The sequence below is a fragment of the Salmo salar genome, chromosome ssa23 (assembly GCF_905237065.1).
Source record: "Salmo salar chromosome ssa23, Ssal_v3.1, whole genome shotgun sequence".
Lineage (NCBI taxonomy): Eukaryota > Metazoa > Chordata > Actinopteri > Salmoniformes > Salmonidae > Salmo > Salmo salar.
The window spans coordinates 9,866,878-10,011,056 of NC_059464.1; the positions used below are offsets into that span (position 1 = coordinate 9,866,878).

General features: G+C 43.5%; 2 protein-coding genes across 5 annotated transcripts in view; both read left to right on the top strand.

Annotated features, from left to right (window-relative positions):
* The first annotated feature begins 1,220 nt into the window (after positions 1-1,220).
* Positions 1,221-64,715, top strand: lepr2 (leptin receptor 2). Of its 4 annotated transcripts, none has more exons than XM_014168840.2 (21): positions 1,221-1,288; positions 1,468-1,539; positions 19,032-19,091; positions 20,358-20,410; positions 23,611-23,856; positions 25,246-25,375; positions 28,212-28,393; positions 39,668-39,825; positions 40,063-40,207; positions 45,768-46,043; positions 46,551-46,647; positions 48,456-48,679; positions 52,807-52,958; positions 54,189-54,342; positions 54,889-54,971; positions 55,245-55,458; positions 56,240-56,446; positions 60,916-60,999; positions 61,559-61,661; positions 62,140-62,215; positions 62,895-64,715. In XM_014168840.2, the coding sequence occupies exons 3-21, from the start codon at positions 19,081-19,083 to the stop codon at positions 63,741-63,743; spliced, it is 3,444 nt and encodes a 1,147-aa protein (XP_014024315.2). In that variant the 5' UTR covers positions 1,221-1,288; positions 1,468-1,539; positions 19,032-19,080; the 3' UTR covers positions 63,744-64,715.
* A 48,605-nt stretch (positions 64,716-113,320) lies between these two features.
* LOC106584037 (cAMP-specific 3',5'-cyclic phosphodiesterase 4B) overlaps positions 113,321-144,179 on the top strand; it is a 309,843-nt gene continuing 278,984 nt past the window's right edge. Inside the window, exon 1 of the mRNA XM_014168843.2 lies at positions 113,321-113,731. The gene's annotated coding sequence lies outside the window, so the exon portion shown is untranslated. The remainder of the gene's footprint in view (positions 113,732-144,179) is intronic.

The window sequence follows — 144,179 nt, forward strand, 5'->3', positions numbered from 1 at the left end:
GCTTCATACTTTAGGCTGTGGGAACTTCTTCCCTCTCCTTTGATCTGTGGTCTACACTGTGCTTTTGGCCAGTTACAATGGTGAGAGAAACTATTTTCAGGACTTCAACACTGATGAGAAATCTATCTGACCGACTGCAGTGGCTCTTTGAGAAATCAGACCGGCTGGGACTGTCCATCCAGGCCAGGCATTGAGACCCTGATATACGCCCTGTCTGTCTATTTACTTTCGGATCGAGCGACACTACTGGATCTGGGATGGACGGATTTTAAATGGGTTGTTCAGGTTGCTCAGGACTGAAATTGTACTTTGGTGAAAGCAAGGAATTGTGTACTGAAATATAATCAGCCACCCACCTCCGTAGGGCGAGGTTAATTGTTCAATTCCAGGCAGGGTTGTCTCTTGATATTTTGCAGAGAACAGTACAACAGAGCCTGGAGGTTTGGTGTCCTTGCTTCTTCTTCCCCGATCTTTGTTTTGGGTGGTGCAACACATCAATGTAATCATTCGATTTATGCTTCATCCGACAATAACAGCTACAATAGCTATCACCCAGGTCGTTTTTGGAAGAAGATTTGAAGGGAACTTTAAGGGAATAGGATGAATATTATAGAATAATGTGATAAATAACCATCACCTCAGGGTAAACATTAGTCCATATGCATGTATCCCTTTAGAATAATATGGTCAAAATATTAATTATTATTCCTGTCTACTATATGCCAGTTAGACTAACACCACTACCATGTATTACACGTGTAGACTATACCTTTCAGCTACCCATTAAGTACATAAAATACGAAATGTTTCCTGAAGCTACAAACTTTCCATGAATCAGCTATGAAATTGTCCTATGACATCACCTTGAGGATGAGATCACTCCACTGATGTAAGGTAAATATAGGCCTATACATAATGAACCTTTTTCCATTTTAATAATGTCACATCGTAGTCAAAAGCAATTTCATGATAATTGTTCCCGTTATTAATGATTATGTTATTGTAAATGCCTATGGGGCAAAATGATATTAATACGTTGTATTTTTATTAGACTAACTACTACTTAATTGTGATTTGTTAATGATGTTATGTTGTATTGAACATGTTTTGTTTTGTTATTATAATAGTGATTTTAATGCGTATTGCAAGTGTTATTATTTGGTGCGGGATAGTTCCGGTGACGGTATTGGCTCGCCCATAACTATGCCACTCCCTTCTCCAAATAGAGTATAGAGTTCGTTGTGGCGCCGTTCAATAACCTTCATGTCGGGTTTAGGGGACAGCTCTGGTGAGACACACCGGACTTCAATGATAACGAACTGTAGCTGCCTTCCAACAATGTTATAACAGTTATTTTTTATACAGTCTATAACAAAGTAACGTATTATCTCTCATTTGTATTTGTGATAGATCTAGGCAAACTTGTGGCTACTTATAAAGACTCAAACATCGGTATTTGTACCCTAGTGATTCGCGGACCGGATAACTATCGGTTACTGTGCGGGACACTGGCGATTCAGAGAGGAACCAAGATATCAAGTAAGGAAAACTATTAATTCTTTCTCACTTCGACATTTTTTTTTGGGTGAAATATAGCCTAGACTACTATCCGCTACTCTCAAGATCACCACAACATGCTATGAATATTTGTGGTCCAGGTGTGAGAACGCAAGCGGATCCTCATCTTGATCTCTCTTGAAGTCTCTCAACTGGGCAGAAAGGCTACTGCAGATTTGTTTCTGCTTATCTATAAAGTGTTTAAACAAATGCCTTTGTTTGAGTCTTCTCATTTATCCAGGCTGTTTGCCTATAGCCTATATATGCATAGGCCTACATTTATTTTTGGTTAAAGATTGTAAGTAAAACAAACTCTTATAGCCATTTGCAATTTCAAGTTTGAAGTTTTATTAGTCGTATGTACGGGATACACATGGTATACACGTCCACGAATTGTTTACTTGCATGTTCATTCTCGACAATGCAACAATAATAAGAAATAAGAAAACATAAGTATAATACAGGAATGCACAATTTATAGTCCTATATTCAAATCAAATGTATTGGTCATATGAGATGGGTGATACAATATATAAACACAATTTAAAAGTGACTAAGATAACATAGAATATTGTGGAGTGCAGTTTATACATATGCATGAGTAATGCTAGATATGGAAACATGATTAAAGTGGCTAGTGATCCATTTCTAAAAGTGGCTAGTGAGTCCTAATCTATGTCTATAGGCATCTCCTATAGCCTCTGATGCGCTAGTGATGACTGTTTAGCAGTCTGATGGCCTTGAGATAGAAGCTGTTTTCCAGTCTCTCGGTCCCAGCTTTGATGCACCTGTACTGACCTCGCCTTCTGGATGATAGCGGGATGAACAGGCAGGTGCTCTGGTGGTTGATGTCCTTGATGATCTTTTTGGCTTTCCTATGGCATCGGGTGCTGTAGGTGTCCATGAGGGCAGGAATTTTGCCCCCGGTAATGCATTGGGCAGACTGCACCACCCTCGGTAGAGCTTTGCGGTTTTGGGAGGTGCAGTTGCCGTACCAGGTGGTGATACAGCCTGACAGGATGCTCTCAATTGTGCATCTGTAAAAGTTTGTAATGGTTTTAGGTGTTAAGCCAAATTTATTTTGCCTCCTGAGGTTGAAGAGGCGCCTTCTTCACCACACTGTCTGTGTGGGTGGACCATTTCAGTTTGGAAGTGATATGTACGCCGAGGAACTTGAAGCTTTCCACCTTCTCCACTGCGGTCCCGTCGATGTGGATAGGGGGCTGCTCCCTCTGCTCTTTCCTGAAGTCCACGATCATCTCCTTAGTTTTGTTGAGTGGGAGGTTATTTCCCTGGCACCACACTCCCAGAGCCCTCACCTCCTCCCTGTAGGATGTCTCATCGTTGTTGGTAATCAAGCCTACTACTGTTGTGTCATCCTCTCATATTTAGAGGAAGGGGTGATTGGGGGGCGTGTGTTTAAATTGTGCAGTATTTACCGATCATAACAAGAGACTGGTAGCAGCAGTTGTGATGTGTGGTGTGATGTGTGTGTGTGTGTGTGTGTCAGTGGCAGTCGGTGCCGATGACTGTCATTTATATTCCATTCACCCAGCTCAATGTAACATCGATAGGTTTAGGCTACTACATGATACTCATCATGAGGTTGCTACAACCTAGCCAATGAATGAAAGTTTACAACGTAGGTGCACATCTAATTGATCTAGGGCGTAATCATTAGTCCAAAAGTTGAAAATGAGACTTTCTATTGGACAAATTCATAGCGGCCACATAAAAACAGCATGATCACGCCCTCTCCTCTCACTTTTTCTCTTCGCTTGTGGACTTCAGTGCACGACACATCAGCTCTCTGTGACCAGACGGTAAAACCTTTCCAAACCATATCATGACCGCTAACTGCTACACATAGCCTACATCGTTGTCACCATATTAATGTCATAGTCAACATAGCTACTTGAACTAACGTGTTAGTTAACCCGCTACAATCAAGCAGTACAGTGTACGGTCAGAAATCAGTTTAGCAGTTACACTGGTGGGCCCCGGTGGCAATAAATTAATACAACCAAAAGCTTACCATGACTTGGAAGAGTTCCAGTATTGGATAGCCATAGCCAGCTAGCTAACATAGCATCCATCTCTGTTTTAGCCAGGTGTCTGAGTAGGCTAAACTAGATAGCTGCATCTGCTAGCTAAGTGAAAGTGAAAACAAATACAACCAAATATAGCGCGCTCTCTCTTGCTTTTCCTTCATTTTGGAAGAAAGTTAGTTTTTATAAAAAATTGTGAAATAGTGAAACGTTAAAGTTAACCTTTTTAGATAAAACTAATAATTGACTAAAACACACTGTTTTGCAATGAAGGTCTACAGTAGCCTCAACAGCACTCTGTAGGGTGGCACCATGTTGTAGCCGGAGGACAGCTAGCTTCCGTCCTTGACTTCAATACAAAACCTAGGAGGCTTGTGGTTCTCACCCCCTTCCATAGACATACACAGTAATTATGACAACTTCCGAAGGACATCCTCCAACCTATCAGACCCCTCCTTCATGAACTGACATGTTGTCACCCAATAAAAGGATCAGATAATGAATGTACTACTGAAAGCATGAGCTACAGCTAGCTAGCACTGCAGTGCATAAAGTGTGGTGAGTAATTGACTCAAAGAGAGAGAAAGACAATAGTTGAACATGTTTGAACAAATTAATTTCTTCAAAAATGAAGGAACGGAAGAGGGAGAGCTATATTTGTTATTTTTTTCACTTTCACTTACTTAAACTAGCTAGCTGCATTCACTAGCTATCTTACTCAAACACCTGGCTCAAACAGAGAGGGATGCTATGTTACCTAGCTGGAGAAGGGTGGGTGTGTCTGTCTGTGTTTGTGTCCCAATTTTGCAGCGGGTTAACAAGTTTGCTGTCACTCAGTTAGAATGCGCATTAGTTTCATATTTTTCTCGGTATCCTTGCACCACTTGTTAGATATTATGCACGTTGGGGATAGCTTGACAGCAACATCCTTACCATGTGATTTATCATACATTTACATTTACATTTAAGTCATTTAGCAGAAGCTCTTATCCAGAGCGACTTACAAATTGGTGCATTCACCTTATGATATCCAGTGGAACAACCTCTTTACAATAGTGCATCTAAATCTTTTAAGGGGGGGGTTAGAAGGATTACTTTATCCTATCCTAGGTATTCCTTAAAGAGGTGGGGTTTCAGGTGTCTCCGGAAGGTGGTGATTGACTCCGCTGTCCTGGCGTCGAGAGGAGGATCTGATGGTTCACAGTATCAAAGGCAGCAGATAGGTCTAGAAGGATGAGAGCAGAGGAGAGAGAGTTAGCTTTAGCAGTGCGGAGAGCCTCCGTGACACAGAGAAGAGCAGTCTCAGTTGAATGCCCAGTCTTGAAACCTGACTGATTAGGATCAAGAAGGTCATTCTGAGAGAGATAGCAGGAGAGCTGGCCAAGGACGGCACGTTCAAGAGTTTTGGAGAGAAAAGAAAGAAGGGATACTGGTGTGTTGTTGTTGACATCGGAGGGATCGAGTGTAGGTTTTTTCAGAAGGGGTGCAACTCTCGCTCTCTTGAAGACGGAAGGGACGTAGCCAGCGGTCAAGGATGAGTTGATGAGCGAGGTGAGGTAGGGGAGAAGGTCTCCGGAAATGGTCTGGAGAAGAGAGGAGGGGATAGGGTCAAGTGGGCAGGTTGTTGGGCGGCCGGCCGTCACAAGACGCGAGATTTCATCTGGAGAGAGAGGGGAGAAAGAGGTCAAAGCACAGGGTAGGGCAGTGTGAGCAGGACCAGCGGTGTCGTTTGACTTAGCAAACGAGGATCGGATATCGTCATATCATAGTAACAGGCAGCTGCAATGTAAATGATAAGACTGAAAACATGCAAGGAAAAGCGATCGGGTGAATTTATGATGCTAGTGGACAGAGAAATACAACTTCACTCTATCCAATCAGAGCAGCAGGATCAACGTACACCCCGCCCTTCTCTTTACAGACAGGCAAACTAGCCAGTTTAGTTATTTAGACCGCGCATGAATGACTCAAAGACAGTACGGTATGGTTTAGAAACTCTGTGAATGACTGACATGAGAAAGATGCTTGCTGGCACCCGAAATAACCTTTTTCCCCCCAATCACGGATAATTACAAAAAATACTTGGATCTTAATCGTATCCAGAAAATGTCCCATATCTGTTGCGATACTCGTTTTGTCCGACTATTCGGCACATCTCGATATGAAAGTGAATTATTCTTGTGTGTGATCAGGGGTGTATTCATTCTGTCGATTCTGTTGAAAAACCTTTCTTAAACGGAAGCAAACAGAACAAAACGGTGGAGAAACATAACTGAATTTGTCCAGTAGAAACTCTTGTTTGCAACTGTTGGACTAATGATTACACCCTAGATCAGCTACAGTAGATGCAGGCAAGAGTGTACAAGGTGGTATTGAATGTGTCACAGTCTGTCACCTTGATTACTCTAATTTCTCTCCACCTGTGCACCTACGTTGTAAAATGTTATTCATAGGCTTAGGTTGTAGCAACCTCATGATGGATGTAGAGAAAATTAGAGTATCATGTATTAGCCTAACCTATTGATATTAGAGGTCGACCGATTAATCGGAATGGCCGATTAATTAGGGCCGATTTCAAGTTTTCATAACAATCGGTAATCGGTATTTTTGGCCACTGATTTGCCTATTTATTTATTATTATTATTATTTTTTTTTACACCTTTATTTAACTAGGCAAGTCAGATTAAGAACACATTCTTATTTATAATGACGGCCTAGAAACGGGGGTTAAATGCCTTGTTCAGGGGGGATTCGTTTTTGCAACCTTCGGTTACCAGTCCAACGCTCTAACCACCTGCCTTACATTGCACTCCACAAGGATTAACAGGCTGACTACCTGTAATGCGAGGGCAGCAAGAAGCAATGGTAAGTTGCTAGCTAGCATTAGACTTATAAAAAACTATCAATCTTAACATAATCACTAGTTAACTACACATGGTTGATGATATTACTAGTTTATCTAACGTGTCCTGCGTTGCATATGATCGATGCGGTGCCTGTTAATTTTCATTGAATCACAGCCTACTTCGACAAACGGGTGTTGATTTAACAAGCGCATTTGCGAAAAAAGTACTGTCGTTGCACCAATGTACCTAACCATAAACATCAATGCCTAACAGGAATATTTAGACTTAGTCGCCCGTTAGATAAAATACGTAACGGTTCCGTATGTCACTGAAAGAAAAAAACTTTTGTTTTCGAGATGATAGTTTCCAGATTCGACCATATTAATGACCCAAGGCTCGTATTTCTGTGTGTTTATTATATTATAATTAAGTCTATGATTTGATAGAGCAGTCTGACTGAGCGGTGATAGGCAGCAGCAGGCTCGTAAGCATTCATTCAAACAGCCCTTCGCTGTGCTTCAAGCATTGCGCTGTTTATGACTTCAACCTGGGTGGGTATAATTTGTGGAACGTTCTAACAGGAATCTATTCCAAAAACTTCGTAAATAACAAGGTTTCCAAAAAACAACGCATACAAAGTTGTATAGCGGCAGAATAAGATACCGGGTAGCGAGTAGTCTATTTCATTATGTTTTTCACTCATCACGTTTATTCCGAAAAATGTCTTTCCTCACATGTCTGTTTGCCTATGGACAAACATTAAGAATAAGCTACGTGGTGATTTGATGCCTATTCGGCAGCTAGTTAGCTAGGTTTGTATGCGTTGCTACTTTGTATGCGTTGTTGGTTGGCAACCTTTTACTTTACGTTTTTTGGAACAGATTCCTGTTGGAACGTTCCACAAATTATACCCACCCCTTCAAGCCTATCAACTCCCAAGATTAGGCTGGTGTAACCGATGTGAAATGGCTAGCTAGTTAGCCGGGTGCACGCTAATAGCGTTTCAAACGTCACTCGCTCTGAGACTTGGTTGTTTTCCTTCCTCTGCATGGGTAACGCTGCTTCGAGGGTGGCTGTTGTCGATGTGTTCCTGGTTTGAGCCCAGGTAGGAGCGAGGAGAGGGACGGAAGCTATACTGTTACACTGGCAGTACTAAAGTGCCTATAAGAACATCCAACAGTCAAAGGTATATGAAATACAAATCGTATAGAGAGAAATAGTCCTATAATTCCTATAATAATATAATAACTACAACCTAAAACTTCTTACCTGGGAATATTGAAGACTCATGTTAAAAGGAACCACTAGCTTTCATATGTTCCCATGTTCTGAGCAAGGCACTTAAACATTAGCTTTCTTACATGGCACATATTGCACTTTTACTTTCTTCTCCAACACTTTGTTTTGCATTATTTAAACCAAATTGAACATGTTTCATTATTAATTTGAGGCTAAATTGATTTTATTGATGTATTATATTAAGTTAAAATAAGTGTTCATTCAGTATTGTTGTAATTGTCATTATTAAAATAATAATAATCGGCCGATTAATCGGCAGCAGCCTTTTTTGACCCCCCAATAATCGGTATCGGTATCAGCGGTGAAAAATCATAATCGGTCGACCTCTAATTGATATTACATTGTGCTGTCTGAATAGCCATATACATTTTTGTTGTTGCCACATTACAACCCGTGTTGTGATAATTGCGTTGTTTGCTCTATAACCTGTTAGTTCATATACCTTGCCACTATGATATATAGGCTTTAGGTTGAGACAAATAAGACACATTGGCAGAATAACCACACCTGTGTGTCATCACAAAACCGGAGAGCAACATCTGTCCGGTGAAGTCCACAAAGCATGTTCCATGTAACAAACCGTTACATGACTTACAGCATGGTCAAGCAAGTTAATCTTTCCGACATTTTCAGACTACTAATTAACTTTGGATTTAGAACCATGGGGAGTTAGGCTACCGGAAGTCGCAAACAGGAGCTGCCTCCAATATTCCAGCACAATTTCAACTTTACCATTTCAACATCATCAACTCACCTATGCTTAGTCTAATACAGTGACAACTAAAAGATACCAAACAGAATTTAGTCCAATCAACATAAGCTACAGTGGGGGAAAAAAGTATTTGATCCCCTGCTGATTTTGTACATTTGCCCACTGACAAAGAAAGGATCAGTCTATACTTTTAATGGTAGGTTTATTTGAACAGTGAGAGACAGAAAAACGCATGTCAAAAATGTTATAAATTGATTTGCATTTTAATGAGGGAAATAAGTATTTGACCCCCTCTCAATCAGAAAGATTTCTGGCTCCCAGGTGTCTTTTATACAGGTAACGAGCTGAGATTAGGAGCACACTCTTAAAGGGAGTGCTCCTAACCGCAGCGTGTTACCTGTAAAAAGACACCTGTCCACAGAAGCAATCAATCAATCAGATTCCAAACTTTCCACCATGGCCAAGACCAAAGAGCTCTCCAAGGATGTCAGGGACAAGATTGTAGAATGGGCTACAAGACCATCGCCAAGCAGCTTGGTGAGAAGGTGACAACATTTGGTGTGATTATTCGCAAATGGAAGAAACACAAAAGAACTGTCAATATCCCTCGGCCTGGGGCTCCATGCAAGACCTCACCTCGTGGAGTTGCAATGATCATGAGAACGGTGAGGAATCAGCCCAGAACTACATGGGAGGATCTTGTTAATGATCTCAAGGCAGCTGGGACCATAGTCACCAAGAAAACAATTGGTAACACACTACGCCGTGAAGGACTGAAATCCTGTAGCGCCCGCAAGGTCCCCCTGCTCAAGAATACATATACATGCACGTCTGAAGTTTGCCAATGAACATCTGAATGACTCAGAGGACAACTGGTGAAAGTGTTGTGGTCAGATGAGACCAAAATGGATCTCTTTGACATCAACTCAACTCGCCGTGTTTGGAGGAGGAGGAATGCTGCCTATGACCCCAAGAACACCATCTCCACCGTCAAACATGGAGGTGGAAACATTATGCTTTGGGGGTGTTTTTCTGCTAAGGGGACAGGACAACTTCACCGCATCAAAGGGACGATGGACGGGGCCATGTACCATCAAATCTTGGGTGAGAACCTCCTTCCCTCAGGCAGGGCATTGAAAATGGGTCGTGGATGGGTATTCCAGCATGACAATGACCCAAAATACACGGCCAAGGCAACAAAGGAGTGGCTCTAGAAGAAGCACATTAAGGTCCTGGAGTGGCCTAGCCAGTCTCCAGACCTTAATCCCATAGAACATCTGTGGAGGGAGCTGTTGCCAAACGTCAGCCTCGAAACCTTAATGACTTGGAGAAGATCTGCAAAGAGGAGTGAGACCTAATCCCTCCTGAGATGTGTGCAAACCTGGTAGCCAACTACAAGAAACGTCTGACCTCTGCGATTGCCAACAAGGGTTTTGCCACCAAGTACTAAGTCATGTTTTGCAGAGGGGTCAAATACTTATTTCCCTCATTAAAATGCAAATCATTTTGTAACATTTTTGACATGCGTTTTTCTGGAGTTTTTTGTTGTTATTCTGTCTCTCACTGTTCAAATAAACCTACCATTAAAATTATAGACTGATCATTTCTTTGTAAGTGGGCAAACGTACAAAATCAGCAGGGGATCAAATACTTTCCCCCCCCACTGTAAATATGATGAGTATGTCCATGGAACTGATTTCTGTCTGTGTGTGTGTGTGTGTGTGTGCGCTTGCAAGTAGAAAAAAACATGTTGACTCAACCTACTTGTAGAGGAGCCAATGCCATCCTCCTCTCTTTCATGTTGCCAAAACGGTCAATGACTGTCATGCAGTACACACTTATAGTTTTTGTTGTCCTAGCCTACCTGGCTAAAATGCTTGCTCGCTAGCCTAACTTCCTTTCATGGGCAACGATGAGCCAGGTAGTTAACATTCATATACTACATCTAGTCACATATTGAACTTCCATCCTCTCAGGCAAGAATCGCCGTCAAAATCTGCAGTATAATCATTGGCCAGCACGGAGAATTAAGTAAAACCAAGTAAAGTTCAAATCCCTATCTCCATCCATTGCTAATTTAGGAAAGGGACCATTTTAGCTAGGCACTGCATCTCAGTGCTGGAGGCATCACTACAGACCCTGGTTCGATCCCGGGCTGTATCACAACCGGCCGTGATCGTGAGTCCCATAGGGTGGCGTACAATTGGCCCAGCGTCGTCCGGGTTAAAGGAGGGTGTGGCAGGGGTAGGCCGTCATTGTAAAATATGACTTAAATAAAGGTTAAATAAACAGCTAGCCTGCCACCGGAGAACAACAACACAACGAGATGCAACAATTGCGTTTTTTTCTGTCAATGACGGTTGGTTTTTAATGTGATGTGATTGGTGTGGAGCCAAATCCAAACTGGCTACCCTTGACACTTTCTTTGGGGCGCGCCAGGACCATTCACAGTTGAGCTCTCTCAGTTTACGCTGATAGGCTATTATTTGATATATTATTTTATCAAGGGAGGCCAAATGCTCGCTGGCTTCCCTTGCATTCAACGCTAAGGGAGGCAACAATGTCATACTCCTTTTGACCAGACAGCATCAGATAGATGGGCTACACATTTAGAGACAAGGGGGCGCTGTTTCGCTCACGTGGATGCTTTATCCAGTAAGATACATTCAGCGTGTTGTGAATTGAAGGAAAATTATGAAACACAGAGAGATGAAAGATACATTATTTAATGTTTAAAAATATATATATTTGTAAAGTTTTGGGGGAAGCCTGGCTTCCCTTGGCATCCATGAATACACGCCACTGAGGTACCGGGAATCAGTGGTCAGTTCCTCCATGCGTAAAGAATGTCTTGGAAGTCCCTTGAGAGGAGGGAACTGTGGAACTGCTTTAGTTGAGAAATCAACCAGGATTTCCTCCCGGTGATGCAAGCCCCAGAACACAGAGTTTGGAACTGGTTCAACCCCTTGACTAATTGGGAAGTGACAACATTCCCGAGAGTTTTACTTGTGAGTAACCAAGATTACACTGTGACTCACACTGGCTTGTTGGAGTAGGTTATTAAGCTATACTCCCAGGGACATGCAATCGAGAGGCTGAGATTTGTGTGACAAAAAACAGGCTTCACACCTTTATAGGTTAATCTACATTGACATTCTGGCTCTGGCTGAAATTCAATCAGCAACCAAAATTAGATTTGAGAGATTTGATTTGGCCAGTGGTCTATGCGTCAATATGCATGAGGTGCCTATTCCAATGTGGGCCACATTTGTTGATCAAATCTAGATTAACATTCATTACTTTTCTGGTAATTTGATTATTTGTGATAGGCCTACTGTCATATCTTGTTATTGTCACTTGCAGAGTACAACTTGTTTTGATATGTGATCTAATGAAAATCAGGCATGAGGCTTGTGTGTACCAGCACTGGCTGTCATTGAAAGGATTCACTTTTGTTTTTAATGTAGAGCCTGATCGTGCCCAGTGCTTCCTTCTCATCATTATGCTGATAGTCGTTTGATATAAAACACACACACACACACACACACACACACACACACACACACGTTGTTATATCTCACTGAATAACACCTAGGCCTGATTGTTATCGCTCAGTAACACAAGTCATTCCTATGGATGGTTTAGGCCACTCAGCTCTCATCTGCAGGTGGCCACTTGGTAGAGCTGGGCCGCTGTCCATCGTACTGTATTGTAACCTGGGATGTTATTGTTTTGATCCAGAGAACCAATGAATGAATGGATGCAGTCATTAATCTGTGTTCATGTTTGGAGTAATTTTCATGAATGAATTTTCATGAACTTGCATGCTAAGGGTAGGAGGCTATTGATGTTTGGTATGGGAATCAGGTTCCTAGACCAGGTGAAAACACCTTCTCAATTACTAAGCGAGTCGAATAGGCCTAGCTCTGTGACCGCCTTAGCTTCAGAAAAGACTAAGTTAACCACACACAACAATTAATTTACATTCACCAATTGGATGTGCTTGTTGAGCAGTCTGATGACGGGCTCATCAAATGCTGCGCCGTGACTGTAAAAAGTGTGCCATTTCCCCTACATACAAATACACACAGACAAAGGTCGGACAAAATGTGTAGCCTATCTCACGCTACATACTGAAAACATGCTGCTGAATGTTTTACAGCATTTGTTGCCACTAATGTCTAATTGATTAGGCTATATGTCGCATTGGTTCCGGAAACACTGCAAACAGTTTGCGAATGCTAGGACAGAGATGCATGTCCAATGTCAAAGCAGACCGCGATTTGGCTACATGTTCTTGTCTCAGCCATATCCCCTGAAGCTCAGCTCATTACAGTAATGTCTATGTTTATATTTTCCCTGGGTTTTCCCAGTTTTAATCTGAGTTATCATTCCAGAATGATTTGAGTCATCCATGGGCGGTCTAATTAACTAAACTGGCTAGTTTGCCTGTCTGTAAAGAGAAGGGCGGGCTGTACGTTGATCCTGCTGCTCTGACTGGATAGAGTGAAGATATATTTCTCTGTCCGCGCCGGGGGTTGTAAGGTGTGCGTGCGCGCAGGGGACCCCTGGTAATAGTTTGGGAATGAGCCTATAAATGATCGCCGCAGCGACAGGGGAGCTTACTTTTGGGAAGAGTTTGAGGTTCCTCATAGGTGGAAGGGGAGGATCATCCTCCTCAGTGAATTTCTGAGAAATAAAAATAGTGAAACATTAAAAAGTTACCCTTTTTAGATAAAACTATACTAAATGTGTTCACGTCACCAAATAATTGATTAAAACACTGTTTTGCAATGAAGGTCTACAGTAGCCTCAACAGCACTCTGTAAGGTAGCACCATTGTGTAGCCGGAGGACAGCTAGTGTCCGGAAACTCTTCCAAGTCAAGGTAAGCTTTTGGTTTTATAAATGTATTGCCACTGGGGCCCGCCTGTGTAACTGCTAGTAGCTACAGTTGAAGTCGGAAGTTTACATACACTCAGTGCCTCTTTGCTTGACATCATGGGAAAATCAAAAGAAATCAGCCAAGACTAGAGAAAAAAAATTGTAGACCTCCACAAGTCTGGTTCATATTTGGGAGCAATTTCCAAACGCCTGAAGGTACCACGTTCATCTGTACAAACAATAGTACGCAAGTATAAAAACCATGGGACCACTTAGCCGTCATACCGCTCAGGAAGGAGACTCGTTCTGTCTCCTAGAGATGAACGTACTTTGGTGTGAAAAGTGCAAATCAATCCCAGAACAACAGCAAAGGACCTTGTGAAGATGCTGGAGGAAACGGATACAAAGTATCTATATCCACAGTTAAACGAGTCCTATATCGACATAACCAGAAAGGCCGCTCACCAAGGAAGAAGCCACTGCTCCAAAACCGCCATTAAAAAGCCAGACTATGGTTTGCAACTGCACATGGGGACAACTATTGTACTTTTTGGAGAAATGTCCTCTGGTCTGATGAGACAAAAATAGAACTGTTTGGCCATAACGACCATCGTTATGTTTGGAGGAAAAAAGGGGGGGCTTGCAAGCCGAAGAACACCATCCCAACCGTGAAGCACGGGGGTGGCAGCGTCATGTTGTGGGGTTGCTTTGCTGCAGGAGGGACTGGTGCACTTCACAAAATAGATGGCATCATGAGGAAAGAAAATGATGTGGATATATTGAAGCAACATCTCAAGACATCAGTCAGGAAGTTAAAGCTTGGTCGCAAATGGGTCTTCCAAATGGACAATGACCCCAAGCATACTTCCAAAGTTGTGTCAAAATGGCTTAAGGACAACAAAGTCAAGGTATTGGAGTGGCCATCACAAAGCCCTGACCGCAATCCTATAGAAAATTTGTGGGCAGAACTGAAAAAGCATGTGCGAGCAAGGAGGCCTACAAACCTGACTCAGTTACACCAGCTCTGTCAGGAGGAATGGGCCAAAATTCACCCAACGTATTGTGGGAAGCTTGTGGAAGGCTACCCAAAAAGTTTGACCCAAGTTAAACAATTTTAAAGGCAATGCTACCAAATACTAATTGAGTGTATGTAAACTTCTGACCCACTGGGAATGTGATGAAAGAAATAAAAGCTGAAATAAATCATTCTCTCTACTATTATTCTAACATTTCACATTCTTAAAATAAAGTGGTGATCCAAACTGACCTAAAACGGAGTTTAAATGTATTTGGCCGAGGTGTATATAAACTTCCGACTTCAACTGTATGTTGACTTGATGTTAGCTAATATGGTGACAATGATGTAGGCTGTGTGTAGCGGTTAAGATATGATGGTTTGGCTTGGAAAGTTTTTTTTTTTGCCGGGCACAGACAGCTGATGTGTTGTGCACACTTAAGTCCACAAGCAAAGGGAAACGGTGAGAGGAGGAGAGTGCGTAGATGCGAGAAGGTATTGTCCAACGATCAAAGGGATCCATGCTGTTTGTATGTGGCTGCTAAAAAAGTGAACTGTGTTTGCGTGTAATCCGGGGTGTAATCATTCCACTGATTCTGTTGCAAAGCATTTCTTAAATGGAAGCAAACAGAACAAAATGGCGATAAACATACCTGAATTTGTCCAATAGAAACTCTTGTTTGCAACTGTTGGACTAATGATTACACCCTAGATCAGCTAGATGCAGGCAAGATTGTGCAAGGCGGTATTGAATGTTCCAGTGTCTGGCACCTTGAGTACTTAAATTTCTCTCCACCTCTGTACCTACAGTACGTTGTAAAATGTTATTCATAGGCTAGGTTGTAGCAACAACATGATGGGTATAGGGAACAATTTAGTATCATGTAGTAGCCTAAATCTGTCGATGTTACATTGAGCTGGGTAAATGGAATATGAATGACAGTCATCCAATATGCTGTAAAAGAAATAAGGCCATGCTCATAAAAAAATAATCATCCTCCCTCATCTTTAACGGCACCGACTTCCACTGTTCTTATAATGGTGTTTATTGAGATGTTTTCCTTTCTTAATACTTGCCTCCTGTGCCTACCTTGGCTTTCAGACACGGTACCCCTCAACACAATCCAGGCATTGATGGAAACACTAAAAACTAAATGGAAGGCGCCTCTCAGACAGTTGTTGTGGCACTCAGCAGGAAGCAAAGCAAATTTGACCCACTCCAATTTGACTACCTCTCCAACAGATCCACGGAAGATGCCATTTCCATCACTTTTCACACGGCCGTAACACATCTGGACAAGATGAACACCTATGTGAGAATGCTGTTCATTGACTTCAATTCAGCATTCAACACTATTGTTCCCTCCAAGCGCGACACCAAGCTCAGAGCCCTCGGTCTTGACTCCACCCTCTGCAGCTGGATCCTGGAATTCCTGACGGGCAGACCATAAACTGTGAGGATTGGACCATAAACTCTGAGGATTGGCAACAACACCTCCTCCACACTGACTCTTACCAGGGGCCCCCAGGGATGTGTCCTCAGCCGTCTGCTGTACTCCCTTGTCACCCACAACTCCGTTGCTTTGCACGACACCAACTCCATCATCAACTTCCGCCGAAGTCGGTCCCTCTCCAAATTTGATGACGACACCACGGTTGTAGGACTGATAACCAACAACGACGAGTCAGTCTATAGGGAGGAGGTAAGTGAACTGACATTGTGATGCCAGGACAACTACCTCGCCCTCAATGTCAGCAAAACAAAGGAGTTGATTGTTGACTTCAGGAAGCAGAGGAGGGAACATGCCCTGATCCACATCAACGGGATTGCTATAGAGAGTAGAGGACGCCCGATTATGATTTTTCAACGCCGATACCGATTATTGGATGACAAAAAAGCCTGTGCCGATTTATTTATTTATTTATTTATTTATATATATTTGTAATAATGACAATTACAACAATACTGAATGTACAATAAACCCTTTTATTTTAACTTAATATAATTCACAAATAAAATCCATTTACCTCAAATAAGTAATGAAACATGTTCAATTTGGTTTAAGTAATTTAAAAACACAGTGTTGGAGAGTAAAAGTGCTTTAGTGCCATGTAAAAAAGCTAACGTTTAAATTCCTTGCCCAGAACATGAGAACATATGAAAGCTGGTGGTTCAATATTCCCAGTTCGTCAATATTCCCAATTAAGAAGTTTTAGGTTGTAGTTATAGGAACTATGACGCATCAACTATTTCTCTCTATAACAATTGTATTTCATATACCTTTGGATGTTCTTATAGGCTCAGTCAGACTGCTCTATCAAATATCAAATCATAGACTTAATTATAATAAACACACAGAAATATGAGCCTTTGGTCATTAATATGGTCAAATCCGGAAACTGTCATTTAGAAAACAAAACGTTTATTCTTCAATGTTATGTCATAATTATGTAAAATTCTGGCAAATTAATTATGGTTTTGTTAGGAAGAAACACAGTTCGCAACGAGCCAGGCGGCCCAAACTGTTGCATATACCCTGACTCTGCCTGCACTGAACGCAAGAGAAGTGTCACAATTTCCCTAGTTAATATTGCCTGCTAACATGCATTTATTTTAACACAATATGCAGGTTTAAAAAAACATTATTTTGTGTATTGATTTTAAGAAAGGCATTGATGTTTATGGTTAGGTACATTTGTGCAACGAATGTGTTTTTTTTCCACGAATGCGCTCTTGTTAAATCATCAACCGTTTTGCGAAGTTGAATTAGACTGTTATTCGATGATAAATTAACAGGCACCACATTGATTATATGCAACGCAGGACAAGCTAGTTAACTACACATGGTTGATGATATTACTAGGTTAACTAGTGATTATGTGAAGAATGATTGTTTTTTATAAGATAAGTTTAATGCTAGCTAGCAACTTACCTTGGCTCATTGCAGCCACAAGGTCCTTTTGACGCTGCACTCGCGTAACAGGTGTTCAGCCTACCACGCAGTTTCCTCATGGATTGCAATGTAATCGGCCACAATCGGCGTCCAAAAGGGCCGGTTACCGATTGTTATGAAAACTTGAAACCGGCCCGAATTAATCGGCCATGCCGATTAATCGGGGCGACCTCTAGTAGAGAGTCAGCAGTTCCTCGGCGTCCACATTACAGAGGACTTGACATGGACCAAGAGGGTGCAACAGCATCTCTACTTCCTAAGGCGTGCCACCCTGGGTGTCACGACTTCCGCCGAAGTCGGTCCCTCTCCTTGTTCGGGCGGCGTTCGGCAGTCGACGTCACCGGCCTTCTAGCCATTGCCGATCCACTTTTCATTTTCCATTTGTTTTGTCTTTGTTTTACACACCTGGTTTCAATTCCCCAATTACATGTTCATTATTTAACCCTCTGTTTTCCCCATGGTTTTTGTGTTTGATTGTTTTATGTATGTTCGGTCCGTTTTTGTGGTCTCGGTATTACGACATGTTATTGGAATATTTGAGTAAAGTTACTTGTGTTACTCATCTCTGCTGTCCTGCACCTGACTCCTCTGCACCAGCTACACCCAGACAACTACACTGGGTCATCTCCAAATACTTTTGCTGCACCATCGCGAGTGTGCTGACCAGTTGCATCACGGCCTGATATGGGAATTTCTATGTTCACGACCTCAAGGCCCTCCATCGTGTGGTGTATACAGCCCAGTACATCACTGGGACCGTGCTCCCACCCATCCAGGACATCTACTCGAAATGGTGCCTGAAGAATACCTGCAGCATCTTCAAGGAACCCACACACCCCAGCCACGAGCTGTTCACTCAGTTACTGTCAGGCATACGGTATCGGAGCATGAGGTCTCATACCAACAGGCTCAGAGACAGTTTCTATCTACTGTACAAGCCATCAGACTGCTGAACACTTGAACTGGACTGACCACCAGCTCTGATTCTCCTTACCTTAGCACACAGGCACTCACTCATGCACATACCCACGCAGACGAACACATATCCACACACACAGACACATACATTCATGCTACACACACATCACAACTTCTGCTACCAGACTCTTATTATGATTGATAAATACTGCACAATTTAAACACTTCCTCCCCAATCTTCCCTTCCCCAAAACATGAGTAAATATTGGACTATTATTTGTGTTTCCTGTATTATACTTATGCTAAAATGTTTATTCTATTCTACTGAGCCATTTACTTTATGTTCATATTCTTATATTTTATTATTTCTTATTGTTGTTGCATTGTCGAAGGAATCTGCAAGTAAGCGTTTCGTTGGACTTTGTATACCATGTGTATCCTGTACATATTACTAATAAAACTTGAAACTGAAATGGCGTATTATTATCTGAGTTGCAGTGACATGTCATTTTTAAATCAACATGATTTATTAAAGTACAGACTAAAAATCCACTCAAAAACGATCCTTTTATGTTTTCATTAGTCCACTGTTAATATAGTCCCAAAATATTTTGCATGTCAGCAAGTTTTGATGCGTTTTGCATCATATGATTTTGTTTAGTGGATTTTTCCTTTAAGATCAATGCACAAACTGTAAGTCACTCTTGATCAGACTGTCTGCCAAATTACTCAAATGTAAAATGTGTTGTGTCTTCCCAAATAGTCCCTAAGGTTCTCTCTACCTTTGCTCTCTCCTCAGTGAGAGTCATCACAACCGCAGTAGAGGCCATGCTCGCCAACTCTAACTCATGAAGACAATGTAAGTATGATTGTGGGCAACACCCAGGCCTTTACAGCAGAATACTGTGGAATACTGTGGTCGTGGTGTGGTCAGTCAATCAATCAATCAATCAATCAAATGTATTTATAAAGCTCTTTTTACATCAGCAGATGTCAGAAAGTACTTATACAGAAACCCAGACTAAAACCCCAAAGAGCAAGCAATGCAGATGTAGACACAATGTGGCTAGGAAAAACTCCCTTGAAAGCCAGGAACCTAGGAAGAAACTTAGAGAGAGGAACGAGGCTCTGAGGGGTGGGCAGTCAAATGTTCATAGATGACCAGCAGGGTGAAATAATAATCACAGTAGTTGTAGATGGTGTAACAGGTCAGCACATCAGGAGACAGCAGGTGCAGCAGAGAGAGAGGGGGGGGGAGGGAGAGAGGAAGAAGGTCGAAACAGCAGGTCCGGGACAAGGTTACGGTTCTATAGCCACAGGCAGAACAACAGAAATGGGATCAGCAGCAGGACCAGGTGGATTGGAGACAGGAACAGCCAGAAGTCGTCAGGCCAGGTAGTCCTGAGGCTCATGTCCTCCGGGAAGGGAGAGAGAGCGAGAGAGAGATGGGAGAATTAGAGGAAGCATACCGAAGATCACACAGGACACCAGATAAGACAGGAGAATTACACCAGATAGGACAGTCTTACCCAAGCCCCCTGGCACATAGACTACTGCAGCATAGGTACTCAGGGAAACTGTGGGCCCCATCCAAAGATACCCCCAGACAGGGCCAACCAGGCAGAATATAACCCCACCCACTTTGCCAAAGGGATATCAACAGACCCTGAGACAAGGCCGAGTATAGCCCACAAAGATCTCCCCCACCTCACTAGCCCGAGGGGATGCAAAACCAGACAGGAAGAACACGTCAGTGACTCAACGTTGTGACTAAAGGCCCTGATGAAGCTCAGTGACACTGCTGACTTTAGTACCTACTGTAAAACACTCTCCTGTTCTCCCGTGAAACTAGTTTTGGGTTGAGTCAGCATTGGGTTGACAAGACTCTCTGCTTTCCTCTCTTCATCTATCTCTCTGTCTCTCTCTTTTATCTCATGTTCTCTATCTTGTCTTTCTTTATTCATCTGTTTCTCCTTTTATTCACCTGTACATCTCTCCTGATTCCCCTTCCCTCTCTAAATTCCTCCCTATACCATCTCCCATAACTGATAGAAAATGTAAACATTTTATCTCTCCCTCGCTCACTCTCGTTCCCTCTTCCTCCTCTCTCTCTCTATCTCTGCAGGATCCTGTCTGCAATGCTAACATTCCTGGTGCATATCCTCATCATCTCCCGTGGTGAGTTGAGTTCCTTCCCCATGAGAAGAATCGTAACTATCTCACTGCGTCCATCCACATTACTTCCCCTACAACCTCCCGCGGGCAGATTCCTTCGCGTAGACCGAGAGAATCTGCCAGGACTGAATGGGATGCGTGAGATCAGAGCAGCATTAGTTCCGGATTGGACGAAGGCAGTGCTTAATCTGCTTTGCCTCGAGTGCTTTGTGCATGTGCCCACACGGATCGTAAAGGGGGTTATGCCTGTAATTGCACAATTTCACTCACCTCTACCCTGGAATAATGAATAGCAAACATTTCAGATAAAACGCCACATGCAGTTACATGTTACATGTAGTTAGTTCCCTGGCAGCTTTTCGCCGGAACTAGGCCTACCCATGTCAGCAAATACAGTACAGTGCACTTGTATTCGTATACACAAAAACACAGGGCCTCTTCCTATACTATCACATCCACTACACCAGGGTTTCCTAAACTCGGTCCTCGGGACCCCATGGTGTGCACGTTTAGTTTTTTTCCCTGGCACTACACAGCTGATTCAAATAATCAACTAATCATCAAGCTTTGATCGTTTGAATCAGCTGTGTAGTGTTAGGGCAAAACAACAAAACGTGCAGCCCTTGGGATCCCGAGGACATAGTTTGGGAAACGTTGCATTACACACTATCACACCCCTTAGCTACTTACAATACAGTCCATTATTGGCAAAATCAAAAGGGCCAATAAGTGTTGCATTTCAATGGTGTGACACTGTGTGATCAAAATAGAGGTATGCTGTTCTCTGCGATTACCCATCCTTTTAATGTTGGACGTCATCCAATGTGTAATGCAACAATCCTTCTAATGGGTGGAATGAATCATGGTCTTGGAGGAGGCTGCAGAGGTTTGGTTTTGTTGGGCAGAGGGGGTCTGGTGGGATGGAGGATGGTGAGGATGGTTGTTGTCATTCTCTTCCCTCGTCAGAGGCGTCAGGTAGCCTAGTGGTCAGAGTGTTGGACTAGTAACTGAAAGGTTGCAAGATTGAATCCCCGAGCTGACAAGGTGAAAATCTGTCGTTCTGCCCCTGAACAAGGCAGTTAACCCACTGTTCCTAGGCCGTCATTGAAAATAAGAATTTGTTCTTTACTGACTTTCCTAGATAAATAAAGGTGATAAAAAATACTCTGTCTCCCTGAGGCACTGTATCCCTATGACGTGTCAGTCACATTGTTTCACCTGTTGAAATAGAACCATGTTCAGTATTTACAGTTGAAGTCGGAAGTTTACATACACCTTAGCCAAATGCATTTAAACTCAGTTTTTCACAATTCCTGACATTTAATCCTAGTAAAAATTCCCTGTCTTAGGTCAATTAGGATCACCACTATTTTAGCAATGTGACATGTCAGAATAATAGTAGAGAGAATGATTTATTTCAGCTTTTATTTCTTTCATCACATTCCCAGTGGGTCAGAAGTTTACATACACTCAATTCGTATTTGGTAGTATTGCCTTTAAATTGTTTAACTTGGGTCAAACGTTTTGGGTAGCCTTCCACAAGATTCCCACAATAAGTTGGGTGAATTTTGGCCCATTCCTCCTGACAGAGCTGGTGTAACTGAGTCAGGTTTGTAGGCCTTGCTCGCACACGCTTTTTCAGGTCTGCCACAAATTTTCTATAGGATTGAGGTCTTGGCTTTGATGGCCACTCCAATACCTTGACTTTGTTGTCCTTAAGCCATTTTGCCACAACTTTGGAAGTATGCTTGGGGTCATTGTCCATTTGGAAGACCCATTTGCGACCAAGCTTTAACTTCCTGACTGATGTCTTGAGATGTTGCTTCAATATATGCAAATAATTTTCCATACTCATGGTGCCATCTATTTTGTGAAGTGCACCAGGCCCTCCTGCAGCAAAGCACCCCCACAACATGATGCTGCCACCCCCGTGCTTCATGGTTGGGATGGTGTTCTTTGGCTTGCAAGCCTCTCCCTTTTTCCTCCAAACATGACAATGGTCATTATGGCCAAACAGTTCTATTTTTGTATCATCGGACCAGAGGACATTTCTCCAAAAAGTACGATATTTGTCCCCATGTGCAGTTGCAAACCGTAGTCTGGCTTTTTTATGGTGGTTTTGGAGCAGTGGCTTCTTCCTTGCTGAGCGGCCTTTCTGGTTATGCCGATATAGGACTTGTTTTACTTTGGATATAGATACTTTTGTACCTGTTTCCTCCAGCATCTTCACAAGGTCCTTTGCTGTTGTGCTGGGATTGATTTGCACTTTTCGCACCAAAGTAAGTTCATCTCTAGGAGACAGAATAATACTTGCGTACTATTGTTTGTACAGATGAACATGGTACCATCAAGTGTTTGAAAATTGCTCCCAAGGATGAACCAGACTTGTGGAGGTCTACAATTTTTTTTTCTGAGGTCTTGGCTGATTTCTTTTGATTTTCCCATGATATCAAGCAAAGAGGCACTGAGTTTGAAGATAGGCCTTGAAATACATCCACAGGTACACCTCCAATTGACTCAAATGATGTCAATTAGCCTATCAGAAGCTTCTAAAGCCATGACATCATTTTCTGGAATGTTGTTTAAAGGCAAGTCAGCTTAGTGTATGTAAACCTCTGACCCACTGAAATTGTGATACAGTGAATTATAAGTGAAATAATCTGTCTGTAAACAATTGTTGGAAAAATTACTTGTGTCATACACAAAGTACATGTCCTAACCGACTTGCCAAAACTATAGTTTGTTAGCAAGAAATTTGTGGAGTGGTTGCAAAACAAGTTTTAATGACTCCAACCTAAGTGTATGGAAACTTCCGACTTCAACTGTATCCTTAAGCTATAGAATCCCTCTGGTAAAGACTGAGGTTACCAGAGTTTATTCTACTGATGTTCTCTGAACAATAGTATTGCCTTTTTATAATACTTTTTCCAACTTCATGAACATGTCTTGAATGATTGATCTTTTTAATTGATGAATGTATCATTATTATCAATTTACATCAATGACCTCCATTTAAATATTTTTGATTCTGCCTAGGAACAAATGCTATTGTAACGGTTGGAAATAAATATTGTGGGGATGGAATACCATGTGAAGAAATAAACCCACAGCTCTGGTGTTACCAGCTTCATCATGCCACAGCTTCTGCCCTGGGTCTGATGTCATTTCATGTCAACCATGTAAACTTCCCATTTCTGCCTAAGGTGTTGTGTCTCTGGAGCCTATGCAAGAATTCCCCCATGGAGACGTTCTAGACCTCCCTTGGCAGACAGAGCTCTGCTGTGCCTCACCCCCAGCCCAGCTTCATCATGGGAGAGAGGGAGATGACGAGGGGTCTGCGGGGTCCAGGAGGGCACCATCTGATCTGGGACACCCACGCACACCCCAGTGCCTCTTTAGGAACTCCACAAGCACACTAATACCTCCCCAGGAGACAGATCCCAGTGGAGGTTAGAGTTCTGCTCTGTTTTAATGACATTACAGTTACTGGGTGATAGTTCTCTCTACTAGACCTGGGCCCGTATTCACAAAGAGTAGCAGTGCTGAGCCAGGATCAGTTCTGCCTTTTAAATCATAATGAATGGAAGTTGGGGACCTGCTCCTTAATCAGCACTCCTCCTCAGAGATGCTTTGTATATACTACCGTTCAAAAGTTTGGGACACTTAGAAATGTACTTGTTTTTGAAAAAAGGCAATTTTTTTTGTCCATTTAAATAACAACAAATTTATCAGAAATACAGTGTAGACATTGTTAATGTTGTAAATGACTTGTAGCTGGAAACGGCAGATTTGTTATGGAATTTCTACATAGGCGTATAGAGGCTAATTATCAGCAACCATCACTCCTGTGTTCCAATGGCACATTGAGTTAGCTAATCCAAGTTTATCAGGCTAATTGATCATGAGAAAACCCTTTGCAATTATGTCAGCACAGCTGAAAACTGTTGTCTTGATTAAAGAAGCAATAAAACTGGCCTTCTTTAGACTAGTTGCGTATCTGGAGCATCAGCATTTGTGTGTTCGATTACAGGCTCAAAATGGCCAGAAACAAATACATTTCTTCTGAAACTCGTCAGTCTATTCTTGTTCTGAGAAATGAAGGCTATTTCATGTGAGAAATTGCCAAGAAACTGAAGATCTCGTACAGCGCTGTGTACTACTCCATTCACAGAACAGCGCAAACTGGCTCTAACCAGAATAGAAAGAGGAGTGGGAGGCCCCTGGTGCGCAGCACACACACACACACACACACACACACACACACACACCTAGTTAAATAAATAATAAACCCACACCCAATTAGGACAGTCATAGCAAAAAAGCCATGGAACATATTCGGAAAAATAGACCTTGAATCTGGCCAACGTTATCTCAGGATCCTCTTTGATGAATTAAACACACAGTGAATGGGAAGATGTTATTCATTCATTCACCCCCTCTTATCAAAATAACTCTGTCTAACGCAGGTATTGTGTACCTCCGGTATACACTACCGTTCAAAAGCTTGAGGTTTGGAGCCTGCACAGAGCCCTGACCTCAACCCCATCGACCACCTTTGGGATAAATTGGAACCACAATTGCGAGCCAGGCCTAATCGCCCAACGTCAGGGCCCGACCTCGCATGTCACCGCAGCACTATTCCCAGTATAGTGTAGGTTGTTATAGCAGATAAGGGGGGACCAACTCCATATTAATGCCCATGATTTTGGAATGAGATGTTTGACGAGCAGGTGTGCACATACTTTTGGTCATGGAGTGTAGATTGGGTTTTACAGCGACCAGACAGACAGTCAGACAGACAAACTTGATGCAAACATGCTAATTGAATCTCTCTCCAGCCACCTGTTGGGACATCCTGTGTCGTGTCGATGAGACCTGGGAAAATGTAATATGTGATCTAAAGCACCGCGCCACTTCTTCAGACAACTCCACTCCTGGGTCGGTGACAATTTGCTTGCAGCGCTTGGTGTGAGTATCAAGTTAAATTTAAAGTAACAGTCCAGTGTTATCAGATTTCTATTAAATAGGACCTATAATTAATTACATTATGAAATAGGATGACATCATCCTCTATGAGGAAAGAGCAAGCATTTTTTAAACGGTCCATTTGAGATACAAGATGGAGGTGGGTTTTTTAAAGTGTTTTTTTTTAATGCAATTTATGCTTTGGCCACAAATACAAGTGTAGGATGAGTCAACAATATTGCTTGGGTATGAGTTAATATCACTTTTAAAAGTTAATATTCTGTTTTCACTGACCCGCTACTTTAACTTGCTGCTACTCTCTAGAGTCTCTCTCCTCTCCCATTACTTTTTGTTATTCCTGTCTAGTGTTGGCCAAAAACCTACCTGTGTGTGTGTGTGTGTGTGTGTGTGTGTGTGTGTGTGTGTGTGTGTGTGTGTGTGTGTGTGTGTGTGTGTGTGTGCTATGAGCCTATTCATCTCCCACAGCAGGGTTAAGCATGTGGTTGTAGGTGAATCTACTGCTGTGCAGGTAGCAGATCAATTATTGGCTGGTTGATAACACACCAGCACAACTGGGATTGCTGGCACTGCTAAACAGACAACAAGAACAAACTACTGTTGTCACTCAATAAGCCTTTGATACAGTCATTCAAACAGGATCATCTTGTTCCATACTCAGACAGTATCTGAGTTGTGTTTGATGTTTGAACAGTTAAAGGTCAACTTGTCAATCAATCAAATGTATCAGCAGTTGTCACAAAGACTGTGTTAACACAGGTAGCCCAATTGTAATATTTTGCCAATAATTGGTCTTTTGGCTAATCAGATCAAATCTTTTGCTTATAATTGGGGGAAAAATTTGAATCGGGCTGCCTGTGTAAATGCAGCCAAAGTGCTTTTACTTGCTCATTGCTTTCATGTGGATTGCATCTAGCCTGGTCCCAGATGTTTGTGCAATCATTTCAAACATGGCATGACAAGGAATTTGACATGATAGCACAAACAGATCTGGGACCAGGCTAGGTTGCACCCTGACCTGTGCTTTGTCTATGATTTCCACACTACACTAGCCTATTATCTGTACTGTATGAGCGTATATTTATTTAGGCTGGCATTTGTTTACGTCCCAAATGGCTCCCTATTCCCTATGTAGTGCACTACTACAGTCGGAAGTTTACATACACTTAGGTTGGAGTCATTAAAACTAGTTTTTCAAACACTCCACAAATTTCTTGTTAACACGTTTTGGCAAGTCGGTTAGGACATCTACTTTGTGCATGACACAAGTCATTTTTCCAACAATTGTTATAATTCACTGTATCACAACTTCAGTGGGTCAGAAGTTTACATACACTAAGTTGACTGTGCCTTTAAACAGCTTGGAAAATTCCAGAAAATGATGTCATGATATTAGAAACTTCTGATAGGCTAATTGACATAATTTGAGTCAATTGGAGGTGTACCTGTAGATGTATTTCAAGGTATACCTTCAAACTCAGTGCCTCTTTGCTTGACATCATGGGAAAATCAAAAGAAATCAGCCAAGACCTCAGAAAAAAAATTGTGGACCTCCACAAGTCTGGTTCATCCTTGGGAGCAATTTCCAAATGCCTGAAGGTACCACGTTCATCTGTACAAACAATGGTACGCAAGTATAAACACCATGGGACCACGCAGCTGTCTTACCGCTCAGGAAGGAGACGCATTCTGTCTCCTAGAGATGAACGTACTTTGATGCGAAAAGTGCAAATCAATCCCAGAACGACAGCAAGGACCTTGTGAAGATGCTGGAGGAAACAGGTACAAAAGTATCTATATCCACAGTAAAACGAGTCCTATATCGACATAACCGGATAGGCCGCTCAGCAAGGAAGAAGCCACTGCTCCAAATCCGCCATAAAAAGCCAGACTACGGTTTGCAACTGCACATGGGGACAAAGATCGTACTTTTTGGAGAAATGTCCTCTGGTCTGATGAAACAAAAATAGAACTGTTTGGCCATAACGACCATCGTTATGTTTGGAGGAAAAAGGGGGAGGCTTACAAGCCAAAGAACACCATCCCAACCATGAAGCATGGGGGTGGTAGCATCATGTTGTGGGGGTGCTTTGCTGCAGGAGGGACTGGGGCACTTCACAAAATAGATGGCATGATGAGGATGGAAAATTATTTGGATATATTGAAGCAACATCTCAGACATCAGTCAGGAACGCTTGGTCGCAAATGGGTCTTCCAAATGGACAATGACCCCAAGCATACTTCCAAAGTTGTGGCAAAATGGCTTAAGGACAACAAAGTCAAGGTATTGGTGTGGCCATCACAAAGCCCTGACCTCAATCCTATAGAAAATTTGTGGGCAGAACTGAAAAAGTGTGTGCGAGCAAGGAGGCCTATAAACCTGACTCGGTTACACCAGCTCTGTCAGGAGGAATCGGCAAAAATTCACCCAACTTATTGTGGGAAGCTTGTGGAAGGCTACCTGAAACGTTTGACCCAAGTTAAACAATTTAAAGGCAATGCTACTAAATACTAATTGAGTGTATGTAAACTTCTGACCCACTGGGAATGTGATGAAAGAAATAAAAGCGGAAATAAATCATTCTCTCTACTATTATTCTGACATTTCACATTCTTAAAATAAAGTGGTGATCCTAACTGACATAAAACAGGGAATTTTTACTAGGATTAAATGTCAGGAATTGTGAAAAACTGAGTTTAAATGCATTTGGCTAAGGTGTATGTAAACTTCCGACTTCAACTTTAGGGAATACCATGCCATTTTGGACACAGACCATGTGCTGATCTGGTTAAGTAAATAAATATCTCCTGTCTTTTTCAGATCACAGTCTGACAGAGAGGTAAACACCACACATGGGACTGACAGCATGGACTGTGTGGGAAAGGATTCAATCACCTGTTCTATCGTCATCTTCGCGGTCAGCAGTATCGTCGTTGTAACAGCCAACGTGTCCAACACCACAGCAGGTCCCCTGATGATTCTCATTGTCCCTCCGCGTCTCGGTAAGGAGTGGTAAATACATCTCATCCCTCCTTCACCCTCTTGTCTGAAGATGATAGAGGATGTTAATTGCTTTAATGGCCAGGTGGCTTATCTATCTGGACCTCAAATTCAGAGGCTAATGGATATTACTTAAACTTTTTTTCATTAGTCCACTGTTGATGCAATCCCCAAAATGTTTTGCATGTTAGCAATCAAGTTTTCAGTATATAGAACTTACAAAAAGCAAATTGTCATGCATCATCATGATGATGTGGCAAGTGACAATTTGCTTTAGTTTTTGATTGTTTTTGAATTGATTATTCCTTTAACCTTTTCATATATGAGTTCCAAATATCTCCAACGGTCGCCCCAGCGTGAGTTTTTTTGTGGGACAGTGGGAAAGCCAACCCTAGATGCACACTGCCTACAGCCCAGTTAGATGATCTGGAACTTAGAAAACCTTGTTTCTGCTTGCTATTAACCCCTTTCTAAGTTACTGTAGATGTTTTGTTAACCTTTTCACATGTGAGTTCCAAATATCTCTAACGGTCGCCCCCAGCATGAGTTGTTTTAGGCACGTGATGTCAGAATGCACTCACTGTTCCAAAATGTGATTGTTACTCAACAGGACAGTTAACCTGAGCTGCGCTCAAACTAAGACACACACTGCCTGCCAATTATCTATAGACTATATTTCAACTTGTCAATTTGAAATGATTTTCTTAGAAGTTTTAATTGAGTTGTGTTCCACCTTCTCATAAATTCACATAGAAGTAGCCCATTTCACTGTTGCAGACAATTTATGTTTGAGGCTTTACTGACAACTTCTCTCTTCGATGAGGGCCCAAGAAACCTCCCCAGTGTTTCCCCAGATCATGTATGCAGACATTTGCGCAGTGTAGCACAAACTTTTTCCCGCTGGCACATTTTCTGGCTGGCGTTCGCATTGCCTTCATTGTTGTTTACAAATAATAACTTAGGACATGTGTGCGTTCCAATCAAAGTAAGTTCCTTATTTTCTGTATATCGTGTTGTTGTTTCTACTTTAGCATACTGTATGTATGTATGGAGCATAATGTATTTACTGTTTTGTTCACATTTATTCAGATTTTTTTATTGTAATGGACACGTATGATGTGTGTAAAATACTTTTTTGAAGGTTGTACTGATTATGATGAGCTAATGCTAAGCTATTTGCCAGCTGTGTGTGTTGACATTATACAATGCATTCTGGGTGTCACGTAAATGTCTGTCAGACCAAAGATATTATAACAAATGAGGTGAGGGATGGTTCACTCATCTTTCGGAGTAAACTTCCGGAAGTGAATTTAGAGAAGTGAATGATGGTAGATGACACACCCCCTTCAACATGCATACTGAAAAAAGACCATAATCCTGATTTCTGCAAAAATTAAAGTAGGAAGCACAAGTGACTCGGTCAATAAAAAAGTGGTCAGATGAAGAAGATGCTAAGCTACAGGACTGTTTTGCTAGCACAGACTGGAATATGTTTCGGGATTCTTCCGATAGCATTGAGGAGTACACCACATCAGTCACTGGCTTCATCAATAAGTGCAATGATGTCATCGTTCCCACAGTGACTGTACTTACATACCTCAACCAGAAGCCATGGATTACAGGCAACATTCGCACTGAGCTAAAGGGTAGAGCTGCCACTTTCAAGGAGCAGGACTCTAACCCGGAAGCTTAAAAGAAATCCCGCTATGCCCTACGACTAACCATCAAACAGGCAAAGCATCAATACAAGACTAAGATCAAATCGTACTACACCGGTTCCGACGCTCGTCGGATGTGGCAGGGCTTGCAAACTATTACAGACTACAAAGGGAAGCACAGCCGAGAGCTGCCCAGTGACACAAGCCTACCAAGCAAGCTAAATTACTTTTATGCTTGCTTCAAGGCAAATAACACTGAAACATGCATGAGAGCATCAGCTGTTCCGGACGACTGTGTGATCACGCTTTCCGCAACCGATGTGAGTAAGACCTTTAAACAGGTCAACATTCACAAGGCCGCAAGGCCAGACGGATTACCAGGACGTGTACTCCGAGCACGCGCCGACCAACTGGCAGGTGTCTTCACTGACATGTTCAACCTCTCCCTGTCTGAGTCTGTAATACCAACATGTTTCAAGTAGAGGTCGACCGATTATGATTTCTCAACGCCGATACCGATACTGATTTATTGGAGGACCAAAAAAAGCCGATACGATTAATCGGCCAATCTTTTTATATATTTGTAATAATGGCAATTGCAACAATACTGAATGAACAATGAAACCTTTTATTTTAACTTAATATAATACATAAATAAAATCTATTTAGTCTAAAATAAATTATGAAACATGTTCAATTTGGTTTAAATAATTCAAAAACACAAAGTAAAAGTGGAATATGTGCCGTGTAAAAAAGCGAAGTTTAAGTTCTTTGCTCAGAACATGAGAACATATGAAAGCTGGTGGTTCAATATTCCCAGTTCTCCAGTATTCCCAGTTAAGAAGTTTTAGGTTTAAGTTATTATTGGAATTATGACGCTTTGACTATTTCTCTCTAACATTTGTATTTCATATACCTTTGACTATTGGATGTTCTCATAGGCATTTTAGTATTGCCAGCCTAATCTCGGGAGTTGATAGGCTTGAAGTCATAAACAGCGCTGTTTTTCAAGCGTTGCTAAGAGCTGCTCGCAAATGCAGTAAAGTGCTGTTTGAATGAATGCTTACGAGCCTGCTGCTGCTGCCTACCACCGCACAGTCAGACTGCTCTATGAAATATCAAATCATAGACTTAATTATAATAAACACACAGAAATACTAGCCTTTGGTCATTAATATGGTTAAATCTGGAAACTATAATTTCGAAAAACAAAACGTTTATTCTTTCAGTGAAATACGGAACCATTCCGTATTTTGTCGAACGGGTGGCAACCCTAAGTCTAAATATTTCTGTTACATTGCACAACCTTCAATGTTATGTCATAATTATGTAAAATTATTTCAAATTAATTACGGTCTTTGTTAGGAAGAAACACAGTTCGCAACGAGCCAGGCGGCCCAAACTGTTGCATATACCCTGACTCTGCTTGCACTGAACGCAAGAGAAGTGACACAATTTCCCTAGTTAATATTGCCTGCTAACATGCATTTATTTTAACAAAATATGCAGGTTTAAAAAAATATACTTCTGTGTATTGATTTTAAGAAAGGCATTGATGTTTATGGTTAGGTACATTTGTGCAATGAATGTGCTTTTTTTGCAAATGCGCTACTGTTAAATCATCACCTGTTTGGCGAAGTTGAAGTAGGCTGTGATTAGATGATAAATTAACAGGCACCGCATTGATTATATGCAACGCAGTACAAGCTAGTTAACCTAGTAATATCATCAACCATGTGTAGTTAACTAGTGATTATGTGAAGATTGTTTTTTTTTTATAAGATAAGTTTAATGTTAGCTAGGAACTTACCTTGGCTCATTAAAGCCACAAGGTCCTTTTGACGCTGCACTCGCATAACAGGTGGTTAGCCTGTCACGCAGTTTCCTCATGGATTGCAATGTAATCGGCCATAATCGGCATCCAAAAAGACTGATTACCGTTTGTTATGATAACTTGAAACCGGCCCTAATTAATCGGCCATGCCGATTAATCGGTCAACCTCTAGTTTCAAGCAGACCACCATAGTCCCTGTACCCAAGAACACTAAGGTACCCTGCCTAAATGACTTCTGACCCGTAGCACATGAAGTGCTTTGAAAGGCTGGTCATGGCTCACATCAACACCATCATCCCAGAAACACTAGACCCACTCCAATTTGCATACAGCCCCAACAGATCCACAGACGATGCAATCTCTATTGCACTCCACACTGCCCTTTCACACCTGGAGAAAAGGAACACCTACGTGAGAATGTTTTTCATTTACTACAGCTCAGAGTTCAACACCATAGTGCCCTCAAAGCTCATCACTAAGCTTAGGACCCTGAGACTAAACATCTCCCTCTGCAACTGGATCCTGGACATCCTGACGGGCCGCCCCCAGGTGGTAAGGGTAGGTAACAACACATCCGTCACACTGATCCTCAACACGGGGGCCCCTCAGGGGTATGTGCTCAGTCCCCTCTTGGACTCCCTTTTCACTCATGACTGCACGGCCAGGCACGACTCCAACACCATCATTAAGTTTGCCGATGACACAACAGTGGTAGGCCTGATCACCAACAACGACGAGACATCCTATAGGGAGGAGGTCAGAGACCTCACCGTGTGGTGCAAGGACAACAACTTATCCCTCAACGTGGTCAAGACAAAGGAGATGATTGTGAACTACAGGAAAAGGAGGACCGAGCACGCCCCCATTCTCATCTACGGGGCTGTAGTGGAGCATGTTGAGAGCTTCAAGTTCCTTGGCGTCCACATCACCAACAAACTAATGTGGTCCAAACACACCAAGACAGTCGTGAAGAGGGCACGACAAAACCTATTTCCCCCTCAGGAGACTGAAAAGATTTGGCATGGGTCCTCAGATCCTCTAAAGGTTCTACAGCTGCACCATCAAGAGCATCCTGACGGGTTGCATCACCGCCTGGTATGGCATCTGCTCGGCCTCCGACCGCAAGGCACTACAGAAGGTAGTGTGTACAGCCCAGTACATCACTGGGGGCCAAGCTTCCTGCCATCCAGGGCCTCTATACCAGGTGGTGTCAGAGGAAGGCCCTAAAAATTGTCAAAGACTCCAGCCACCCTAGTCATATACTGTTCTCTCTGCTACCACAAGGCAAGCGGAACCAGAGTGCCAAGTCCAGGTCCAAGAAGCTTTTAAACAGTTTCTACCCCAAGCCATAAGACACCTGAACATCTAATCAAATGGCTACCCAGACTATTTGCATTGCCCCGCCCCCTCTTTTACAATGCTGCAACTCCCTTACATATTACCTCGACTAACCGGTGCCCCCGTACATTGACTCTGTACCAGTACCCCCAGTATTTAGCCTCACGATTGTTATTTGATTATTGCTCTTTAATTATTTGTTACTTTTATTCCTTTTTTTGTATTTGTCTTAAAACTGAATTGTTAGTTAAGGGCAGTTAGGGCTAGGGTCCTTTTTTCTCAATTTCCGCCTGACTGACGTGCCCAAAAGAAAACTGCCTGTTGCTCAGGCCCTAGGGCCAGGATATGCATATAATAGGTACCATTGGGAAGAAGACACTTTGAAGTTTGTAGAAATGTTAAAATAATGTAGGAGACTATAACACAGTAGATATGGTTGGAGAAAATCCAAAGAAAAAACAACCAGAATTTTTTTTTTTTAGGCCGTGCTCTTCTAATGGAACTTATAGGGAAATAATTAAATCTAGCTCCCAGTATACAATTCCTATGGCTTCCACTGGGTGTCAGTTGTCTTTCTTCGAGGTTTCAGGCTTGTTTCTTCCAAAATGAGTAAGAATAATGAGTTTTACTACAGGAACACAGACTTGGAAATCCATGTACGCTCACGCGATGAAGAGGAAACGCACCTGCTAATATCATTTTCCTATTGAACATACTTCCTTCTGTATGAAATATTATAGTTTATTTACATTTTAGGGTATCTGAGGATTAAATAGAAACGTATTTTGACTTGTTGACTTGATGCACCTGTACTGACCTCGCCTTCTGGATGATAGTGGGGTGAACAGGCAGTGGTTCGGGTGGTTGTTGTCCTTGATCGTTTTGGCCTTCCTGTGACATCGGGTGGTGTAGGTGTCCTGTAGGGCAGGTAGTTTGCCTCCGGTGATGCGTTGTGCAGACCTCACTACCCTCTGGAGAGCCTTACAGTTGTGGGCGGAGCAGTTGCCGTACCAGGCGGTGATACAGCCTGACAGGATGCTCTCAATTGTGCATCTGTAAAACTTTGAGTGTTTTTGGTGACAAGCCAAATTCCTTCAGCCTCCTGAGGTTGAAGAGGCGCTGTTGCGCCTTCTTCACCACGCTGTCTGTGTGGGTGGACCATTTCAGTTTGTCCGTGATGTGTACGCCGAGGAACTTAACTTTCCACCTTTTCCTCTACTGTCCCGTCGATGTGGATAGGGGGCTGCTCCCTCTGCTGTTTCCTGAAGTCCACGATCATCTCCTTTGTTTTATTGACGTTGAGTGTGAGGTTATTTTCCTGACACCACACTCCGAGGGCCCTCACCACCTCCCTGTAGGCCGTCTCGTTGTTGTTGGTAATCAAGCCTACCACTGTAGTGTCGTCTGCAAACTTGATGATTGAGTTGGAGGCGTGCATGGCCACGCAGTCATGGGTGAACAGGGAGTACAGGAGAGGGCTGAGAACGCACCTTTGTGGGGCCCCAGTGTTGAGGATCAGCGGGGTGGAGATGTTGTTTCCCACCCTCACCACCTGGCTGCGGCCCGTCAAAGTTCAGGACCCAGTTGCACAGGGCGGGGTCGAGACCCAGGGTCTCGAGCTTAATGACGAGTTTGGAGGGTACTATGGTGTTAAATGCTGAGCTGTAATTGATAAACAGCATTCTTACATCAGTATTCCTCTTGTCCAGATGGGTTAGGACAGTGTGCAGTGTGGTTGCGATTGCGTCATCTGTGGACCTATTGGAGTGGGTCTAGGGTGTCAGGTAGGGTGGAGGTGATATGATCCTTGCCTAGTCTCTCAAAGCACTTCATGATGATGGAAGTGAGTGCTACGGGGCGATAGTCGTTTAGCTCAGTTATCTTACCTTCTTGGGAACAGGAACAATGGTGGCCCTTTTGAAGCATGTGGGAACAGCAGACTGGGATAGGGATTGATTGAATATGTCCGTAAACACACCAGCCAGCTGGTGGGATATGAAGGATTTTATCTAACAAAACAACACTACATGTTATAGCTGGGACCCTTTGGATGACAAATAAAAGGAAGATTTTCAAAAAGTAAGTGAATATTTAATCGCTTTTTGTGAATATATGATTTTTTGATGTGGGGTGCTGTCCTCAAATAATCACATGGATGCTGTCCTCAAATAATCACATGGAAAGCAGGCTGTAAATCGGACAGTGCAGTTTGATTAACAAGAATTTAAGCTTTTAACCGATATAAGACACTTGTATGTACCTAAATGTTTACTAGCCATAATTTGTATGATTATTTATTTGAATTGCGCGCCCTCCAGTTTCACCAGAAAAAAGTCAAGGGGTCTGAATACTTTCCGAACGCTCTGTATCTCAATTCTGAATAGTCCCCTTAGTGTCCAACCAACTTGAAGGTAATTGACATTCATTCCGTAATCTACAGTAAAAAGTTATTTCACATTCACAGCCTATTTTTGAGACATGAATGTCTGAGAGTGCAAATTTATTTTTAAATGAAACACATAAAAAAAACAGAAAATAGAAAAAGATAATGCTAATTAAACCATTCTCTCTTTCTGTCGGCTAGGCGGTGACATTGTCATTATATTACTCAATTATCCCCCCTGCCAATCATTATCAACGCGTCTCACAACGATGACATGTCTCATTTCCATTTCGTTCGATGGGCTACAAACAACGCCTGTGTCAAGTCAAACACTGGGAGTAAACACAAGCAACTCAAATTAACAAAGCCGTTTAAATACCAGGCAGAGAAATATGTTTAATTGTCAATTTAAATGCTGTTTAAATACCAGGAAGACAGTGTTGTGTTAGAGACCACCTAAAGCGAGACTGATTCAAGACCAAGACCGGAACGAATCAGGTCCGAGTCAAGACCAAGACCGGAGGGTGGGTGAGACTGAGTCAAGACTGAGACCGGGAGGAGGACGAGAGGTACGAGACTGAGTCAAGACCGAATCCAATTCAAAACAGTTACTGTAATTTTGTCAAATTGTCACCATAATAAGAGTTCAAAATGTCCAGTATTTCTGTGTTCATATTTCAGAAGAACGTATGGATTCTTTAGGCATTCAAAATGGGGGGAAAAATGCTTTCTGAGGGCAAATAGTCACTCTACAAATGTTTACTAAGCCAAACACAGTGGGGAACAGTGAGGGCCTTCTACGCTTTCAGAGAAAGGCTAAGGATTTATAAAATAATACAAATAATAATAATCATTTTATTTTTATCTTCAATTATGTTTTGATTTAATCTGATTTAATCCAATTAGGATATTTTCTTTGGTCTTCTCTGGGGAGATAAATCTAGCTAGCTAAGTCAGCCATTGGCTAGGCCTTCAGAAGCTTGATAGAAGGCATGTGTCATTCAACTGTATTAGTGCAACATTTTGGAGTAACAGTGGAATCAACCAATCACATTGGCTTGTAATGGGTGGGACCGTTTTTACAAAAACGTATGGAAACTTCTGCCTTCTCGAAGGCTGACAGGTCACTGTGCAATAGCGAGCAGTAGTTTTCCCACGGTCTAGCTAGCTAGATTTTGTTTTAGGCCAGTTTGCAGTGGGTGCATCAGGTGTTATCGAAGAGGATGTTGTTGCTGATTTGTTAGCGTCTCCCTTTTCAGCAAGTTTCAAATAATCATCATCTGGTGAGTGGAACTGTGCTTTTTATTGCAGCTCGCATCCTGTTATTAGCCATGTCTTTCAAAATAACTTATTCTATATGACCAAAAGTATGTGGACACCTGCTCGTCGAACATCTCATTCCAAAATCATGTGCATTAATATGGAGTTGGTCCCCCCTTTGCTGCTATAACGCCTCCACTCTTCTGGGAAGACTTTCCACTAGATGTTGGAACATTGCTGCGGGGACTTGCTTCCATTCAGCCATTAGTTAGGTTGGGCACTGATGTTGGGCGATTAGTCCTGGCTCACAGTCGTAGTCGGCATTCCAATTCATCCCAAAGGTGTTTGATGGTGTTGAGGTCAGGGCTCTGTGCAGGACAAACCATTTTTGTATGGACCTCGCTTTATGCACAGGGGCATTGTCATGCTGAAACAGGAAAGGGCCTTCCCCAAACTGTTGTCACAAAGTTTGAAGCACAGAATCATCTAGAATGTCATTGTATAGTGTAACGTTAAGATTTCCCTTCACTGGAACAAAGGGGCTAGCCCGAACCATGAAAAACAGCCCCAGACCATTATTCCTCCTCCACCAAACATTACAGTTGGCACTACGCATTCGGGCAGGTAGCGTTCTCCTGGCATCTGCCAAACCCAGATTCGTCCATTGGACTGCCAGATGGTGAAGCGTGATTGTTCACTCCAGAGAATGCCTTTCCACTGCTCCAGTGTCTAATGGCGTCAAGCTTTACACCACTCCAGCCAACTCTTGGCATTGCGCATGGTTATATTAGGCTCATGTGCGGCTGCTTGGCCATGAAAACCCATTTCATGAAGCTCCCGACAACCAGTTCTTGTGCTGACGTCGCTCCCAGAGGCAATTTTGAATTTGTTAGTGAGTGTTGCAACCGAGAACAGACGATTTTTACGCACTTTGCTGTGTGCTTAGGGTTGTTGTCCTGTTGGAAGGTGAACCTTCGCCCCAGTCTGAGGTCCTGAGCCCTCTGGAGCAGGTTTTCATCAAGGATATATCTGTACTTTACTCTGTTCATCTTTGCCTCAATCGTGATTAGCCTCCCAGTCCCTGCCACTGAAAAACATCCCCCACCATGAGGCTGCCACCACCATGCTTCACCGTAGGGCTGGTTTCCTCTAGACGTGACGCTTGGCTGTCTTGTGCGTTTTGGCTTCCTCTGGCCTTCAATGCTGCAGATTTTTTTGGTTACCCTTCCCCAGATCTGTGCCTCGACACAATCCTGTATCGGAGCTCTACGGACAATTCCTTCAACCTCATGACTTTATTTAAAAAAAAAATTATTTAACCTTTATTTAAATCATGTCCAATCAATTGAATTTACCACAGGTGGACTCCAATCAAGTTGTAGAAACATCTCAAGGATGATCAATAGAAACAGGATGCACCTGAGCTCCATTTCGAGTCTCATAGCAAAGGGTCTGAATGCTTATGTATTTTCACTTCATCATTATAGGGTATTGTGTGTAGATTTTTTTTTCATCCATTTTAGAATAAGGCTGTAATGTAACAAAATGTGGAAAAAGTCAAGGGGTCTGAATACTGGCACTGTATGTTTCTGCTGATTTTGTTATCTGGCTGCCCAGTATGAAGCCTCTGTGAGTCTATAACCAGTACAGTTATCAGGGACAATCAATTTGTCTCCAATGGCTGTTACATTACTGTATGTGCCTGAGGCCATTGTTGACTCTGCATTATAGAGATATTTGATCATTGTAGGAGCAATGTTCCCTCTTAGCTGCACGTGTGTGCGGGCGTGCAGCTCCCTGGGATTGCCACGCAGAAGAAATATCAGAGTGCTCAGAGGCACGAGATTGAACTTCACTAAACTTTCTGGAGTTTTCCCCATTTGTTAACACTATCAACATTTCCCTTTGCTGTGGGAATTGTGATCGAATCAATGCAATATTAGCCACTTCCAACACAACATACTGAGAAAAAAAATTAACTATGCAAGACTTATTATGCAAAACTAACTATACAAGAGATTTTGTTGCTGGCAGAATGCATCGGAGTAGGATTCTATTGCATTGACATGCAGGACTCTACACAGACCTATGCGCCATAACCAATAAGAACTACAGTAGGCCTATATGCAAATAGACCATTGGCATATATGGATCTGTGCCATTCACTTTGAACTGGACTATGTTTACATTATCAGCGGTCGTGAGTAGTAGCGCTTGTTTTGAGATCAAAATGAAAGCTACATGTAGCAACGTGTGCACATTTGTACATTTGTTCATGTCCTTTTCTAGTTAGTTGGTTATTAGCCCAGTTATAGATCATTTGTAGTCTGCAATGGGGGAGTGATTGCTTCCTACAAAAGCACAAAACGTGTGCCTTTCTAGACATCTTTGAAAAGCTGAGTGCTGAGTAAGGTAAAGAGATTTTTTTTGTCTTAAAGGGGCAGTGTTGTATTTTGAGAGAGGCTTGAACAAGCTAAGTAGCCAATAGGCAGAGGGTAGCACTACCTGACCACTGTTAAAACTAACTAAAAGCTGGTACAGACTAACTAAAAGCTGGTACAGTATTCACAGTAAACACGCACCGGAAGTTGCACAGACTTTTCACAATGTTCAAGTTTGCGCTCAGCAGACCAGAAATTTGCTCAGTGATGAAAACAGTTAGAGAGAACATTGTGTAGGCATATTGGATGGCATATATGATGATGATGTTACATAGTTTGGAGGATGGTGATGATGCTCTGGCTAACAATCACAAATGATTATTTATCTAGTTTGTATTGCTTGTGGTGTGTGTGTTATACAGATAAACCAAGCCCGCCAGTGAACCTAGCACACACCCAGACCGCAGAGGGAGAGTTGGTTCTGAGCTGGAGCAACCCACAGCCCCATGCCAGCCCTGTCCCACTGAGCTATGAGGTCCGATACATTACCTCCCACAACACCTCTAACCCCAACTGGAAGGTAAGAACACACTGGCCTCAGAGCAAACACAATATTTAAGTACAGGTCTTAGAACAAATGCAGACAAACATCATTTATTAGAGAACAAGAGCAAACACGTTAAGTGAGAGTCTTAAGACCACTCATATTTTATTAGTCATATTCTTAGTCATCACAATGGCATTGTGTATTTGTGTCAAATTTTGCATTTGCAGGTAGAGTAACATCTTGTTTCTCTCCACTGTTCCTCTTGCTCAGCATGTGGAGGTGACTGGAGACCAGTGGGTGTCTCTGACTGGATTGAGGGCAGGTCTGACCTACATTGTACAGATCCACTCTCACCACCCTGCTCTGCCCCACCTGTGGAGTGACTGGAGCCAGCCACACCACATCTACCTGGAAGGTGAGACCTCTGCCTGCACAGAAACACCCTAAACATAGAGTTAACTTATAATTGTACATTTGAGTCATTTATCAGACGCTCTTATCCATAGCTACTTACAGGAGAAATTAGGGTTAAGTGCCTAGTTCAAGGGCACATCGACAGATGTTTCACTTAGTCGGCCCGGGAATCAAACCAGCAACCTTTCAGTTATTGGCCTAACGCTCTTAACCGCTAGGCTACCTGCTGCCATACTCCACTCATACTCCACTCACATCTACCTGCAGAGTAACACCTCTGACATGCTCTACTTACATACAATAAACATACAGATATTCAGATATATTCCCTTCACATACAGTATACTACACAGTAAGACATCTGGCTGTACAGCAATGTACACATATGCTTAGCTTTACTGTTTGCCTTAACCTTTTCACATGTATCAACAAAGGGGGTGATTATTCTACAGTGGTCCTTGCAGCATACGCTCAAACCGGTGTGATTAGAAAGGTTATTTAGAACGTGCAGTTTCGATTGACGCAACAGTCAGCTTTTAGGCTGGCCACTCTGTTTTTTCACAGAAACGTTTTGCACAAACACAGTCCTTACAAAGTTATGTCCTGAATGTGACCAGTTTATTTTGGGGATGCAATGTTCAGACATTCACAGAAGTAGCGACAGCATTCACAATCATCCAAACCGGAAAATGTATGCTAAATTAGTCCTAGTGCTAACTGAGGAAAGATTGACATAACACAAGCTGTCATATTTAGATAACTCTCAGCTGTCAGAAACCACAATATGAATAAGCTAATCGCAATTACTATTTACAATTCATCACATCACAGGTGAGCTCACCATTGATCGAAATAATTGAGTAAAACACTTTCTTGAAATCGAAAGTTATCCGACAATGGGTAGTTTGTGCGTGCCGCCATGTTTGTTTTTTTGCGTCACCCAAAGATAATAAGAGGAGACAAGATGAGTTTGGTCTGTTTGCAGTATGCATGTTGAAGGGGGTGTGTCGTCTACGATCATTCACTTCCCTTCATTCACCTCCGGAAGTTTCCCTTTCACCTCATTATAACATCTTTGGTCTGACAGATGTTTACGTGACATCCAGAATGCATTGTATAATATCAACAAACATGGCGCCACACGTAGCTGGCAAATAGCTTAGCATTAGCTCATTGTAATCAGTAAAATCTTCCAAAAAATATTTTACACATGTCATAGGTGTCCATTACAATCTATGCAATAATTGGAATGCATTACTTGTCACCAGTACTTGAAAACATGTGAATAGAACTGTAAATACATTATGCTCAACACATACAAAATATACATACACACAGTATGGTACAGTAGAAACGACAACACAATACAGAAAATAAGGCACTTACTTTGATAGGAACGCACACATGTCCAAAGTTTATTATTTGTAAGGAAAACAAGAAGGAAAGCAATGCGAGCGCCAGACAGAGAATGTTCCAATTCGTGCAAGCCTGCGCAAAAGTCTGCATACTTGATCTGCGGAAACATTGGTGAAGTGCAGTGGGCTCTACTTGAAGAGAGTTTGTCCGGTTCAGTAAAGCCTCAAACATAAATTGTGCGCAACACTGAAATGGGCGACTTCTATGTGAATTAATGAGGAGGTGGAATACACCTCAATTCACACTGTTAGAAAATAAAACATGTAAAAAAATATTTTAAATTGACGAGTTGGAACATAGCTTCTAGATAATTATCAATCAGAGCGTGTTAACTGTCCTGTTGCGTAAACAATCACATTTTGGAACAGTGAGTGCATTCTGACATCACGTGCATAAAACAACTCACGCTGGGGGTGACCGTTAGAGATATTTGGAACTCACATGTGAAAAGGTTAACAAAACATCTACAGTAACTTAGAAAGGGGTTAATAGCAAGCAGAAACAAGTTTTTCTAAGTTCCAGATCATCTAACTGGGCTGTAGGCGGTGTACATCTAGGGTTGGCTTTCCCACTGTCTTTCGTCACGGGTTTAGTATTGAGCATGACATGTAGGCGTATGAAAGAGGTTGTTTTCAATGGACAGCTACTACCTGCACTCAAGTCTATTTTCCTCCCTCTATTGCTCCCGTTCACCTATAGAAGCCTGATTGAATGTTTCTGAAATTGACGCAGTAGGAGTGGGAGAGTCTGCAGGCGAGTTACTCTGGCACAAAGGCATCAGCACTTGTGTCACAGCTCTAGATGGTAGCTAGTTGCTAGTTATTCCAGTAAACTAACAATGTGCTTCTCAAAAGGGGACCTATTCCGTACATAGTGCATTACTTTTGATCAAAAGTAATGCACTTTATATGGAATAGGGTGCTATTTGTTCCAGTAAACCCACTGGGCACACACCGATTGAATCAACGTTGTTTCCACGCCATGTCAATAAAATTACGTTGAACCGATGTGGAATAGACGTTCAATTGATGTCCTGTGGGAACTAAAACAACAGAATTAGCTTCTTTGTCCGTCAAAGTTTTGTTATTCTAGTGATACAGTGGCATTTGTTTTAGAGAGAGTCGTGGAGGACAAATGTCTCATCAATTGTCCTGTGTGTGTGTGGTGTGGTGTAGTGCGGTGTGTGTGATTCAACTACTGACCTCTATTATCTCTAAGGGGAGATAGGGTGCAAAAACCTGAACACCAAAACAAACCAATTAAACTTGCTCGTCTGCTTATGTTATGTAGGAAGCAGAGTTGAAAGGTTAGAGGTCAGAGGTTATCTCAAGGGTCAGTGGCTGTTCACCCATGATTGAAACAAAATAATACGCTTTTTCCCTAGCACACTTTAAGAGGAGACTTTTAATGAGGTAATAAATCATCTGTGGTTGACAGATTGTGTGGGCACAAACACACCTAGCTATTATAGTATTGAGACTGGGATAGGTCTGTACCTGCTGCGTACTGTACTGTTAGTGACGATGGATGATTCATAGATATGCATTGCATTTCCATGTACTCAATATAGGGGGACTGGTCTAAGGCGCAGCTGTCTAAGGCACTGTATCGCAGTGCTAGAGGCTTCACTACAGACCTGGTTTCGATCCCGGCCGTGATCGGGAGTCCCATAGGGCGGTGCACAATTGGCCCAGCGTCATCCGGGTTAGGGGAGGGTTTGGCCGGGGTAGGCCGTCATTGTAAATAAGAATTTGTTCTTAAATGACTTGCCTAGTTAAATAAAGGTTATATTTAAATATACACTGGGTTACTAAGCAAACAGATTTGGTTTGGACACGCTGGATGTTTGAACTGTGATGTTACCACATGCAATGTCAAATATGAGGACAGGATCAGAATAGAGCAGGGTGGAGATGAGGGAGCCAGATGGATTATATTAAGATAATATTAGTTAATGAATATGAAGGGGACATTATTTAGTTATTCGTCAAAGGGCTGATTTGCATTTTAGTGTAGTTAATCTCTCTTTCTCTCCTCTCTCTCTCCTCTCTCTCTCTCTGTCTCTCTCGCTCTACCCCCAAGCCAGAAGACTGCTAAACAAGACTAAATAGCTATCAAATGGCTACCCGCTGCTGCTACTGTCTATTACCTATCCTGTTGCTTAGTCACTTTAGCCCTACCTACGTATATGTACATAGCTACCTCAATTACCTTGTACCCCTGCACATCAACGTGGTAATGGTGCTCCCTGTACACTGAGTTTACAAAACATTAAGAGCTCTTTCCATGACATAGACTGACCAGGTGAATCCAGGTGAAAGCTATGATCCCATTGATTTCACTTCTTAAATCCACTTCAATCAGTGTAGATGAAGGTGGGGTAGACAGGTTAAAGAAGGATTTTTAAGCCTTGAGACAATTGAGACATGTACAGTGCATTCGGAAAGTATTCAGACCCCTTGACTTTTTCCACATTTTGTACGTTACAGCCTTAATCTAAAATGTATAAAATTGTTTTTTCCCCTCATCAATTTCCACACAATACCCCATAATGACAAAGCAAAAAACAGGTTTTTAGACATTTATGCAAATTTAAAAATAATAAACAACAAATATCACATTTACATATGTACTCTTTACTCAGTACTTTGTTTAAGCACCTTTGGCAGCAATTACAGCCTCGAGTCTTCTTGGATATGATGTTACAAGCTTGGCACACCTCTATTTGGGGAGTTTCTCCCATTCTTCTCTGCAGATCCTCTCAAGCTCTGTCAGGTTGGATGGGGAGCATCGCTGAACAGGTATTTTCAGGTCTTTCTAGAGATGTTTGTTTGGGTTCAAGTCTGGGCTCTGGCTGGGCTACTCAAGGACATTCAGAGACTTGTCCCGAAGCCATTCCTACGTCGTCTTGGCTGTGTGCTTAGGGTTTTTGTCCTGTTGGAAAGTGAACCTTCGCCCCAGTCTGAGGTCCTGAACACTCTGGAGCAGGTTTTCATCAAGGATCTCTCTGTACTTTGCTCTGTTCATCTTTCCCTCGATCCTGACTAGTTCATGCCTCTGAAAAACATCCCCACAGCAGGTTTGGTGCCAGGTTTCCTCCAGACGTGATGCTTGGCATTCAGGCCAAAGAGTTCAATCTTGGTTTCATCAGACCAGATAAACTTGTTTCCCATGGTCAGAGTCCTTTAGGTGCCTTTTGGCAAACTCCAAGTGGGCTGTCATGTGCTTTTAATGAGGAGTTGCTTCCATCTGGCCACTCTACCATAAGGGCCTGATTGGTGGAGTGCTGCAGAGATGGTTGTCCTTCTGGAAGGTTCTCCCATCTCCACAGAGGAACTCTGGAGCTCTGTCAGGGTGACCATCGGGTTCTTGGTCACCTCCCTGACCGAGGCCCTTCTCCCCTGATTTCTCAGTTTGGCCAGGCAGCCAGCTCTAGGAAGAGTCTTGGTGGTTCCAAACTTCTTCCATTTAAGAATGATGGAGGCCACTACGTTCTTGGGGACCTTCAATGCTGCAGAAATGTTTTGGTACCCTTCCCCAGATCTGTGCTCGACACAATCCTGTCTCGGAGCTCTACGGACAACTCCTTTTACGTCATGGCTTAGTTTTTGCTCTGACATGCACTGTCAACTGTGTGACCTTATATAGACAGGTGTGTGCCTTTCCAAATCATGTCCAATCAATTGAATTTACCACAGGTGGACTCCAATCAAGTTGCATAAACATCTCAAGGATGATCAATGGAAACAGGATGCACCTGAGCGTAATTTCGAGTCTCATAGCAAAGAGTCTGAATACTTATGTAAAGAAGGTGTGTGTGTATATATATATATATATATATATATATATACACTGGCACAGGGCGCCAGTGGCGAATTTGCCAAACTTGGTGTTCTCTGGCAAATGCCAAATGTCCTGCACGGTGTTGGGCTGTAAGCACAACCCCCACCTGTGGACGTCGGGCCCTCATACCAAGAGAGAGAGAGAGAGGGGGGTGGGTGGGTGGGTGGGGGGGTGTAACAACTCCAAATTTAGACAACTCAGTCAGGGTATCAAATCAATCACGATGCTCTCGCAGAAAAATACTTCAACTGTCAGTCAGGTGATCTTGCGTCTCTGACTGAATTCCCTTTGCTTGGCTTCAGATGTGACATATCTCCCTGAGAGAGTGGTGGCCAGCCTTGGAGACAGTGTGAATGTGTACTGCGTGTTCAACGACCGCAGGGTGAACGCCAGCACGGCAGTCTGGTTTCTGAACCTTGACCGCCTTCCACAGAGCCAGTACACTGCTGTCAACGACCGTGTCAGTAAGATAACGGTTCAACCGTCTGAGCAGAGACTGTACGACATCCTGCGTTGCTGCCAGCCTTCAGGGGAGAAGTATAGCTGTAACTACCGCTATGCAACGATATACATTAAAGGTGAGCTGGTATGGATGGATGGATGGATGGATGGATGGATGGATGGATGGGTAGATTAAGTCCTGTAGGGTTTGGATTGGAGAATGGTTAGGCTTAGACTTCAGGAAAAGGATGGGTCATGGGATTAAGGGATCAACAGTAATATACAGTATATATATATATAGATATACTTCCTGCCACCCTTTGCCGTGATGACAGCTTTATACACTCTTGGCATTCTCTCAACCAGCTTCATGAGGTAGACACCTGGAATGCAGGTGTTCCTTGTTAAAGTTAATTTGTGGATTGTCTTTCCTTCTTAATGCATTTGAGCCAATCAGTTGTGTTGTGACAAGGTAGGGGTGGTATACAGAAGATAGCCCTATTTGGTAAAAGACCCAGTCCATATTCATGTGTTTGTTATGACCCCTTTCTGTCTGTCAATGGGCTGTGGTCAGGTTTCAAGCTCAAGGTTCATATTAATGTCAGGGTAAGGTTTTCACTCTTCTATTTGTGTCTGTGTTTCAGATCCGGTCATAGATATCAGCTGTGTAACCAATGGGGATCTGGACAGCATGACCTGTAGGTGGAACAACATCCAAACTAAAATCAACTTCCTGTCCAGGTCAATACTACTTTTACTTACAGCATTAGACCACCTACACAAACACCTGTATACGTGTACATACACCAGTAAAACCTACAAATATAGCTGTATAATTGTACATACACCAGTAAAACCTACACATACATGTGTATACTTGTACATACACTAGTAAAACCTACACATACACTTGTATACTTGTACATACACCAGTAAAACCTACACAAACACCTGTATACGTGTATATACACCAGAAAAACCTACACATACACTTGTATACATGTACATACACCAGTAAAACCTACACATACACTTGTATACTTGTACATACTCTTGTATACTTGTGCATACACCAGTAAAACCTACACATATACTTGTACATACACTAGTAAAACCTACACGTATACTTGTACATACACCAGTTAAACCTACACGTATACTTGTACATACACTAGTAAAACCTACACATACACTTGTACTGTATAGTTATAGTGACCATTGGTTATCTTATGAGTCCAATCAATCAGAGTCTTTGAAATACAAGCCCAGCATGGAATACAGCAGGACATTACTTTTGACTGCTGTGCAATATTGACACCTTTTCAGTGTCTCTGCTTGGTGTCTCTGTGTTGTATTCCTAAGAAATACGGGACGGAACTGGTTCAAGATCGTAGAACAATACAGAATGGATTTAGACTCCTCAAGCAAAACTCAAATGACTGTGTGTAATTATTAGTAAATTGCCACGATTTCAAAACTAAGGCAGTGAACGGAAGTTTAGACTTGTTGCATAACAGAGAGCTATGGCATCATAAGGCAAACATACCCATAAGGAGATACGGCGTTTTCACCCTGAAATTCTTTGTGTGTGTGTGTGTGTGTGTTACTATCCTCGTGGGGACCAGAAGTCCTCACAAGGATAGTAAAACAATGAACATTCGGAGTGTTGGGGACATTTTGCTGGTCCCCACAAGGAAAAAGGCTATTTTAGAATTAGAGTTAGAATTAGGTTTAGGATTAGGGAGTTAGGGTTACAGCGCCAGCGCTCAACATCCTTTCCCCCACTCTGCTAAGAATCACTCACAGGAAAAAGGAAAACGCTCACAGGAAAAAAATGCCACTCCAAAAATAGCTCCATTTTTTTTTTTCCTTTTTCAAAAGATAATTTAACCAACACCCCGTCTTTTATTGTGACTATGTACCATTTGATTTTGAAGTAGGCTATTTAACAAAGACCTACACGATGATATGCGGCCGCTGTGTTACAAAACAAATGGCTTTTTCTCTAATCTATTGATGATCAGATACTTCAGTTGTAAGTGGCTCTGTTGCGCTCACAGTTGATAGTCAACTTAAGCACTGTTACAAACTTAGACTCCTTTTTTTTTTTACGATAGCCTATATAGAATCAACACGTCTCCGGTGCTGCTGCATGGGCTAATTGGTGCCATCAATTACACAGGCTGTGTGACCTATTTCTTGATCGACTCATATCAACATCTCTGCACATTAGTGGTGGGGTAGGCTAACTAAATAAAACAGCCTAATTAAAAGAACAATGATGAAAGGAATGAAAAATGCAGGCCAGAGCTGAGTGGTACCAGAGCGAAATTGGAGGGGGAGAGAAGGCCGACACTCCCCCAAAAAAATGTTATCCGGTCCTCGCTCTACTCTGCTCAAATCCTCTGTTTGGGGTTAAGGTTAGCTTAAGGTTAGGTAAGGGTTATGGTTAGGGGTTAGGAAAATAGGATTTTGAATGGGAATCAATTGTTTGGTCCCCAAAAGGATTGTAAAATGAACGTGTGTGTGTGTGTGTTTATATTCTCCAGGGTGGCCGACCTATCCTGCGACGTCATGGAGGAGGCGGAGGAGGAGGTGGGCGGGGCAGTGGGTGTGGTCAGGCAGGCGGTGTGTGTATCCAGCAGATCTAGAGAAGTGAAGAGCTGCACTCTGCAGCCAATCAGAGTGACTTCATGCTACAAGCTATGGATGGAGGCCAAGACAGACAATGGCACGAGGTCACATCCTGTCTACATCACACCTATGGACCACGGTGAGTTAGGACATGTGCAGTATAGGAATTCCAAGTTTCAAGTTTATTCGCCACGTGCACAGGATGCAACAGGTGTAAAACAGTACAGTGACATTTTTACCTTGAGAGCTCTTTCCCAACAATGCAGTGATGGTAATAATATAGATAATAATAGAAAATATAATGAAATAACACACAAGAAGTATGATAAAGGTTGAAGAAATCTGCTCTCGATGGTACAGCTGTAAAAGTTCCTGAGGATCTGAGGGGCCATGCCAAATCGTTTCAGCATCCTTCATGATTGTGCTGCTGTGAGAGTACCATGTTAAGTAGGGACCAAAATGGAAATAAGTCTGACTTTTTTGTGATATCCATGTGTTGTTTTTAAAAAGTATGTACTGTGAGTATGTTTTTTTAGCTGGCAAATAAAATCAATCAAGTCAGCAGTGATGTGGACACAGAGGAACTTGACCCTCTCCACTGCGGCCCCATTGATGTGGATGAGAGTGTGCACCCCCCTGTTTCCTGTGGTCCACGGTCAGATCCTTGGTCTTGCTGACGTTGAGGAAGAGGTTGTTGTCCTGGCACCACACTGCCAGGTCTGTGACCTTCCCCCTGTAGGCTGTTTCATCGCCGTTGGTGATCAAGCCTACCACCGTCGTGTTGTCAGCAAACTTGATGATGGAGTTTGAGTCGTGCGTGGCCATACAGTTGTGGGTAAACAAGGAGTACAGGACGGAGCAAAGCACACACCACTGGGGGGCTCCCCGTGTTGAGGGTCAGTGTGGCGGACGTGTTGTTGCCTACTCTCACCACCTTGGGTCGGCCCGTCAGGATCCAGTTGCAGAAGGAGATGTTCAATCCCATTGTGCCAAGCTTGAATACCGTCCGGCCTGAGGCCTGCGAGCGTTGACCAGATTAAAAGCCTTACTCACGTCAGAGAGCAAGATCATCTAGTCCTCTGGGGCCTGTGGGGAAGCAGAAATATAGAGTCATGATCTGATTTGCTGAAGGGGGGACGAGGGAGGACCTTGTATGCATGCTTGTGGATTGAGTAACAGTGGTCTAGGACTTTATCGCCCCTAGTGGCGAAGAAGACGTGTTGATAGAAGTTGGACATCACGTGTCTTAGTGCATGGTTTCCTACTTGTTTATAGCCTACATAAGGGATGCGAGTGGCATTTCCCATATGAGGATTTCCATATTGCAAATGTACGGTCCCTTACTAGACGTCCGTGGGGTTTAATAAAATAGGCCTACGGCCTCAGGTCGAGCCCCAGGGCCTGGTCTTCCGGGAAGTCATCAAATAAAGTCTCTCGGACATTCGGTTTCCGTTTTATAAAATGTAAACATTTTGGACATTTTTCCGCTGTACCGGAAAATTCCACCAGATGGTGACTGGCTGCTTATTGCAAATGGACAAAACATCACCAAAACGGACATGGCCGTTTCTCCTAAACGGAAAATACTTAGAGGACGAAACTCAGTGAGCACAGGTTTGGCCAAATAGACTTTTAGCCCAGAAACAAGATGGCCTTCGAGGCCTCAGCGCTTTTTGAGTTAAGGCCCATTTTCTGGGATTAAAGGTCAAAAACGGTAATACACCGCAAATTTGTCCGCTTCACGTCAAAGTACACAAACCTGCGGTGTAAGGAAAAAAAGAACCAGCCATTATAAATCGTAATTTACGAGAAATCGTTCAATGTCCGTTTGGTGATGGTTAAAGAAATTTCAAAAACGTTATAGATCCAGTTGCGGCGTGTTCAGACGAATCCGTTAAGGCAGGTTTCGGAGCTCTATGTGATTTCTGTGATTTTCGGGAACTCACACACAGTCAATGGGGAGTGACACAGTGTGAGGCTTACAGACACACAGAGCCTGCAATAGTTACCTGCATTGGAACTATCAAACCTAGAGCTCTGAAACATTATATGTTCTAGAGCTTAAGTCGATAGTGCACTGTGAGTTAGGTGGCTCTAGAAGATTCTCAGGCCGAGGAACAGCCTCGTCCATTTGCAATGACTTCCATTCATTTTGAACATTGTGAAAATGATGACATTTAGAAAAGTCCCAGAATCACAAGACTATGTGCATTGAAACCGCCTCAGCCCATAGAGACAGACCCAAAAGCTTCTGTCCGATAGCTCTTTCAGGGACCCCGTAGCAATGTTTGGAAAAAGTACATTTTCAGCACTAAGGATGCTGCTCGGGCTCCGAATGCCCATTGTAAGACATTGCAAATGGACAGCCGTGCACCTGGTAATCTGAACGGGTTGCAATTTTAAAAAAGAAGGTTTTTAATGCCTTTAGGGGGGTGCAAGGGGTCCATGCCGGGTAGGGAGCACCCCGCACCCGGGCCCATCCAATAGAGGTCATTTTGGACGTTTTCCAAAAATCTTTAAAAAAAACGAGAGTCCCACTTCTCTCTCACTGCACCAATGAACAATGGAGAGGAACCATTATCACTGCTCGTCTATCCCGAGTTCAACGAGCCATTAAATTGGGCATTTCTGCAGTATATTAGACCATGTCCAATTTGTGATGGTAAATGCCCATTATAAGACATTGCAAATGGATAGTTTACATTTGTCCATTTCCAATGTATTTAATGGGGGATTTTCCATCACCAAATGGACAGACTGAAACCTACATCAACGAGAAATTCTTACTTCCTATGACTTCCTATGATCAAACATGACAAATAGACCTTATAGGTTGATTCAGGGCTTAACATAGTGATATATATCATTTGGTCAGTATAAATGCCATTTGGACATCTCTTATGCCATTTGGACATGGTTCACTGACTTTTGGGTTTGGAAGCCGACTTCCTATGATCATATATTGCAAATGGACAAAATATAGGCCTTATGGACAAACTCAATAAAATAAGACAAATGTATGTCCATACGGTTATTACATATGTATAATTGACAATTATTATTTTTTTAAATCGAAAACGTTCCAAAATCACATTTTTAGGTTTTAAAATGTAGATTTATTTTTTAGATTTTCAAAATTTCACCCTTGGGACCTGACTTAGTGACAATTTGCCATATGGAAATCTACGGTGGAACACGCTCGCCATCTTTGGGATTTTTGGGGTTTGACACTTGGCATTTGCCATGTTCCACTTGCAATTTGGTTTTGATGAACTGCTGTCCATTTGAGTGGTATTTGCGATTGTGTATATAGTTCGCCCAATGCCAATAAGTTGCCATTCATTTTTGTCCATTTCATGGAGGTCTTCCCTTACCTTGTACAGTTCGTCAAGTGCCAGCTTGTTGTTGTCCTGAGGTGGGATATATACAGCAGTCATGATATCAGATTAAAACTCTCTCGGGAGGTAGAAGGGTTGGTATTTGACCATCAGGTATTCCATGATCGGTGAACAATAGGTCGAGACTTCAACTGCGGTAGAGTCTGCACACCATTTGTTGTTGATGAAGAGACATACCTCTCCCCGTCTGGATTTCCCTGAATCCAATGTCCTGTCCACTCAGTGAATGGAGAATCCATCGAGTTGGATAGCCATGGCGGGTATCTTGTCCGAAAGCCATGTTTCAGAACAACTGAGAATTTTGCAGTTATGTGAGTCCCGTTGGTAGCAAATCTGCGATCGAAGGTCATCCATCTTATTATCAAGTGACTGTTTGCCAATAGAATGGAGGGAAGTGGTGGCCGCTTTTCCCTAATCCTTAGTCTCACCAGGACACCCTCTCTCCGGCCTCTTATTTGCCAGGGTTTCATCTTGGGTAGCCTGAAATTTGGTCGGAGCACAAAATGCCCAGGGTAGATGAGTCAAAGTCTGAATCAGGAATTGAGGTTAGTTCTTGTCGATCATCAGAAATTGTAGCGGATACATTTAGTGCAAAAAAAGTTACGATTAAACGCCAAAAGAATCACAAAATAGAAAAGTTGGGTCGGAGTTCACAAGACGCAACCATACAGTAGGGCGCCATCCTTAGATGTTCTGGTCTTCTTACATTTATGTTCTTACCTGTTGTGGCTTTTAGGAACCTACAGCATCAGTGTGTCAATAATAATAATAATAATAATAAGTACTTAAAAAAAAAACATGTATAGTGGTCAGTCTGCTTGACCATGCAAGATAATGACTGTCCTTTCCATCTCATCTCCCCCTCCAGTGAAGCCCCACCCTCCCTCGGGCCTTGAGGCAGTGAGCATGCCAAGTGGGGTCCTGAGGCTGGCGTGGGTGCCCCCAGAACTGCCCCTCTACGATATGCAGTACCAGGTTCGCTATGCCCTCTCAACTGGCAGGACCCATCCATTCTGGCAGGTACGTAAGACTCTGGCCATAGGGCCCGGGTCAAAAGTAGTGCGCTATGTAGGGAATAGGGAGGGTGCCATTTCAGATGCAGCCTTGAGCTTATCCAGAGTGGCAGGGAGGGAGCAATGGGTGCAATCGCCTGGCATCATGAGCATCAGTTGGTCGGACTAAATTAGTCTATTTGTTATCTACTGTATCTCCTATCTCTGATCTGACAGTGGCATTATTGCCCTAAAGGACATGGCATTTACTGGTAGTGGTACACTCTGACATGTGGTGGCAGACTGGCAGGTAAATAGGGGGCAACCACACAGAGACTGAAGCTGTGTCTGAAATGGCACCCTATTCCCTTCGCACACTTTTTTACCAGAGCCCTACAATGCAAAAAGTGAAATCTAAGCTAAGTGTAAATATATGCCAATAACAGCTAGTTTTCAGTTGTCCCCCCCACCCAGACCACTCCCAGACCTAGCTAAGTGTTTTAATTGAAAACAAATCACAGTAAGGTACTTCATTGTTACCCAGAAATGATTTGATATTGAAATAAAAACACATTTATTTGATATTGAGCTAAATTGCATTGGACCTTTTAAGGTAAAATATCTTGACAAATATACATTTTTGCATTATGCATTTTTTAGGTTAAAATAATAAATGATCTGCCAATGACATTAGATAATTTAGCTTGGTAAGATAATTTTTTTAAAGTAAAATATCACTCAATATAAGATATTTAGGCTTGCTTACATTTCAAGTTTTGCAGTGTATGGACCCTCCATGCCCTCATGTAGGGAATAGGGTACCATTCTGGATGCAGCTTGAGCCTCAGCTGGTTGGCATAAATTAGTCTGTCTCTAATCTGGGGGTGGCATCATTGCCCAAAAGGATATGAAAAGGAATAGGCCTACCTGATTAAAACTTTTTTCTTTAGAAAATGTGCCCACTTTTGCTGAGCACAAGAGTATTTTGGAAATCTTCCTGCCATTTAAAATGCTCCTTCGCTTGCTCGGGTCACATAACATTCATATCTATTAAGACCTCTATTTCCCTAAAAAAAAAATTGGGGGGAGTTGATGGATAAATATGTAGCTGTTTATGCCGGATATCTAAGTTCAATCACTGGAAAATATATTTTCGGATAGGATAGAATAGACTTTAATGTCCCTGAGGGGAAAATGTTTCCATTATCATGGGATATGTGATTTAACATGTGATTTTTAATTGGGATGTGTACTGCAGGTCCTGGCTACTCAGGCAGAGTCGTGGGCTGAGGTCCCTGAACCAGACGTATGTAGCGTGTACAACGTGCAGGTCCGCTGTATGCATATCAACAGCTCTGGGACCTGGAGTGACTGGAGCCGCTCTCTATACACCACCCCTCACAACAGCAGAGGTATGTACAGTATGTCTTCGTCTCATCTATGTCATTGAAACTGCATTTATACAATTTAGTCTCATTGAAAAAACATCTATTCAGCAAGATACACATGTATTGTACATAACAGTTTTGACAACGTTGCTTTGACAAAACGCATCAGCAATACACTTTTGAAGGGAATTAAGCTGCTGTCCTGAAAGTTCTCTTATAGTTGCGCCAGCACACCGCAACTATCAAGTCTGACCTACTGTGTATGTAGAGCACATTAACTCTCACAACCACAATGGATGGGTCATTTGAAACCCGTCATTATCCATGGTTTGTTGTGTGGTATAAGCTCTTTCTGACCCTGATCTAACAGTGACCTTGCGTGGTGTCTCTCTATCAGAATCGCTGTTATTGAGTGCTACAGCCAGTACTTTAATATGACCTTCTCTGATGTTAGATCTGATAGAAAATGAAAGCCTCAGACATAAGTACATAAACACACACACAAGCATGCATGCTAGCATGCACACGCACACACACAGAGCTGTAATAATATATGTTCTGTTCTCTCAGCTCCTGACCAGGGTCCTGATTTCTGGCGAGTGTTTCAGGAGGATCCAGCAAGGAACCAGACTAACGTCACTCTTCTCTTCAAGGTACAGTCCATAGCCTACAGAGAACACATTAAAGATTGCACAATATTTGGTTTAAACGTCAACATCAAATAGTTACATGAATTGAACAGGTGTGTGAAGTCGCCTCCTCTCCTTTTTACTACACTATTGTCCTTAGTTTAGTCTGAAAAATCTATTCAGTTGGCTTCCCCAACACTTGTCTTGTTTTGTCTGATCAAATAGTATAAGGAAGTAGCACATTGGATAATGATTCCTCATTAGAGTCTTTGATAGTCTCTAAACTCTTCCCCATAGCATTTCCCCATAGTGGTGCCAACCTACTGTGTGGAGGGCCTTGTAGTACAGCACCAGGCCTCTGGGGGCATTGTGACTGAGGAGCGGATAGGCCTGGTGTCCTCCTACCGCTTTGAGTGGCGAGAGGAGGTCCACTCTGTGACGGTCAAGGCTCAGAACAGCCAGGGATACTCCACTAGGAACATCAACATGACCCTGGAGAGACACCCCAAACGTAAGGGAATGTATTTGTATAGGGCTGAAGAATTGTTATACCCAATACACAGATTACTAGTGAGTCAATTAAGAGTTAGTAGTTGGAAACATATATTTGAAAATACAATTTTCTTAGAAAATTTTTAAGAACTGGTTGTTTGTTTTCACATTTATGTTTATTTTTATTAGTTGGTGTTTTTGGTTCATGTCATAGAAGTCAGTAGAAATGCTAGGTGTGCTGCCATTACAGTCATCAGGGAGACATAGCAGGCATGTTAATGTCAGTTAAAAGCCTGAGAGTGGACTAAAAGCCATTATCTCTGGCTTGGGATGTTGTCTTCCGAGGCCTAATAGCTATTATGGAATTGATTGTAAAATGGAGCTCTTCTCAGCACAGGTCTCTGTGACACACCGGGATGTTTGTGTTATTTGTGTGTGTGTTCTCCTGTTATTCATATTTTCATTAATAGCTAATTAGTTGAGAGGAAACCATTAACTGTGATACAAGTAGTGCTGGTACTATTAGTTTTCCTCTTGAAAAAAAAACTGACTATGGATGGGCCCAAAATAAAAAGCTGCTGTTCAGATTATTTTATAGTGAAGGACAGAGGGGGAACACTCATTGTTGTGCTAATTCCCACGCATGTCAGAAGTAGCAGAAAACACACGGTAGTAGAAGAAGAGTAACGGAAAATGTTAGTCACTGACAGAAAATATAAACATGTTATTTACTTTCTTTTTCCCTCTTATCACTCTCCCCCCTTTGCCTCTCTCCCTTCCCTCTTCCTCCCTCTCTCCAGGCCAGTGTGTGCGTTCGTTCTGTGTGTCCCGTGTGAACAGTAGTTGTGTGGTCCTGTCGTGGTCTCTGCAGCCCAACAGCAGTATACCGTGTTCCCTGGTCGTAGAGTGGTCGGGTCAGAACCACCAGAACAGACAGGGTCAGACCACAGTGGGCAGGGAGAGGTGGACCAGGGTCCCCCCTACTGACCAAGTCCTCTACCTACATGGTACGTTCTCATGTCTCTCTTTCTCAGTCTGTCTCTCTGTCTAAACCTCTCTTTCTGTTGTCAATCTTTCTGATTACTTCAAATTTTATTTGTCACATGCGCCAAATACAACAGGTGTAGACCTTACCGTGCAATGCTTACTTACAAGCCCTTAACCAACAGTACAGTTCAATAAATAGAGTTGAGAAAATATTTACTAAAGAAACTAAAGTGAAAATATATCAAATCAAATCAAAAAGTAACCAAATAAAATTACATAACAATAATGAGGCTATATACAGGGGGTACCAGTGCCGAGTCAATGTGTGGGGGTACAGGTTAGTCGAGATAATTTGTAAAGTAAATATGCATAGATAATAAACAGAGTAGCAGCAGTATAAAAACGTAAAAACAAAAAGGGGGGGGGGCAGGTAACTGTAAATAGTCCAGGTGGCCATTTCATTCATTGTTCAGCAATCTTATGACTTAGGAGTAGAAACTGTATAGAAGCCTTTTGGACCTAGACTTGGCTCCGGTACCACTTGCAATGTGGTAGCAGAGAGTATAGTCTCTCACCCAACTTGGGTGATTGGAGTTTTTGACAATTTTTAGGGCCTTCCTCTGACACCGCCTAGTATATAGGTCCTGGATGTCAGGAAGCTTGGACCCAGTGATGTACTGGGCAGTACGCACTACCCTCTGTAGCGCCTTACGTTCAGATGCAGTTGCCATACCAGGACGTGATGGTGCAGCTGTAGAACTTTTTGAGGATCTCTTCACAGCTGTCTTGGTGTGTTTGGACCATGATAGTTCGTTGGTGATGTAGACACCAAGGAACTTGAAACTCTCGACCTTTCTCCACTTCAGCCCGTTGATGTTAATGGGGGCCTGTTCGGCCCTCCTTTTCCTATAGTCCACGATCAGCTCCTTTGTCTTGCTCACATTGAGGGAGAGGTTGTTGTCTTGGCACCACACTGCCAGGTCTCGAACCGCCTCCCTATAGGCTGTCTCATCGTTGTCGGTGATTAGGCCTACCACTGTTCTGACGTCAGAAAACTTAATGATGGTGTTGGAGTCGTGCTTTGCCACGCAGTCATGGGTGAACAGGGAGTACAGGAGGGAACTAAGCACGCACCCCTGAGGGATCCCAGTGTTGAGGATCAGCGTGGCAGATGTGTTGTTGCATGATTCAGTGTTGCTTGCCTCGAAGCGAGCATAAAAGGCATTTATTTTGTCTGGTAGGCTCGAGTCACTGGGCATCTCGCGGCTTAGCTTCCCTTTGTAGTCTGTAATATTTTTCAAGCCATGCTACATCTGACAAGCATCAGAGCCGGTGTAGAGCTGAGGCTCCTGAGTGGCGCAGCAGTGTAAGCCACTGCATCTCAGTGTTAGAGGCATCACTACAGACCCTGGTTTGATCCCGGGTCCCATAGGGCGGTGCATAATTGGCCCAGTGTCGTCCAGATTAGGGGAGGGATTGGCTGGGGTAGGCCATCATTGTAAAATAAGAATTTGTTCTTAACTGACTTGCCTGGTTAAATAAAAAAGTAGGTATTCTATCTTAGTCCTGTATTGAAGCTTTGCCTGTTTGATGGTTCGTCTGAGGGCATAGCGGGATTTCTTATAAGCGTCCGGATTAGTGTCCCGCTCCTTGAAAACGGCAACTCTGGCCTTTAGCTTGGTGCGGATGTTGCCTGTAATCCATGGCTTCTGGTTGGGAAATGTACGTACGGTCATTGTGGGGATGACGTCGTTGATGCACTTATACACTCCTCAACGCCATTGGACGAATCCCAGAACATATTCCAGTCTGTGCTATCAAAACAGTCCTGTAGCGTAGCATTCGCGTCATCTGACCACTTCCGTATTGAGCGAGTCACTGGTACTTCCTGCTTTAGTTTTTGCTTGTAAGCAGGAATCAGGAGGATATATTTATGGTCAGATTGGTCAAATGGAGGGTGAGGGAGAGCTTTGTATGCGTCTCTGTGTGTGGAGTAAAGGTGGTCTAGAGTTTTTTTTCCCCTTTGGTTGCACATGTGACATGCTGGTGGAAATGAGGTAAAACGGATTTAAGTTTGCCTGCATTAAAGTCCCCGGCCACAAGGAGCGCCGCTTCTGGATGAGCATTTTCTGGTTTGCTTATGGCCTTATACAGCTTGTTGAGTGCGGTCTTAGTGCCTGCATCGGTTTGTGGTGGTAAATAGATGGCTACGAATAATATAGATAGTGTGGTCTACAGCTTATCATGAGGTATTCTACCTCCGGCAAGCAATACCTTGAGACTTCTTTAATATTAGACATTGCGAATCAGCAGTTAATCTGTCTGGGCTAGGGGGCAGTATTTTCACGGCCGGATAAAAAACGTACCCGATTTAAACTGTTTACTACTCTTGCCCAGAAACGAGAATATGCATTTCTAAAACTGTTTGAATGGTGTCTGTGAGTATAACAGAACTCATATGGCAGGGAAAAACCTGAGAAGATTCCAAGTAGGAAGTGGCCTGTCTGTGATTTTGTAGTTCTCCTTTTGCTTGTCTATCGAAACTACAGTATCCGTGGGGTTATGTTGCACTTTCTAAGGCTTCCATTGGCTCTTTAAAGCCGCCAGAAAGCGGTTTGGGGCGTCTCCTGTCTCTGGGCAAAGTATAGTAACTCAGTTTGTCAGTGGTCTGCCTGAGGACAAAGGGAATGGAAATGCGCGTTCACGAGACCTCGCCATTTTTTATTTTCCTCTTTGAATGAATACAGTATTGTCCGGTTGGAATATTATCGCTATTTTACGAGAAAAATACCATAAAAATTGATTTTAAACAGCGTTTTAACATGCTTCTAAGTACGCTAATGGAACATTTTGACTTTTTTGTCTCGAAATGCGCTTGCGCGTTACCCTTTGGATAGTGGACTGAACGCACGAACAAAATGGGGGTATTTGCACATAACTACGGATTATTTGGAACAAAAACAACATTTGTTGTGGAAGTAGCAGTCCTGGGAGTGCATTCTGACGAAGAACAGCAAAGGTAATCCAATTTTTCTAATAGTAATTCTGAGTTTAGGTTGCCCCGAACTTGGCGGGTGTCAAATTAGCTAGCCGTGATGGCTGAGCTATGTACTCAGAATATTGCAAAATGTGCTTTCGCCGAAAAGCTATTTTAAAATCTGACATAGCGATTGCATAAAGGAGTTCTGTATCTATAATTCTTAAAATAATTTATGTATTTTGTCAACGTTTATCATGAGTAATTTAGTAAATTCACCGGAAGTTTTTGGTGGGAATAATATTTCTAAACGTCACACGCCAATGTAAAAAGCTGTTTTTTTATATAAATATGAACTTGATTGAACAAAACATGCATGTATTGTATAACATAATGTCCTAGGAGTGTCATCTGATGAAGATCATCAAAGGTTAGTGCTGCATTTAGCTGTGTTTTGGGTTTTTGTGACATATATGCTTGCTTGAAAAATGGCTGTGTGGTTATTTGTGTCTATGTACTCTCCTAACATAATCTAATGTTTTGCTTTCCCTGTAAAGCCTTTTTGAAATCGGACAATGTGGTTAGATTAACGAGAGTCTTATCTTTCAAATGGTGTAAAATAGTCGTATGTTTGAAATATTGAAATGATTGCATTTTTGAGGTATTTGTATTTTGCGCCACGCGATTCGTCCCACCTAGCCCATAGAGGTTAATGACAAATAGACTCACACCCACGCCCCTCGTCTTACGAGATGTAGCTGCTCTGTCCTGCCGATGCTGGTGTCGTCGTTCAGCCACGTCTCGGTAAAACATAAGATATTACAGTTTTTAATGTACCGTTGGTAGGATAGTCTTAATCGTAGATCGTCCAGTTTGTTTTCCAATGTTTGCATGTTGGCCAATAATACGGAGGGAAGTGGTGGTTTACCTACTTGTTAGCGAATTCTTACAAGGTACCCAATCCTCCTCCCCCTTTTTTCCACGATGGTGACGGGGATTTTGGCCTTGTCTTGACAAAGCAGTATATCCTTCGCGTTGGACTCATTAAAGAAAAAATCATTGTCCAGTTTGAGGTGAGTAATCTCTGTTCTGATGTCCAGAAGCTCTTTTCGGTCATAATAGATGGTAGAAGCAACATTATGTACAAAATGAGTTATAAACAATGCAAAAAAATTAACAAAATAGCACAGTTGGTTAGGAGCCCGTAAAACGGCAGCCATCCCCTCCAGCGCCATTATATTCTCTCTCTGGGTCTCCTTTTCTTTCGCAACACTCAGTTCCATTTAACATTTTTCATTCTAAATGGATCTAGAAGGGCCTAAATTAATCCACACAACCACTGCAGGACAATTGATATTTGTCAAATTGAGGTGAATATTTCAGTCCACTTTGAGTTCCAGTTTGAGAGATTGTTGGCTGTGAATATCTGGCGCCCTCTAGTGACAGTACATATTCATGCTTCAGTCTGATTGACTAATCTGAGCATCTCTGTTCTCTGCCTTTATTTTCCAGGTGATTTCTATGGCTCCGAGGAGTATGTGTTCATCTTGTATCCAGTGTTTGCAGATGGAGAAGGAGAGCCAGTGTATACTAAAGGTAAGCTCTACTTTACCTCCAGGGATGAATACAACCAATACAATCCACCCGTACACCAATATCTCTGTAGGCTACAAATTGTATTTTATTTGTCACGTACACGTGTTTAGCAGATGTTATTGTAGGCGTAGCAAAATGCTTGTGCTTCTAGCTCCAACAGTGCAGTAATATCTAACAAGTAATATTTGCCTAGTGGTTAGCGCGTTGGGCCAGTAAACGAAAGGTTGCTGGATCAAATCCTTGAACCGACAAGGTAAAAATCTGTTGTTCTGCCCCTGAACTAGGTAGTTAACCCACTGATCCCTGGTAGGCTATCATTGTAAATAAGAATTTGTTCTTAACTGACTTGCCTAGTTAAAAAATGTTTTAAAGTGACTAGTGTTCCATTATTAAAGTGGCCAGTGATTTCAAGTCTATATATATTGGGCAGTAGGACATAAGTATGTTATATGTACATTGCAGCGTATCCCTTAGGGATATATATTTATTGATGGTCCTCTGAATGTGATCCAATATGGATTGATTGATAGCCTTACCATGGTGTTGTACTGTCCTCCAGGCTTTAGGGGGGCCGACGCTGGGCCTGCTGCCTACATGCTGCTGATGGTCATCGCCTTCCTTTCCATTGTCCTCTTCGTCACCCTGATCATATCCCAAAATCAGTAAGATTATATCTCATATAATTGATAAAACACCTTTTATACTGCTCAATATTAGTGGTGTATTCTGTTACATAAGGACATTACTCGATAATTATATAACAGGTACTATGTGTAGTGTGTCTGTCACTAAGAAAGAGAAGACCTATGGTTTTGGCCTCTGGGTAGGTGGTGAAGACTAAAGTGGTCATTCTAGGTGTTAATTATTGATCTGAGGAACAGTCAGACACACTGATTAGGAATGTAATTAGAGTCTACATGACATTTCAACAATAGAAAGAATGTCCTGAGGGTTCAATTACTGTCGTGATTGGCTGAATGTGTTCTGACAAAGAGGGAGACATGGAGAAAGGGGGTGAGAGGGGTGCAGAGAGAGAGGGGAAAGGGAGAGATAGGTAGATGAAAGAGAGAGAGAGGTTTTGGATTGGAGACTGAGAGGCTCCCTGCCTTGTTGTTAACTCCTATTCTGTCTGAATCCCAGCATGAAGAAGGTAATGTGGAAGGATGTTCCCAACCCAAGCAACTGTTCCTGGGCCCAGGGGGTGGACTTCAGGAAGGTGAGATGGACAACAAACCCATTTACTCTTGAATATAATCATATTATCTCTAAATAGCAGAGACCATGAAAAACACACCATATTTACCAGAACACACTCTATATACAGATGTAGGATCTTAATTTGAGCTTGTTGGATACAACAGGAAAATAATACTGCAGCAACAGGAAATGTGAATTATAATTAATGGAGATTTTTGTAGGGGTTGATACATTTTTTCGTAAGGGAAAATCAAGTCTGAAATGTCAAAGTGGAAATTACGAACTTCAGAAGCCTTTTTAAAGTTCTCTTGCAACAGGGTGATCCAATTAAGATCACCTGTAGGGAAAGAGGGATACCTAGTCAGCTGTACAACTGAAATGTGTCTTCCGCATTTAACCCAACCCCTCTGAATCAGAGTTGCTGTGGGCTGCCATAATCAACATCCACTTCTTCGTGGCCCGGGGAACAGTGGGTTAACTGCCTTTCTCAGAAGAGATCTTTGCCTTGTCAGCTCGGGGATTCGATCCAGCAACCTTTCGGTTACTGGCCTACGCTCTAACCACGAGGCTGCCTTTAGGGCTGCTATTTAGATCAACTATTCTATAAACTACATGAACTCTATAGCTTACTTAGGGCAGTTGGCAGGCCAGTTTACCTTGCTGTGTTCCTAACTCTACTGTTCTGTGGTCCTGTCCAGGCTGAGACTATGGAGCAGTTGTTCCGCCACCCAGATGGCCTGCCAGCCTGGTCACCACTCCTCATCTCAGAGACTATCTCCCAGGCCACCATCGTAGAGAAGACTTGTCCCCCAGCCCCAGACAAGGACAGCATCCTGATCCCAGCCTCCACCCCATCACTCTTGGACTTAGAGGTGCCTGAGGTCCCAGAAGAGGATGAGACCCCCCAGCCCCCAGATCTCCCCAGGAGTGTGGAGAGCTCATCCCAGTCGACAGTGACCTATGCTATGGTCCTGCTCACAGACGACCCCTGCCGGCGCTACAAGCAGGACGGCAGCCTCAGCCGCTCCAGCGACGAGGGCAACTTCTCCGCCAACAACTCTGACATCTCCGGCTCCTTCCCCGGAGGCCTGTGGGAGCTGGAGAATTCCCATTACCGAGCTGGAGAGTCGGACCTGGACCCACAGCGTTCATGCTCTTACAATTATGTGGATGAGTGTTCTGAGACGTCGGAACAGAAGGATGAGGCCCTGGGAGGAGAGAGGGATGGGGGGATGGAGGAGAAGGACCTGGATTACCTGGGAATGGGCTACCAGGAGGAGAGTGAGGAAGAGGAGGAGGAGGAGGAGGAGAAGAGGGAGGAAAACACAGGGGCTATGCTGCTCAAAGAGGTGGTGGTTCTGCGGAGAGAGGGCTCATCCATTGAGTCCAACCCTCTACTTGGGTGTCGGGACTCTATGTTTAGTGAGTCCAGTGACGAGGCGGCAGTGGTAGGGATAGGGATGAGTTCTGTCCCCCTCTACCTTCCCCAGTTCAGAACTGCTCCCTCCAGGCCACTCAAAGCACAGGGCAGCGCCCCCAAGCTGTAAGAACTGGTAGTGTCTAATGTATTGTTTTACTCGAATGCTGCTGTTTAGTCCCTCAGGAGGGACAGCACTCAGGAGAGACAATAGCCTGTGGCCGGTGTTCAGTCACTGAACCTCGGCTGTGTCTTAGATGACACCCTATTCCCTATATAGTATAGTGCACTTAGATCCCTATGGGCCCTGGGCAACAGTAGTGCACTTCTATCAGAAATGTAGAAAACAGGGACAAGGTGTCCGAGGGGGCTAGGCATAGTAGGTGCTAAGCCTCTGCCCACTTCACAAGGAATAGGGTGCCATTTCATAAGCATGCTCCCTCCCTGTCTACAGTGGAACACTGCTACTCTGCACCTTCAGTCCACAGGAAGCCAGCATTATCATATATTCGAGCTGAGGAGAGGAGAAGAGACTCCTTTATCCAGTGCTGCACACTTTCTGGAACTATTATGCTGGGATGAAGGGAATGTCATAAAAAAAGAGAAAGGGAAAAAAAGAGAAAGGGGAAAAAAAAGCCTATCTTCTGAAAAGGTCTATTTCCTTTCCGATGGCTGCTCTGGATGGCTGCTCTGGATGGCTGCTCTGAGCACAACACAAGCACATGATAGGATCTTGTCTCCAAGCAGGTGGTACTGAATAGTTTGACTGGTGGCGCACAAATGATGATCATGATGATGCTGGTGAATTTGGATGCTTTTGGAACATTTACAGTAACTGTTGTGGAGAATTGCCGTTCAGATCTGCATTTGCATTGACTGAGCCCTCAAAAAAATGTATATGTCGCTTTTCTTCGTTGTTTGCACTGTATTTGAAACTGTGTTATGAAATGTAAAAAATGTGCCATCTATTTTCATTGCGTGCCATTTGCTTTTAAAAAAGCTATTGCTAGGTATACATTTGATGGAAGAATGTACATTTTGAAACCAATGAATAAAATGAAGACTATCCCCTGCTGTAGAAGGCAGAATGATATTTAATGTTTATCGAGGTCCCTCGTCTATTTTTCGTGTTCAAAAGTAAATATGTATGGCCACGACTGTCGACTTATTGAGAAAAGGTTAACAAGTTGAAGGTTTTCCGTGCTGAGAAATATAAAATACAAAAGCGTTTGCTCTTCCACCATGACCAAGGCTATCAGTCACTCAGAGAGCAGAGAAAAAAATCAGGTTAGGGTTGCAGACAGACAGTACTAGGAGATCCAGGAGCTGCCATCCTAAACCATTATTTTGTTGTATATTGACTTAGTCACCTGTAGAATGATATAATGACACCATGTGATTGTTGCAGCCTGTAGGTTACTCACAGACCCAGGCTGTGCCTCGAACCTGTGGGAATGACATTACAGTGAGCAGCAGACGTGGGTGAGGTGGGTGGGCTGCCACTCTGTGTTTAGAAAGCCAGAGTTCAAGCGGAAGTGAAGGCCCTAGCTCCTGATAATAGAATAACCCGGGCAGCATTCCTGAATGAGTTTTGCTAAGATGAAACCAATTGGATTGACTCGGGGGGGGGGGGGCTTCATCCCTAAATGTCACATTATTTCCTACACAGCGCACTAGTTTTGTGGTGCAATATGTAGGGAATAGGGTGCCATTTGGGATGCATAATATGCTCCCTTTTCCGGAGTCTGCCAGGCCCAGAGGGTTGTGAGGACACTAATGCTCTGTTGACACCTTCACACCTTATTATTTCTATCATTCCCTCACCACTTTTTATAAACGGGGAAGCGGCCATATTGTCGCCATATTGTTATTGGGTTCTACTAGCTAGGGCTCTGTTTGAGGGAAGATGGAAACATTTCAGATTGTTATCTCAATAACACTTGCCTTAGATCAGGTATTCCCAAGGTACGCGCAATGCCGTCGGGGGTACACCAAAGAGAACTGTGATTCACATGCGCAGACATTTAGAAACGAAACATGACAATTTGAAAAATAACCCACAGGAGTTTTTTGAGCAAGAATAAAGACGACTTTCGAGTAGTAAGACGTGTAGAAAAGCAACAGATGCCATTAATAAGAAGGGGCAAGAAGCGTCTTATATGGTGAGCTACCAAGTGGCTAGGACAGGCAAGCCCCATACTATTGTGGTGGACTTAATTCTTCCTGCTGCCGTAGATTTGGCTGGGGGAAAAGCCCCAAAAAACTATAGACACAATGCCTTCATCAAACAACACTGTTTTACGACGCATCAGTGACATGGCAGGAGACGTTTTTAAATAATTACTGCTTCGCATACAAGCCAGTGAATTCTATGCGTTACAGCTGGATGAGTCCACAGACGTGGTGAGCCTGGCACAGCTCCTGGTATATGTCCATTACGTTTATGGGGGGTCAATTAAGGACGACATCCTCTTCTGCAAACCACTGGAAACCAGGACAACAGGAGAGGATCGTTTTAAAATACTGGACAGCTTTGTGACATCAAATGGACTTTGGTGGTCAAGATATGTTGGTATCTGTACTGATGGCGCAAAAGCCATGACAGGGAGACATAGTGGAGTGGTAATGTGTGCGCAAGCAGTTGCTCCCGACGCCACTTGGGTACACTGCAGCATCCACCGAGAGGCTCTTGCTGCCAAGGGAATGCCTGACAGCTTGAAAGATGTTTTGGACACTTACCGTAATTTCCGGACTATTAAGCACACCTGAATATAAGCCGCACCCACTGAATTTAAAAAAATATTATTTTGAACATAAATAAGCCACACATGTCTATAAGCCGCAGGTGACTACCGGTACATTGAAACAAATGAACTTTACACAGGCTTTAACGAAACACGGCTTGTAACAAAAATAAATAGGCTTTTTCCCGAAACACGGCTTGTAACAAAAATAAATAGGCTTTAACGAAACACGGCTTGTAACAAAAATAAATATGCTTTAACGATACACGGCTTGTAACAAAAATAAATAGGCTTTATCGAAACATGGCTTGTAACAAAAAATAAAAAATTAGCAGTAAACAGTAGCCTACCAAGAAAGTCATTGGTCACTATTTTCCTCCTCCTGTGCACTGAAACCACTGAACCTCTCGGAGTTGAATAGCCTCAGAATTACTTCATCCGATATTGGATCGTTTTCATTGTCGCTCTCGTCACTTTCATCCAGAGGCAAATCCCCCGCTGAGCCCTCTTCAACACGCAGCAGTCCAGCCTTTCAAAACCCGTTGATGATAGTGGATTTTTTGACAATGCTCCACGCTGTCAGGACCCACTGGCAGACTTGACCATAAGTTGCTCTTCGCATGCGGCCCGTTTTAGTGAAGGATTTCTCCCCGCTTGTCATCCAAGCCTCCCACTAAACACGGAGCGCCACCTTAAATGCACGATTTACACTGATGTCGAGTGGTTGCAAATACTTTGTTGTGCCCCCAGGAATCAGGGTGACAAAATGACTACCGTAATCAGAATGATGGGAAGTTTAAGCGCGCTCGATTTAATCTAAACAGTAAACAAAAAGGTTGTTTGACCTTAACCCGTTCGGCAATTTCATTGGTCTAATGAAAGCTTCATGCCGCCAAAAAACTGAGCACGTCACAGAATGTGTTTTTTTGGAGAAAAAAAATGAAAGCGGGAAAAATCCATATATTAGCCGCGCATTGTTTAAGCCGCGAGGTTCAAAGCGTGGGAAAAAAGTTGCGGCTTATAGTCCGGAAATTACGGTAAGTGAAAATGGTTAACTTTGTTAAAGCAAGGCCCCTGAACTCTCGTGTATATTCAGCATTATGCAATGATATGGGCAGCGACCATGTAACGCTTTTACAACATACAGAAGTGCGCTGGTTATCAAGGGGCAAAGTATTGACACGTTTTTTTAAATTGAGAGATGAGCTTAAAGTGTTCTTTATGGACCATAATATTCACTTGTCTAACCGCTTGCATGATGACGAGTTTCTCACACGACTGGCCTATCAGGGTGATGTGACACTGATGCCTTTTGCAACCACATACCTATGTGGGAGTGGATTCTTGGCCCTCACTAGCATGAAAATGAAATACAGGCACCGACTGTGTGTGGAGAATGATCTAAGTCTGAGACTCTCCAATACAACCCAACATTGCAGAGTGATGTGCATCCTTTCAAGCACACCCTTCTCATTAACCTGTGGTGTTATTTACAATTTTTTATGAACAAATAAGGTTTTATATGTAAGATGGCTAAATAAAGAGCAAAATTATTGATTATTATTATATTATAATTTGTGCCCTGGTCCTAAAAGAGCTCTTTGTCACTTCCCACGAGTCGGGTTGTGACAAAAACTCACACTCATAGTAATGTTTAATAAATGTATCGTATAGTGTGTGTGGCAGCCTTACAATGATGGCAAAAAACAACATTTAGAGTGCATTAACCCTGGTGCGAGAGGGGGTACGCAGCTGGAGGTTGAAGGTTTGAAGGGGTACAGGACTATAAAAAGTTTGGGAACCACTGCCTTGGATAAAGGATAAATAGAACTTTGGTTTTAGAAGTGGGGGAGACATAATGTTTTTTAGTTTTTTATCCATTTGCCTTGTTTTGTATCACATTCCAATGATAAAACTGGAGAGGGGGACAAAAAGCAATTTCTGAATGTGGGGGTACATGTCCACAGAGAAAGTTGCGGCCCTGGGATAAGGGATAGGTTGAACATGTCAGTGAAAACACTTGCCAGTTGGTCAGTGCATGCTCTGAGTACACGTCCTGGTAATCCGTCTGGCCCCTCGGCCTTGTGAATATTGATCTGTTTAAAGGTCTTACTCACATCGGTTACAGAGAGCATGATCAGTTTTGCTTGCCTCGAAGCACGCATAGAAGTAATATAGCTCATCTGGTAGGCTCGTGTCACTGGGCAGCTCACGGCTGGGCTTCCCTTTGTATGTAATAGTTTGCAAGCCCTACCATATCCGACGAGCGTTAGAGCCAGTGTAGTAGGATTCAATCTTAATCCTGTATTGCCTGTTTGATGGTTCGTCTGAGGGCATAGCGGGATTTCTTATAAGCGTCCGTGTTAGTCCCGCTCCTTGAAAGTGGCAGCTCTACCCTTTAGCTCAGTGCGGATGTTGTCTGTAATCCATGGCTTCTGGTTGGGGTATGTATGTACGGTCACTGTGGGGACAAAATTATTGATAAGCCGGTGACTGATGTGGTACACCTCAATGACATCGGATGAATCCCTGAACATATTCTAGTCTGTGCTAGCAAAACAGTCCTGTAGCTTAGCATCTGCGTCATCTGACCACTTCCGTATTGAACGAGTCATTGGTGCTTCCTGCTTTAGTTTTTGCTTGTAAGCAGGAGTCAGGAAGATAGAATTATGGTCAGATTTGCCAAATGGAGGGTGAGGGAGAGCTTTGTACGCATCTCTGTGTGAAATAAAGTTGGTCTAGAGTTTTTTTCCTCTGGTGGAACGTTACATTCTGGTAAAAATTAGGTAAAATGGATTTAAGTTTTATTGCATTAAATTCACCGGCCACTAGGAGCGCCGCCTCTGGATGAGCATTTTCTTGTTCGCTTATGGCCTTATTCATCTCATTGAGTATGGTCTTAGTGCCAGAATTGGTTTGTGGTGGTAAATAGTCAGCTACGAAAAATATAGATGAAAACTCTCTTGGTAAATAGTGTGGTCTACAGCTTATCATGAGGTACTCTACCTTCTTTAATATTAGATTTCGCGCACCAGCTGTTACTGACAAATAGACACAGAACACCATCCCTCGTCTTACCATGCATGCGGAGGAGAATAAGATCCCTGACGCTCTGTCTGAATGTTAACAGGTCTACACAGAGGTGGCATCACATGTTCAAAATTGGTGTGGCAAAATTGGTGTGTATTTTCTGGGGCCTGGAGTTTTTCCTGATCTCATGACCTGGTCAGGTAAAAATATATACTGGCCTGGACATAGTGTAGTTTGTAAATGCATTGGGGTCATGCATGGCCCAATGGCACAGTCAATGACGTGGCACGCAACCATTGGTTGAGGCATGCAACGTTTGAGCAGGGGAACACAACCCTACAATATATCTAGTGGAGCTGCAAGCAAATGGTTTGCCGCAAAAAACTAAGGAATCAAGCGACCACACAACTCTCATGTTATTTTCTATTCATGCAGTGATCAACAATCAACATAGATGAGAACATCTCTCAATAAATCGTTTTAATCAATAACATGTTTTATTTTTCAAGGCGATGGATAGTAGTTTGTGATAGGACTCTATCTCTTCCTCTCTTTCTCTCTTAGTAACACAGTGACCATGGATGGATGAGATGCTCACATGAAATCTCTTTCACACAGAACAAGAACAGATAATCGCTGAGAGGGAAGAGAAACGGTGAAGTCAGGTTGGCCTCTGTAGCCGACAGAAACTCTGTACAGTGTCCCGCAACCCCCTAAAATCCAATAGAGCCGCTTCGCAGGTTAAATGTTGTAAAGTGCTTTAGGATCTTCCTGATGATGAGGAGAGTGGAGTAGTAGGGAAGACGTGGGTAGTCTCTCTGGGTAAAGTAAGGCAGGCTGAGCTGGGGTAGTAGTTTAGAAATTCTAGCGCTACTAAAAGGTTTAATGGAATGGGGTGCAGTCGTATTCCAAAAAAGAAATAGCATCTCCCTTCTCTGTGTAGCTCAGTCGGTAGAGCATGGCGCTTGCAACACCACAGGCTGTGAGTTCGATTCCCATTGGGACCACCCATACGTAAAAATGTATGCACACATGACTGAGTTGCTTTGGATAAAAGTGTCTGCTAAATGGCATAGAGTGCATTCGGAAAGTATTCAGACCCCTTCACCTTTTCCACCTGTCATGACGTTGCCCTCTTTGGGTACAGCGAGCACAGTTGACCCCCTCCCCCTGCACCTCCCCCTGCACTTCTTCACCATCTCCCTCTGTCTCCTACACCCAGGCTGCTGTGGTCAGAAGGGGTCGTAAATTCCTAAGAAAATGTCCCACCTCATGGCCACAGTATAAAGAGACAGAGTGTTTTCATGGAGAGACAAAGGAATTCTTCCACATCACAGGACGGGAGAATCGAACAACATTTATGTTCTGGAGAAGGTATAAAAGATCGGTGAAGAATCCAGCTACGAACTGGTCCGTTTCGTACAATTTTGTGAAACTCATGAGAGACAATACGGCCATATTACCATAATAATGTTTATATACTAGCCTCAGCTATGAGACTTACATCTAAATGGTTGTATAAAATTAATGAATACGGATAAAGCTATTTGTAATATGTTGGGATGCTTGTAAGATGTTAATGTGAGAGAATTGTATTTTCTGTTTAAAGTTTTACCAAGTCATCGACACGCCCCCTGGGACACAGACAGGATCTGGCGTCATGAGACAGCCTTTTTCTGTATTCCGAATACAAACCCCACCCAGGGTTTCTTTCCTTAGACCAGGCCTCCACTCCATTACGAGTTGGCTAATAGGTTTGACCATACATCCCTCTACTGAACTTTAACCATATCACGTTGTCGTGACGTTGTATTAGTTAATGTGACGACTGTTGCTCATCGAATGATTAACGGTTTATAATTGCGTGATTAAATGAATTAAGCAATGAATCAAGCAATTATTAACTCATCAACCTGGGGCACCATGGGAACAGTATTTTGATTGAGTTTCTATTTCCCAAATTAACTCAAAGGATATCAGAATATCGATTTTACAACAGTCGCTAAATTAATCAACCTCTTGTCTCATGTCTGAACGTCGCATAATCCGGGAATCTGCACGGACCCGGGTCCCACCAATGAGTTTACCACACCAATCTTAGTTGATTATTTATTTACTAGCAAGCTAAAATGATGATAAAAATACACATACACAAAACACAGTATAGCTATTGATTAGGACTTAGTATAACGGGCCAACACACTATGGCACGTGTTACCCAAGATGGGGATTTAGAAGAGAGAGAAACCAAGAAAGTACACGAGAGAAATATACATTTGGGTTCATTTGTCAGCCATGCTTATTTAAACCTAGCCTTGCCCCGAACTGCCGCTCTTATGGGTCAGAATATAATGATGTAATTACGTGTTGCAGGTCTCAGGTGGGAAGCTCCGCGTGGGTCATTTAGGCTTCTCAATGACGCACTTCTCCGGCGCAACTCTCTGGTTGTCCTCACGATGTCAGTGTCCTTCTTGGCTTAGTGGTCTGATCTCTCGCGGTCTTCTGAGGACAGACAGCTCTGTAGCTCAGAGCTCACAGCTTCGGACTCGAACGGTGTAGGTACCACGATTCAATGGAGAGTGGAGGCTGGGTGGTTTGGCTTGAATTCACCCGCTTAGACCCGCTTACTCGTCCGTAGCTCGTGTAGAAAAAGATTTCTTTGTCTTCAACCTTGTTTCGTTTTGGGGTTCGTTGACTTCGTTAGACCTTCGCTGCAGCTTGGGGTCAATTAGTCTCGTATGTTAATTCTTCACTCTCCTGTCTTATACCCTCAGGTCAGAAGTGGGCGTAACCGCCTTTAGGGCAATTCTCTGGGCGGACCAAGTAAAGGGGCAAGGCCTAGATTTTGACTAAAATCCTATTTTAGACACTACCTTCACATCTCATCTTTACCAAAACATTCTCTTTGATTTGGATATTTTCCACACAACGTACAATGTATAAACATCAGGCATATACTGGGAAAACTCTTAAAGGTACAATGTTTTCATAATAAAGTCATCTCTTAACCTTTAATAACAATTCAAAAGTTACATACATTTTCATATTCCACCTCTCGTCATGACCACCATTGTGGCTGACGGAAACCATTGTTCCAAAGTCCCTTTATTGCATGTTTAATGTTCTGAGGCCAGTTCTCCATAGTGAGAGGACAAAGGAATTTCTCAGTGGCCTAAGGTTTATTATGGGCGTGAGGTGTCATAAAACCCCCCCACATCTTCAGACCCCTAGATCTCTCCTCCTCTGTTGGGGGTTTGGGAGATAATCTGTAGGGTGGTGGTCTCCTGTACCCTGACCTGATCAGGACAGTCATGACAACGTGGTTAAACTATTAGACTATCGATACAGAATAAGAACAAGTCTTTGATATTAATTACTAGTCTGCAGCTAGGAATTCGGTATCATTGAACGCGACAACCGCCGGGAAACATCTGTCCTATAACGACATGAACGAATGACGCTGAGAGAGAGAGAGAGAGAGCTCTCCAACAGAACGACCTTTCCAACAAAGATCCCGACGACACACTGAGCGTAAATATATATATTGATTGCAATTCGTCCCAAATGAGTGAGCGTTCATGTGCAAAGGAATTAGGATTATCCAACAATTTACGCCGTTTGGACTGAGACTGACTGACCAAGGTAAAGAATACGTCATTAAATCAGAAGACAGATATTATGATATCTGAAAGTTATATTAGGAAAATTATAACTTTGTAATCTGAATATTTTCCTTGGTGCCCCTACCTCCTAGTTAATTACAGATACACGATTCATCAGTTTAATCGCCTAATAATAATTACAGAGAGTTATTTGATAAACATGTCTTCAGTTTAATGATGCCAAAGACACGACACACGTTTATTCCTTATTCTAAAATGGATTAATTATATAAAAATCCTCATCAATCTACACACAATACCCCATAATGACAAAGTGAAAACAGGTTTTTAGATATTTTTGCAAATGTATTACAAACAATAAACAGATACATTATTTAAATAAGTATTCAAACCCTTTGCTATGAGACTCGAAATTGAGCTCAGGTGCATCCTGTTTCCATTGATCATCCTTGAGATGTTTCTACAACTTGATTGGAGTCCACCTGTGGTAAATTCAATTGATTGGACATGATTTGGAAAGGCCTACATCCTGTCTATATAAGGTCCCACAGTTGACAGTGCATGTCAGAGCAAAAACCAAGGCATGAGGTCGAAGGAATTGTCCGTAGAGCTCGGAGACAGGGTTGTGTTGAGGCACAGATCTGGGGAAGGTTACCAAAACATTTCTGCAGCATTGAAGGTCCCCAAGAACATAGTGGCCTCCATCATTCTTAAATGGAAGAAGTTTGGAACCACCAAGACTCTTCATAGTGCTGGGCACCCAGCCAAACTGAGCAATAGGGAAGGGCCTTGGTCAGGAAGTTGACCAAGAACCCGATTGTCACTCTGACAGAGCTCCAGAGTTTCTCTGTGGAGATGGGAGAACCTTCCAGAAGGACAACCATCTCTGCAGCACTCCACCAATCAGGCCTTTATGGTAGAGGGGCCAGATGGAAGCCACTCCTCAGTAGGCACCTAAAGGCACCTAAAATACTTTTAGACCATGAGAAACAAGATTCTCTGGTCTGATGAAACCAAGATTGAACTCTTTGGCCTGAATGCCAAGCGTCACATCTGGAGGAAACCTGGTACCATCCCTACAGTGAAGCATAGTGGTGGCAGCATCATGCTGTGGGGATGTTTTTCAGCGACAGGAACTGGGAGACTGGTCAGGATCGAGGGGAAAGATGAACTGAGCAAAGTACAGAGAGATCCTTGATGAAAACCTGCTCATGTCCTCAGACTGGAGTGAAGATTCACCTTCCAACAGGACAACGACCCTGAGCACACAGCCAACACAGGAGTGGATTTGGAACAAGTCTCTGAATGCCCTTGAGTGGCCAAGCCAGAACCCGGACTTGAACCCTATCGAACATCTCTAAAGAGACCTGAAAAGAGCTGTGCATTGACGCTCCCCATCCAACCTGACAGAGCTTGAGAGGATCTGCAGAGAAACTCCCAAAATATAGGTGTGCCAAGCTTGTAGCGTCATACCCAAGACTCAAGGCTGTAATCTCTGCCAAAGGTGCTTCAACAAAGTACTGAGTAAAGGGTCTGAATACTTATGTAAATGTGATATTTCAGTTTTTTGTTTTTAATATATTTGCTAAAATGTATAAAAACCTGTTCTTGCTTTGTCATTATGGGGTTTTGTGTAAGAAAGTAACTATAAGTGACTGAGCATTGCTAACAGCATAAAACCCACAACAGTAAATCCACAACTCACTTTTTGGATACACGCACAATCTTCCTAGTAAACACACTGATAACTTGGTTGGCAGCCAAACATGTGTCTTCATCTGCCAACAATGATAGCCACTCTGACCTAGAGTGGGAGGGGTCAAAGGCCAAATGTGTATGCAGGCACTCTGATTGGTGGAAACCAGGAGGCTGTGATAGACACCTGAGAAGGGGAGAAATCCCCCTAACGGGATTGTGGGAAAGGTTTTGTGAACGGATTATGGTAAAGACATCACACTGGGCACAGACATCAGTTCAACGTTTCTTTTTTATTTACATTTGGTTGAGTTGTCAACTAACGTGAATTCAACGTGAAAGCACCAAAACATTTCACCGTGTCATTGGATTTAGGTTAAAAGTTGGATACAAAAAAAGACGACATTTCCTTACGTTGATGACTTTTTGCAAATCGAATAATTTTTCCACGTTTATTCAATGTCATCACAATTCATTATTTTGTTGAAATTATTTGGAAACAACGTTGACTCAACCAGTTTTTGCCCAGTTGGATGAGGTTTGGACCATTGGTTTTTGTAGAGGGTTATCTACACAATTAACATATTATTCTTACCTATTGGTCAAAATATGTATTTTTGATTGGACACCCTACGTCTTAGTTTATCAACCTGCCATACTTTGTGTGTGCATGTTTGTGTGTATGCGGCATTTGTGTGTATGCAGCGTGTGTGTGTTGTGCTTCCTTCGTCATACTGCTTGTGCTAACTTCACCTCTCTGGAACAGATGGCGACTTAATCTTCTTCATCGTCCTCTCCTCTCCATCCAACTCCTATCAAAGTATTAAACATCTTTGCTGTTTGGACCAGAGTTTTAAAACAGATTTAGTGACGCATCTGATTCTGGGAACTTGCAGAAACAGTGAATAAACTAGTTTTTGGGCCACATTGATTTTTTACTCAAATACTTCTAGCAAGTTGAACTCAGTCAATGAAAAGTCATTTTTACTTAATATGTTTAGGTGGTACTGACTCAACTAATTGAGAAGACACCAACTAAATCTTTTACATTTACAATAACAAATAAACATTTTAGCCAGCATGCTCTACCGCAGGTCCATTTTTTGGAATTGTTTTTAATATCTGTTGGTTTTTTATGTGCATTGCGTGATTGGTTGATTAATCTTATGCTACACAAAGATAAATAACATACATTTTTCTAAACGAATCCAATCATTAATTTCAATTTTTTGCATCCGTTACTGAAATGGTTGTTCCAGTTTAAATGGCTTATCTAATCTCCTCACACTGTTCCTAACCCTGGCAGTCATTATGAATGCAGGTTTTGGGTGAATAACAATTCCAACTGTTGGATATCCTAACGCTGGCTGAATTCCAATAGGAATTACACATCACTTTGCAAGCCCGCATAATGTGACTTGAAGGTAGGGTTACAAAATTCGGGTAAATTTAAATCCCGGTTGGAAGATTCCTGAATAACCTCCAACCAGGATATTGTTTTTAATCTGGGAATTTTGGGACAGTTGCTGGAATTTTGCAGCCCTACTTGCAGGCCTGATGTGGCCTGTACACCATGAGTTTCAGGCCACGTATTAGGATCAAGCTAGGCCTCGAAATAAGGCCTTATGATGTAATGTATTGTCATAAAGAGTTTAATTATAATGATAATATTCACCTAGGAACTCACTTGGGGAAGGCCAAAGGACAAAACATTTACGAATTCAACATGTCCCTGTCATTTAACAAATACAATCATAGGTGGTATAACTCTACAATTCACTCAATAAGACCAAATTACATTGGAGGCATGGCTTAGTGGGGGCGTTACTCAAAATATTCAAGCTGACACTCAAATCTGGACCCCGTACAGGGTCACAGTGACTCTTATCAGTTTGAGTAATGACTACAAAATCACTTTAAGTAACTGTACTCAGATATATTAAGAGCCACAGGTTTCCTCAAAAGTATTGAGTAATGATAGCCATTGTGGTTTACAATGTACAGTAGATTGCTCTTGAACCTCCATATGTGAGGTTCCGTGTGTGTGTGCACGGGTTGGTTTTTGCGAATACATGCTTATGTGTATGTCTGGGTGTATGTACTTCACATACATGAGGGATGATCGAATGCAAGACAGGTCGTGCTTGGCTAACAGTTAGCTTTATTAAAGCGGATCACCTATTCATTCATTAAAACTGTCACTGTCGAGCTGGATACAGTTAATATATATTCAACAGCAGGGGGTGAGTGAATGAACAGGCAGGGACAGCTAAACGACTCAGTAATGACACCCACAGAGATGGCGATTACCTGACTGGTGTTGGAGTGACAGCAGGGCAAAGGGGAGAGAGAGAGAGGGGAATGAGAGGGAGAGGGGTAAGAGATGGAAAGGGAGATGGGGAGTGGAGGGAGAGGAGCGATGGAGATAGGACAAGTCTAGTGGTCAGAGGAGAAAGAGGAGGGAGAGAGAGAAGGATGGAGAAAGAGCATGGTTCTTCTTTAGGTTTCTTTCTAGGTTCCTGCCTTTTCTAAGGAGTTTTCCTAGCCACCGTGCTTCTACATCTGCATTGCTTCCTCTGGGGTTTTAGGCTTAGTTTCTGTATAAAGCACTTTGTGACAACCGCTGATGTACAAAGGGCTTTATAAATGCATTTGATTGATTGATTGATTGATTGATTGATTGATTGATTGATTGATTGATTGATTGATTGATTGATTGATTGATTGATTGATTGATTGATTGATTGATTGATTGAGTGAGTGACAGGAGAAGGTGAGTGAGAAAAGGAAGGAATGGGAAAAGAGGAAATGGACATAGAGAGAAAAATATAGGAGGTGATGCTGTGTGTGTTTGGGTGGGCTGTTGGGAGGGGGGTGTGGGTGATGAGAAAGAGGGGGAAAGAGAGAGAGGGAGGGAGAGAGTAAGGGAGTGAGAGGGAGAGCAAGTGATAGAATGAAGTAGAAAAACAGGAAGTGATGACTGTGTGTACATAAATGAGTAGGGCTGTGTTCCTGCTCTAGCGGGTCAAAGTGACCATGACTAACTACCTCATCACACAGAGGGAATGCCCCCATCACCATGGAAGTGTGTCAAGATCGCCAGGTGATGGGTGAAGACCCCCCGCCCCCTCCACTCCACTCACATACACACACCCCTCATACACACCCCTCATACACTCCAATCTGGGTGATATGTTTATGCGTGTGTGTTGATGCTCAGATATGTGATGGGCGAGGTAAAGTGTCAGAATTCCAATGTGAGACCTCTATCCTATCCTCTTCCTAGTCCTTGACTCTCTCTGGCAGAATGTTAAAGTAGTGGATTGATATGCACCCCGTGTCTCCAGCATTCTCTCTGTCACTCAGACAGATCCAGGGACCCAGGCATCAAAGCAGCCTCTCAGCCGCTCTGTATAGATAGACCCGGGATCAGTTGACTCTTAGTTCTAGATTCAATCAGATCAAGCATTAACCTGAGATAGTGTCACCCCTGCTCCCGCTCCCCCTCTCTGGCGCTCATATCGCACACCTGTCACCATCGTTACATGTATCAGAGCTTCATGGGATTCACCTGGACTCCATCACATCTTTGATTGCCTCCACTATATCTGTCACTTCCTCATTTTCTTCCCCGTGTCTGCATTAATGTTGTTTTGTTCCCCCTGTTCAGACGCTATCCTTGTTTTGTTTCATGTCTTGTTATTTATTAAATATTCACTCTCTGTACTTGCTTCTCGTCTCCCAGTGTCTGTCCTCACAGACTGCAGACACCAATATTGGAAGCATCAGGGAGGTTATTTTTGTTGGGGGGAGGGGGGTTGGTGATGTCGGGTCCGGGTGCCGCTGCCAAAGGAACTGGGGGTACCTCAGCCGGCTCGTCGGGCTCCCACGCCTCGGCCGGCTCGTCGGGCTCCCACGCCTCGGCCGACCCGTCTGGCTCCCACGCCTCGGCCGGCCCGTCTGGCTCCCACGCCTCGGCCGGCCCGTCTGGCTCCCACGCCTCGGCCGGCCCGTCTGGCTCCCACGCCTCGGCCGGCCCGTCTGGCTCCCACGCCTCGGCCGGCCCGTCTGGCTCCCACGCCTCGGCCGGCCCGTCTGGCTCGCCTAGGCGGGATGCCAGGTAGCGCCCCCTAGAGGGGGTAGCGCCCCCCATCGTTACGCAAATCAGCGCTTCATGGGACTCACCTGGACTCCATTACGTCTTTGATTGCCTCCCCTATATCTGTCACTTCCTTAGTTTCTTCCCCGTGTCTGCATTAATGTTGTTTTGTCCCCCCTGTTCAGACGCTGTCCTTGTTTTGTTTCATGTCCATTATTTATTAAATATTCACTCCTTGTACTTGCTTCTAGACTCCCAGCGTTTATCCTCACAGATAGCAGACAGCAGCATAGCGGCTGTTCTGGCGGTGTTGGAGGTGGAACTGCATTGGAGCCGTCACCTCGGTGAGCAGCTGCTCTTGCGATCATTGTAACAAATCAACACCTGCCCCACTCGAGTTAGAAGTTCAGAACAAGAAAGTGTAGGCTATATAGAAGTAATTACACTCAAATGGAAAAATCATTAAACGAAATGAGGATTTCTACCAGCCTGATTGAGGTGTAAATTACATCTCACATTCCAGTGTTCGAACTTGTAAAAAAGGCTGTATGGGATTTCTCTTAATGCGACTCAGTGCAGCCAATGTCAATTTCTGCTTTAGATATGATGCCAGGAGGTGCTTGTGAATTTGATAGCTCTAACGCAAACACTGCCCAAACAACCTCTATGCGAATGTCGGCTAAAGCGCATCTGATTGAATAGAGCCTGTCGGGTTAGTGCATGTAAGGTTTTGGTTGTCTCACAGACTAAACTCTGACCTAGGGTCAGTCCCTACTGCTCAGAGGGATAGTCATACAGATTGAAATGGGATGGTAAATCCAGTAACAGCAGGTGTGTTTGTTTTATACATCTTCATGTAAGCTACATATTTTGCATTTCATTTGTTCGGATTTATTCGTGCCTGCAAGGTATGTACCTTTGTAGAATACAGGAGTTTTTTTGTGAATAAGACTAGGGATTCAGTGGAGACTCGAAGGAAAGCTCATCTGAGTCCTTATCATATAAATGTGTTTTTGTATGGGTTTGAATAAATGCATTCCTCTGTTTGTGATGGTGGATCTGCTATGGTGCTTTGGCAGCCAAGCAGGGATACTTATGACGCTTGATTTCCATCCCTATATTTAGACATGGAGATGAGATGGAGATGAGATGCAGAGGAATCCTTCCAAATGCTCAGCGAGAGTAAGATTGGTAGAATGGGAATGAGGCACACCGGTTTTTCTTTTATTTATTTTTTATTTCACCTTTATTTAACCAGGTAGGCAAGTTGAGAACAGGTTGTGTTAGTGCACTACACTGCGCTGCATGCTATTGGAATATTGATGCGATGTGGACCAGAGTGGTAGTCCAAACATCCAGATTCCTGAAAAGCTCCCATAGAGTGCTGAAGTGTCAACAACATCATGTTGTTATTGTGTAATACCTGTATTATTTAAGTGATGATGCCCTCGAAGCCGGTGTTTGGAGGATATATTGGCACGGGTGTTGTTAGGCCTGAGATGAAGTTGAGGGCCGGCGAACAGTGCCAATATATCCTCCAAACACCAGCTTCGAGGGCATTGTCATTTTATACAACAGGTTACCAACATATTCAAATAATGATTTACATATTTTCATTAAACAGTGCAGCCAGAATAACAGCAAAGTAGCCGCATTTGCATTTGTTTATGCTGTTTTCTACTGACATTTATTTGGATACATCAATAACAATGAGCTAAGGATGCGTGATTTCGCCTGGAATAGAACATGTGCTCCCTCGCCAGGACACTGTTGTTCAGAGGAGCTAGCCAACAACACAGTTAACGCAATCACTTCAAACTAAAGCTGGAAAGACTGCATACTAGCTGCATTTTGTTTCGTTTTTTGTCACACCCTGATCTGTTTCACCTGTCTTGTGCTTGTCTCCACCGCCCTCCGGGTGTCTCCCATCTTCCCCATAATCCCCTGTGCATTTATACCTACGTTTTCTGTTTGTCTGTTGCCAGTTCGCCTTGTCCCGTCAAGTCCTTCCAGTGTGTTCCAGTGTTTCCTGTGCTCTAGTTTTGGTTTTTCTTAGTCTTCCCAGTTCGGACCTTTCTGCCATCCTGTACCTGCCTGACTCTGATTTGGATTACGACCCTTTGCCTGCCTCAACTTACTTTTTTCCTGCCCTTTGTACTATAATAAACTCTGAGACTCATGTGTCTGAATCTGGGTTTTAGCCTGAGTCCTGATAGTTTTACCTGTTTTCTATTGATATTTCTTTGTATATATCCATAGAATGATGCCAACTGATTAATGATTTTGACTGGCTGAGAAAAGCTGTCTGCCTGTCTATCTCGTCCCGACACGTTCAATACTATGGGATAGCTGGAGATAGAATTTCAATGTTGAAATTGACGGAGAGACAGACAGCAAGGTTTATACAAATCTCCGTTGTTGAAAACCAAATGTCTAGATGCTTTTTATAGTGGAGATCTGGCTGGGCTGATGAGACAGTGGATTGCGCAGTGAGATGGAACAGAGTAAATAGGCATTTCAACTCCATAGCTTTAGCCGGTGGTAACTTGTTGAATTGACACCAGCTAGTATGCGGTTTTAACCCATCAGCATCCAGGATTAGACCCACCCATTGTATAAATATGTAAGACAAACAGAGAGAAAGAGAGAGCTCTCGTGGCAACAATGTGAGCTTGATGAGTCATGTCTGGAGGTCATGCTGCTAGGGCTGGTTGTTACGACGATAGCGGGGTTGGTTGTTATGGCGAATGATCAACAAGCTCTCACAGTCTCACTGCAGAATTAGATGTTCATCCACAATCTCCAAACGTCAAATTTCTGAGTGTAGGGTTAAGTTTAGGTACTCATTCCAAATGGTTAAGGTAAGGGTTAAGGTTTGGGATAGGATCCAAATTAACAAAAGAAACCAATGTCCATGACTGGGGTCAAACACACAACCTTGTCATGGGATTACGCCCATCCACAATGCCCTAGTAAACCCCCGCCTACTTGATGATAATAGCGCTCAACGTTGCCATGGTTTTTGAACGCATTTCCCCTCAGGACATGGATAGACGTCCAATTTCGACATCTATCTTGAACGATCTCCCTGGAATGATAGCGGCTGGATCGTGTAGCCTCTCAGCACGCCTCGCTAACACAAAGACGAGTTATATCAGATCTGACTGTGTGTGTGTGTGTGTGTGTGTGTGTGTGTGTGTGTGTGTGTGTGTGTGTGTGTGTGTTTGTGCCCGTGAAAGTATGCATTTATGTGGTTTGTGTGCTAAGAACCATATGCAGGCTGACTGTGTGTGTATTTTATTCCCTGTGCCTACAAGTGTGTGAGTATGTATTGAGACGTATTAGCTTAAGGAATGCAGAGCGTCTCAGAGTCAGACTGCCATACTGAGACAGCCAGCCACAGGCAGAGACAATCCCAATGGCTGCAGCCTGCTGATTAGAGTTCTATTGCTGCATGACATTTAATTATGACCTAAGGGATGCCGTGCACTTAACCTGACAGTTAGCCAGTGTGATATAACACCGTCGCTTTCACGCTCTCTCTGTCACGTCCTGACCAGTAAAGGGGTTATTTGTTCTTATAGTTTGGTCAGGACGTGGCAGGGGGTATTTGTTTTATGTGGTTCAGGGTGTGTTTGTGTATGTGTTCATGTAGAGGGGGTATTTGGTTTATATGGTTCGGGGTGGTTGTGTATGTAGAGGGGTATTTGATTTATGTATTCCGGGGTTTTTGGATTATCGTTCTATGTTAGTTAATTTCTATGTTCTGTCTAGGCGTTTGTATTTCTATGTTTTGGTAATGGGGATTGGGGCCTTCAATTGGAGGCAGCTGTATATCGTTGCCTCTGATTGAAGGTCCTACATTTAGGAGTGTGTTTGTTTTGGGAATTGTGGGAGATTGTTTCTTGTTTATCTGTGTGCCTGACGAGACTGTCTAGTTCGTTTGTTTTTTGTATACGTTGTTTGTGTTTTCCTTCTTCACAAAATAAAAAGAAGATGAGTATACATTTTCCCGCTGCGTTTTGGTCTCAACCCTACGACACCCGTGACACTCTCTCTCCCACTGCTGACCAGGTCCTCTACCTACAGTACATGGTTTTTGCTCTCTCGCCCCTATTTCAATTTCTCCCCTCTCAATTCAATTCAATGGGCTTTATTGGCATAGGAAACATGTTTACATTGCCAAAGCAAGTGAAATAGATAATAAACAAAAGTGAAATAAACAATCAAAAGGAAACAGTAAACATTACAAACATTACACAGTGCCCAGTGCAGGGCCCTACCCTTCCGCAATCCCTTACCCCAGTAAACACACATTAGATAATATTCGAGCTCTGTGTTTTATTTCTGTAAATGAAAAGCGCTCTACAAATGCAAATGAATACTGGAGAATAAACACACGCTGGCATCCATATTTTGGTTTAATGATCCGATCTTAAACCAAACAAAAGCTCTGCTTTGATCTTAAACACAATTTCCATTTATTTTTCCAGCCTTCCTGTATATAGTTAGGCTACTGGTTTGACATCGACTCTAGGGTGTTAAAATAGAACAAAAGCAAAGTAAAAGCACAAAAACAAAGATCCACATTCCTACTATATATACATTTAACAAGTTACACACCCCCCCCCCCACCACCCACATACCCCATGTGAATTGAAATACAAAATAACATATTACAGTAAATTCTTAGTCATTCAATACATTCTATGAATTCATTTCTCAAAATAACTATTTGGGAAGTTTGTTTTGTAACTTTCTGTAAAGAAGTTCCAGGACACTGCCCTGAAGCTGTTTTTCACAGCTCTAATTTGGGTTTTGGTGATCTATACAGTACGTGGCCTTGGTTCTGCTCCGTATGTTATGAGAGTCTTTGTCTTTGATCATATCCAATGTATCATACAGTATATAGCAGTTGGTCTTTCAGAGTAGTGAATTTTATGAAAAAGGATGATTATTTTCTACATTTCCTTCTACATTTGAGTGCATTATGTAATTCCTTGGACCACTCGTAGCCATATTGTAGAACCATTCTGGCTGCCTTATTTTTTGCTATCTGTAATCTCTTTAGGTCACCAACACTTGCATTACTCCAGACAACAGAGCAGTAGTTAACTATGAATGAGAGCTTGTGAGATTTGTTTTAGAATTTACTCAGGCATACAGTGCATTCGGAAAGTTTTCAGACTCCTTCTCTTTTTCCACATTTTGTTACGTTACAGCCTTATTCTAAAATGGATTAAATAAAAAAAATGTCCTCAATCTACACACAATACGCCATAGTGACAAAGCGAAAACAGGTTTGTAGAAATGTTTGCAAATGTATTTTTTTTAAATCTTACAGAAATACAAAATACTTATTTACATAATTATTCAGACCCTTTGCTATGAGACTCGAAATTGAGCTCAGATGCATCCTGTTTCCATTAATCATCCTTCAGATGTTTCTACAACTTCCTTGGATTCCACCGGTGGTAAAATCAATTGATTGGACATGATTTGGAAAGGCACACACCTGTCTATATAAGGTACGACAGTTGACAGTGCATGTCAGAGCAAAAACCAAGCCATGAGGTTGAAGGAATTGTCCATAGAGCTCCGAAACAGGATTGTGTTGAGGCAAAGATCTGGGGAAGGGTACCAAACATTTCTGCAGCATTGAAGGTCCCCAAGAACACAGTGGCCTCCATCATTCTTAAATGGAAGGAGTATGGAAACACCAAGACTCTTCCTAGAGCTGGCCTCCCAGCCAAACTGAGAAATCGGAGGAGAAGGACCTTGGTCAGGGAGGTGACCAACTGCTTTATGTTGACAAGATAGGACTGTAACCATCTTAATGAGGTGTTATCAAATCCATAGTGACACAATTTCATCAACAGTATATCATGATCAACAATGGCAAAAGCAGCACTAAAATCAAGAAGCAGCACACTCACAAGTTAACCTTAGTCAAGTGACCTGAGGCATTGATCTGTTAAATCGACCAGAGCTGTTGCAGTCGAGTGATCCTTACTGTATGCATTCTGGGAGGCTGTGATAATTGTATTTTCCTCTATATACTCCCATATATGGTTAATTGCTTCAAAATTGTTCTCAATGATGACAGTAAGCTAATTGGTCGACTGTGATACCATAAAAGGTCATGTTTTGTCTTTTGGAATTGGACACAATTTTACATGCTTCCAATCATTAGGAAACTTTCCTTGGAGAAATGACAGGTAAAAAAAGAATTGGAACTACAATATAGGGTGCTGCTAGCTCTCGAAAACCCTTCTCTGTATGTAGGGTTTTTAGCCATTACATTTGCCCACATTTGGCTAAGTGTAAACTACAATTCCGACACTGTTTTAATGCTTAGAAATGTCAATAATCATCACTTTCTAAATGGTTTTCATAACATATGTGATATGCCCCTTTTCATGTCAGCAAGAAATAATCTTTAAATTAAAAAATATACACTTACTGAAGCAGTTTTGCAACATACATCTTCTTTAGATGACACAGGATCACAAGACGATTATCTTTAAACTATAACAACAATCACAGATTTGTCCCCGTCTTAATGGATCTTCTTGGATAGCTCCCCTCCCTTAGTAGCCATTCTCCAGAGATAGTATATCTTCCTCCCTTCCTGCTGGTTCCGTCCTCTCTTATAGGGGAAAGAGAATATCTCATTAGTACCGTCAGCTGTGCTTAACTTCTATGGGCTAGGTGGCAAGTGTCCCACCCCTGGTACACCCTATCAACAGCAGGTGAAATATCAAGAGCGCCAAATTTGAAAACAATTAAATGTCATAATTCAAATTTCTCAAACATACAACTATCTTACACCCTTTGAAAGATAAACATCTAACCACGTTGTCTGATTTCAAAAAGGCTTTACGGCGAATGCATAAAGTTAGATTATGTTAGGACAGTACATTGAAAATAGCTGTGTGTAATGTTTTGTCAATGCAAAGACAGGCGTCACCAAAAGCAGAAAACCAGCTAAAATTATGCACTAACCTTTGACAATCTTCATCAGATGACACTCCTAGGACATTATGTTAGAAAATAGATGCATTTTTTGTTCTATCAAGTTCATATCTATATCCAAAAACAGCATTTTACAATGGCGTTGATGTTGAGAAAATATTTTCCCTCCAATACCGCCAGTCAATCAGCACAACAAATTAAATAATTACTATTCGAAACCATTGGTAAAATATTATATTGTCATTCAAAGAATTATAAATTAACATCTCGTGAACGCAACCGCATTGCCAGATTTAAAAATAACTTTACTGGGAAATCACACTTTGCAATAAACGAGGTCCTGTGCTCAGCATAATAGGCTTGGCGATACAGACTAGGCGCCATGTTGGAGAGATCTAAAATCAAAAATACTATGTAAATATTCCCTTACCTTTGATTATCTTCAACAGAAGGCACTTCCAAGAATCCCAGGTCCATAACAAATGTAGTTTTGTTCGAAAAAGCTCATAATTTATGTCCAAAAAGCTCCGTGTTGTTAGCGCATCCTGTAGGCTACTCAAAAACATGAACGTCGCCCGCCGGACTTGTCTTCACCAAAGAGGGAAAAAAATATATTTACGTTCGTTCAAACATGTCAAACGTTGTATAGCATAAATCATTAGGGCCTTTTTCAATCAGAACTTCAATAATATTCAAGGCGGACGATTGCATTCTCTTTTAAAACGTATTGGAACGAGAGTACCCAAACATGCACTCGCGCGCCAGAGTCGTATAGGCCATCCGCTTATGACCAACTTTCCAAGTCTCTTGTTCGGTCAGTTTTCACAGTAGAAGACTCAAACCACTTTGTAAAGACTGGTGACATCAGGTGGATGGCGTTGGAAGTGCTCAATGATTAATAAGTCCCTGTGTGTTTCAATGGCATAGGCTTAAAAGTAATTCAACACATCAGATACCCACTTCCTGTTAGAAATTGTCTCAGGGTTTTGACTGCCATATGAGTTCTGTTATACTTAGACACCATTCAAACAGTTTTAGAAAATTCAGAGTGTTTTCTATCCACATCTGTTAATAATATGCATATCCTAGCTTCTGAGTTGGTGTAGGAGGCAGTTAAAAATGGGCACATATTTATTTCCAAATTCTCAATACTGCCCCCTAGCCCCAACAGGTTAATTGCCTCTGGTTACCTTGTCTCACATGCCTTGTTGGGCTACTATCCGTGAGCCCAGCCTGCCCTCTGGTGATCCTTCCACATACCTCCCCCCTCAGGACCGGACGGTCGGGCACCAGACGCACCGTCTTGGTCGCGTCGGGACAGCGAGTCTGCATTTCCGTTCCTCGATCCGGCCCTGTGGATGACATGGAAAGAGAGCGGTTGTAAAGCAAGAAACCATCTGGCTATTCTGTTATTGTTTCTCTTACCAGACATCCACGTGAGGGGCACATGGTCAGTAACTAATGCAAACCGCCGACCCAGTAAGTAGTACCGGAGATAATCGAGGGCCCACTTAATGGCTAGGGCCTCTTTCTCTACGGTAGCATATCTCTGTTCCTGATCGCTGAGCTTCCTAGTTATGAAGAGAATCGGCCTCTCTGCGTCGCCTTCACCCTGAGCTAGTACGGCCCCGAGCCCCGTGTCTGAGGCGGCTACCTGCACAATGAACTGTGAGAAGTTCGGAGCCTGTAGGACGGGATCAGAACACAGGCCATCTTTTAGCAATTGAAAGGCATCTTTCGTCTCGTCTTTCCACTCTACCCGGTTTGGCAAGTTTTTCTTAATGAGGTTTGTGAGGGGGTTGGCAATGGTTGCATATCCAGGGATAAAACGGCGATAATATCCCATTATCCCTAAGAAGGCCCGAACGTCCCGCTTGGTCCGGGGTCGAGGCCAGTCCCGAATTGCCCTGGTCTTCTCTGCCTGTGGGCATATTTTCCCATTCCCCATGGTGTACCCCAGGTATTCCGCTTCTGACACACCCAGGCAGCATTTTTTTGTATTGGCCGTCAACCCTGTCGCTTCCAGACTCATGAGCACCGCCCGTAGTCGCAGGAGGTGACTATCCCAGTCCTCGCTGTGGATGACCACATCGTCTATGTACGCCGCTGCGTACTCCTGATGGGGCCGTAGAATGGCATCCATGAGGCGTTGGAAAGTTGCAGTGGCACCATGCAGTCTGAAGGGCATCCTCACATACTGAAAAAGCCCCTCCTGTGTGGCGAAGGCAGTCTTTGGGTGGTCCTCCAGAGCCGCCCACTTGCCAATATCCCTTCGTCAAATCCAGGGTGGTGATGAACTTGGCCTTTCCTAAGCGCTCCAAGAGTTCATCCACGTGGGGCATGGGATACGCATCGAATGTAGAAATGGCATTCACGCTCCTAAAGTCGTTGCAGTCTCATACTACCATCGGGTTTGGGGACCAGGACTATGGGACTGGACCACTCACTCGTCGATCGCTTGATCACACCCATTAGCATCTCCCTTACCTCATTCTTAGCGATGACTCGGCGAGCCTCAGGAATCCTGTAAGGACGGATATGCACCTTCTTGCCGGGTTCAGTGTGGATATGGTGGAACAAGACATTGTTTGTCCTGGGAATGGAGAGAATACCCGGCCGAAGTTCATAATCAGCTTGTCTAGCTGGCGCGACTGCTCCGGCAGGAGAGTTTGGCCACGGCACACTTGTGGAAGAGCCTCTTTTTCTTTGCCCTCCAGGGCCATCAAAGCCACCTCCTCCTTTCTTCCATGGTACTTATTCAACAGGTTTATGTGATAGAGTTGGACCTTCTTCCTCCTGTCAGGTTGCTTGATGAGGTAATTGACCAGTGAGACCCTTTTCATTACCTCATAGGGCCCCCCTCCACTGCGCCAGCAAGTGGTGTTCAGCCGTGGGCACGAGCACCATCACTTTCTCTTCCACGGTGAACTCATGGGATGTCACGGACTTATCGTAGGCCCTGGCCTTGGGTCCTTTGCGCCTTCTCCATGTGCTCCTTTACTATGGGCCACACTGCCGACAGGCGGTCTCTCATCAGGGTAACATGTTCTATTGTGGATCGAAAGGGGCATGGCTGGCCTCCCAGGTCTCCTTGGCTAAGTTGAGGATCCCTCGACAGGGTCTGCCATAGAGCAATTCAAATGGGGAGAATCCAGTGGACGCCTGGGGTACTTCTCACAGGGCAAACATTAAGTGTGGGAGAAGCATGTCCCAGTTTTTCCCCGTCTCTGGACACCACTCTTCTCAACATGCTTTTAGTCGTTTTGTTCAAGCATTCGCACAACCCGTCTGTTTGAGGGTGGAATATGCTTGTACGTATCTGTTGAACCTGATATAACCGGCACAAGTCCTTCATCAACCGGGACATGAACGGGGTTCCCTGATCGGTTAAGATCGTCTTGGGAAGGCCTACCCGAGAGAACATGAACAATTCCTTGGCAATTCCCTTTGACAACATGTTACGCAGGGGTATGGCCTCTGGGAACTTGGTAGCGTAATCTACGACCACTAGGATGTACTCGTGTCCTCTGGCGGATTTTGGGAGGGGTACCACGAGGTCCATAGCTATGCGTTCAAAGGGGGTCTCTCTGATGGGGAGAGGAATCAAAGGGTTATGTAGGTGTGGCCGTGGAGCTGTATGCTGACATTGATCACACATCCTACAATACCTGGCCACATCCCAGGTGACACGGGGCCAGTAGAATCTCTGCATGATTCTGTCGATAGTCTTGTCCCGTGCCAGGTGTCCTCCTAGGACGTGGGAATGGGCTAACTGTAGGGCTGTGTCCCTGTATGGTCTAGGCACCATTAGTAATTCCTGGTTCCCCCCCCCCCTCATTGCATGACCCAATATAAGAGACCCCGCCTGATTGCATAGTAAGGAAGAGGGGGCTCACCTGATCCGTCGACGTTCCTCCCGTCGATCACCTTCACCTTCCTCATGGCCTCCCTTAGGTCTGGGTCTCTATGCTGCGAGGTGCCGAACTGTCCCTTTAATTCCTGGGACAGGTCGACCTCGGTAGAGGGGTGTGGAGGTTGTTCCCCATCCCCGCCAGGGTTGACCGAGGAGAATCCCTTCCAGGTTTCCTCCTCGGATGGGGTTTCAAATAAATATATCCCTTAGCGCCTGGTTGCTCCTTCCTTCCTGCGTCGTGTATAACCCGTCGCAGGTGTCTTCATCGGTGGTTTCCTGGAATATCTGTCGTAAACATTGGGTCGCTATTTCTTCGTCTGCTCCAGAGGCTACGTCTCCTTGTAGGACTACTACCTCGGGCTTGGATTTCTTCTTCTTCCAGTGCATGACGTCATCTGCCGAAGCTCTTTATATAGGGGACAGTCTCTCCCGATCAATAATGGCACCTTCAGCTGGAGTACTTTCCCTGCCCTGACTGTACACCTTTCTTTCGGAGTGAGAATAGACAGATTCACGGTGGGGTAATAGTGGGTGTCTCTATGGATACAGGACACGGCTACTTTGTCTGGTAGCAGTGTTGCGGAGGTCACCATCCGCTCCTCTACTAACGTAACCATACTTCCCGAGTCGAGAATGGCTACCACATCTTGTCCTTCTACTCGAACCGGAATCTCTGGGGCTGGGGCTATTTCTGCTAACCAACAGTGTTGATTCTGCCCTCTCGAACCGGGATGCGTGGGGATGGGCAGCGATGACTCCGTGACCATGGACTCGTCCTTGCTAGGACATTGTGGTGCATAATGGTCTGGAGACTGACATTTATAACATCGACCCTGCTGTGTGGGGGATGACTTCTCCCACCTCCGGAGGGGGTTTGGACCTGTCGGTGGCGGATGCGCCGGGGTGAGTCGTGGTACGGGATTTGCAGAATCCTTCCGTTCCTCCTTGTCCCCTTTTAACAACTCCCCTGTAGATCGGTATGTTTCCACCGCCTGGGCTATGTCGTCGGCTGACAACGGGTTGGCTTGCCCCACGACCCTTTTTAAGTCACTGGGTAATTCCCTCAATATCTTGTCCACTACGAAGGTCTCTATTACATGTCCTACTCCCTTTCCGGGTTCCAGCCACTGCTTCGTCAGTCGTATTAGTGCGAAGATCTGGGCACGGACGGGTTGGTCAGCCGTATAGGTCCATTGTCAGCAGTCAGCTGGTACCGGGACAGGATCTCGGTTTTTAGTCACCCATAGTCCGCAGCTTTGCAGGAATCCAGGTCAAAATAGACTTCCTGGGCCACCCCGGTCAAAGGAGGGGCTAATGCGCTCGCCCATTCTGTGGGCGGCCACTTTCGAAGGTCATGAGGAAGGCCTCTATCATCCTCCTTGGAGAGACAAGGTTTGGTGACTTTAACATTCACATGGAAAAGTCCACAGACCCACTCCAAAAGGCTTTCGGAGCCATCATCGACTCAGTGGGTTTTGTCCAACATGTCTCTGGACCTACTCACTGCCACAGTCATACTCTGGACCTAGTTTTGTCCCATGGAATAAATGTTGTGGATCTAAATGTTTTTCCTCATAATCCTGGACTATCGGACCACCATTTTATTACGTTTGCAATTGCAACAAATAATCTGCTCAGACCCCAACCAAGGAGCATTAAAAGTCATGCTATAAATTCTCAGACATCCCAAAGATTCCTTGATGCCCTTCCAGACTGCCTCTGCCTACCCAAGGACGTCAGAGGACAAAAATCAGTTAACCACCTAACCGAGGAACTCAATTTAACCTTGCGCAATACCCTAGATGCAGTTGCACCCCTAAAAACTAAAAACATCTGTCATAAGAAACTAGCTCCCTGGTATACAGAAAATACACGAGCTCTGAAGCAAGCTTCCAGAAAATTGGAACGGAAATGGCGCCACACCAAACTGGAAGTCTTCCGACTAGCTTGGAAAGACAGTACCGTGCAGTATCGAAGAGCCCTTACTGCTGCTCGATCATCCTATTTTTCCAACTTAATTGAGGAAAATAAGAACAATCCGAAATTTCTTTTTGATACTGTCGCAAAGCTAACTAAAAAGCAGCCTTCGCAAATGGAGGATGGCTTTCACTTCAGCAGTAATAAATTTATGAACTTCTTTGAGGAAAAGATCATGATCATTAGAAAGCAAATTACAGACTCCTCTTTAAATCTGGGTATTCCTCCAAAGCTCCATTGTCCTGAGTCTGCACAACTCTGCCAGGACCTAGGATCAAGGGAGATACTAAAGTGTTTTAGTACTATATCTCTTGACGCAATGATGAAAATAATCATGGCCTCCAAACCCTCAAGCTGCATACTGGACCCTATTCCAACTAAACTACTGAAAGAGCTGCTTCCTGTGCTTGGCCCTCCTATGTTGAACATAATAAATGGCTCTCTATCCACCGGATGTGTACCAAGCTCACTAAAAGTGGCAGTAATAAAGCCTCTCTTGAAAAAGCCGAATCTTGATCCAGAAATTATAAAAAACTATCGGCCTATATCGAATCTTCCATTCCTCTCAAAAATTTTAGAAAAAGCTGTTGCACAGCAACTCACTGCCTTCCTGAAGACAAACAATGTATACGAAACGCTTCAGTCTGGTTTTAGACCCCATCATAGCACTGAGACTGTACTTGTGAAGGTGGTAAATGACCTTTTAATGACGTCAGACCGAGGCTCTGCATCTGTCCTCGTGCTCCTAGATCTTAGTGCTGCTTTTGATACCATCGATCACCACATTCTTTTGGAGAGATTGGAAACCCAAATTGGTCTACATGGACAAGTTCTGGCCTGGTTTAGATCTTATCTGTCGGAAAGATATCAGTTTGTCTCTGTGAATGGTTTGTCCTCTGACAAATCAATTGTACATTTCAGTGTTCCTCAAGGTTCCGTTTTAGGACCACTATTGTTTTCACTATATATTTTACCTCTTGGGGATGTCATTCGAAAACATAATGTTAAATTTCACTGCAATGCGGACGACACACAGCTGTACATTTCAATGAAACATGGTGAAGCCCCAAAATTGCCCTCGCTAGAAGCCTGTGTTTCAGACATAAAGAAGTGGATGGCTGCAAACTTTCTACTTTTAAACTCGGACAAAACAGAGATGCTTGTTCTAGGTCCCAAGAAACAAAGAGATCTTCTGTTGAATCTGACAATTAATCTGGATGGTTGTACAGTCGTCTCAAATAAAACTGTGAAGGACCTCGGCGTTACTCTGGACCCTGATCTCTCTTTTGAAGAACATATCAAGACTGTTTCAAGGACAGCTTTTTTCCATCTACGTAACATTGCAAAAATCAGAAATTTTCTTTCCAAAAATGACGCAGAAAAATGTATCCATGCTTTTGTTACTTCTAGGCTGGACTACTGCAATGCTCTACTTTCCGGCTACCCGGATAAAGCACTAAATAAACTTCAGTTAGTGCTAAATACGGCTGCTAGAATCCTGACTAGAACCAAAAAATGTGATCATATTACTCCAGTGCTAGCCTCCCTACACTGGCTTCCTGTTAAGGCAAGGGCTGATTTCAAGGTTTTACTGCTAACCTACAAAGCATTACATGGGCTTGCTCCTACCTATCTTTCCGATTTGGTCCTGCCGTACATACCTACACGTACGCTACGGTCACAAGACGCAGGCCTCCTAATTGTCCCTAGAATTTCTAAGCAAACGGTTGGAGGAAGGGCTTTCTCCTATAGAGCTCCATTTTTATGGAATGGTCTGCCTACCAATGTGAGAGACGCAGACTCAGTCTCAACCTTTAAGTCTTTACTGAAGACTTATCTCTTCAGTAGGTCCTATGATTAAGTATAGTCTGGCCCAGGAGTGTGAAGGTGAACGGAAAGGCTGGAGCAACGAACCGCCCTTGCTGTCTCTGCCTTGCCGGTTCCCCTCTTTCCACTGGGATTCTCTGCCTCTAACCCTTTTACAGGGGCTGAGTCACTGGCCTACTGGTGTTCTTCCATGCCGTCCATGGGAGGGGTGCGTCACTTGAGTGGGTTGAGTCACTGACGTGGTCTTCCTGTCTGGGTTGGCGCCCCCCTTGGGTTGTGCCATGGCGGAGATCGTTGTGGGCTATACTCGGCCTTGTCTTAGGACGGTAAGTTGGTGGTTGGAGACATCCCTCTAGTGGTGTGGGGGCTGTGCTTTGGCAAAGTGGGTGGGGTTATATCCTGCCTGTTTGGCCCTGTCCGGGGGTATCATCGGATGGGGCCACAGTGTCTTCTGATCCCTCCTGTCTCAGCCTCCAGTATTTATGCTGCAGTAGTTTATGTGTCGGGGGGCTAGGGTCAGTCTGTTACATCTGGAGTATTTCTCTTGTCTTATCCGGTGTCCTGTGTGTATTTAAATATGCTCTCTCTAATTCTCTCTTTCTCTCTTTCTGTCTTTCTCTCGGAGGACCTGAGCCCTAGGACCATGCCTCAGGACTACCTGGTATGATGACTCCTTGCTGTCCCCAGTCCACCTGGCCGTGCTGCTGCTCCAGTTTCAACTGTTCTGCCTGCGGCTATGGAACCCTGACCTGTTCACCGGACGTGCTTGTTGCACCCTCGACAACTACTATGATTATTATTATTTGACCATGCTGGTCATTTATGAACATTTTAACATTTTAACATTTTGACCATGTTCTGTTATAATATCCACCCTGCACAGCCAGAAGAGGACTGGCCACCCCTCATAGCCTGGTTCCTCTCTAGGTTTCTTCCTAGGTTTTTGGCCTTTCTAGGGAGTTTTTCCTAGGGAGTTTTTCCTAGCCACCGTGCATCTTTCACATGCTTTGCTTGCTGTTTGGGGTTTTAGGCTGGGTTTCTGTACAGCACTTTGAGAATATCAGCTGATGTACGAAGGGCTATATAAAAATAAATTTGATTTGATTTGATGACGTGAGCAGCCACTCTTGGCTTAACTCTAGGTTCTTCTCGCCGGCTCAGCTGTTGTTGCAGGAGTTCTATGGTTGTCTGCTGTGCCGTGATCAACTGTTGTAGTAGGGCGTTGTCCATCGTTCTTGAATGGTTCCTCTGTGTCTACTGGAAGAATCTTGATTTACTCACTTATCCTTGTGTCACTCGTCCACCTAATGCCCACATTCTCCACCAATGTGAGCAGACCAAGTAATTTGGTGTCACTCTAAAGCGGAAAGGTGGAATAAACGAGTCAGGAGTAGGTTTTCTTGATTGAACACAGTTCTCTATTGAGGGATTTCTGACAATACAAACACTCCAACACAGTCAATGAGAATCTTCCAAGGAACAAAATACATCTTCTTCTTCAGATGACACAGGATCACAAGACGATTATCTTTAAACTATAACAACAATCACAGATTTGTCACCGTCTTAATGGATCTTCTTGGATAGCTCCCCTCCCTTGGTAGCCATTCTCCAGAGATAGTTTATCTTCCTCCCTTCCTGCTGGTTCCGTCCTCTCTTATAGGGGAAAGAGAATATCTCATTAGTAGCCCTCTGGCGGTCCTTCTACATTTAGTTTTTATTTACCCATTTATTTTCACACTAGATGGATAAGATGTGCTGGATGTGCCCAGGAGGCCTTTTACAGTATTCCAGACTGATTTGGGATTGCTTTTAGAGTATTGCCTCAGTAGATAGAGAGGCCAAACGGAAACAGCCTATTCATCATATGCTGTTAATTATTTCCTTCCACTTCCCTCAATAGACTGACTGCCTAACTCCCTATATGTGACCGACCGCCTTGATTCTGTCTCATGCAGCAACATTTGAAAGGGTGTTTTTTTTACATTGGATAAAAGAGACACAGAGCTACAAAATGGTATATCATACACTGCATTTGAGGAACAATGGGATAGTAATTCTGCTTTGAAAGTTGATAATCTTGTAACCTCACTTTTTGTGAAAATTGCCTTTTAATGTTTTGGTACCTACTGGAGAGCTCTTCTTTGTCTACACCCATTCAGAAAGCTCTTAAGCTTTAGCCCCCACCCAAACTCTGATCATTTTACTCACCCTAGCAGAGCTGGTTAGGCTGTTTTCATATTATCCAGAGCATTGGTGACTGTAACTGTGCTGCTGGCAAAAATGTAATTACGCTTTTTTGTCAACGTTTACTGAAACCGTTTACTGACACCGTTTACTGACACCTTTCAAAGATTTGTTCTTGTTCTGTTTGTCTATTTCCTTTTGGCTGAACTCCAAGCTGGCTGTCTGCGATACTCTGTTGGATTGTCTCTAGCATCTCCAGTTTCGCCCGCTTTTTGTCGATAGACTCCAGCACGTCCCTAGCACCGCCCACAGCCTCCATGCTGAAAGACTGTCCTTCGCCGGTGGTGTCCGATGAAAAAGACTGTCACTTCTTGCAGGGCGGGCGTATGACAGAGCTTGCACGGATGCTGCCTTTGGCAGTTTTCATGTCCAACAGGGTCTGCAAATCCCTATATGACTTGCCTAATTAAATAAAGGTTAAGTAAAAAAAAATACATAAAAAATATAGCTTTCTAGATCCTGGATTGACTGGCAGTTCCAGTTTTTGCTTAAAATGCTCACTACTACACATTATATCCTTGTGGATGGAAATATAAACTATATTACTTGGATTGAGCAAACAAGTGTATTTTGTGCAGCGAGAGAGAGACCATACCGCTGCTCACCAGCCTGGTGAAACAATTTAGGAATGGCTACCTCCCAAATGGCACCTACTTTTGACCAGAGAAAGTGCACTATACAGGGAATAGGGTGCCGTTTGGGACACAACCAATGCATGCTGGGATGTTAATTGCTTAAATACCTCAGGAACCATACACTGCAAACAATTTCCTGTAATTTTTACAGTAAATTACTGGCAGCACAGTAGCCAGTAAAGTACTTTAGATTTCCAGGACCTTTACTGAAACACAAGTTTACAGCAACACCTGACTACAGCAATATGCTTTATTTCTACAATTTACAGTGCATTATTGGAAGCACAGTGGTTAGTAAACTGTTGCAGATTTACAGTGCAGTCATCTAGTGTCAACCATTGGCAGATGCCTTCAGAAAGTATTCACACCCCTTGACTTTTTCCATTTTGTTGTATTACAGACTGAATTTAAAATGGATTAAGTTTAGATGTTTTGTCACTGGCCTACACACAATACCCCATAATGTCAGAGTGGAATTAGGTTTTTTCCAAAATTTACCAAATTAATTAAAAATGTAAAGCTGAAATTACTTGAGTCAGTAAGTATTCAACCCCTTTCTTATGGCAAGCCTAGATAAGTCCAGGAGTAAAAATGTGCTTAACAAATCACATAATTAGTTGCATGGACTCACTCCATATGTAATAATAGTGTTTAACATGATTTTTGAATTACTACCTCATCTCTTTACATACACTGTATGACCAAAAGTATGTGGACACCTGCTCGTCGAACATCTCATTCCAAAATCATGGGCATTATGGAGTTGGTCCCCCCTGCTATAACAGTCTCCATCCACTCTTCTGGGAAGGCTTTCCACTAGATGTTGGAACATTGCTGTGGGGACTTTATTCCCTTTATCCACAAGAGCATTAGTGAGGTTGGGCACTGATGTTGGGCGATTAGGCCTTGCTCGCAATCGACGTTACAATTCATCCCAAAAGTGTTTGATAGGGTTGAGGTCAGGGCTCTGTGCTGGCCAGTCAATTCCTTCCACACTGATCTCAACAAACCATTTCTGTATGGATCTCGCTTTGTGCACGGGGACATTGTCATGCTGAAACATCAAAGGGCCTTCCTTATACTGTTGCCACAAAGTTGGAAGCACAGAATTGGCAGAATTTCATTGTATGCTGTAGCGTTAAGATTTCCCTTCACTGGAACCAAGGAACCTAGCCCGAATCATGAAAAACAGACTCAGACCATGAGTCCTCCTCCACCAAACATTACAGTTGGCACTATGCATTGGGGCAGGTAGTGTTCTCATGGCATCCGCTAAACTCAGATTCGTCCATCAGACTGCCAGATGGCGAAGCGTGATTCATCACTCTAGAAAATGCATTTCCACTGCTCCAGAGTCCAATGCTGGCGAGCATTCACCACTCCATCCGATGATTGGCATTGCGCCTGGTGATCTTAGGCTTGTGTGCAGCTGGACAGCTAATCAGACTTCTATAGATAGGCCCAACCTCTCCCTCACCCTTGATCCATCTTCCTCTACTTTCTTCACTGCCTCAGCATATGACATCTTCTGCACTACTCTGACCCTGGCCATCTCAACCTGCCTCTCTCGCACCGGACACCTCCAATCCCCAGCAACATGGGTTGCCCTACAATTGACACAGAACTTTTCCCACCAAAAGTACACATTCCTCTGTCCCATGTCATCCTGCACACTTCCCACATCTTGGAGTCTCCCTCCTACACACTGCTGCGACACGCCTGTAAAACGTGACACCTACAACACCGCAGTGGATTTGGCACAAAACCTCTAACAGCATAACTCACATATCCTAACATTACTTTGTTAGGTAAAGACTCTGAATCAACGCTCAAAAGAACAGACTGTGTCACCTCTGCTTCACCACGCTTCCCACCAGATCTACTTCGCACCAAATGGCGGGTGTCACAAATACTTAAATTGCTCCATCTCCACACTTAGCGCTACCCCAGAAATCACTCCCTTCAAATGGTGCCCTGTACCTAAGCAGAAAACAACATACAGTTCTTTCCCCAAGTTGCGTCACACGGAGCGCCTGCTCCCTCTGATCTGAAAGGAGAAAAAAAAACACAAACATCACAAACAAACAGTCCACTTCGGGTTACATTCACCGACTCAACAGCACCCACCATCTTTCCACCCAACCTGAAACCACCCATTGATCAGCCAAAAGGCCTGGTTCCACCCTCTTCAAACATTTCCTTCCCACTGGACCAAATGTATCTTCATCATAACCATGTCCATCAATGCAAGACTCAGGCTCCGAGCTCTTGACAACACCTTCTACCCATTCCATTTCACCTCCAGAACTCGAACCGCCTTCCGGCTCACTCTGTTTGAACATTGCACATTTATCTCATCAAATAAACATTTGATCTCCATTACTAGAATCTGTAACAGAGTCAACTGTGTTTTGTAGACTTTGCCCTTTCCCAAAGTTTCCCAAAAATTGCGTTGTTTAGGAGTGCAAGGGTGAATTGAGATATTGCACACGCGCACTTCACAGAGTAGGCGTTCCCTAACGGAAATATGCAAATAAATGCTAGAACGCACCAATAGGATCTCACTAGCTTGTGCTTATCTCTGCCCACCTCCTTGCTTCTTCTGCTCACTATGATTCATTTGCTACCATTGGTAACGACAGGCTCTAGTCTATCTTGTTAGTTATAAAAATCTTTGATACTATACTGCTCTATAAATGGGAAGGTCATAATGGAAGGTAGGAATGGAAACATTACAGGAGGCAACAGTTAATGTTAGAGTTCTCACCTTCTCTCCCAGTGTGTGCCAGTTTAACAAGGAAAGCAGAGAGATTGGTAATGATAATATGATTTATGACCTATGTATAGACACACAGGCTGTACATTTACGTACGTACACACACACACACACACACACACACACACACACACACACACACACACACACAGCCCTGCTGTAATTGCCTGAGGTGAGTCCTTTTTACCATCTTAACAGACAGAGGGGATTTGAAAGGGTCTCCCAGCCGTTCTGTTAACATCTTGCCATCACATTCAGAAAACGTTAAGCCGTTAATGCTTTAAGTGCATGATCCTGCAACAATGCTAGCGGATGCTAGAGGGAATTCACATGTGCACAATGCCAGGACATAGCATCAAGGGCTAATCAGCTGGCCTAGTGAGGGATAAGTTGTGTTGCTGTGTTGTGTGTTGTGTTAGTATAACAAATTAAGATGCATGTCCGTCCTGTCCAGTGGTGGGAAAAGTACAGAATTGTCATACTTGAGTAAAAGTAAAGTTACCTAAATAGAAAATGACTCAAGTAAAAGTGAAAGTCACCCATTAAAATACTTTTTGAGTAAAAGTTTAAAAGTATTTGGTCTTAAATATACTTATGTATCAAAAGTAAAAGTAAGAGTCCTTATATTAAAGCAAACAAGACAGCACAATTTTCTTGTTTATCTTATTTTTACAGATAGCCAGGGGTACACTCCAACACTCAGACATCATTTACAAACGAAGCATTTGTGTTTAGTGATGTCAGAACTCTCTACGAGAGGTGGGTGTAGAAGTCAGGCGCAGGAGAGGAGTAAATACGGAGAAGGCGTATTTATTTACAGTTCATCAAACACTACAGGCACAGACTAAATGGCAGTCCACAGAAATCATCTAGAAGATAGTCTAGGAAAAACACCTGTTAGAAAAAAATGAACAAAATATACGCCACCCAAAACCACAGACAGGAAAACGCAAACAAACCCGCACGAAACAATGTGGGTAGGGCGAGAATAAATACACCAACTAAACAACCTAAACAAGACACAGGTGAACAATCAAAACAGACATGACTAAACGAAAAATAAAAAAGATCGGTGGCAGCTAGTAGACAGGCGACGACGACAGGCGACGACGACCGCCGTCCGAACAGGGAGAGGAGCCACCTTCGGTGGAAGTCGTGACAAGTGAGTCCGCCAGATCAGAGGCAGTAGGGATGACCAGGGATGTTATCTTGATAAGAGCTTGAATTTGACCATTTTCCTGTCCTGCTAAGAATTCGAAATGCAACGGGTACTTTTGAGTGTCAGGGAAAATGTATGGAGTAAAAGTACATTATTTTCTTTGGGAGTGTAGTGGAGTATAATATAAATTCACTTCTTCACTTAACTCATCTACTTATATTAATCAATAAAGCCGGTGATACAGACTACAGAGTATTTCCAGTGATAGAAACTGAGATTAATATCTGCATTCAGGCCAGGCTACCACACATTGCTACAGTGTACTAGTGCTATTTCTCCCATTCTCTCTCTGTGTGTGTGTGTGTGTGTGTGTGTGTGTGTGTGTATATATAAAACAATAGTAAACAAACAAAAATTTGACCAACTAGGGACATTTTGTTAGTCCCCACAAGGTTAAATGCTATTTCTAGGGAGTTTAGGGTTAAGGTTAGAATTAGCGTTAGAATTACGTTAAGGGTTAGTAGCTAGGGTTAGTTTTAAGGTTAGGGTTAGGAGCTAGGGTTAGGAGCTATGGTTAAGGGTAGGTTTTGGGTTAAGGTTAGGGTAAGATTACGGTTTAGGGTTAGGGAAAATAGGATTTTGAATGGGACTGAATTGTGTGTCCCCATAAGGTTAGCTGTACAAGACTGTGTGTGTGTGCGCGCGCAGGCGGGCTAGTACAACCTTCCCTGTTCCAATCCAGTGAAAGTCAATCAGCTCACAGTACACAAGTCTTAAATGGGTTAGAGATCATGGGAACAGAGTCATGAGGAGCAACATGCCCTTGTGACACTCAGTCACACACACGCACACATGCATGCACACTGAACACTGACACATCTCTTTCCTATTCAGCTTAGGAGATGTTACAAACTTGATACCCATCCCCCTTCCTCCCTCTACCAAATCTTCCTCTCTTTCTGTCCATCTTCCAACTCTCCTTCCTTCTCTCTGCTTCTCTCATTCCATTGCTGTCATCCGCTGTTCCAAGCAGACGTGTGTAGTGTCTTAACTGGGCCTGAGGACAATCACACACAGAGTGTGTGTGTCCGGCTGCGTCACAGTGGACCGGCTGTCTCTATCTTCTCACAAGGCTGTCAGCGGTCATGTGTGTGTGTGTGTGTGTGTGTGTGTGTGTGTGTGTGTGTGTGTGTGTGTGTGTGTGTGTGCACGTGTGAAATGTGACAGCACCTTGCTCGGACCAAACAATATGTCTAACCATAAAACAATTTTGTAAACAAAAATAATAATATTGTAAGCAAAACATAAACGTATTGAAAGCTAAACCCAAAAGTAATACCCAAAAGTATTGCGAGCTAAACAAAATATTGTAAAGAAATTACTCAGAAATGCGAGAAAAAAAATAAAAAATCAGTGATGTTTTTTTTAATGACAATGCAATTTCCCTCATCTTTGGTTATGTTACCATGGCCTATGCTGTCGCTGCTTTTTTACAGTTGCAAGTTTAGGCACATTCAATCCAGCAACATAGCACGCTGCATCCCACTGCTGATTTGTCTCTGAAGCTAAGCAGGCTCGTCCCTGGATGGGAGACCAGATTGAGCTGGAAGTGGTGAAAAATAACCTGTTAGGAAAAAAATGTTGTGTGTAATAAAAAAAAAAAAGTAATAATCATAAGAAGGAAAAACAGTGAAAAATTAACATGTTGCCACAGTTGTTGTACGATGAAGGAGCGCAGCGTGTGTATCATTCCACATTTTCTTTATTGTACTGTGAAACTATGCAATACAAATAAACTGAATAACAAAAACTACAAACCTTGACGCAGAGGTGAAACATACACTAACTCAAAGACAATCTCCCACAAACCCAGGTGGGGAAAACACCTACTTAAGTATGATCTCCAATTAGAGACAACGATGACCAGCTGCCTCTAATTGGAGATCATCCGAAACAAAACCCAACATAGAAATACAAAACTAGAACATTATAACATAGAAAAACTAAACTAGAAACCTCCCCTGTCACGCCCTGACCTACTCTACCATAGAAAATAACAGCTTTCTATGGTCAGGACGTGACAGTACCCCTCCCCCCCCCAAAGGTGCGGACTCCGAACGCACCTAAAAAAAAAAGGGTTAGGGTGGGTGACAAATGTCTATGGCGGCTCTGGTGCACTACACAGAACCTTCTCATCCCACGGATCCTCCAGCAGAGGAGGCAGCTCCGGTTCGAGGCGTACCCCCGCTCCGCCCACTGATCCCTCTGCTTTTGTGCCACCGGACCGTGGATCGTCGATGGAGGAACCGGACCGTAGATCATCGCCGGAGGCTCTGTACTGCAGACCGCCGCTGGAGGTTCTAGACTGCGGACCCCGCTGGAGACTCTGGACTGCGGACCCCGCTGGAGACTCTGGACTGCGGACCGCCGCTGAAGACTCTGGACTGCGGACCGCCGCTGAAGACTCTGGACTGCGGACCGCCTCAGAAGACTCTGGACTGCGGGCCGTCTCAGAAGACTCTGGACTGCGGGCCGTCTCAGGAGGTTCCGGACTGCGGGCCGTCTCAGGAGGTTCCGGACTGCGGGCCGTCGCTGCAGGCTCCATGCCATGGATCACCACTGGAGGCTTTGTGCCATGGATTATCCCTACAGGCTCCGGGCCATGGATCATCCCTACAGGCTTCTTGCCATGGATTATCACTGGAGGCTCCGGGCCATGGATTATCACTGGAGGCTTCATGCCATGGATCATCACTACAGGCTCCGGGCCATGGATCATCACTGGAGGCTTCGTGCCATGGATCATCAATGGAGGCTTCGTGCCATGGATCATCACTGGAGGCTTCGGACCATGGATCATATCTGGAGGCTTCTTACGTGGAGCCGGAACAGGTCTCACCAGACTGGGGAACGTCGCTGGGGGCTCGGACTGGGGGACGTCGCCGGAAGCTCTGGACTGGGAAAGCACACTGGAGGCCTGAAGCGTCTGGCTGGCACAGGTGGCGCCAGACTGGTAACACGCACCTCAGGGCGAGTTCAAGGAGCAGGAACAAGACACACCGGACTGGGCAGGCACCCCCCCCCCAATTGTTTGGGGGGGGTCTGCCTCTCGTGCTTCCCTCGTTTGCCGTGCTCTCGCTGCCTCCACCTGTTCCCATGGGAGGCGCTTTTCTCCTGCCCCTAATTCCTCCAAAGCTCTGGATATACTCCTCCTTATCTCAAAAGTCCACTGGTCCATACCACGCTGCTTGGTCATATTATGGTGGGAGATTCTGTCACGGTTGTCGTACGATGAAGGAGCGGACCAAAGCGCAGCGTGTGTATCATTCCACATTTTCTTTATTGTACTGTGAAACTATGCAATACATACAAATAAACTGAATAACAAAAACAACAAACCGTGATGCAGAGGTGAAACATACACCAACTCAAAGACAATCTCCCACAAACCCAGGTGGGGAAAAACACCTACTTAAGTATGATCTCCAATTAGAGACAACGATGACCAGCTGCCTCTAATTGGAGATCATCCCAAACAAAACCGAACACAGAAATACAAAACTAGAACATAACAACATAGAAAAACTAAACTAGAAAAAAAACCTGTCACGCCCTGACCTACTCTACCATAGAAAATAACAGCTTTCTATGGTCAGGATGTGACACATGTAAAATGTGTCTGAAAACCAAGTTTTCTTCACACGATTCTTTCATGTAGTTTTTTTGTAAGATTTGACACAGAATTACAAATGCAACTTTGTGTCTTATATAGATCCTAGATCCTATACAATCCCTTGCTTTGTATGGCGTGACAAAAATAGAAGACTTGCCTACAGCACATACTGTAGAACCTGGCTAGGTCATAAGGCTGTAACATGTAACATGTAATGTTACAGTTGAAGTCGGAAGTTTACATACACTTAGGTTGGAGTCATTAAAACTCGTTTTTCAACCACTCCACAAATTTCTTGTTAACAAACTATAAGTTTTGCAAGTCGGTTAGGACATCTACTTTGTGCATGACACAAGTCATTTTTCCAACAATTGTTTACAGAGAGATTATTTCACAATTCCAGTGGGTCAGAAGTTTACATACACTAAGTTGACAGTGTCTTTAAACAGCTTGGAATTCCAGAAAATTATGTCATGGCTTTAGAAGATTCTGATAGGCTAATTGACATCATTTGAGTCAATTGGAGGTGTACCTGTGGATGTACTTCAAGGCCTACCTTCAAACTCAGTGCCTCTTTGCTTGACATCATGGGAAAATTAAAAAAAATCAGCTAAGACCTCAGACAAAAAAATGGTGGACCTCCACAAGTCTGGTTCATCCTTGGGAGCAATTTCCAAACGCCTGAAGGTACCACGTTCATCTGTACAAACAATAGTACGCAAGTATAAACACCATGGGACCACGCAACCGTCATACCGCTCAGGAAGGAGACGCGTTCTGTCACCTAGAGATGAGCGTACTTTTGTGCAAAAAGTGCGAATCAATCCCAGAACAACAGCAAAGGACCTTGTGAAGATGCTGGAGGAAACAGTCACAAAAGTATCTATATTCACAGTAAAACGAGTCCTATATTGACATAACCTGAAAGGCCGTTCAGAAAGGAAGAGGCCACTGCTCAAAAACCACCGTAAAAAAAAACAGAATACGGTTTGCAACTGCATATGGGGATAAAGATCGTACTTTTTGGAGAAATGTCCTCTGGTCTGATAAAACAAAATAGAACTGTTTGGCCATAATGACCATCGTTATGTTTGGAGGAAAAAGGGGAGGCTTGCAAGTCGAAGAACATCATCCCAACCGTGAAGCACGGGGGTGGCAGCATCATGCTGTGGGGGTGCTTTACTGCAGGAGGGACTGATGCACTTCACAAAATAGATGGCATCATGAGGTTGGAAAATTATGTGGATATATTGAAGCAACATCTCAAGACATCAGTCAGGAAGTTAAAGCTTGGTCGCAAATGGGTCTTCCAAATGGACAATGACCCCAAGCATACTTCCAAAGTTGTGGCAAAATGGCTTAAGGACAACAAAGTCAAGGTATTGGAGTGGCCATCACAAAGCCATGACCTCAATCCTATAGAAAATTTGTGGGCAGAACTGAAAAAGCGTGTGCGAGCAAGGAGGCCTACAAACCTGACTCAATGGGCCAAAATTCACCCAACTTATTGTGGGAAGCTTGTAGAAGGCTACCCAAAACGTTTGACCCAAGTAAAACAATTTAAAGGCAATGCTACCAAATACTAATTGAGTGTGTGTAAACTTCTGACCCACTGGGAATGTGATGAAAGAAATAAAAACTGAAATAAATCATTCTCTCTACTATTATTCTGACATTTCATATTCTTAAAATAAAGTGGTGATCCTAACTAACCTAAGACAGGGAATTTTTACTAGGATAAATGTCAGGAATTGTGAAAAACTGAGTTTAAATGTATTTGACTAAGGTATATGTAAACTTCCGACTTCAACTGTAAATAATTGGCAACGGGGTCCACCACCCTGCAGCCCCAAACCCAACACATCCCACTCAGCTTTGGGATCTTAGTGAAACATTGATTATTGGTTTCAGGTGTGTTAGGCCAAGGCCAGAGTGACAACCCACAGGATGGCAGACCCCCAGGGCCAGGACCGAGCAGCTCAGCAGCTAGGAATTGCCTAAATTGGTATCGTGGGCGTGTGCATGTTTTCAATACAGACTCATTTAGTCGTACTGTGTTCCATATATGGGATCCAGACCTTATTAAAGTTACCCAGTATACCCTTAATCTTGTAATAAATCAAATCTAGTGATACATAAGTTGACATTGTGGAAGGATAACCAAACTTCCAATTTATGGCAATGCATTTCTTGGCCGCTATAAATGCTTGGTTATTTTCTTCAGATAACAGTCTCCAGTATCATCATTTCCAAGCAAACACAAACAGGAAGAAGGGAGAATCTGTAGACATGCTGAGATTAAAGAACATACTCTTTGGCAGAATTCAGCCAGCCTTCATAAGACCATAACATATGCAAATATGTCCCCCTTTTGTGTTTTACACCTCCAGCAGAGGAATGACATTTCTGAGTGCATGTAATTCAGTTTCACTGGCATATAGTACATTCTATGGATGGCCTTAAACTGCAGTAATTTATGTCTGAGATGAAATGAACATGACTGGGCATTCAAACATATCTGTATCCATTCAGCATCATCGATAGCTTCTACCAGGTCTTTCTCACATTTTTGTTTTACATGTTTTGTGTCATCGGGAAAAGCCTCTATCAACCCTTGATACAGTTTGGAAATCAACTTTGGAGGTTTGTCAGACTGCCTTAAAATAGCATCTGGCTTGTCCAGTGTTTGCTGCACAAAGAGAATAAAGTCTTGAATCTGCAAAAATTCACCTCACCTCACCCCCATCACAAACGGGTCTTCCCTGGCTGCCTGACCCTGCTGAGACTCCTAAAATGAGGCATGACAAAGAATTACCTTGGTGTACATTTATACATTATATTATCTAAGAATAGAATCAATGGTTAAAAAATTTAAATGATCATTATTTCCAGATCCCAGACTGATGCCCTGTAGCTATTGTAGGGCCACCCATCAATTCAAGATGGAACTTTGTATCATTCACTGATATGTTAACATACTGAAAAATTAACCTGAGCTCCGTAGACTGGTCTTCCCTGGCTGTCTGACCCTGCTGGGACTTGTGTCACCATCTGCTCCTGCTAAGACATGATGAGCATAGTGTTGTGTATTGACTGCACTAGATGGCTGCATAAACACCTCCCTGGGAAGAGGAAGGGCGGGGGTGTATGGTTCCTTATTAACGACTCATGGTGTAATCATAACAACATACAGGAACTCCTTCTGCTCACCCGGCCTAGAATTCCTTACAATCAAATGCCAGCCATTTTACCTACCAAGACAATTCCCGTCAGTTATAGTCACAGCTGTGTACATTCCCCCTCAAGCAGACACCAAGACGGCCATAAAGGAACTTCACTGGACTACATGCAAACTGGAAACCATGTATCCTGAGGCTGCATTTATTGTAGCTGGGGATTTTAACAAAGCAAATTTGAGAACAAAGTTACCTAAATTCACCAGCATATTGATTGCGCTACGCGCATGGGCAGTACGCTTGACCACTGCTACTCTAACTTCCGCGATGCTTACAAAGCCCTCCTCCACCCTCCCTTTGGCAAATCCGACCACGACGCCATCTCGCTCCTACCTTCTTACAGACAGAAACTCAAACAGGATGTAATAGTGATGAGAACCATTCAACGTTCAACGGAAGCCACGCTTCAAGATTGTTTTGATCATGCGGACTGGAATATGTTCCGGTCAGCCTCAGAGAACAAAATCAACCTATATGCTGACTTGGTGAGTGCATTTATAAAGAAGTGCATTGGAGATGTTGTACCCACTGAGACTGTTAAAACCTACCCTACTCAGAAACCTTTGCGGGTATTCCTTGCAAAACTGAAAGCACGATCCACTGCATTTAACCATGGAAAGAGGTCTGGGAATATGACTGAATATAAACAGTGTAGTTACTCCCTCCGCAAGGCAATCAAACAAGCGAAATGCCAGTACAGGGACAAGGTGGAGTCGCAATTCAACGGCTCAGACACGAGACGTACTGTATGTGGCAGGGTCTACAGGAAATCACGGACTACAGAAAGAAAACCTGCCACGTCACGGACACCAACGTCACGCTTACAGACAAACTAAACACCTTCTTTAACCGCTTTGAGGATAATACAGTGCCACCGTCATGGCCCTCTAACAAGGACTGCACCCCCCCGTCTCTCTCCTTCTCCGTGGCTGACGCAAGTAAAACATTTAAACGTGTTAAACCTCGCAAGGCTGCTGGCCCAGACGGCATCCCTAGCCACATCCTCAGAGCATGCGCAGACCAGCTGGCTGGTGTGTTTACGGACATATTCAATCCCTCCCTATCCCAGTCTGTTGTCCCCACATGCTTCAAGATGGCTACCATTGTTCCTGTACCCAAGAAGGCAACAATAACTGAACTAAATGACTACGGCCCCGTAGCACTCACTTCTGTCATCAAGTGCTTTGAGAAACTAGTCAAGGATCATATCACCTCCACCTTACTGGCCACCCTAGACCCACTTCCGTTTGCATAGCGCCCCAACAGGTTCACAAAAAACACAATCGCCATCACACTGCACACTGCCCTATCCCATCTGGACAAAAAGAATACCCATGTAAGAATAATGTTCATTGACTACAGCTCAGCATTCAACACCATAGTTCCCTCCAAGCGCATCATCAAGCTGGAGGCCTTGGGTCTCAACCGCGCCCTGTGCATTTATGTCCTGGACTTTCTGACGGGCCGCCCCCACGTGGTGAAGATAGGCGAGCTGCGGTCGTGCTCAGCCCCCTCCTGTACTCCCTGTTCACCCACAACTGTGTGGCCATTCACGCCTCTAACTCAATCATCAAGTTTGCAGACGACACAACAGTAGTGGGCTTGTTTACGAACAACGACGAAAGAGCCTACAGGGAGGAGGTGAGGGCACTCAGAGTGTGGTGTCAGGAAAACGACCTCTCACTCAACGTCAACAAAACAAAGGAGATGATCGTGGACTTCAGGAAACAGCAGAGGGAGCACCCCACTACCCACATCGAAGGGACAGCAGTGGAGAATTTGAAAGTTTTAAGTTCCTTGGCGTACACATCACAGACAAACTGAAATGGTCCACCCACACAGACAGTGTGGTGAAAAAGATGCACAATAGAGAGCATCCTGTCGGGCTGTATCACAGCCTGGTACAGCAACTGCACCGCCCTCAACCGCAAGGCTCTCCAGAGGGTGGTGCTGTCTGCACAATGCATCACCGGGGGCAAACTACCTGCCCTCCATGACACCTACAGCACCCGATGTCACAGGAAGGCCAAAAAGCCCGAGCCACTGCCTGTTCACACCGCTACCATCCAGAACACGAGGTCAGTACAGGTGCATCAAAGCTGGGACCGAGAGACTGAAAAACAGCTTCTATCTCAAGGTCATCAGACTGCTAACCAGCAATCACTAACTCAGAGAGGCTGCTGCCTACATTGAGACCCAATCACTGGCCACTTTAATAAATTAATCACTAGTCACTTTATACAATGCCACTCTAAATAACGCCACTTTAATAATGTTTACATATCTTACATTATTCATATCACATGTATATACTGAATTTTATACCATCTATTTCACCTTGCCTATGCCGCTCGGCCATCGCTCATCCATATACTTACATGTACATATTCTCACTCACCCCTTTAGATGTGTATATTAGGTAGTTGTTGGGGAATTGTTGGATTACTTGTTAGATATTACTGCAGTGTCGGAACTAGAAGCACAAGCATTTTGCTACACTCGTATTAACATCTGCTAACCATGTGTATGTGACATTTTATTTCATTTTATTTTATTTCCTGCAGGATGTCTGCAGGAATTTTTTATGCCGCAGGCAGTAGCGGGCGATCAGACAGACGACTTTGGGATGAAAATATTTTTGTTGTCCCACATATTATTTGTAAATGGTCCTCTTTCTGCTTTGTATGCGTTAGCCTATCTATTGTATTAAAATTACATATTTTCGCATTATTCACACATTTAGAATTCGCTGCTTCAGCTTCAGTTGCCTACCTCTCCTAGATGGGCGTGAGAGTTCAAGTGAGCCTGGAGTGTGTGGTCTCACTGAAATAGAGTAGGCTGCCGACATGGGCGGAGAATCACATGGTAGTTAACTTGAATATGAAATTAACAGTGTCTGTAAATAAATATTGATAATGGAAAGAAGTGAAGGGCGCTCAACCAACATGAGTCGAAGTGCAATCAAAAGATGTAATCATCATGGAAAAGGAAAAGTCACAATGTACACATAGGTTAGGCTACTATGGTGAGCAAGTGTTGCGACTTTTAATTTACAATAATTATTGATTACCCATTTATTTGTTTCTGCCTGCAAATCATCCTCCTAAAAGGTAGGCAATACCCTATAGGACTATGCAAAACATACTGTAGCAAGTGTCACTGTCATAATTCTTGCTGTTTCCAGTTCAGTAGCCATATCTGCGAGAGCAGGTGCGCATGTGGTCAGATGACGCAGATGCTACGCTACAGGACTGTTTTGCTAGCACAGACTGGAATATGTTCCAAGATTCATTCAATGGCATTAAGGAGTATACCACCTCAGTCACCGGCTTCATCAATAAGTGCATTGACGACATCGTCCCCACAGTGACCGTACATATATATCACAACCAGAAGCTATGAATTACAGGCAACATCCGCACCGATCTAGAGCTGCCACTTTCAAGGAGCGGGACACTAATCCGGATGCTTATAAGAAATCCCGCTATGCCCACAGACGAACCATCAAACAGGCAAAGCTTCAATACAGGACTAAGATTGAGTCTGATGCTCGTCGGATGTGGCAGGGCTTGCAACTCTTTTGGACTACAAAGGGAAACCCAGCCACGAGCTGCCAATGACGCGAGCCTACGAGATGAGCTAAATGCCTTTGATGCTCGCTTTGAGGCAAGCAACACTGAAGCATGCATGAGAGCACCAGTTGTTCCAGACGGCTGTGTGATCACACTCTCCATAGCCGATGTGAGCAAGACCTTTAAACATGTCAACATTCACAAGGCCGCAGGGCCAAACAGATTACCAGGACGTGTACTCAAAGCATGGCAAGTGTCTTCACTGATATTTTCAACCGCTCCCTGACCGAGTCTGTAATACATACGTTTCAAGCAGACCACCATAGTCCCTGTGCCCAAGAAAGCGAAGGTAACCTGCCTAAATTATTACTGCACCATAGTACTCACGTCGGTAGCCATGAAGTGCTTTGAAAGGCTGGTCATGACTCACATCAACGCCATCATGCCGGAAACCCTAGACCCACTCCAATTCACACCTATGCTGTTCATTGACTACAGCACAGCGTTCAACATCATAGTACCCACAAAACCCATCACTAAACTAAGGACCCTGTGACTAAACACCTCCCTCTGCAACTGGATCCTGGACTTCCTGGCTGGCCACTCCCAGTTGGTAAGGGTTGGCAACAACACAGCCTATAAGGAGGAGGTCAGAGACCTGGCAGTGTGGTGCCAGGACAACAACCTCTCCCTAAATGTGAGCAAGACAAAGGAGCTGATCGTGGACTACAGGAAAAGGAGGGTCGAACAGGACCCCATTAACATCGACGGGGAAGTAGTGGAGCGGGTCGAGAGTTCCTTGGTGTCCACATCACCAAGAAACTATCATGGTCCAAACACACCAAGACAGTTGTGAAGAGGGCACGACAACACCTTTTTATTTATTTTTTACTTCATTTTATTTATTAAATATTTTCTAACACTATTTCTTGAACTGCATTGTTGGTTAAGGGCTTGAAAGTAAGCATTTCACGGTAAGTTCTTCACCTGTTGTATTCGGCGCATGTGACTGTGAAGCCTATAACGTTAGAGCTGTTTATTAGCGTGTCTGTGTGAAAAGTAGGAAATTAGCTTGGCAAACCGATAGTTTCATCGTTTCATCATTTGATTCAGGTCTAGTGTGATTGAGGAAAAAATAATAGCTAACATTAGCCAACTTTTGGCCAGCTCTCTCTCTAACTGTCAAGGTTGTGCCCTACTGGAGCAGAAGTCAGGTGCTGGAGAGCAGAGAGTTGTGATCAGGCGCACACTTTATTAGGCAGAAGCAAACAACCATAGGACGCAACTGCGTAAAATAAACCTCCAGCCAAAAGCGAAAGTGTAAAGCGCGACAAAGTCACAATGAAGCAAAAATGTTTAACAATCTAAACATACAACGGGTGAACATGGTATCTGGAAAAACCAGCCTGGCGCGTCACACAAAAACACGTAACAAAGAACAATTCCACACAAAGACATGGGGGAAACAGAGGGAATATATATGTAGTGTGATTAGGGAATGTAAACCAGGTGTGCGTGGAAACAAGACAAAACAAATGGAACAATGAACAGTGGAGCGCTGATGGCTAGAAAGCCGGTGATGTCGACCGCTGAACGCCGCCCGAACAAGGAGAGGAGCCGACTTCGGCGGAAGTCGTGACACTAACAGTACATCAACTGGCGGAAGCTAGCCAAGTTAATTTACTTCTGAAACGGGACAAAACAAAGGCTACAAAACATTTCCATACAAACAACAGCTGTTAGATAGTAATACTAACTGCCTCATATCGCTATCTGACAGATAACTAGAGCTGACCTGGCTGTGGTAGCTACTACTAGCTAGCATAGCTTATTCATCCACCTCAGTCGAGAGGGGATGAAACATTAGCTAACGTTACTGTACATGTCAGTTACAATACTAGCTCAGCACAGCGAATAAACACTATTTAATTTTTTTCTGTTAAATTAAACAGAAGTTACTTTGCCAGCTACATCAGTCAACTAAAGAGTAGCCAGTGTCTGCTCTACTTACTATTTAAACTCTGTGAAAGAGCGTAACATACACACTGAACTATGCTCAACTCTCCTTTGCTGGTTCAGCCAGCCTTCCAGAAGCTTTGCCTTCACACAGCCTGTCAGGCCTCTCTGTGGTGTCTTCCTGGTCCTAAATCCAGCTGTTGTATCATATTGCAATGATATTTATATATTTTTTTACATTTCAGAATGTGGTGGGGACATGGCTCCCATCCCCAGTTAAAGTTGCGCCCCTGGCAGCATACATAAAGTACCCATCTATACATCCCGTGCAATTGTCATGTGACAATGACTGGGCTTTTCAAATACATTCCTGCTCAAATTCAAGGAAAGACTGATAGAGACCAAGTCTTTAACATGTCACGCTGGAGAGCGACATAGATGAGGAAGACACAGATGAGATGATGAACACGCTCGGTAGAGTAGCCTATTCATTCGTTTATTCTGCGCGCTCGATTGGTCCAGAATACTCTACTGTGCGGTGAGGGAGTGAATGCCGACTTGAGAGATATTTTTTGAGAAGCTCTTCGGAAACTATCTTCCTCCATTTTTTTTTTAATAAGAACGTCGTAAATTGTACAATTCTTGAAATAGTTAGATCCTCAGAATTACGCCCGCGTGATTGTCTGGTGACAGACAAGTCACTCCATCAAGGAGGTGCTGTAATTTTTTGGGTGGAGGGACGAACGATACCGGATGTCTCTGGAAGAGATTCCCTAAAACGGGTTTTTAGCTGGACCATTATAGCCGAACGAGGTTGGCTCGAGGAGGAGGACACACAATAGCGCACCGCGAAATAAACCGCGTGGCTAACAAAAGGAACCAGCCTTGGTTTTTGACACGTTCGCGGTTTACAGAAATTCAAGAATTCAGGAAGACCCCTTTGTCAACCCATGAGAATATAAAGTGGATTCGCTTTTTTAGGTAAGGTGCACCTGAGCGCAGGCTGTAGTTTGTCTAATTCTGTTGTTTTGTTACGCTATTGGTGGATAAGACTAATAATAATGTTAAACAACACCAACATGCATTAGGTTCTGATATTTCTGGGAGTTCTGAGATTTCCCAGTAGCGAAATTCCAATTGATGTGTTTTTTATAATGGCTAGGCTATAGCCTATTGATAGGCAATTGGATTGAGTAACATGTGGTCGGCGACGTTTATCATTTTTCAAGTATGTGACGATTCGATTGATAAAAAACAACAACAAAAAAGACATCATTGTTTATTTCGTAGTAAACAATCATCATTCGTAACGGGTGACCCAGACCCAGACTAAATTATAGGCTACATTGTGCAGGCAACATTTCAAGACGTTACATTGTTTCTGTCTTAGTTAATGTTAACCAACCTGACTTAGGTTACCCTGCCATGTAACCTGCCTATTTGACTTCAAATGGGTTAATAACTGAATAAAGTAATGCCTTCAAAGCAGGAAACTGACAGATAACTGACACCACTGACGTGATAATGAAATCACAGTAGTTGTACAGGTGCTCTCTCTCGATCAGTGACTGGGTATTTTAATTTTAGAGGTCCCTCTGACACACTTTGATATTCTCCTAGGTCTGTCTGGATAAGGACAAGAATGAGAGTGACACTGATATGAAATAGTCTGCAGTAGCCTGCATATTCAGCCTAGACTCTAGAAGAGTCTCTCTGTTTCTTTCTGAAGCCAGATTAGTTTTAAATCCAGGGCCAACCTCCTAAACAGAAAAAAAGAAACATGGTCACACTTTACATGAAGTTGCACAGATACCATGTAGCCAAATATAATGTCAATTTCTTTATGAAATGTATTGTTACATGGTAATATACTACTAAACAATTGAATTTCCTTCAATTAAACTGATATTTAATGAATGATTATTGTCTATATTTACAGATCAACTACATGTCATACAGGGAACTGAAGCTTCCTATGTTCATTGGAGGTTGCAAGACATGTTTTGCATCTCCCTTACCCTTGTGTTGAGCTTTAGTGAGAGAGTGGGTCTGGTCTTAATGATTAGGGGACACAGGCTTGCGAATGAACCCTCCCTGGGCAAACAAGCCTTTCTGTCCTGATGCCATTTGACGGTTATATTCTCTGGTGCCTCCTCTTCTTCACTTTCATCTCACTCTTTATCTCTCCCTGATTCCCTCCAGCCCTCTCCGTCTCCCTCACTTCTCTCTCGCTCTCTCTCTTGAAAGCACCCTCTTTCCATCACAGTACATCAATTCTATCACCTCTCGCCTTTTCATCATTGTCTCTCCCTTCTTTCTTCCATCCCTCTCTGAGAACACATCACTTTCTCTTCATTTCATCCCAAAATCAAACCCTTTTAGAGTGTGTCCATCGATCAGACAACTCAGTCGCTCTCTCTCTGTGTGTGTGTGTGTGTGTGTGTGTGTGTGTGTGTGTGTGTGTGTGTGTGTGTGTGTGTGTGTGTGTGTGTGTGTGTGTGAAGTATAGTAAAACACATTGATCAATAAGCAGTGTTGTAAGTGGACTCTGAGAGCAAAGCTTTAATATTCAATACCTCAGCTTGAGAAATCAATTCATCTCAATAGTCATGCAATCATAGTATTTGCAAATATTAAATCAACATTTGCCCATTTTGTATTAGCCCAAATATTGTATTAGCCAAAATGGTTTGAATGGTACGCTGGCTCCCTGTGGCAAGATTTTGATTGGATGGGGGTGGTACGTGTTGTGTTCGTCACTGTTTTCGGACCAGGTAGGACAGATTTTGTAGAGAGTTGTTCCGTATGCTAGTTTGCAACATTGTAGAAAATGGAAGAAGACTTGGAGGAAAAACGGAATAATTTTTTTGCCAGAAGTGTGGTCCATACACAAAATCAAGTTAATGAAGGCATTACTCCTCTGCTTGAACTCTCTACTAAATAAAAAATAGACATTTTGCCGTGTCTACCTACAGGCTACGGTAAAAGTTCAGTGTATCAAGTATGGCCGACATATTTATTGAAATTTGAAAGTGGAGAAATCGATTGTAATTGTAGTTTCTCCTCTGATGTCAATGATCGAGGATCAGGTTCATGTCCTGAACTCTCAAGGAATCTCCACCTCATTTAGGGTGTCCATCATGGACTTTTAAGGTGTCCATCATGTTGTCAACTATGGACCACTTCAAGACATTGAGCCCCATATGCAGGCATATGGAAGAGCAGGGAGGGATGGCACAAGCTCACGTGGGTCAAAATGAGATGGAGGACGAGAAAATTGCCAAAGACTCCTGAAGCTTTGGTTGGCTCAGAGAAATGGCGATGCCTACTGCAAACGTCATTGTTCCGCGAGCGTCTCATTGAAATGGCTGTCAATGAGATCCCCACTGTGGTTCAATGGTGAGTTATTTGTGTGTAAAAGCATCTTTTTTATTTGAGCTGTTTTTGGGCTAAGTTGACTAAAACTTTGAGAGATATTGGGTGGGGGTATGGCTATGTGGGGAGAGAGTGGGAAGGTGGGGGCATTGCATGTGATTATTGCCATGTGTGTATGTTGCCCTGGTATTATTTGACTTGTAAAACAAGTGTCTGATGTGTGAAACCTGCTAATTCTTTGATCAGTTGTGTTTCTGTATGTCTGAATATATATCACTTAATTGTTGGACCTCTTCTTAAAATCACACTCTTTAAATGAACACAAAGGCCACGTGCTACCTTCAACATGATACATTTGTCATTGAACCAGTATTATTTTTGTCCTTTTTATTATGACAACTAATGCATATTTTCTTGTTTTTATCACATTTCCTATAAAATGGTAAGGCACAGGGGAAGGAGGCAGCTTTTCGGAAGTGGTGTGGAATGGTTGGCGAGCTGCGGTCGCTCTTACCATTTCCAGACCTGGCAGCCACAGCTACAGCTTCCAAGGCTACAAGGAAGAGCATAATGAAGCACCTGGGCATTCGGCGAGGTGGTGAAAAGTCCTGACAGGGACATCAGACTGGCAATGAAGAAGGTGTTGTCTGACCCTGTAGAGACATTTTCATGGTTGCTCAAAGAGTTGGCCTGAAAGGTGCCTGAGACCCCAAGGACTGTCATATACTGTAAGAGAAGTAAAGACTGTTCTTTGCTGTACAACAAGGTTTCTCAGTATTTCCTTGGGGAGAATTCTGTGCATCGAGCAGGAGTAGAGGATACACTGGAAAACAGGCTTTTTGACATGTACCACTCAGAGACACCCGAGCACATAAAACTGCACATCATCTCCGGCCTTGGAAGATAAGTCAATCTAATCTTCGAGTTGTGATGGCTTCTTCAGCACTGGGAATGGGGAGTGGACTTTAAGGGTGTCCATCATTTCATCAACTATGGACCACTTCAATACATTGAGCCCCACATGCTGGCATATGGAAGAGCGGGGAGGGACAGCACAAGCTCATGTTCACATGTTCATGCGTACCATGGAAGGCAGCTTGTTGGAGTTTCGGATAAGATGAGAATGTATGTGTCAAACAGTACGAGCTGCAGGTGGGTGAAACTGTTACATCTTTTTAAAGATGTCACGCAACCAATATCACCCAAACATGACTGCTGTGAAAATCATGCTACCTCGTGCAACTGCAGGGTAATTATAGTCGTTTGGAGAGGCATGCAGGACAACCATTACAGGCTGGTCAGTGAAGAGCGTAGGCAATACCTGAGAAAGGAATGACATGACCTTGCACTTGAGATGGCGCACACAGGTGTTCATGGGAGTGTCTGTTTATTGCACATCGTCCAATGTGGTTAACCCTGACAAAATTATGGACAACATTCTGAGCGCAATTCCCTTTTCTCAATTGAGGACATTTTTTCTGCTCTGCCCATTACTGACATGAGACATGCAATAGCCCTACTGTCTATCATCACTGAGATTTTGGGGGATGAGGAAGACTTGAGTGATGATGATTCAGTGTCGGGACAACTTGGGGCTTTTGCAAACATGACTGTGTACACATGAGGACTTTTACATTCTGTGTTGACAAATGAATACTGTAGGTATTATCTCCTCTGCTTAACACTTCGAAAGACTTATGTAGTCAAGGATATTATTGTTGTGGATACAGGCCCTCTTACCATTGAGCTGTAGCTGTATGGAATAGTAGAATGTATGCCATACACACACTGTAAATACATAATTTGACTTATAGATTTGTTCTAACACTCATTTTCAGTTATATAAAGTATAGAGTGGGCCAAGATGTGACCTGTCACCCATAGTTCATAATGAGCATTTTGAATAACTAACTATCTCCCTTTTCTCCTTCACTGGACTTCAATAAATAATCAAGATTTGGAAACATCAAAGTTTAGTGGATTGTAAGACTTTATTGTAAATTAACTTGTAGTTGCCTTTTTTGGGATGAAATAAGTGTCACGGTTGTTGTATGATGAAGGAGCGGACCAAAGCGCAGCGTGTGTATCGTTCCACATTTTCTTTATTAAACTGTGAATCTATGCAATACATACAAATAAACTAAAGAACAAAAACAACAAACCGTGATGAAGAGGTGCAACATACACTAACTCAAAACAATCTCCCACAAACCCAGGTGGGAAAAACAACTACTTAAGTATGATCTCCAATTAGAGACAATGATGACCAGCTGCCTCTAATTGGAGATCATCCCAAAAAAAGGCCAACATAGAAATACAAAACAAGAACATAACAACATAGAAAATCTAAACTAGAAAAACTGTCACGCCCTGACCTACTCTTCCATAGAAAATAACAGCTTAAGTAACAATTAACAAGCAAGTGTAGTACAATAAACTTTACATAACTTTTAAAGTGGGAATATTGTGGGATTTTCCCCCAGTGTTGGCCCAGAGAATTGGCTATAGCAGTTGTTACTGCTCGTACGGTGCTTGTACGGTGTACACATCACTGTGTACATATCACGTCTTCCTATATAAAGTTTCAGACAGCAACAGGAAGAATGTTAATAGTACATCAAATTTTATTGGTCACATACACGTGATTAGCAGATGTTATTGTGGGTGTAGCGAAATGCTTGTACTTCTAGCTCCGACGGTGCAGTAATATCTAACAAGAAATATCTAACAAATTACACAACATATACACACAAATCTAAGTAGGAATGAATTAAGTTATATACAAATGGATAAGCGATGTCAGAGCGGAACGGACTAAGATACAGTAGTATAGAATACAGTATATACATATGCAATGAGTAATGCCAGAAATGCATACATTATTAGTGACTAGTGTTCCATTCCTTAAAGTGGCCAGTGATTTCTAGTCTATGCCTATAGGCAGCAGCCTCTAATGTGCTAGTGATGGCTGTTTAACAGTTTGATGGCCTTGTGATAGAAGCTGCTTTTCAGTCTCTCGGTCCCAGCTTTGATACACATTTACATTTAAGTCATTTAGCAGACGCTCTTATCCAGAGCGACTTACAAAATGGTGCATTCACCTTATGATATCCAGTGGAACAACCACTTTACAATAGTGCATCTAAATATTTTAAGGGGGGGGTTAGAAGGATTACTTTATCCTATCCTAGGTATTCCTTAAAGAGGTGGGGTTTCAGGTGTCTCCGGAAGGTGGTGATTGACTCCGCTGTCCTGGCGTCGTGAGGGAGCTTGTTCCACCATTGGGGTGCCAGAGCAGCGAACAGTTTTGACTGGGCTGAGCGGGAACTGTGCTTCCTCAGAGGTAGGGGGGCCAGCAGGCCAGTGGTGGATGAACGCAGTGCCCTTGTTTGGGTGTAGGGCCTGATCAGAGCCTGAAGGTATGGAGGTGCCGTTCCCTTCACAGCTCCGTAGGCAATCACCATGGTCTTGTAGCGGATGCGAGCTTCAACTGGAAGCCAGTGGAGAGAGCGGAGGAGCGGGGTGACGTGAGAGAACTTGGGAAGGTTGAACACCAGACGGGCTGCGGCGTTCTGGATGAGTTGTAGGGGTTTAATGGCACAGGCAGGGAGCCCAGCCAACAGCGAGTTGCAGTAATCCAGACGGGAGATGACAAGTGCCTGGATTAGGACCTGCGCCGCTTCCTGTGTGAGGCAGGGTCGTACTCTGCGAATGTTGTAGAGCATGAACCTACAGGATCGGGTCAGCGCCTTGATGTTAGTGGAGAACGACAGGGTGTTGTCCAGGATCACGCCAAGGTTCTTAGCACTCTGGGAGGAGGACACAAGGGAGTTGTCAACCGTGATGGCGAGATCATGGAACGGGCAGTCCTTCCCCGGGAGGAAGAGCAGCTCCGTCTTGCCGAGGTTCAGCTTGAGCTGGTGATCCGTCATCCACACTGATATGTCTGACAGACATGCAGAGATGCGATTCGCCGCCTGGTTATCAGAAGGGGGAAAGGAGAAGATTAATTGTGTGTCGTCTGCATAGCAATGATAGGAGAGACCATGTGAGGATATGACAGAGCCAAGTGACTTGGTGTATAGCGAGAATAGGAGAGGGCCTAGAACAGAGCCCTGGGGGACACCAGTGGTGAGAGCGCATGGTGCGGAGACAGATTCTCGCCACGCCACCTGGTAGGAGCGACCTGTCAGGTAGGACGCAATCCAAGCGTGGGCCGCGCCGGAGATGCCCAACTCGGAGAGGGTGGAGAGGAGGATCTGATGGTTCACAGTATCAAAGGCAGCAGATAGGTCTAGAAGTATGAGAGCAGAGGAGAGAGAGTTAGCTTTAGCAGTGCGGAGAGCCTCCGTGACACAGAGAAGAGCAGTCTCAGTTGAATGCCCAGTCTTGAAACCTGACTGATTAGGATCAAGAAGGTCATTCTGAGAGAGATAGCAGGAGAGCTGGCCAAGGACGGCACGTTCAAGAGTTTTGGAGAGAAAAGAAAGAAGGGATACTGGTCTGTAGTTGTTGACATCGGAGGGATCGAGTGTAGGTTTTTTTCAGAAGGGGTGCAACTCTCGCTCTCTTGAAGACGGAAGGGACGTAGCCAGCGGTCAAGGATGAGTTGATGAGCGAGGTGAGGAAGGGGAGAAGGTCTCCGGAAATGGTCTGGAGAAGAGAGGAGGGGATAGGGTCAAGTGGGCAGGTTGTTGGGCGGCCGGCCGTCACAAGACGCGAGATTTCATCTGGAGAGAGAGGGGAGAAAGAGGTCAAAGCACAGGGTAGGGCAGTGTGAGCAGGACCAGCGGTGTCGTTTGACTTAGCAAACGAGGATCGGATATCGTCAACCTTCTTTTCAAAATGGTTGACGAAGTCATCCGCAGAGAGGGAGGATGGGGGGGGAGGGGAGGAGGATTCAGGAGGGAGGAGAAGGTAGCAAAGAGCTTCCTAGGGTTAGAGGCAGATGCTTGGAATTTAGAGTGGTAGAAAGTGGCTTTAGCAGCAGAGACAGAAGAGGAGAATGTAGAGAGGAGTGAGTGAAAGGATGCCAGGTCCGCAGGGGAGGCGAGTTTTCCTCCATTTCCGCTCGGCTGCCCGGAGCCCTGTTCTGTGAGCTCGTAGTGAGTCGTCGAGCCACGGAGCAGGAGGGGAGGACCGAGCCGGCCTGGAGGATAGGGGACAGAGAAAATCAAAGGATGCAGAAAGGGAGGAGAGGAGGGTTGAGGAGGCAGAATCAGGAGATAGGTTGGAGAAGGTTTGAGCAGAGGGAAGAGATGATAGGATGGAAGAGGAGAGAGTAGCGGGAGAGAGAGAGCGAAGGTTGGGACGGCGCAATACCATCCGAGTAGGGGCAGAGTGAGAAGTGTTGGATGAGAGCAAGAGGGAAAAGGATACAAGGTAGTGGTCGGAGATTTGGAGGGGAGTTGCAATGAGATTAGTGGAAGAACAGCATCTATACATCTATACACCTGTAGTGACCTCGCCTTCTGGGTGATAGCGGTGTGAACAGGCAGTGGTTCGGGTGGTTGATGATCTTTTTGGCCTTCTTGTGACATCGGGTGCTGTAGGTATCCTGGAGGGCGGGTAGTTTGCCCCCGGTAATGCGTTGGGCAGACCGCACCACCCTCTGGAGAGCCTTGCGGTTGCGGGCGGTGCAATTACCGTACCAGGTGGTGATACAGCCTGACAGGATGCTTTCAATTGTGCATCTGTTAAAGTTTGAGGGTTTTGTGTGACAAGCCAAATTTCTTCAGCCTCCTGAGGTTGAAGAGGCTCTGTTGTGCCTTCTTCACCACACTGCCTGTGTGGGGGGTCCATTTCAGTTTTTCAGTGATGTGTACGCTAAGGAACTTGAAGCTTTCCACCTTCTCCACTGCGGTCCCGTCGATGTAGATAGGGGGGGTGCAACATTTGCTGTTTCCCGAAGTCCACGATCATCTCCTATGTGTTGTTGAGTGAGAGGTTGTTTTCCAAGCTCCACACACCCAGAGCATTCACCCCCTCGTTGTAGGCTGTCTCGTCATCATTGGTAATCAAGCCTACTACTGTTGTGTCGTCTGCAAACTTGATGATTGAGTTGGAGGCGTGCTTGACCACGCAGTCATGGTGAACAGGGAGTACAGGAGGGGGCTGAGCACGCACCCTTGTGGGGCCCCAGTGTTGACGATCAGCGGAGTGGAGGTGATGTTTCCTACCTTCACCACCTGGGGGCGGCCCGTCAGGAAGTCCAGGACCCAGTTGCACAGGGTGGGGTTCAGACCCAGGGCCTCGAGCTTAATGATGAGCTTGGAGGGTACTATGGTGTTGAATGCTGAGCTATAGTCAATGAACAGCATTCTTACATAAGTATTCCTCTTGTCCAGATGGGATAGGGCAGTGTGCAGAGTGATGGCGATTGCATCGTCTGTGGATCTATTGAGGCGGTAAGCAAATTGAAGTGGGTCTACGGTGGCAGGTAAGTTAGAGGTGATATGATCCTTGACTAGTCTCTCAAAGCACTTCATGATGACAGAGGTGAGTGGTACAGGGCGATAGTCATTAAGTTCAGGTACCTTTGCCTTCTTGGGTACAGTAACAATGGTAGCCATCTTGAAGCATGTAGGGACAGCAGACTGAGATAGGGAGCGATTGAATATGCCCATAAACACACCAGCCAGCTGGCCTGCGCATGCTCTGAGGACGTGGGTAGGGATTCCGTCTGGGCGGCAGCTTTGTGAGGGTTAACCCATTTAAATGTTTTACTCACGTCAGCCATGGAGAAGGAGAGCCCACAGTCCTTGGTAACGGGCCGCATTGGTGGAACTGTGTTATCCTCAAATCGTGCCAGAAATGTGTTTAGCCTGTCCGGAAGCAAGACGTCGGTCTCGGCAACGTGGCTGGTTTTCCTTTTATAATCCGTGATTGTCTGTAGTCCCTTCCACAGACGTCTCTATACTTTATCTCTATACTGACGTTTAGCTTGTTTGATTGCCTTGCGGAGTGAATAACTACACTGTTTATTTTCTGCCATATTATCAGTCACCTTGCCATGGTTAAATGCGGTGGTTCCCGCTCTCAGTTTCACGCGAATTCTACCATCTATCCATGGTTTCTGGTTAGGGTAGGTTTTAATAGTCACAGTGGGTACTACATCTCCTATACACTTCCTTATAAACTCAGTCACCGTATCCGTGAATGCCTCTAGGTTCTTTTTGCAAGCTACCTGGAACATATCCCAGTCCATGTGATCAAAACAATCCTGAAGCATGGATTCCGATCGGTCAGACCAGTGTTGAATGGTACGAAGCAGGGGTACTTCATGTTTTGAGGTTCTGCCTATAGGATGGGAGGAGCAAGATGGAGTCGTAGTCAGATTTGCCGAAATCAGGGCGGGGGAGTGTCTTGTAAGCATTCCGGAAGTTTGAATAGCAATGTTCGAGAGTCTTACCAGCGCGAGTAGTACAGTCGATATGTTGATAGAACTTCTGCAGCCTAGTTCTCAGATTTGCTTTGTACCCAACTACAATAAATGCAGCCTCAGGATATGTGGTTTCCAATTTGCATAAAATCCAGTGAAGTTCTTTGAGGGCCATCGAGGTATCGGCTTGAGGTGGGATGTAAACGGCCGTGGAGATGACGGAGGAGAATTCTCTTGGGAGATAATAAAGTTGACATTTAATTGGGAGGTATTCTAGGTCGGGCGAACAAAAGGTCTTGAGTGCCTGTATTTTCCTAGAATTACACCATGAGTCGTTAATCATGAAACACACCCCTCCGCCCTTCTGCTTCCCGGAGAGATATTTATTCCTGTCTGAGCGATGTACTGAGAATCCTGCTGGCTTTCCCGACTCCGACAGAGTATCCCGAGAGAGCCATGTTTCCATGAAACAAAGTATGTTACAGGGCCCGATGTCTCTCTGGAAAGAAATCCTTGCTCTCAGCTCATTAACTTTGTTATCCAAAGACTGAACATTAGCAAGTAATATACTCGTAAGCGGTGGGTGGTGTACACGCCTCCTAAGTCGAACCAGCAGGCCGCCTCAAGTGCCTTTCCTTCGCCGGCGACGTTTTGGGTTGGCCTCTGGAATAAGTTAAATTGCTCTGTGGAGAGTGAATAAAGGATCTGCTCCAGGGAAGTCATATTCCTGGTCGTAATGCTAGTAGGTCTGGTGAGTTGCTGCTGCTCTAATATCCAATAGTTCTTCCCGGCTGTATGTAATGACACAACATTTCCTGAGCTAATAATGTAAAAAATTGTACATAAAAAAAACAAAATACTGGCAAAGTTTCCTAAGAGCTAGTCGCGATGCTGCCATCTCCGTCAGCGCCATCTTATGCCATAACATTGTAAGTAAAAGAAAATGCACAAATAAATGGTTAATAAAAAGGTTAACGGAATATTTTAAGTTAAAATAATGACAAATGCAACAAAGAATGTAACGGTATAAAAGTAAGTCTACATTTGGCTTCAGCTCACAATCTTTATCATATCACTGCATAATGTCTGTCTGCTCTCATATGGTTCTGCTGACTTTCTGTGCAATGTCAAACTGGACATTGGCCACTTGATGTTGGATGAGGTTTGTTGTGAGGTGCACATGGTGTTCGCAGTTCAAGTCCAACGCTATGTTTCCTGATCCACCACCTGTATTCACTGTGCTGTTTCACCTGAGTCCTATGAGACACACTGGAGCTTTGTAGGGCTAGATCAAACTGCAGTTTCAGCGTTTTGAATTTCCACAGCCCGCAGGTTCTTTCCGTCACCCAGATGTATAAAAACTAGAAAGTTGCTTTCCTGGAGTACTTTTTCTTTTAGATCTGGCTTAAATTGTATCTTGATTATTGACAACTGATATCTTGTCTTCTTTTTGCTCATGGTGACTCAATTGTTTCTGACTTTGGAAGGACGGATGGCTAGGATAGTGACAGGTTAGCGTCTGTTGTTGTTTGTCCTGTGTTTGGCTTTTCTCCACTCATCTGGCGGTGGACATCTCTGTGTCATCGTTCATGACATAGGTGTCTACTATGGCAAACATCTGAGCATCAAACCACTTCTGTTTTTCGATGGCAGATGTGAAATCTTCTGGTGGACTATGTCTGCGTATTGTGTAGGGATGTTGCTTAATGTTTTAACTGCCACATTTTTTGGGGGGGTTCTGTTAAAACGACAAGCACCCCTGCAAAATCCATGTCAATTTACAACGCTGAATAATGGTATACAGCAGTCATATACCCTTGAAAGCACCTCGGCTACAGCATGTTTGTTTGTCTGTAAGGGTACTGTCACGTCCTGACCAGGTAAAGAGGTCATTTGCCATAGTAATATGGTCAGGGCGTGGCAGGGGGTTGTTTTGTGTGGGGTTTGGGGTTTTCTGTTTCTATGTGGGAGTGTTCTAGTTTTCTATTTCTATGTGTTTGGCCGGGTATGGTTTCCAATCAGTGGCAGGTGTCTTTCGTTGTCTCTGATTGGAAGCCATACTTAGGCAGCCTGTTTTCCTTTGGGGTTTGTGGGTAGTTGTTTTCCGTTTTGTCGATGTACCTGACAGAAATGTTGGCTGTCGTGTTTGTTATTTTGTTTAAGTGTCATCATAAATATAGGAAATATGAGCACTTTACACGCTGCGCCTTGGTCCCCTTTCATTTACATTTACATTTAAGTCATTTAGCAGACACTCTTATCCAGAGCGACTTACAAATTGGTGCATTCACCTTATGATATCCAGTGGAACAACCACTTTACAATAGTGCATCTAAATCTTTTAAGGGGGGGTTAGAAGGATTACTTTATCCTATCCTAGGTATTCCTTAAAGAGGTGGGGTTTCAGGTGTCTCTGGAAGGTGGTGATTGACTCCGCTGTCCTGGCGTCGTGAGGGAGCTTGTTCCACCATTGGGGTGCCAGAGCAGCAAACAGTTTTGACTGGGCTGAGCGGGAACTGTGCTTCCTCAGAGGTAGGGGGGCCAGCAGGCCAGAGGTGGATGAACGCAGTGCCCTTGTTTGGGTGTAGGGCCTGATCAGAGCCTGAAGGTATGGAGGTGCCTTTCCCTTCACAGCTCCGTAGGCAATCACCATGGTCTTGTAGCGGAACCTTTCGACGACCCATGTGACAGAACTTCCCACCACCAACGGACCAAGCAGTGTGCATTCTCCAGGAGGAAGAGCAGGACCAAGCAGTATGGTTCAGAGGAGTGGACCTGGGAGGAGATCCTGGATGGCAAAGGATCCTGGACGTGGGAGGAGATCCAGGCCGGAAGGGATCGCCTCCCATGGGAACAGGTGGAAGCAGCGAGGGAGGTACAGCATCGAGATCAACGGCTAGGCAAGCAACAGGAGGCCGAGAGGAAGCGCAAACATTTTTTTTGGGGGGGGGCACACGGGTAGATTGGCGAAGGCGAGGTTAAGACCTGAGCCAACTCCCCGTGCTTACCGTGGGGAGCGAGTGACTGTAGAAGCACCTTGTTATGCGGTGGTGCGCACGGTGTCGCCCATGCGCACTCAGCCCGGTGCGCTCGGTGAAAGCTCCTCACCGTTGCCGTGCTAGAGTTGGCCGGCAGCCAGGGAGAAGTGCACCGGTTCAACGTATCTGGTCTCCAGTGCGTCTCTTCGGCCCAGGTTATCCTGCACCTGCTCTACGCACGGTACCCCTCATTCACCAGCACGGCCCAGTTCGTCCTGTACCAGCGCTCCGCCCTTGCTGGGCTATAATCAACATCGAGCCAGGACGGGTTGTGCCAGCCCTAAGGGGCCAGACCTCCAGTGCGCCACCATAGCCCAGTACGTCCTGTGCCTGCTCTGCGCACTCTCCCTCCAGTGCGCCACCATAGCCCAGTACGTCCTGTGCCTGCTCCTCGCACTCTTCCTCCAGTACACCTCCATAGCCCAGTACGGCCGGTGCCTCCTTTGAACACGCGGTCCTCAGTGCGTCTCCCCAGTCTGGTGAGACCGGTTCCAGCTCCCCGTAGGAAGCCTCCAGTGATGATCAATGGTCCAAATCCTCCAGCGATAATCCATGGCACGAAGTCTCCAGTGATGATCCATGGCCCAGAGCCTGTAGGGATGATCCATGGCACGAAGCCTCCAGTGATGATCCATGGCCCGGAGCTTGTAGGGATGATCCATGGCACGAAGCCTCCAGTGATAATCCATGGCCCGGAGCCTCCAGTGATAATCCATGGCCCGGAGCCTCCAGTGATGATCCATGGCACAAAGCCTCCAGTGATGATCCATGGCGCAGAACCAACGTATCTGGTCTCCAGTGCGTCTCTTCGGCCCAGGTTATCCTGCACCTGCTCTACGCACGGTACCCCTCATTCACCAGCACGGCCCAGTTCGTCCTGTACCAGCGCTCCGCCCTTGCTGGGCTATAATCAACATCGAGCCAGGACGGGGTGTGCCAGCCCTAAGCGCCAGACCTCCAGTGCGCCTCCAAGGCCCAGTGTACCCTGTGCCTGCTCCGCACACTCTCCCTCCAGTGCGCCACCATAGCCCAGTACGTCCTGTGCCTGCTCTGCGCACTCTCCCTCCAGTGCGCCACCATAGCCCAGTACGTCCTGTGCCTGCTCCTCGCACTCTTCCTCCAGTACACCTCCATAGCCCAGTACGGCCGGTGCCTCCTTTGAGCACGCGGTCCTCAGTGCGTCTCCCCAGTCTGGTGAGACCGGTTCCAGCTCCCCGTAGGAAGCCTCCAGTGATGATCAATGGTCCGAAGCCTCCAGTGATAATCCATGGCCCGGAGCCTCCAGTGATGATCCATGGCACAAAGCCTCCAGTGATGATCCATGGCGCGGAACCAGTAGTGATGATCCATGGCGCAGAGCCTGCAGCGAAGGTCCCCAGTCCGGAACCTACAGAGACGCCCCCCAGTCCGGAGCCTCCGGCGACGCCCCCCAGTCCGGAGCCTCCGGCGACGCCCCCCCAGTCCGGAGCCTCCGGCGACGCCGCCCCCAGTCCGGAGCCTCCGGCGACGCCCCCCCCAGTCCGGAGCCTCCGGCGACGCCCCCCCCAGTCCGGAGCCTCCGGCGACGCCTCCCAGTCCGGAGCCTCCGGCGACGCCTCCCAGTCCGGAGCCTTCGGCGGTGGTCTGCAGCCCGGAGCCTTCGGCGGCTCAGTGTATGGCAAAGGCTGGTGCTCTTGCATTAGTTGAATTGTAACTTTTTGTATAATTTTGATTCCGATTTTTATGATTTAACCACATGACAGTAATCTACACACAATACCCCATAATGTCAAAGCAAAAACAGGTTTTTAGAGATTTTTGCAAATTTATGAGAAAAAAAAGATACCTTATTTACATAAGTATTCAGACCCTTTGCTATAAGAATCGAAATTGAGCTCTGGTGCATCCTGTTTCCATTGATTATCCTTGAGATGTTTCTACAACTTCATTGGAGTCCACCTGTGGTAAATTCAATTGATTGGACATGATTTTGGAAAGGCACACACATGTCTATATAAGGTCCCACAATGGACAGTGCATTGTCAGAGCAAAAACCAAGCCATGAGGTGGAAGGAATTGTCCGTAGAGCTCCGAGACAGGATTGTGTCGAGGCACTGATCTGGGGAAGGGTACCAAAAAATGGCTGCATCATTGAAGGTCCCCAAGAACATAGTGGCCTCCATCATTCTTAAATGGAAGAAGTTTGGAACCACCAAGACTCTTCCTAGAGCTGGCCGCCCGGCTAAACTGAGGGAGGTGACCAAGAACCCGATGGTCACTCTAACAGAGCTCCAGAGTTCCTTTGGGGAGATAGGAGAAACTTCCAGAAGGACAACCATCTCAGCAGCACTCCACCAATCAGGCCTTAATGGTAGATTGGCCAGACAAAAGCCACTTCTCAGTAAAAGGCACATGACAGCCCGCTTGGAGCCAAAAGCCACCTAAAGGACTCTCAGACCATGAGAAACAATATTCTCTGGTCTGATGAAATGAAGATGGAACTCTTTGGCCTGAATACCAAGCATCACGCCTGGAGGAAACCTGCCACCATCCCTACGGGGAAGCATGGTGGCGGCAGCATCATGCTGTGGGGATGTTTTTCAGCAAGTTTCTGAATGTCCTTGAGTGGCCCAGCCAGAGCCCGGACTTGAACCCCATCAAACATCTCTGGAGAGACCTGAAAATAGCTGTGCGTCGACGCTCCCCATCCAACCTGACAGAGCTTGAGAGGATCTGCAGTGAAGGATGGGAGAAACTCCCCAAATACAGGTGTGCCAAGCTTGTAGCGTCATACCCAAGAAGACTTCAATAAAGTGCTTCAATAAAGTACTGAGTACAGGGTCTGAATACTAATGTAAATGTGATATTTCAGTTTTTTATTTTTAATACAAACATTTCTAAAAACCTGTTTTCTTTTTCATTATGGGGTATTGTGTGTAGACTGATGAGGAAAGTGTTTATTCATTTTAGAATAAGGATGTAATGTAACAATGTGGAAAAAGTCAAGGGGTCTGAATACTTTCCGAATGCACTGTATTTAGGCTTGCCATAAAGGGGTTTGAATACTTATTGACTCAAGACATTTCAGCTTTTCATTCTATAACCATAATTCCACTTAAACATTATGGTGTATTGCGTGTAGGCCAGTGACACAAAATCTCAATTGAATCATTTTTAAATGCAAGCGGTAACCCAACAAAATGCGTAAGAAAATCAAGGGGTGTGAGTACTTTCTGAAGGCACTGTAATTAGCTTGTGACTGGGCTAGCTAACCAACTAGCTCGTCATTTATCAAGCCTAGCTAGCTAGCTAGCTTCTCTCACTCAATAGTTTACCATGCCTTTATGACCACCTCGACATTCCTCTTGCCAATCTCAGTGGACTCCACATCTCCTCAATGTGTTACAGCTTTTACTCAGATTTGTCTGATTGAATGATATCGCCAACTGGTCATTCTCACCTGCACATTTAGAAGAGAATGCATGGGGGGGGGGAAGCGGAGCACCACGAATCAAGGTTATCAGAAATCCACACTGATACACCTAGAGGAATTGCTGCAGCAAATCAACAGCACATCAATGTCTGGGGTTTTGAGAGAGAGAGAGAAGCCATTTAGTAAGTGTGTGATTTTATAGGGTACATGGTGTCTTACAGCACAGGTGCAACTTTCTTTCCTCTGGGAAATTCAGAGAAAAATAATACATCTGTTTTCTTTAGCCCTCCTACTGTTCCTGTTTTTAACTCAGAGCTACTTATCGCTGCAATTTTCTCACTATGTTTTCCACCACATTAGTGAAGCTCCCCTGAGCACCTTACTCCTAGCCCTGTCTGACTCTCTGTCTGTCTGCCTGCCTGCCTGTCTGACAGAAAATATCGGGGTGTCAGAGAAAGAGAAACATAAGAGCGGTAGAGAACAACAAAGAGAAGGAGAGACTGAGAGCGAGCCAAGGACAGGGACATTGAGATTAGGGATGACCCCATTTAGTCGAGCAGTTGCAGAAATATATAATTGTTATGGCAGATCTTGATTGATCTGTCTCAGTGGACTAATCCATTGCGGAGGCAGCGGGGATGACACACTAGTATCACCAGTAGTACATTTACCATTCATTCCCATCATTTCTCATCTACCATGTTTGTTTGGTTACCATCATTTCTGTTAATGCATTCAATATATTATTATTACAGTCTTTTACTGTTCTAATTGTCGGAGTGGACATGTTGTTTGCAGAGCGTACAACCTAGGCTACACTTGTGAGAAACAAGTTTTTGTTTATTTCATTCCATTTACAAGTTGTCAATTCATTAATTGTGTTTTGTGTGGAGCGTTCCTGTCAATGTAGAGTAAGGACGTGCACCTGATTCCGCATAGAAGTAGGCCTAGGCTACCTGGCATGCGCGCAAATGTAGGCTTTTAAATGTGCCCATTTGGGGATCTGATACTATTTCTGATTGTCTTAACTCACCACCACTAATGAGCTTCTCAAAGTTTTTCTTCACCTCAAGTAGCAAGTAAAGTCGGTTTTTACATCCATTGAGAATAACAATAGTTCCTCAATGTAGCCTATTTGAAAGATCTTTCCAGTTCACTCCGTTTTGATAACCACTCTGTGTGAAAGGGAGAAAAAATGTAATGCGCTGATCTGGTGGAAACATCATGAAATAGGCCTACCTGATTACTCAGCCTACAGCTGTGTCTATCCGGAGCTCAGGGCTAGGGAAATTCTGAGGGTCCAGGATATTTTATACAATGTTGAAAGTTTGTTAGAGCAAGCTTCCAGGCTGGACCAAGTTGATAGTTGATACAATGTTTCAAGTTCCTTGCAGACAGGCCATGTGTACCCAATGTGATTTATTTTTAATCAGGATATTTTCTACCTTCAGGCTGCAATTTTTTTATTTGTTGGCTTTATGTAGGCTCGTTTTACATAGTTGGCAATATAAGTTACTTTTAGATTTGTATAATTTTCATTTAGATTTAGATGGAATTGTTATTTTGAGGAAGCGAAGACTTTGTTTAAAAAAAATGTTAACTGTTCCACAAACATTTGCATATGTTTATCATAACTGGCACGCAGATCAGTAGAAATGGTAAGATAAATTGGCACTCCAAATGGAAAAGGTTGCCGATGTAGTTATCTCAGAAACTCTCTCTCAAGCCTCATCCATGCCAGACAAGGCACTCATTCTGTTCGTTCCACCTGCTGGGTGTCACTCACAGGCTGCATCCCAAATGAGTGGGCCCTGGTTAAAGGTAGTGCACTTCAGGGGGGTGCCATTTGGGACACAGCCACAACAAGCCTGCTGTGACAGATTGTATAACCAGCAGATCCAGAGTGACTTACAGGAGCAATTAGGTTTAAGTGCCTTGCTCAATGGCACCTCAACACATTTTTCACCTAGTATGCTCAAAGATTCGAACCAGCGGCCTTTCAGTTAGTGGCCTAATGCTTCTAACCACTAGGCTACCTGAGGCCCGATGTGTCCTGCTAGGTGTAGTATTTGTCAACATGTCAGAGACAAGGTATTGCAATCGCAGCCCCAGACATCTCTGTCACTTACGCCCAGAGGGACAAGTCAAATATTGACACTGCACAGCTCTGTGGTTCCCACATCAACAGGCAATGCACCAAACTGACATCACATCACCCTGGAAAGTGACATTTACATGCTAGATCAAAGTAAATTAATGCTTACCATGACATTAAGGCTACATGTAGGATCTTTACTTGACCTATATTGTCACAGAAAAATAATCCAGCAGCAACAGGATTTGAACGTTTAGTCCATAATCTTGCTTGATCGATGGTTAGTCTATTAGCTGGCCAAAAGTAGGCTACATGAAAAGTGAAATACTGTTAATATAACCATGTGTTAGTGTGGGTTTTCAGTGCATTTCTATAAATAAAAAAGCTCATCTGCATTTCCCGTGGTGCAGAAAATGTTTACATCCTTAGTGTCTATACACAATTGTACAGTTTTGAATTGCATTAGTATGTTTTGGATCCATATCAACAAGATCGCTTCATGAAATGTCACATGTAGTAATAGAGAATGCTCTCTTCTCAGTCTGCACACTATTTAGAGTTAGGTTTAGAAAAACGAATTAAAGTGTCACTCCACAATAATAAAATAGGTGACAATACAAATCGCAGATTTTAAAAGCAATATTCTGGACCAATCAAATAGAGTTTTGATGTCACAGGGATATTTCATCTCACATCCGAGCTCACTTCATATTCCCACCGGAAATACATCCAATCTCAACCCAATCAGGGATCGTCACCTTCAATGCAAAAAAAAAAAACATTCATTCAGAAATTGTCATTTCCTGTGTGTCTGTGTCACCCACTGGTGTGTGTGTGTGTGGGCGTGTGTCTTATGTAAACCGATTTGGAGGTTTGGCAGGCAACACCCAGGAAAGATGTTTATTTAGTCTTAAACCGTCACACAGGGTTATATAAATGTGCCGTCATCCATCATGTAGGTTTTTTAAAGCACCTATGTGCTTCAGACATCTGTGTGGTTTAAAGTAGATTAGCCATGTATGGACTCTGACGCAGAAGTACTGTAGGATTAATTCATAGCATGAAATCATGTATCAAAAATAAATGAAATCGTGTTTTTTCTCATCCATTCCTGAAAGGAGAAAATCATTGTGTCTGCGTGCTCTATAATTTGTGGTGATCAATCGGTGTATGTTATGCCTTTCATACGCCTCTAATTCAGATTTCTTTGTTGAAACGATTGCTTTGCAATGTCACATCACGCTTTCTTTTAAATGAACATGTGTTGCTTCTGCTGCAAACCAATATAGACAAAAGCGTGATCTACTATTGTATTATATTACATGGAAACCGTAATATTACACAAACCAACTTCTGTAGCCAACTTCTTCTGATCTAGGAGGCTTCTGTCGGTGTTGCGGTTGATGGTCCATGATAATGATAGTTGGTTGACTAATGACTACTGGATTATGTATTATAACAGATCCCTTCAGAGACTGAATAGATTGGATTACAGTTGGATATTACACCCAGCCGGCTAGAGCTACTGTAGGCCAGCTGGCCTCTTCTAGACCAGTAGGAGGTGCTTCTGTTGGCGTTACTGTTGATGGTCCATGATAATGACTTTGTTGATGTATTATAACAGATTCCTTCATAGATTGGATTACAGTGGTGACGTTGACCTTGTTTGAATAGTACACATAAAACCCAGTCTAAATCGGCTCTGAAAACAGTGGCTCCGTAGTTCTTTAGTTTGGGCATTGGTCTACCCTCCAGATGGGCTGTACTCTACCCAGGGGTGCTGAGGACATTACAGTACAGTGTGCACAGAATTTCTGACAATTATTAGATCTATATTATTAGATCGATGTACCTGCTGTCATGACCTAACTAAATAGACAACCTTCTGGGGGTCATGTGAAGTTGGGGTATCTGCCGGCAGCTGTTATGAAATACCGATGCAGGCGTTTCATGGTAACACTTTACGTTACAGTCCAAACCCAACTGGTATTTTTTTGGTATATACTGAAAACAACCTGGAAACAAACAGTAGTTTTTTAGATCAATTTCAAAGATCGATGAATCGCAAAGGAAGTCATTGTTATCCATTTAACCTTTTGCCATGTTTACCATAGTATGTATCGGAGCACAGTATCAAGCGTAGCCATATGCATGATTAGACTAAGTCCTCAAGGTATATGCTGTAGCATAGTAGAGAAAATGAAAATCCTTCCATTTTAAAGGCCCTGTTCAGTCAAAAACACCATTTTCATTTGTTTTATATATAAACTCAGCAAAAAAGAAACGTCTTTACTGTCAACTGCGTTTAATTTCAGCAAACTTAACATGTGTAAATATTTGTATGAACATAACAAGATTCAACAACTGAGACATAAACTGAACAAGCTCCACAGACATGTGACTAACAGAAATTGAATAATGTGTCCCTGAACAAAGGGGGTGGGGGGGTCAAAATCAAAAGTAACAGTCAGTATCTGGTGTGGCCACCAGCTGCATTAAGTACTGCAGTGCATCTCCATCTCCTCCTTACCCCACTCTTCCACCAAGGCACCTGCAAGTTCCTGGACATTTCTGGGGGGAATGGCCCTAGCCCTCACCCTCCGATCCAACAGGTCCCAGGCATGCTCAATGGGATTGAGATCTGGGCTCTTCGCTGGCCATGACAGAACACTGTCATTCCTGTTGTGCAGGAAATCACGCACAGAATGAGCAGTATGGCTGGTGGCATTGTCATGCTGGAGGGTCATGTCAGGATGAGCCTGCAGGAAGGGTACCACATGAGGAAGGAGGATGTCTTCCCTGTAATGCACAGCGTTGAGATTGCCTGCAATGACAACAAGTTCAGTCCGATGATGCTGTGACGGACCCTCCACCTCCAAATCGATCCCGCTCCAGAGTACAGGCCTCGGTGTAACACTCATTCCTTCAACGATAAACGTGAATCCGACCATCACCCCTGGTGAGACAAAACCGCGACTCTTCAGTGAAGAGCACTTTTTGCCAGTCCTGTCTGGTCCAGCGACTGTGGGTTTGTGCCCATAGGCGACCTTGTTGCCGGGGATGTCTGATGAGGACCAAACAACAACAGGCCTACAAGCCCTCAGTCCAGCCTCTCTCAGCCTATTGCGGACAGTCTGAGCACTGATGGAGGGATTGTGCATTCCGGGTGTAACTCGGGCAGTTGTTGTTGCCATCCTGTAACTGTCCCGCAGGTGTGATGTTCGGATGTACTGATTTTGTGCAGGTGTTGTTACACGTGGTCTGCCACTGCGAGGATGATCAGCTGTCCATCCTGTCTCCCTGTAGTGCTGTCTTAGGCACAGTACAGACATTGCAATTTATTGCCACATCTGCAGTCCTCATGCCTCCTTGCAGCATGCCTAAGACACGTTCACGCAGATGAGCAGGGACCCCAGGCATCTTTCTTTTGGTGTTTTTCAGGGTCAGTAGAAAGGCCTTTTTAGTGTCCTAAGTTTTCATAACTGTGACCTTAATTGCCTACCATCTGTAAGCTTAATGACCGTTCCACAGGTGCATGTTCATTAATTGTTTATGGTTCCTTGAACAAGCATGGGAAAGTGTTTAAACTCTTTACAATGAAGATCTGTGAAGTTATTTGGATTTTTATGAATTATCTTTGAAAGACAGGGTCCTGAAAAAGGGACATTTCTTTTTTGCTGAGTTTATTTACACACTATGAGGTTGGAATAACATTGTGAACATGCTGATAATGCCCTTTTTGGTGTAAGAGATGTTTGAAAATACGTTTGGTGGGATGGAGTTTGGCCTAACATGGTGACATCACCATGCGGTAAATTATACTGAGCAAAAATATAAATGCAGCATGCAACAATTTCAACGATTTTACTGAGTGACTGATTTCCTTATATGAACTGTAAATTGAAATAAATGCAGTAGGTTCTAATCTATGGATTTCACATGACTGGGCAGGGGCGCAGCCATGGCTGGGCCTGGGACGACATGAGCCAGGCGCAGCCAATCAGAACACGTTTTTCCCCACAAAAGGGCTTTATTACAGACAGAAATACTCCTCCATTTCATCACTGTCTGAGTGGCTGGTCTCAGCCGATGAGGAGGTCCTGGGCTGGTGTGGTTACACTTGGTCTGCGGTTGTGAGGCTGGTTGGACATACTGCCAAATTCTCTAAAACAACATTGGAGACAGCTTATGGGAGAGAAATTAACATTAAATGATCTGTCAACAGCTCTGGTGGACATTCCTGCAGTCACCCTCAAAACTTGCACACTCCCTCTGTGGCATTGTGTTGTGTGACAACTGCACAGTGGCCTTTTATTGTCCCCAGCACAAGGTGCACCTGTGTAATGATCATGCTGTTTAATTATCTTATTGATATGCTACACTTGTCAGGTTGATGGAATATCTTGGCAAAGGAGAAATGCTCACTAACACATTTGTGTACAACATCTTTGAGAAATAAGCTTTCTGTGTGTATGGAACATTTCTGGGATCTTTTATTTCAGCTCATGAAACATGGGACCAACACTTTACATGTTGTGTTTATATTTTTCTTCAGTATAGTTTATAGACCAATAAGAAAGAGTTCCAAACCTCTGCCAATAACAGCACATTTTCAGTTTTCCCTTCCCCACGAGAAAGTGACCTTTTCTCAAAAAGCTATTTTTGTTTCCTTTTTTACCATTCTAATTTAAATCACAGTAAGGTACTTAATTGTTAGACAGAAATGATTTGTTATTACGATATAAACGGCTGCATTGGACCTTTAATTTTAAGTTATAAAGGAAGGTTTAATTGTCTCATCAGGGAACCGCTTGATCGCTGTTGAGCCATTCATTCTTTCACACAGACGCCCCTCTATCGCTTTGAATGATTAGTATGAGATAAATTAAGCTATGCAGGGCCATTAAGGCCACACGCTGTTTTTTTTCTTCCATTAGCCAGATATGCTAAATGGGTTGCAATATAATAACTGTCATAAAGGCTATCGGGATGTAATTTCTGAAGGGGAGGCAGGGGAGAATTTATATGAAGATGGGAGGGAGGCTAGGTAGGTTTACACTATTATTCTGGGGGCGATATATAGGCATTGATTGAAGCTCAATGTTAAATTCAAATCTCCCTACCATCATATCTAAGACAATATGACACCAATATCGATCAAAATTCGCAAATCACCTTGTTTGGAGGTATACAACACACTCCCTGTCTCTCATCATGAGCCGTCCATCCGTTACCGAGAACTACATACAGCATTTTTAACAGGGTTGTTAGCATTAGGAAAAAAGAAAACGTATTGCCCAGAACTAGTTCAATATCTATGCGGCAGATAAGAACGAGACTACAGCATCCATAAAGTGACCATTAGACTTGCCACCTTTTGGACTGATGTTTGTAGGGGCAACAGTTTTGTTTAAATATATAATTTATCGTTTTTTTAAGAAACAGCGATGTGCTACCTTTTTGTAGCATTTCTGACAATCTCAGAGTTCTATTTAACCAGGTCAGCAACAGCTAGCTAACGTTAGCCTGCTTGTCCAAAGTCCAGCAGCTAGCCTCTGTAGCTAGCTAGCTAACACTAGCCAGCTGAAATCTAGATGGGTAGCTAGCTAATGAACAGGCAACGAAAGGTAGATAGCTATATTTGTTGTAGGTTTGTACACAAATAACTTCAGCCATTAGCTAGCTAGAGCCAGACAACAACAACTGACCTCAACACAGAATCTAGCTAATAGCTAGTTCATGTCCAAATTCCAGTCCTACATTTTTCCACACAACATAGCTAGCTAACTTACATGAATTCAAAACCAACACCAAACTTTGGAAAAATTGACACGTTGCTACTTTACTATGCATGCAATGGGCTTTTGCAATGCTAGATAGTCCAAGCTACATTTCACTGTCAGACAGGACAAACTCAAGCTGCTGAGAAAACAAATTGCTAGCTAACATTAACAGCGCTTCTGGCTCTGTTGTCCACTGACATCCGTGTGCAAATGCATGCTTGCCAGCATCAGAAAAACACATCCATAATACATTCCAGTATGCTCTTTCTCCTGTGACGTTTTAATTCAAATGTGTACTGATCAACATGTGTTAGATTTGACAACAACTCTGCCGTTCACACCTTTGAAGCTAGCCACAATAAGGATTAGCCACAATTTGAGATTCGCCTTCAAAAATAAAAGTCCCCCGTTGAAAGTGATTCAAACTGATACAAATAGTGGAATCATGCCGTATTTGGACTAGATAATACTAAACAGGTCAGGATGTTATATAAATTAAACAAAATACATTAAAAATCTGTAATCACACTATGGATGTAATATAGTGTACTTTAGGATTGCATACGTCTTTTAATTTTTTTACCTTTATTTAACTAGGCAAGTCAGTTAAGAACAAATTCTTATTTTCAATGATGGCCTAGGAACAGTGGGTTAAGCCTTGTTCAGGGGCAGAACAACAGATTTTTACCTTGTCAGCTCAGGGATTCGATTTTGCAACCTTTCGGTTACTAGTCCAACACTCTAACCACTAGGCTACTTGCCACCCCTGAACATACAGTGAGTATACCAAACATTACTGTAGGAACACATTCCAAATATTGAGTTGAAGCCCCCCTTTTTCCCTCAGAACAACCTCAATTCATCAGGGCAATGTTGACTCCAATTCTTCCCACAGTTGTGTCAAGTTGGCTGGATGTCCTTTGGGTGGTGGTCCGTTCTTGATACACACGGGAATCTGTAGAGTGTGAAAAACTCAGCAGTGTTGCAGTTCTTGACACAAATTGGTGCGCCTGGTACCTAATAACATAACCCTTTCAAAGGCACTTAAGTCTTTTGTCTTGCGCATTCACCCTCTGAATGTCACACATACACTATCCAAGTGTATGGCTTAAAAATCCTTCTTTAATCTGTCTTCTCCCCTTCATCTACACTAAATTAAGTCGATTTAAGTGACATCAATAAGGGGACATACAATAGCTTTCACCTGGTCAGTCAATGTCATACTCAATGTAGAGAGACTACAACGTCAATCCAAGATGGCAGGATGTCAAGTCATTTGTCTGTGACTAGTAGTTTTTAACCTACTAATAACCTGTTCATTTATGGTGGAGCAAATCTACAATTTCCTTGTTGTGTAGTGCAAACTATTTAGTTTTGCTGGTGTAAAGATAATTTGCAGTTCTTTACTTGAAGTTTACCAAAGTAAACCTCGCTCTGGCTGGCCTGTGTTCTATCCTCAGCTGTCCCTCCGCGTAGTGTCTTGTCCAAGCTGCTCCTCTTCACTCTCCACCTGGCTGTCAGAGGCAGCTCAACAATCCCCAACCCGTTCTCTAAATTGACCCCCACACCCAATCTACTCACACGCACACACACTCATACATACACCATGTCCCTCTCTCCCGTCACCTTTCCTTGGCCTCTATTTCTTACATCTCTCAGAGAAAATGACAATATTTGTGGGGTTGCTTTGTGAACTGACTTTACTGAACTCTGGAGAAAACACATTGTCGCTGATGTGCTCTCCCGTCCATTAGACATGTTGTCTGCGGGAACTCGTTCTTTTTCACTCGGTCCTCTCGTCCAAGTGCCAATGCATTTGTGGCATGAGGTGAACAGTACGAACTTGTGTCACTACCAAAGTTTTTAAACGACTGTTTTTTTTGTCTGGAAACTCACTTGTAGAATTCACCCCCAGAACTCACTTGTAAAAAAGAGAAGCTGTGCAAGGTTATTAAACAGAGGTGCCTAGTTATTCTTCTTTTATTGATCTCAGGTAACATGCAACCTAAACTTGGCCCTGATATGCAATGTATCAGCTTTTATTTCTTTCATCACATTCCCATTGGGTCAGAAGTTTACATACACTCAATTAGTATTTGGTAGCATTGCCTTTAAATTGTTAAACTTAGGTCAAATGTTTCGGGTAGCCTTCCACAAGCTTCCCACAATAAGTTGGGGGAATGTTGGCCCATTCTCCTGACAGAGCTGGTGTAACTGAGTCAGGTTTGTAGGCCTCCTTGCTTGCACACGCCTTTTCAGTTCTGCCAACAAATTTTCTATAGGATTTGAGGTCAGGGCTTTGTGATGGCCACTCCAATACCTTGACTTTGTTGTCCTTAAGCCATTTTGCCACAACTTTGGAAATATGCTTGGGGTCATTGTCCATTTGGAAGACCCATTTGCGACCAAGCTTTAACTTCCTGACTGATGTCTTGAGATGTTGCTTCGATATATCCACATAATTTTCTTTCCTCATGATGCTATCTATTTTGTGAAGTGCACCAGTCCATCCTCCTCGAATCACCCCCACAACATGATGCTGCCACCCCCATGCTTCACGGTTGGGATGGTGTTCTTCGGCTTGCAAGCATCCCCCTTTTTCCTCCAAACATAACGATGGTCATTATGGCCAAACAGTTCTATTTTTGTTTCATCAGACCAGAGGACATTTCTCCAAAAGGTACGATCTTTGTCCCCATGTGCAGTTGCAAACCGTAGTCTGGCTTTTTTATGGCTGTTGTGGAGCAGTGGCTTCTTCCTTGCTAAGCGGCCTTTCAGGTTATGTCAATTATAGGACTCATTTTACTGTGGATATAGATACGTTTGTACCTGTTTCCTGTAGCATCTTCACAAGGTCCTTTGCTGTTCTGGAAATGATTTGCACTTTTTGCAACAAAGTACGTTCATCTCTAGGAGACAGAATGCGTCTCCTTCCTGAGTGGTATGACGGCTGCGTGGTCCCATGGTGTTTATACTTGCGTACTATTGTTTGTATAGATTAACGTGGTACCTTCAGGCATTTGGAAATTGCTCCCAAGGATGAACCAGACTTGTGGAGGTCTACAATTTTTTTTCTCAGGTCTTGGCTGATTTCTTTTGATTTTCCCATGATGTCAAGCAAAGAGGCACTGAGTTTGAAGGTAGGCTTTGAAATACATCCACACGTACACCTCCAATTGACTCAAATTATGTCAATTAGCCTATCAGAAGCTTCTAAAGCAATGACATCATTTTCTGGAATTTTCCAAGCTGTTTAAAGATACAGTCAACTTAGTGTATGTAAACTTCTGACCCACTGGAATTGTGAAACAGTGAATTATAAGTGAAATAATCTGTCTGTAAACAATTGTTGGAAAGATTACTTGTGTCATGCACAAAGTAGATGTCCTTCCTGACTTGCCAAAACTATAGTTTGTTAACAAGAACTTTGTGGAGTGGTTGAAAAATGAGTTTTAATGACTCCAACCTAAGCAACTTCAACTGTCTTCCCTGTGGCTCAGTTGGTAGAGCATGGTGTTTGCAACGCCAGCATGGTGTGTGCAACGCAAGGGTTGTGGGTTTGATTCCCACGGGGGGCTAGTACAAAAAAGAAATATGCATGAAACGTATGCATTCACTACTGTAAGTCGCTCTGGATAAGAGCGTCTGCTAAATGACTAAAATGTAAACTATATATGACTACATTTCTTGTAAGTGTGGCAAAGTCTGAAACTATATGTAAACAGTTGGAATTTCTTGCTTTGAATCTTGAGGTTGTAAAGGGTCTCTCTGTAACTGTGATTGGCTGTTATAGACCCACCCCTCTGCTCTCATGATGCATTTTATTCTCTGATGCACCTTATGTCTAAACTTCTTTACAGTGTAATGATCTTGTTGGTGATCACTGCTGGTGTTGGTTAAAGCCGGTGTCTGATTTTAATATTTATTGTAATTCTATTAATTTTACCCAGTTTATTAACCTCTTGGGGCTAGGTGGGACGCTAGCGTGCCACCTGTGGTGCACTCCATCAACAGCAGGTGCATTTCAAGAGCGGCAAATTTGAATCCAAATAAATGTCAAAATTCAAATTTTTCAAAAATACAACTATGTTACACCATTTGAAAGATAAACATCTCCTTAATCTAACCACGTTTTACGATTTCAAAAAGGTTTTACGGCGAAAGCATAAATTTAGAGTATGTTAGGACAGTACATTTACAAGAGTTGTGTGTAATGTTTTGTCAAGTCAAAGACAGGGTCACCAAAACCATAAAACCAGCTAAAATGATACACTAACCTTTTACAATCTCCATCAGATGACACTCCTAGGACATTATGTTAGACAATGCATGCATTTTTAGTTCTATCAAGTTCATATTTATATACAAAAAACAGCGTTTTACTATGGCATTGATGTTGAGGAAATCGTTTCCCTCCAATAACCGGCAGTCAAGTCAGCGTCACAAATTAAATAATTAAAATTAGAAAACATTGGTAAAATATTATATTGTCATTTAAAGAATTATAGATTTACATCTTTTGAACGCAATCAACTTGCCAGATTTAAAAATAACCTTACTGGGAAATCACACTTTGCAATAATCTGAGCACTGTGCCCAGAAAAATACGCGTTGCGATACAGACTAGACGTCATGTTGGGGAGATCTAAAATCGAAAATACTATGTAAATAATCCATTACCTTTGATTCTCTTCATCAGATGTCACTTCCAGGTATCACAGGTCCATAACGAATGTAGTTTTGTTCAAAAAAGCTCATCATTTATGTCCAAAAATCTCCGTCTCGTTAGCACATGATGTAAGCCAGCCGGACTTCTCGTCATGAACGAGGGGAAAAAATATATTTCCGTTCGTTCAAACATGTCAAACGTTGTATAGCATAAATCATTAGGGCCTTTTTAACCAGAACATGAATAATATTCAAGGTGGACGAATGCATAGCCTTTTATAACGTATTGGAACGAGGGTACCCAACATGAAGTAGCGCGCCAGGTGTCTAATGGGACATCACCGTTCCATGGCTCTTGTTCGGTCAGATCTCCCTCCAGAAGACTCAAAACACTTTGTAAAGGCTGGTGACATCTAGTGGAAGCAATAGGAAGTGCCAAAATATTCCTAAACCCCTGTGTTTTTCAATGGGAGAGGTTTAAAGTCAATACAACACATCAGGTATCCACTTCCTGTCAGAAAATGTCTCAGGGTTTTGCCTGCCAAATGAGTTCTGTTATACTCACAGACACCATTCAAACAGTTTTGGAAACTTTAGAGTGTTTTCTATCCATATATAATAAGTATATGCATATTCTAGTAACTGGGTAGGATTAGTAACCAGATTAAATCGGGTACATTTTTTTTATCCAGACGTGCAAATGCTGCCCCCTAGACCCAACAGGTTAATGAGCAGGCTTTCTTTCATGATTTGTTTTAGTTTGACTGGAGCAAGATTAAGCTTATTCCTGATGTGGAAACTGCCTGGAAATTCTTTCATTATGTTTTTTTCCCAATAGTAAACAAACATCCCACATTCTGCAGGTTCAAGGGCTGGATAATCCATGGTTTTCTTCTGAGCTGTCTTGTTATTCACAAACGTAATCTAGCCTGGGCTAAGGCAAGGTAATCATGTTCTGATGCTGATTTGGCTTCGTTTTAGGCAGCTACAAAACAAGTGTTTTTTTCTTCTCAGGAAGGCCAATATTTTATGTCTGTTACCACTGATAACCTGAATGACCCTAGAACGTTTTGGAAGGCTATTAAGTCTATGTCTGGTAACAGTAATGTTAATGAATTACCGTCGTGTGTATTGAATTACTCTGTTGCTGTATATGACAACTGAAATGCTGAATTGTTTTAATGAGCATTTTGGTATGCTTTGATTCAGTATCCTTTGTCTCTGTACAACCCTGTGTGGATGAACCAGTGAGAGCTGGCCAAATGTTTAGCTTTTTGCCATTCTCAGTCCAGGATCTAAGTAAAGCCCTGAAATCCTTAGATCAGAGAAAGGCTGCAGGTCCTGATATTCTCTATCCCTGCTTTTTAAAACTGGCAGCTGATTTCTTAGCTGAACCACTTACAGTGGGGAGAACAAGTATTTGATAGACTGCCGATTTTGCAGGTTTTCCTACTTACAAAGCATGTAGAGGTCTGTAATTTTTATCATAGGTACACTTCAACTGTGAGAGACGGAATCTAAAACAAAAATCCAGAAAATCACATTGTATGATTTTTAAGTAATTAATTTGCATTTTATTGCATCTTGGCGAGGACACTCTTGAAAAAGAGATTTCAAATCTCAATGAGCCCTTCCTGGTTAAATAAAGGTAAAAAAATATATGTTTTACTTAAACTG

What these genes read in the sequence shown, in the direction of transcription:
- lepr2 (XM_014168840.2), top strand. An exon ending in CCTCTAACCCCAACTGGAAG is followed by an intron (nt 39,826 to 40,062) that starts GTAAGAACACAC and finishes CCTCTTGCTCAG; the next exon opens with CATGTGGAGGTGACTGGAGA. An exon ending in AGGGGGTGGACTTCAGGAAG is followed by an intron (nt 62,216 to 62,894) that starts GTGAGATGGACA and finishes GGTCCTGTCCAG; the next exon opens with GCTGAGACTATGGAGCAGTT.